The sequence below is a fragment of the Ptychodera flava genome, chromosome 19, assembly GCF_041260155.1.
Source record: "Ptychodera flava strain L36383 chromosome 19, AS_Pfla_20210202, whole genome shotgun sequence".
Classification (NCBI taxonomy): Eukaryota; Metazoa; Hemichordata; class Enteropneusta; family Ptychoderidae; genus Ptychodera; species Ptychodera flava.
The window spans coordinates 30,224,304-30,368,482 of NC_091946.1; the positions used below are offsets into that span (position 1 = coordinate 30,224,304).

General features: G+C 37.3%; 3 protein-coding genes across 9 annotated transcripts in view; all 3 read left to right on the top strand.

Annotated features, from left to right (window-relative positions):
- Positions 1-784: 784 nt before the first annotated feature.
- On the top strand, positions 785-86,621 carry LOC139119226 (FERM, ARHGEF and pleckstrin domain-containing protein 2-like). Of its 4 annotated transcripts, none has more exons than XM_070682907.1 (25): positions 785-970; positions 1,441-1,751; positions 43,479-43,580; positions 44,166-44,208; positions 44,843-44,921; positions 45,988-46,085; positions 46,711-46,834; positions 49,781-49,868; positions 50,514-50,669; positions 51,967-52,133; positions 53,198-53,263; positions 53,988-54,562; positions 63,935-64,095; positions 68,051-68,140; positions 68,732-68,865; positions 69,430-69,511; positions 70,339-70,525; positions 75,916-75,966; positions 76,176-76,306; positions 76,866-77,024; positions 78,991-79,107; positions 80,075-80,308; positions 80,531-80,638; positions 81,569-81,720; positions 82,421-86,621. In XM_070682907.1, exons 2-25 carry the CDS (start codon positions 1,488-1,490, stop codon positions 82,473-82,475), a joined length of 3,423 nt encoding a protein of 1,140 aa, XP_070539008.1. In that variant the 5' UTR covers positions 785-970; positions 1,441-1,487; the 3' UTR covers positions 82,476-86,621. The 4 variants fall into 4 exon arrangements, with proteins under 4 accessions (XP_070539008.1, XP_070539010.1, XP_070539009.1 ...); XM_070682909.1 differs by having other exon boundaries at positions 63,935-64,071; XM_070682908.1 differs by having other exon boundaries at positions 51,970-52,133.
- Positions 86,622-95,283: 8,662 nt separating this feature from the next.
- LOC139119227 (acetylcholinesterase-like) lies at positions 95,284-119,584 on the top strand. Of its 2 annotated transcripts, none has more exons than XM_070682912.1 (4): positions 95,284-95,632; positions 111,731-113,257; positions 114,046-114,233; positions 116,740-119,584. In XM_070682912.1, exons 2-4 carry the CDS (start codon positions 111,756-111,758, stop codon positions 116,883-116,885), a joined length of 1,836 nt encoding a protein of 611 aa, XP_070539013.1. In that variant the 5' UTR covers positions 95,284-95,632; positions 111,731-111,755; the 3' UTR covers positions 116,886-119,584. The 2 variants fall into 2 exon arrangements, with proteins under 2 accessions (XP_070539013.1, XP_070539012.1); XM_070682911.1 differs by lacking the exon at positions 95,284-95,632 and adding an exon at positions 97,159-97,472.
- An 8,821-nt stretch (positions 119,585-128,405) lies between these two features.
- Positions 128,406-144,179, top strand: part of LOC139119236 (cholinesterase-like) — a 21,733-nt gene continuing 5,959 nt past the window's right edge. The window contains exons 1-2 of one of the 3 annotated variants that reach the window (XM_070682925.1): positions 128,406-128,524; positions 142,929-144,179. The exon at positions 142,929-144,179 is cut by the window's right edge and continues 252 nt beyond it. In XM_070682925.1, the coding sequence (XP_070539026.1) occupies positions 142,936-144,179 (1,244 nt within the window). In that variant the 5' untranslated portion in view covers positions 128,406-128,524; positions 142,929-142,935. Of the gene's footprint in view, positions 128,525-134,062; positions 134,304-134,437; positions 134,629-142,928 lie in introns of those variants that run through there. The other 2 variants (XM_070682924.1, XM_070682923.1) reach the window with 2 other exon arrangements.

The following is a 144,179-nucleotide window of genomic DNA, read 5'->3' on the forward strand; positions in this document are numbered from 1 at the left end:
GTACAGTACAGTACAGACAGTACAGTACAGTACAGTGCAGTACAGCAGTACAGTACAACATGTAAGGAGACTTGTATATTTGCATATTTGAAATTGGCAATAAAGTATGTACCAGTATGTTAAGTATAAATAAAGTATAAGTATAGTATAGTTGTATATTTTGAAATATGTGAAAATGTTATTTGTTGTTTTGCCTGTTTTCATTGTTACACAACTTTAAGATTTTCTTCCTGTAAAATTCTGAGGACACCACAGTGTGAGAAGCTACTGTCGCCAAGGGGAACTCCGGTGTAGTGTGTCAGTGATGTTGATGGAAGCTCTGTGGTTTTCACATATTGTAAATCTCATATTGCAAAACGTTATGACTTCCGTTGATACTATTTTCTCGGTATTTTCATACTTGGAGAGAACAACAAGTGTTTACAAAGGATCCGTTTTAAGGGAGGCTAGGTGTGTTAAAGTCCCCCCACCCCCCCGCCCCCGCTCAAACCAGGCCGCAACCCGCGCTGCCAGCTGTACGACTGTCACGATCACTCGTGCTCTAATGAATATTGTGAAGGGGCGGGGTTTTTCGAAATATGCCAATCACAATCCTATGTAAATGAGAAATGCTCATCATGGCGAGCTTTGCGTTCGGTTCACGGTACCCCCTTGTGAAGGGTAATAAATACTTTCAACATATTTTCCAGCTAGACTCGCACAAATATTTTTAGCTTCCTGTGTGAAAGATTACATACATCTTATATAGGATAAGTGACTGGATTGCGTTTATGTATAGAAATTTGGTATAAATTTTTTAAAATATCAAAGTTCTTGAGGGAGTGTGAACGCTACATACATTTGCCCACACAGTGTACGCGCAGTGTGTAGTAGATGGGACCAGCTTTCTAGGATTTGTTATCGCCGGCGAAATCGCCCCGTTCCTGCCCGAATTTGGCCCATGACTGGACATTTATGGAAAAATTAAGAGGTAGGGTTCAACCATATGTTGTATGCTGTGTATTTTGAAAAGAGTTGCACTCAAAAATCATCGGATCGCATGCATAACTTTTTTCCGTTTGAATCGGCGCAGAGTTCATAGCGTGTCCATCAGTTACATCTCACGGGTCCAGATCTGAACATAAACAACAGACCTGGGCCGTTCCAGTGAAACCCTCGGCATGTGAAAACGTCATAGTTCTGAGTCAAATTTATACTAGTTCTTGACTTATCACTTCAACTGTTACCCTAAGGCGTGGGACATTCTTAAGAAAATGGTATTCAGCGGACGTCTCGTAAATTTGAAAATCTACTTTGTGATGAACATATGAATACTGCACAGAGGCTGCATGCCGTTGTCCAATGTGACGTTTACACACAAAGCTTTCCACTGTATTCGGACAGCGCAGCGCAAACCCACGCAATTTATTTAAGTCTCTAATAATATTTTTACACCGCCAGGCAAAGCTACAGTACGGATGTAATACACTGTTTGTTGCTGTATAAAAATGAATGACTTTGAACGCGAGGAACGGGCAGCAAGCAGTCATGGGTCCCCAACGTCCACTCTCCACTCGGCCAACCACACTGACTTCAGCAGCCGGGATCACTTCAGCGATGACCCGTCGTCAGCTGCTACGTCCCCCGTGCCATCAAGCCCTACAAAATCAGAACCGTCATCACCAAGGAGAGAGCAGCTTCGAAAGAGGGGGAAATTAATATCAGTGCGAGTCCTAATGTTGGATGATCAAACACAAACTTTTGAAGTGCAGGTAAGATACTACCCCCTACTTGACCGCCTGTCATGATTTTTATGGCTACATTCTCCGCAAAGTGACCCGACTTCCGGTAACACTAGGACTCGGAGTAAAAGAATCTTTCTTTTTTCAATCAACAAAAGGCGGGATATTCTGTGTGCAGGAATTACCATTCATCTGACGTTGCCGAAATATATTTGAAATGACTGTCATCACCGCTAGTGGGAAATGATAGCATAAATTACTGCCGTCTATGGCGGACGATTTTAATACTCGATTGTGCTGTCTCTGTGCGTTGGTCTAATCTCTCCCGGTCAACTCCGATCATGGTGTGTGGTATCAGAGATAAAGCCGTGTGCTATTCACTGTTCACTGACAGTGGTGATTATCGATCTCGTCTAATGGGTTGGGGTGCCCGGGTCACTTGGTGTTCACATACCCCAGAAGTAGAAAGATTTCTAACCGAAGGTGGTCGAAACGTTATGGCCGGTTTATCTCCATTGATCGAATATCGCTGACGTAATTGCCAGTCAAAACATTTCACAATGCCTGGCTGATGTTGATGTAACTGCTATGTAAACAATATTTGTGATGCTTCGGTGTCAAGGTTGTCTCCCAAGAGTTGTTCAAGCACCGGTTTCAAAAGCAAACTGTTCTTTTCAGTGCTTACCCAGGTTCCATATGTGTTTGTCATTACAACATATGTGTGGCTTCGCAGAGAAATTGTCTGATTGCAGAAAAGAACACAAATGTGATGGTATTTTGGTCAACATGGTGCTGATTTTAGTTAACGTTTCTTTCAAAATTGCCATTTTGTATCATAGAACAAGAGCACTCACACCAACTTATTGTCCATGATGCACTTCGTGCAAATTACAAATTCAGAGGAGCAGGGACCAACAGGCCATTGTGATGTGCTCTCATCACAAACCATTCAGATACAAAACGTTACACAGTTTAAAACTTGGCAAAAGAATGTTACCTGATGCCAATCATGCAGAGTTTATGGTCATTTGTTTTGCAGTGCAATCCGATATGGCTGCAAAACCACCATTTTCAAGCTTGTATAGCTGAAAAACTTTGAGTCACATATCTTTACAATTTGATACTGGAATAGAGTCCTCTGGTTTTATGGATTTATTTTCTGGATTTATACATAATAGACCATTGTGTTATATTTAGTCTGTGGTTCATTTTCACATAGCTCACTGATGTGGTATTAGGCTTAAAAATGTAATTTTGAAATTAGTTCAAGGACGGTGCAATGTGTCTTGCATATGCACATTTGAAAGTACTCTTGTGTCGTACACACCATATGGACTGTTTAGTTCGGTCACATCAAATACCAAACAGCAATCATAACATTACCACATGTGAACTTCCAATTAAGTTGTAATAATCAAAATTTTTATCAAAATGTTTTCGCCATTTCACTGCCAGATATGTCAGTAGGTATATAACTTGAGTCAGTGGTTTTACTGTTTTAGTCTTGAAAAAGGAAAGAGGGATGTGATAATCAAGATAGAATAGAGAATGAAAATATTCCTTGGACAGAAACTCAAATTTTACAGTACTATCTGAACATGTTATACAGTTGTACATTATCTTTCAAGTTTCTTTGAATTGTAAAGTTTGAGGCAACAAATATGTTAGGTGGAGTTAAAAATGTGAAGACATCACATTCAGTCCTGATGCTCTACTGCCCACTGTATCCTATAACAGACCTTGACACAAATGCTCAATTTAGGTACCATTCAAGTGCAGATTCCAGCCTGCAATTACACTGTGTGTTGTAGATGCTGCATTTCCTGTTCGCATGCAGATCATAGATCTAGTGTTCTGTACACTGTAATTGCTGCATAGTTTATGTAAGCATTTAACCTCCAAATCAACCTCAAGGATGCTCAGTTCTGAAAAAATCTCTGAAATTCCAGAGTTTTTGTTTAAGGGCAGTCCCCTGTGAATTTTAAGGGGGTTAAGTTACCCAGTCATTGTACCTGGGTTCCCTTTAGTCTATCACTGAAATATAATTAGAAGACAACAGAAATGGTTGTGAAGTCTTTGAAAACATTCCTTTGTAAGACACTGAATTCATTTGAGAATGTTTAACTCGGGTACAATCTGTTCTGTACAGAGTGAAATCAGGTTTATAGTAGCAGTTTTGAAGGAGGTCGCGACATGAGGTGAAAGGTCATTATAAAACTGAAATCTGAATGAGATAGTTTTACTCCGGCCTGTGTCCTAAATTTTCACAATTGTGCTGCACAGAAGTGATTAGAGGATGTGGTAGCAGTTTTGAACGAGGTCATGACGGCGTTCAAAGGTCATCAGACCCTGCCACCAGTGGAATGTCTGTTAGTCAAGCCCTAGCATTTTGATCAACACATGCGATAGTAAATTGATGGAGACTATAACAATGCCATATCTATTCCAATTCTCCAATTTAAGTCAATTAACTAAACAGATGGCCACTAATGAGAAACCATTGGAGATCTAATATAGCTGTGGATAACACGGCAATTTGTTCAATACGCTGTTCAGTGTAAAGATTGTGATGCTGGTAGTCCAATCACCAAAAGTACAGAATAATGTAGTTATCTGTCGGCTTCTGTGATTCTTGTCTGTTTGATATCTTTGGGGCAACTTGTTGGTTTTTTTGAACTTCTACATAAGCAGTCGATAAAAAGGGTCAAATTTGTTACTGATCTATGTGATGAGTGGGAATTGAAAACAAAGTTTGATAAAGACAGTCAAATTAAGTAATGGCTCTTTGCGATGCTGTAGATAAAGCATGCCTTTCTAATGATGTTTGTACAAGTGTGTGCTGTTTGCATCTTGGGCAGCAGTCCATTCATGACTGCAGTCAGTGAAAGGACCTTGTAACACACAACAAATGCAAGTTCAAACTTTGCTGTCAGTTACAAGTTCAAGTTCTTTACTTGATATTAAACAGTTGACTTGATATCGGTAACCTAACCCTAGTCATCACGAGTGGTGTTCACTCAATGAACTGAAGCTCCAACTTGAAAATGAATCAGCAATTGATTGTCATACGCTGCCTGAGAAAGTCAGATACTGCACTTCTGCACTTTGTAATCCAGATTTGAAATAGAACATTTGTAATCTGAATTGAAAATATAATGACATATTGGCTCCATTTTGTAATACGGATTGAAAACAAAATGTGACATAGTGCCTGCAAACCGTGGTCATGTGTACTTGAAATAGAACTTGACATAGATCTGTATCATTTTGTAATCCAGATTGAAAGATATAATCCGACAAAGTGCTGCAACACTTTGTAATCTGGATTGGAAATGGAATGTGATGGTCAATCATAAAAGCTGAGCTACATGTACACGCTACTCCAATGTACTGAAATGCCCATAAATTTGAATCTTTAAAAAGGCATTGCAATGCTTTGAAATTCAAATTGAAATAGAATTGAACACAACACTCAAGTGTTTTGAAATCTCAAGTGATGGTATAGTCTGAAATGACACTGCAGGTTTTAAATATTCCTCTTGATAATTAATAGAGCCTAAAATGGCGCTCCAACAATTGAAATCTCAATTTGATAAGAGTGTGTACCATCAGGCCATCATACTGTATTGATCAATAACAAATCATTAATGGTCATACTGTTAAATGCAAAATTTTTCCTTGTTGATATATTAGTGATATTTTCAGCCAATCAGCTGGCTCTCATTAAAATTCCATTTACACTGTATACTCATATTGTTGGTTGACGTACATTTGTTTATAATCGAGAGTTTTTAATTGAGTTGGTCAGCTTGTTGCTCAAATTCAATACAAATGCCGTCATAAATTTGCATGCGGTCTCGCTGGCCTTCATTCAACACAAAGATATCGCAAGAGAAGATATCATTTTGTATGTGATGCCGACGTTCCTTTCATGGAGCGATGCACAACGAGGAAATTTGTCAAGGAAGATCAATAAAAAGTAATTTCCTACGATATTTCAAAAAATGATCATATGTGATGTGCATCGTTGTATGGCTGCCCCAAGGGGGATGGATCGCTGCACAGACTTTGCTTTGCCGGTTATTTTGTAGAGTATCTGATTTCTGTGACCTAGATTTGGCATGTGACAAAAAATTTCAACATAGTCAATTTAGGAAGTGTCTTCGATTGATGAATTGTATCAGTTTAAGAAATATGGCAAGTGTACCTGCAGTACTGGGGGATGATCTTCGAGAATTTTCTCAACAGTGATGTGAATTTGGGGATGAGGGTGTTATATCATTATTGTTCGTGTATTGAATATGTCTTGTAATCTCATAAAAACCTCGTATCTTGTTATTTTTAGATTTTATTTTGACTTTGAGGTTCCTGTGGAGGACCTTATCAAGGTTTGTTATAATGGCAGAACTCAGATTACCTAAAATTACATTTTTTTACTCAGAAAGGTTAGGGTATTTTATGGCCAAATTCCGGTCTAGTTACATATTTGGGTCAATGGCATTGACCTAAATATGTAACATAGATCCAAATATGTAACTAGTCAACAATTTTGTCTAAAAATAACCTTTCTGAGAAAAAAACTGTGTTTTTAGGAAATCTGAGCTCTGCGATTATGCTAAAGGCTTTCTCGGGGTAGATTCTTCGTTCTGATTTAATTATGATCTGTTTTGATTAAATTTTATAAAGTTTGTCGGCATGTTAATGTATGTGTTGTTGAAGTTAACTTATTTTTATTTTGGAATAAAGATCTGAGAATTGTTTGATAAATCATATTTTTGTACAAAACTCGCATTGTTTACAAATACGCTGTCCTATTTGTTCAGCAGTCACATTGTCCTTGTTTTGTGAATACCTGACAGCTTTCTGGATAATTATGGAAACTTTCACAGTTGATGGCCGCAGTTTTATTGTTTGATCACAGTATTTATGTTTTCAAGGCTATTACTTTTACTTGTTGATTGTCAACATAGTTCAGGTCAATATTCAAGTTAATGGTCTGTCTTGCCTCAGGGTTAGATGAGAATCTCAGTAGCCCCCCCCCCCCCTACTTGTTTAACATGGTCATACTCAGTGTTTGATTGCCATAGACCAATGATCATCCCTTGATTATCTGTAGGCCCTGGATGTTAGTCTTATGCCATGTTTGACAGACTCTGGTCTTAGTTAACTGCTTCAGGCTATGTTTAACCACAACAGCCTCAGGCCCAGTTCATTGCCTCAGGCTCTGCTTTTCAACATGGGGCTGGCTCTGGTGGACAGTCTTAGGCCCTGGTTGACCACCACTGGTCCTGTTGGACTCAGTGGTTGATGGGCTCACACCCTCTGAGATCATAGACTCACACCCCAGGGGCTGCCGTCATTTCCCTGCAGCTGATGGACTCAGGAACTGGTTTAACCCTTCAGCCATTCTGAATAACATGAGGGTAGATAGTCATAGCTGTTGTACTTCTTGATGATGAAAGTTTGCCCTTTGAGAGCTGTAATTTTTCCCACCAAAAATTTAATGCAACATTTTACCAATTTTCATGAATCTTACTGCAATTTTTTTGATAAATTTGGACTAAATAGACATCACACTTCATTGCCCACAATTTTATCAAAATTTTGGCAAAAATCTAAACAAAATTTTGACTGGGTTATATTTTATGAAGATGACAAAAATTGACTTCGGCACTCAGAGTGTTAAAAACATTAAAATATGTAGACCTACATGTACTCTAGATGTGAAGTGTAGAGAGAAAATGTCAGCATGAAGCATCCTCAACAGAACATAGTTGCCACACCTACATTTCAAGTACCACACAGCGTGAAATCATGGTCAATTTTAAGATCTCATTTTCAAATTTATGATGAAGGATATGACTTATGACAAGAAACAACCTCATGATTCACTTTTTATGACGAGAAGAATATCAGACACGGAACAGGACGCGTTCATTGTTTCCGGAACACCCAATGTCATCTGGTGGCTAAAATATATATTAAGCTATGATTCACACATCCATATTGTGTTACACCCAGTGTTTTATTGTCAATTTTATTGCTCTATAACATTGGGGATTTTATATTTGACTTTGGATATTAATATTGCCCACACAACATCAGAGCTTGTGTGAGGTCAAAGGTCAGCAATAGAGCTAAACGAGATACATGTACACGAAAATTAAAAAAAAACATGGCTTGTCATCAGTGTGGTACATATTGTCTTTTTATGGTAAATTTGATTTGATTACAATGGTGTGTTGTAGCTCTTGCAGTAGTTTCATTGATGTATGTGTATGTTGCTCAACCATAGACAAAATAAGGCACTTATGGCAATATTTTGAAGGTGTTTAGCAACAGGTAAAGCTTGCATTTTCGCTTGATGGTGCAGTGTCGTACACGATGTTGTCATCGTAAAATTGGAGTTTTGATGAGTCGTTTGATATGCTGTGTGTTCACCTTCATGGTGTTTGATGTGGAATGGTGCAACAAAAGACAAAAAGCTACCTCTCTCATTAACCTTTTCACGCCCAAATACCTGTAAACAAGCCCACAACTCACTATTGATAACCCAAATACCTGTAAACAAGCCCACAACTCACTATTGATAACATTGGCTTGAAAGGGTTGAAACAACGACCTCTGTTTGACTTTTGGTGTTTGAATGTTGGATCAGCCGGAGTAAATACTTTCTATTTTAGTGTGGTGAAATACTCATGATAATTTATGCAAATACAAAGCGGAGATCAATGCAATTGGATTTTAAGAGCAATCATAGAAAATACTGGTAAGTTATATTGTCTGTGGCACGGCCCTATGCAAAGAGTACCGCAGATGTGAAACGTTGTAGTTTGTGATTATCAGGCGGTTTGAATGAATATGAAACAGCTTGGTGAACCATTAAGATCTCGTAATATGGATGTGTGTCGTATCTGATTATTGGTAATCAAAACCTCAGTAAGAACAGGATAAAGAAATACAGGTTTTGTACAACAGAATGTAATTAGCCATTTCATTTCACTGACACTAACCAGACAGTGTAATAACAGGGTTGTGAATGCTCTGCAGTCTGTCGGTCCATGAAAACATGGCAGACGATGAGACACTTGATGTAAATCAATGGCGGTACCCAGGGAGGTAGGCTGACCTTTTCAAAGTGATATGTTAGTTTTAATGGCTTTGGGGAGAAAACTTCTTTCTATACTTTGTTATTGTGAAGTTTTTTGAGTATACTTTTTCAGTACTTTTTCAGTTAATTAAACATAAAACCTGAAATAATGAATCCAGATAAATGAAGGGGTCATGGTATTGTGTTTGTACAGCAGAGAAATTCACTTTTTAGAGTATGTTGCTGGTGTGAACATTTTACACTTTAGGTTTTCTGGTCCATTTAAGTCAACAGCACACTGAAATGATTCAGGTTTTGGTAGATTTAAAACCAACATTTAACATAAGACTTCTTGTTAGTAACATGATAGGAAATTTTGAAAAAAAAAGCGAATGTTTTTGAGTAACCTCCGTGAAATCTGTGCTTGAAGTTTTCTTTTCAGCTGTCTGAAGTGTTTGGAGAACCACCGAGGATTTAGAGAAGTTTGAAATGCCTCGAAGCGCTTTGGGGAAAAAGGGCATTCACGAATCTGTATTCCTAAATAGAAATTGTGTGAATCAAAGTGTGGAGGGCTGTTTGTACTTTAGTCGGATAAAGTGTTGAGTGTCCTAGAATGGCGGTTTTGTCAATTAAATATCAAGTCACAATGAACACACTTCACTGTAACTGGTGAAGACTGCAAACTGCCACGGCACCACATCTAATTATGTGATGCAAAATCAAATGAAATTGGTATGAAATTTTGCTCATTTGTTGATAAGTGCATTTTTTGTCTGGCTTCTTTCTCACAAGTCTTTTTTCTGTCATTTGATATTGACTTGTAATGTTCAGATGCCTGTGGTCAAATCGGTGTAGGGCTTTTTAGACGTTTAATGTTTCGGTACACTCTGGGTAAGGTTTTGGAAATACTTGGAATACGGGTATCATTGCATTGATTCTGTCCCCAGTACGTAATTACTTTTGTTAACAAGGAGGAATGCCAGACTGAAATGTCGATCTGCTGTAACCTTCACTGCATAAATTTTGTTTGAAAGGCGTCATCTAGTAAGAATCAGAATAGACACTTTTTGTTCGTGCTTGCTTTTAGTTTTATTCGCAAAGCAAATTTTTGGAAGACATAATTTTTGCAGCAGATGTTTATATTTAGAAATTCAGAAGAAACATTCTTATCCATGGTTTGTGACTTGGAGGACAGACTTTAAATCTCACCAAGTGATTTGTATTCAACAATGGTTAAAGATACAGACGTATGGTTCCCTGGGAATTAGAGCAGGCATTTTTCTCAAGTGACGTGACATAACCATTCTCATAGACTAGACTACTTCATAAAATAATGCCCAGGATCTCCGTCTGAATAACAATGTATTTTTGGTTCTGTCTGAAGAAAGCAAATTTCCTCGTTTTCATTTTCCGTCCTACTTTAACATTCCACATTCCTGAATCCTTATTGTTTTTTATATCGAAACAAAAGTGCGATATAGAAGGTACAATTTTATATAATATGACCAGTCGAGTTCATTCTATGCTCGACTGGGTTGTATTTTATTTCTCCACTCATTCGGCAGCAGAAATCTCCAGACACCAATTACAAATGTGGTTGAGTTTTTTCACTGAATAACCTTGGAAATTACAAAATTGCCAAGAGTATATCATAAGGGTATGCCTTATTCGCTGTCAGATAGCTAGATATGTGAGCTCTTTCAATGCAAACAATTCATAAATAATTAAAATATGAAAAAAATATGTGTATAACATGTATACACACAGTATTTGTCCCTAAATAATGTACTATGTATTAAAACAGTTAATTGTTCAGCATAAATTGAATTAATCTAGGCTTCTTTTATATGTTAAAAAAAACATGTTTGAGAGTTCTTGTTAGTTTCAATATGGAACTGTCTATATATAAATTTTATACTTCGAAGCCTGATGGACAAAAATAAGCACAATTTGATGTCTGTTATTCAACCAAGACATTATTCGACATGTTAGCAGAATCCAAGTTGTAGACAGCGACTGACAGCAAAATGGTGACTGGTACGGTCAATAATGCTTTCTGTAAGGTTCTTGTTGCACAGTAATGGTACATTATGAACATATTTGGTTTCAGCTACGAGATAGATTTTGTAGGGTTTCTTCAGGTATAAAATGTCTGAGAAAAGTTTGATATCAATAAAAAAAAACCCAGTAGCATTTTGGATTCATGCCATTGCTTACAGATGACAGCTGTACTGGTTCTTTCAGCACATAATGCGTCTTGGTGATTCAAGTTTCTAAATCTCCAGTATTTTCTCCCCTGCACTCTCTCTCTTTCTCTTTTAAGAAAGTGTTTTTTTTTTCCAAACATGCCTAATCCCCAGAGGAAGTACTTAGCATTTGGTTGTGGCTGTGTTGGGGTCACTTCATTGCGTTTTCATCTAACAATACCAACTCCTGATGTCTCCGAGACAGTGATTTTCCCGGAGAATTGTGATTAATCAATCTGGCATGAATTCAAAGAGCTCTGAAAATAAAATATGTGGGTCTGGTATGCCGCCCTTGGCAAGTTATAAAGTGTGCTTAAAAGTGTGCTTGAAAGTACAGTGAAATAATTCAGTTATAAAAATGACTGACGCTTGTATGCCTTTTCTTTGAAACTCTTTTGGAAAAGCCATTTTGTGTTTATTTGTCCAGTGAATAGGTTTTGCAAAAGTAGGGCTGTTTTAATGGGCCAGCTTATTACTGCTCTGTGAACTTTGAACTCCTGGTATTATGCCCCCCCCCCTCCCCAAATACATTTTGTATAGCTTTCTGAAGTGTCTTTCAATGTCCTAACGTCATTTTAGTTCAAGTGATGTCAGTAAAGGTTCATATCACGTATAAAGGCTGGAACTTTGTAGGATACTAACAAACCCTTTAACCACAATGGTTTAGCCCAAACCCCTAGATGTTCAGTGGTGAGTGTGGCACTACTGTAAAAATCCTATCAATTCAACAAGAAAAAATAATTACGGTTTTTAAATATTGAATTATTAGGAAATCAACAAAGTCAAAATAATTTTAGCATTGAATTATTAGAGATTTTCACTTTTTTGACAGTTCATAAGTGATATGCTCACCATCTTGGATGATTGAAACAAATAAAGGTGACTTTCCTAAAGTTCCGACTTAGACATTCTGTACTATACATTGTATTATTCTGTGTATGTTATCAAAAATAAATTGTTCAAAATAGTTTGTCATGATAGGTTGGTTGATGTAATAGAGATTGAGAAAGTCCCAATTTCCATCGGTTGTTGAATTGATAAGGGTGAAATAAAATTACATTTTGAGAAAAAAATAGGGTGGTCAAATTGATGGTCGAATTGATCGGGTTTGTATGGTGTTTACAGTGAATTGTAAACATGAACACCCACACACCAGACATGCTGTGCTCCGATCAAGTGAATCACAAATTAATTTGATCTGAATATTTGCAGTAATTACTACTTTATGGTCTGAATTTTTCTATATTGCCGCTTTTTAATTCCACTGTCGGTTTAATTATTTTAATTATCGGCGGACACAACTCATGGAAGATTAATTCCGTTGACATTTTGATATCCTGCACGTAGCCAGTCATGAATGCGTGTCCATATTGTTCTGTGGCATTTAAAATTCTTGTATAACACAAATAGTGTTATTGTTTGTTGTCATGGCATAACTTCAGTTCTGACCCTTCCACAGATGTGAACCGTAACTGTGAAAGTGATATGTTCAATAATAATAAATGTATTGTAACTGCACATGGTGTGTTTTGCCTCCAGATCAGTGCTTGGTGAAAGTATTTTACTAATAAAAATTTTCCCCATTACAAATCTGAATTTGTCATTTCGCGCAATATCCAAAGGCTATTATGTGGTTATAGTACACTTTTTTCATCGAACAGAAAGCGGACAACCTGATTTCTTGCTACGGTCTAGCATCTAGCCAATTATTTCAAGGTTTGCAGAACCGTGCATTAAATGTCTAGATTCTTGACTGCTTTCCTTTCAAAGTGTTAGCGTGTACACGGATGTGAAATGCGGTGTACGAGTCAGACATCGCAAATGAGTCAGATATCAGTAATGACGGGTGTGTGTTCTCTGTCAAGGTCAAATTGAAAGTGTTACATTCATGCTACTGTGGACATGCATCCAAGACTGCAGTGCCGTTTCTCAGAGAGCAGCTTGAAGGTCGCCTATTCCCAGACAGTCGTCTTTTTCCCATAAATTGGACAGGATCTGACAGTGTTAGACCCTCCATTGTTCAGCGAGCTGTACAATTTGTCTGAAGTCACTCAAGATGGTTACATTATCCGTGTTATCAGTGGTACTATTTAGCCATGCACAGATCTCATAACCCGGGCAAATATTTCTCTAGATGCGTCAAGCGATAACAGCCTCTGGGATTAGTGCTATGTAAACTTAAAAATAGATAATACTTATAAGTGGCATTTTCTGATTCAGGAAGTTTCTATACATGTATTAGATTACTCCTACGCTTAGAACGTGATGACCGACAATTGATGCACAGAATGCAGACATAATCTGATGTGATGTGAATGTGTTGTGACCTTTGACCTAATTTCTGACCATAATCCCTTTTCCTTCTTTTCTGTGAGAATTTTCAAAATTTCAGAATAATTTTTCCAATCGGGTAGTTTGCAATTTATCTGCAGGTTTTAAAAATGTGAAATACGAAATGCTGAAAATTGCATAGTAACTTTTTTCCCCTAAAACAGCAAGAATGAAGATTCTAGCATGTTAAAAGAACCATAGTAAATTTGTTACCTTGATGTTAAATTCTTCTCACCTTTTGTAAAACATGTTCGTAAAACTTGGATTATGAAATTATGGTATCCTACCAATCTCAAGAGAAAACTATTAAGGTTATGGAATTTTGATGGTACATGTAAAAAGTACACCAGTCTCTATGTAATGTTTCTGTTGTAAAATATTTCAAATTTGGAATTTTACTTCGATTTTAAGGAGAAATTTTTTTCACATGGGATCTTTGTCAAATGTAAAGAAAACTCTCTTTGGTGGAATTTCCCAAGAGACTTGTTTCAAATTCTGTGCAATGATTGGTCTGAGATATTTATTCAGTTCCTGTGAATGATGTTACCCCTTTGAGTGCTGTAATTTTTCCCACCAAATTTTAGTGCAATATTTTACAAATTTTATGAATTTTTCTGTAATTTTTTTGATAATTTTGGATCAAATGGACATCACTTTTCATCGGCTACAGTTTTTTATCAAAATTTTGGCAAAAGTCTGAAAAAAATTGACTGTGGTTTATTTTTTATCGGTGACAAAAATTGACTTTGGCGCTCAAAGGGTTAAAAAGGCAGATTGGAGATGTGATACATTATATAAGTTGGCTCAATATTCTGTTACTGTATGAAGGAATTTTTGAAAAAGTATTTAAAACAATGGACTGTTTCAAGCTATAATGCATGTACGTACTGAGCATTGTTGATATGTGGTATCAATATAGCAAGGTTGAAATTCTTCAGGAGTCTGTATCATTCATAGCATCTCTCACATACATACATCAACATGTACAGCTGTCATTGATTTTGTGTTTGACTCCTGTTACGTTGACAAGTAAACAAAAAAATTTCTCAGAAATTTCTCGTCATCTCCACCTGCTGCGAAATTGTGAAATGGTACCAGGTTACTAGGGTGATGTCGAAAGATGATATTCTGTTGTTTACCATACATGATACTAATCGTAGGGAAATATAGCTTTAATCATTTAGTTCATAGGTGAGTTTTTCAGAAATATAATGACTGTAAACCTTAATATCTACATTTTCTCACATTTATATTATTCACTGCATTTGCTTTTGATAATTGTCTACGCCATGTAATTGGTCATAGCGTAACATATTCTTTGCCGTTACTTTCAGTGAGTATGCAGTTCTGTAAACTGAGTGTAAAATTTTTGGTTCCAATGCACTGTCCATTGTATTCAACATCCATATTTGCATATTTCTTGTGTAAACATGGCATAAACATCTCACAGAATGCAAATAAACACAACGTATTCTTGCAGAAATTCTAAAGTAACTATGCATGAAAAATTACACTTTATATACTTTAGATGTTGTGTATATTCAAATGAACACGTATTAAATATCTCTCTTGTTTGACGTTCGGTTCGGCCTGAGGTAATAGCTCAAAATAAATCATTCTGTGTATATCATTAAAGTTACTTTCTTGACAATAATGCACTATCTGTTTTCAGTGTCTTTATGTTTAATATTCTTAAATTTCACTAAATGTTGACATAATCATATTGTAGGCGTAAAGTGACAGTTTCAATGCGGTGGGGGGGGTCTATTGTTCGCGTACATGCAAACACCTTCCTAACAATATTATAGATGCAGTGAAAAAAAAAACTTTAAATTTCACCAAAAGCTGTGAACTTTTATGAGTTCATGTAATTTTATATCTTGCATGTATTTTTAGTGTTTCCATCATTTCAATGGCCATAGAGAACTATGACAGCAGAATATTCACAGGTTAAACTAGAAATCATGAGGTCAATTCTTTTTGAGTTTCAATTCAACCAAAGTTACTTAAGCCACAGAAGCAGTTATATTGTTGACGTATATTCGATATTGGTCCTTTTTGTAAAATAATTTCCAGTTCTACTCCCCAAATCGCATTGAAACTCCCAGCATTCAGCCTGTATGTCTGTGACATCCACTGTCATTTTTGACGATAGAATATTAGTCTGGGATGGATTCATTTATCTTGTAACAACTACAACAACATTGCACATTGTACAGACAAGGCTGTGTTTGTTAAGCTAGCACTTTGTATGTGAACACCTCTCGGGATATGTAGAAAATGTAGCTAGTTATTTTTTAAAATAAAATTAAAAATAATGAAAATATTGTGAACACTTACAGCTATTTGTTCTCTAAATAATAATTAACGAGTTTTCTTCTGTTCTATTCGCCATTTGTTTGAAATTCAATAAGGAAGTAAATAATGAATTTAAAAAAAACAAGGCAGTATTGCTGAAGGCAATGAGTACTTGGGCCGTGATAGAGTAATTTTGAGGACAATATATACTACTATTCAAATATGGTCTTGAATTTCCTCCTGTCAATGAGGCATTTGATTAACTGGTTATTAAACGAAGCAATGGCATGACAACGGCAAAATATGTCTAGCAACTTTTGTGGAGTTTGAGGCAGGGGTTCTTTATTTATAGCGGGAATTGCTTAAACTCCTTAAATATTCAAATTACAGCAAATTTCTTTTGTTCTCGATGGTAGATGTCTAATATTTAGATGGGCATATTTAGATTTCTACCCTATAGTTATCCCTATATACCAAAAATCGGACATCCAGCTCTATTGGCTTGCTCAGAATTAGATATGCGCATAATTAATGAGGTACAATATGTGGTGTCATAAGGTGTCCCATCATACCATTTATGAAGGATGTAGCACTTGTGGTTACTGAGTTGTGGACAAATATATATTTGAGGTCAAAGGTCATTGAGGTCACGTCACATTTTGTCATAATAATTGTATTGCTAAGTTATTCCTATATACCAAAAATCAGACCTCTAGCTCTATTGGCGCGCTCAAAATTATATATGCGCATAATTAATGAGGTACAATATGTGGTGTCATAAGGTGTCTTATCATACCAAATATGAAGGATGTAGCACTTGTGGTTACTGAGTTGTGGACAAATATATATATTTGAGGTCAAAGGTCATTGAGGTCACGTCACATTTTGTCATAATAATTGTATTGCTAAGTTATTCCTATATACCAAAAATCAGACCTCTAGCTCTATTGGCTCGCTCAAAATAAGATATGCACATAATTAATGAGGTACAATATATGGTGTCATAAGGTGTCCTTTCATACCAAATATGAAGGGTGTAGCACTTGTGGTTACTGAGTTGTGGACAAATATGTATATTTGAGGTCAAAGGTCATTGAGGTCACGTGAAGTTTTGTCAAACAAATTATATTGTTAACTTATCCCTATATACCAGAAATCAGACCTCTTGCTCTATTGGCTCGCTCATAATTAGATATGCACATAATTAATGAGTACAATATGTGGCATCATAAGGTGTCCCGTCATACCAAATATGAAAGGTTTAGCACTTGTGGTTACTGAGTCATGGACAATAATGTATATTTGAGGTCAAAGGTCACCAAGGTCACATGATATTTTGTCAAAATGTCTGAGATATCTGCGTGAACCGATGGACTCACTGATGCACTCACTGACGGATATGAGCCAATCTATAAGCCCCCTGGACTTTATCCGTGGGGACAAAAAAACTGTGTCACTGCATCCTTTAGGCAATATGAATACCATGAGAAACTAAATTTTTATTTTTCTTGGCATCATACATGCGAGTCTTTGGAGAACTGCCTTATACATGGGAGTCTATGGAGGTGTAAACTAAAAAGTCCTCTAACACGGCCAAATTTGATAGCATTGTGAAACAAATCGACGTGCATCTGTATGGGGTTGGGTACTGTAGGCGTGAACGGACGGACGGACGCACGGACATGACCAAACCTATAAGTCCCCTCGGACTTCGTCCGTGGTGATTAAAAACAACGCAACAGTTATTACAGCTACACCGGCGGTAGGTTCATATCCAGAGCCCCGTACGGTCTGCCGCCGTCGCTTGAAAACAATCTCATGCACCCGGCCATATGGGCAGCTGCCGGATCACAGTTGCTCGAGAGCTATTCAGCTCTGGGACTATTCGCCCCATAGACGAGTATACAGAAGCGAGGTATTTCTCGCTTCTGTATACTCGTCTATGGGGCGAATAGTCCCAGAGCTGAATAGCTCTCGAGCGACTGTGGCCGGATGCATGACTTCCGGAGAAGGCGAGCTGTCACGTTCAAGCTTAGGATTATTTGTCGATCAAATTTCAGTAAATTTACCTTACCTAGATGAAATTTTGTCTATAGGCTGAAATTTCGCCGAAGTTTGACAAAATTACATCGATTTTTCAGGTTCATATGCGACATTTTTTAGTTTTGAGTGCAGACAGAAATAAGTTTTGAGGCAACATGGCTGCGACCCCATGTTGACCCTAGCCCTGCGTACGATGCTATGTGCTACAGCTAACACACAGCATCGTACGCAGGGCCAGCGAGAGAGTTGCCGACATCGACGGTTATTTACGAGAAGTGAATAAAAGACTGTCATTTTTGGAAGCGATCGAGTAGCTGAGGTAGGCTGGGATACGACTTGGGCCCAAGAACGCTGAATTTCGGCAGTAATTTGGCTTTTTACGTCAAGTCCCAAAATGGATTTGAAGTCACCGACCCAACGTACGGGTCTTTGCAGGGCTGTGGTGAGCGGGGCGGTTAGCTGTAGCGGAACACACAGCATCGTACGCAGGGCTAGTTGACCCCCAAGTGAAAATGTGTTCGCGATCAAATCTTCCTATATTTTTTTCAGAATTTTCAACAAAATCATTGCTTCTTACATCTTTTGTAAAATATAAAATACTAAAATAAAACTGCGATGTGCCATGTCTCCAGATTTCTAAAATATCGTTCGTTGACCGTTCGACGCAAACTTGTGACGCAGTTGAAATTCAATACTGACCGCAAAATAAATGAGACGAGATCAGTCTAGACATCCTCCAAATTATCCAACCATTCGCATTGGAGTTCAGCTCGCTTAGAGTATCATAACATTTTTCGGCCTTTTAGATCGACCCTAATATCTCCCATTTAGGAAATAAATACACAAGCTACCTCGACAAAACTTCGTGCACCATCCAAGACCAAACGCACTACAAATCTGTCTTGACGTCATCATCTCCTTACATGGTAATCGGCATACCGTATTTTTTAGCAAAGGGGACACAGAATACGTCGGAGTATTCAGTTTCAAAACGTATTACATTGTGTGATGTTGTCAAAAAAAAGTCATGTTACTGCAGTGGTATAAATTACAAAACACAAAAGTTCAAATCAGTTTATTTTGGACTGGCTTTACCCAACATTTCATATTGTTTCTTATGCCAGATTTGACCACGTGCTTACTGGCGACCCCTTTTCATGCAAATTTTGTGTCAAATGATGTGTTCCCCTGGAAAAACAAACGTACGATTTCTAAATGAAGGAGGCGAAATTTGCCCTCAAGACTCGAAACCACCCCTTACGGGGTGTACCTAGCTATTTTTAACGAGCTTCTCGAATCTGCAGCTCTATTTCGAAATGATGGTCTGGTTTTCTCAGCTCAAGGATAAGTGTTCTCCATCGCTGTGGGCGTTTACTATTCTCAACCGGGGTACAGTTTCCAGTCGTAATGTTTTTCATTGTGTCCGGGATATAAAACCTTTCCTTTTCAAACTTTCTCTTTGATTAACACTAATCCACATCTTGTCAGTGATTAAACATGTTTCAAGTTTAAATGTTAAATTCTGGTCTCGAGCCCTCCTGTTCGACCAAACCGAAATTACCCCTCCCACTTTGGCTCGTCCAGTGGGTGTAGCAAGGGTCGTGCCATCGCCTAGTAAACGGAGGGTGCATTAATTGTTGCATTTCGATGCACATTTTGATTATATTCAGAAGATTTTGTGGCAAAAACTCAGATAGAGAAGCATTTATATTCACATCTCACTTATTCAAGACTGGCTGAGAGCAGCACTTCCATTCAGTTAACATCATTACGCCATTTATTATGCCAAGAAAGATGAAGCCAATACATTTTGCCCTCCCTGGTCTCAGCCAGAAATGGTTATACCTTACAGTTTTTTCCCACGGAATGAAAACAAATGTACTTGGGCTGAGGCCCAAGTACAATAAAAAATCTTGCTGCCAATCCAAATATTCCAGTCTTCTGCATCAGACATCCATCAATCCATCAATATTCACAAAAAGTGAAGCCAGACAAATTGCATTATTAGCATGAGAATTAGCAGATCCTTTTTTGGGGGCTTGTCACTTCACACTTTAACACACCAGCAATTACAGTGTATGTATTGACCTCAAAATCGTGCTACTTTGCACTCGAGTAGACAGCCAGAGCTGCCAGTGTTGTCTAACTTTTCATTATGGCACCGTGAATTAGCGCAATTATTAGAAAATTTGTCAGCGTGTCGTCAATAGAACATCTAAGAACATGTTTGAATGGAATATGTCTTTCATATCATAAATATTTGCTTTGAATGGGCGACATGCAGTGCAGTTCTTCTTTAAAAAAACTGAATGAATGTTGGGTGATGACATTTAAGCGGACAACAGCTTGCTGTATGCTTTGAAAAATAAACCATACTCAGTTCTTTTACTGGACATTCATGGGATGCGTCGTTTTGTTCTCCATTATCTGGCAATATTATTACATTTAATGCAATTTTCTCCAGAAATTTCATGTACATTGTAAATAACAAGACTTTAAAAATCCTTAGTTAGAGGCCTGTGATTGGTTGAATGCTGCCTTTTACTATCTCATGTGATTGGCTGAAATATTTAAACAAGGAGGTTCTACAGCAAGATGCTTCATCTCAAATGGTGCCTGGCCTGATGTAAAATTTGGTTTGTAAATGGAGTTGCAGCCAGTTATGGCAAGTCTTGACATATCACAATGGCTTACGAGCTTCCGTCAAATGTAATATTATTATAGGTTATTTGCAGAAATTGCACCATTTAGGTTATTTTGCAAAATGTGTACATGTTTAATTTGATAGAAATGTCACGATGGTGCCATTGATCAAAACCAAGAGTTTAGTCACTCATAAATTGGACGCATCTGTGTCTCACAAGTTTTGGCAATTTTCAATAAAACTTATCTCAAACAGTAATTGAAATGTTGTAAAATTATGAGTTATTTGAGCTCAGGGAATAGAACACTTGATTTATTTATTCCAATCTGAAGTCTGGAAGATTCTAGTCATAATTTATAATATACTGTACAGTTGAGTTGATATGGCTCATTTCCCAAGATCCATACTCTTTTGAAACTGCAAAATTAGGAACATATTATACATGCCATGTGAAAAAAAATTGTGCATATTCATTGTATTGACGGAATAATAAATGCATAATTAAAAATTGTGCAAATTAATTTTTTTTTTATGAATGAATGTTTAACTTTATCGTGTAATTGGTTATTATGACTAATTGACTGACAAGTATTACAAAAGGCCGTGATGTTTAGTCACAATGGGCGTTTCAGAGTTTTTCTAGTTCTTTTTTTTGTCTAATGAGTTTTCTACAGTTCATTAACAGTGTAGATAGAGAGGATAAAGAGAAATGAGACGGGAGGGGGAGGGGTGATAATTACGAAGGGGAAGGTGTTGAGGACAGTGTAGTACCAATCCATAGTTGTATACTGAGATCTTTGGTTCTGCAGGGTTTAACCATTCCCCCATGGAACGATGCCAAAACTTGTGAAGAAAGAAAGAAAGAGTTTAATGTAACTTCAACATTACATCAGAATGCAGAAAAGTTTTCAAGAGCTGAAACTAAAAAAAAACGTACCATCAATTAAATTGATGAACAAATTTCCCTGTATAAGGTCCGAAGGTCACGTATCACTTATATCTTGTATCACTTATATTTGTTGAAATTTTATCATAAATGAAGTTTCTATTTCACAGGAAGAAGGTTTTAGGTGGTCCAGTATCTGTACAACTGGATCAAAATCAAAACTACTTAAACAGATTTGTAGATACTTGTCTAGAAATTTGGCTACAATGTGTGATGCAGAAATGGTTGTTTGATTGGTATATCAATAATAAAACACTGAAAAGCAATGATATTAAAATTACGTGATATATGTTTTTGGATTAAGGTTTGTGCGATACAGAATTGAAATCCAATTTCTTGCTTTTCAGCTATAGTGTGACAAGATTTCAGGTCAAAATTTGTGTCACTACGGCCAGAAAAAAAAGTGAATCAGGAAGAATCTTGACAAAAAGTTCAGTTTCCATAAATCAATGCACATTTGCCTCTTCTCTGTAAAGTATATTTGTATATCATTTGCAGGTTAAGCTGTTATATGCAAACTTAATATGGTATATGTACATGCATCTAGTACAGTGGAAATTGATGCCAACACAAATTTTTCTTACCATATTCATCAAATAATGATATCAATAATTATAACCGTGTTTTTTCATAACAATTGTACAGTGATATGTGTTGTGGCATAAATTCAATTCAATATAGAATCCATATTGGAAATAGCCAGCCACCGTGCAGCTACAGTAATATATGCAAAATTTATGCAGACACCCTACCAGTAATATAACAAAACTTGCTTGTCCAGCATTATTTCTGTATGCAAAAATTGAGAGCAGGTAGGGCAGTCTTGCTGCGATGCTAAACTGTATCGTGATTTGATAATTTAATGATGGTATTTGTAATGGACTCTTCTCAAGGTTGCTTGCAATAGAATTATCATTGCCCGTTGGATAATTTGTGTAAGAAGTGATGTTGCTTTATGTCCTAATGGTGTTCAGCCGCAGCCTTTACAGTATAGTCAGGTACATGCAGCACGTGTGGTACCATTAACTGTATTTTCTATAAATAAATCCTGTGATCCAAAATGGCCACCAATGAATTCTAATTTTGCCCACAATGTACATTCTGGATACATACGTAATCACTCGACTCACAGTCACTTTGCATGTAAATGGAAAGTCATATTCAATCAAGTCACTAAATTTTTAATTTTATACCATGAATTTGTTTACAGACTGTATGTACAGGTCTGTGATTATGTATAAAATATTCATGATAATTCTTGTGTCGGCAGACAAAGATTGCACCAAAACATGTCTTCGCTTAACATATTATACATTTACTAGTGTGTGTGATGTGGTAGATAATTTTGACATCCAATAACTGTGTTGACACTTTTTTCACTTTCCATGGTGAAATAATTACCCTAACCCATAGGAAGATAACCTTTGACTCAGTGTCTAACCTTTGACACAGTGTCTAGGACTGTCAGTGCCTGGTTTGCAATTTGAAATCAGTTTCCCAACTACCCTTCCACTTTCTTTCCAAGGAAGTTGTTGAGATACTCTCACTGTAGCACGTTCTGTTGTGTGGTTGACAATGACATTCCAGCGCTGCGTCTCAGGATTGGCTGCTGAGATGAACTTTGACCCTGTAAAGGTGATGGCATGGAACAAATTGATACAGAGTTTATGCATACACAGTGGGATGTAGATTAATAAGGATTTCAAGTATGCCGCCGATTCAAAAAGATACTTTCTTTAACTGTTTGTTGTCAAGTCTTTGTGAACTATACTTCTATAAGGACTATTACATCAATGAAAATTTTCATTTTACACCAGCCATACCAACGTAAATTTTTACAATTCTCCCAAACAGAGTCCAGTATGTTTCAATGTTTTCTCACAACTCTGCACTACACCCAAATTCATTTTGCATACGTGAATTTGGACAGGAAAATTGCAAAATTGGAAGACCGTGATTTTGGGTAGTTATAGGAGCAATAATTTGTATCAAATAAAAATGAACATCAGTTCCCTATGCTAGCACACGTAACTATGAGTCATAAATTGTCATATTCAAATAATATGTCAGTGCAAGTACATTTCTGTGCTTACCGTATATTTGAAAAGGCCAATCAAACTGAAAGTCACGTTTTGCATAATATAATCATGAAATGTCATAATTTATCTAAGATGCATTTTATTATCTCTTCAAAACTAGTTATCATTATGTTCACAAGTCTGTAGTAAGATGGTAATTTAGCATTAAATTGAGTTTGTTAAGGTGTAAGGGAGATTCTAGTACTGGATAGGCAGTCCCTGAAATAAAAAATCTCAGATTCTGCTCCAACTTCTCAGAGAAACTTTAAAGCATTCTCTTTCACAAACACTAATATAAATCAGGGGTGTGCCAGCAAAATTTTGGATTTGAGATACAAATTACCTGAAATTAACCGATATTTGAAATTCAAAATGGCCGCTGCATCCTGCATCAACGATAAAAAAGAAAATTTTTCAATTTTCACAAAAAAGTAGACTGAATATTTCATTTTATTCCATAGGCTTCAAAATTAGTTGTCATAAGTCGCAGACTGGTGAAAAAATTGTAAAAATTTTGAAAAGTCTGAATGTCAGACCTGGATGTGCATTCTGCCCAGTGACTGTCTGTGCATTAGTATGACCATTGACACATCAAAGGGTCCCCTCAGGCTGGGTAAAATGAGAGGATAACCCAGTAATATTTCCCAGCTGAGCACCTTTAACAAAGTAAACCCTGGCTGGAAGGTAAGCTGGTAAGGCCCTGCCAACACCAAAGATGTATGTAAGAGAAATTTATTATATGTAAAATATATTGTTGATTTATTGGGTCAGGACAACGATAAATGTGTGTGCTGCGAAAATTTGATTGAATTTGTTAATTAGAAATATTTAGATTTGACAATAAAATGTTTGTCATCTAAATAAGTCGTTGTTTTCAGCAATTTAATCAGTAATATTGACAGAATTTTGCGCTAATAATCAGTTTTAAAAGTCAACTGTTCTAATTCTTCTGGCAACTGTATTAACTGTCAGTGAAATCTGTGGCCCATACATTCATTTCAATACAGAGAGTGTGTATGTGACATCTAGAAATCTTTGTTATTGATTGGACATGGTTTCGTTGACAAATAACCCAGTGTCAGAATTGGATTTGATTCATAATGGTAGCTGACAAAAAAGTGCTCTATCCGAAGATTCGATTTGCGACATGCCAATTGAATTTGTCAGAGTGTCGTGAACACAAATGCAAGCAACCGCAAAATATAGCACGTACAGCGCTCTGGGATGTGGGAAAGATGTGGTTTCTATAACAACAACTTCATGAATGATTGATCACCGTTGGGAGTGGAGTTTGTATATTAACCAGAAATCTAATATTCTGCTGTTCAGCCGCAAATACAGACTACATTTGTCATTGTCTGCTGGAAAGGAGAACTTACCAGGTTTACCAGGCATGGTGACCCATTTGATAATGTTTTTGAAAAACTTACAACTGCATGGGCAATTTGCTTTTAAGTAAAGATTTTTCTGAACCCAATTTAAAAATTTCTTGTAATTTAAATGAGCCAAAAATGCAAATGTGAAAATATTGACTATGATCTTGAATCAAGGGGAACAGTTGTGAGTCAGTAGGGTGTTATGTTGACTTGGACCGGAGGGCACACTGTGCTCCCCATAGACTACAGCAAGTATTAGGCTTTAATTAAATACTTCCCAAAACCAGCTTGTAAAGAAATTCAGACAGACACATCCACATACACCAAGCATAAATGGGTACATATAATACATACATTAGTATTACATACATACATACATACATACATACATACATACATACATACCGTACATACATACATACATACATACATACATACATACATACATACATACATACATACATTGAATCCTTACGTACAATATTACATTGGTAAGTACTTGGATTTAGCACATATAGTACTTTAACTTATGGGATATTATCAGATGAATAATGCTTTAGGTACAGTGGGCAGAAGTGTTCATTGCATGATAACTTGCCTACCTGGTCAAATTGGCCCTATTTTTTTTTTTTTTTTTGAAACAATCAATGTGATAGAGGACCGTTTAGCTGGTCAGGAATATGTAATCTGTCTGGCCAGACTGCTGCACTGAGTGATAAGTCGGCCTAGAGCTGATAAGGAAAGCACTGTAACAAAGTAGTATACAGGGTTATTGTAATGCTACAGCAGTGTCTTGTCTCTAGCTGCTAGGGTCATTCATCAGCAGATGACACTCCTGTCCTGGATGGATGGTCTGATCACTGTCAAGCCAATTAGAGTTCTCTCTATGTACAGCATAATTTGATTTTTTTCTCTGTATAAACATATTGTATAGCCTCATATCATCCTTTTATCCCTGACTTTTGGTTTGACTGTGTTGTTTTGAATGGCAAAGGTGGACCGATCCATCGGCAAATTGGGGTGAAAGAGTTAAATGTCACATAAATGTTGGCAATATGTTATCGCTCTGTTTTCCCACCTTTGTCATTACAGATTTCACTTTCATAGCAAGTACGTTCTTTTTTCCTGTTCCCACACGGGAAAATGTTTTTTTGTGATAATACGCCTGTATTTGTCTGATAAGTTTGCCCATTATCAAAGCAAAATCCTTTTCTTTGCATCAAAAATCAGGATTAAGAAGATAACAAGAAAATCTGAATTGTTTTGTTGGTTTATTTTTATTCCTACTACCTGTCAATATTGAACAAATTCATTTCTGGTTTCCGGATCACCATGTTGTTTCCATGCTTCATCAAACTCTGTATCCAAGTGGTTTCCTTGACTTCCGGGATCACCTTGTGAGTTTCCAGATGTTGTATCCTGTGGCACCATTTGGCAGCCGTCTGTCAGCTGACCTGAAGTTTGTTGTGAAACAGTGTCACGACCTTTGGTTCATCACCCAGGGACAGCCAATTAACACAAAGATCACTTGGTGCCAATGGCTGCGGCGTTCTTTGCTACGTCTTTTGCTATTGGCTAAATGCCGTTCGTTGTGTCTGTGATGCATTCCTCTTGAAGTCTTGATATGAAAGAGACATGACACAGTGAAGTATTTCAAACAATCAGCTTATTCATGTTGTCTGTGGCTGTTGATCGACAGAACTTCCAGAATTCAAAAGTGAAAGTCACTCTGCAGATAACAAACATGTCTAAGAAGCTAGACTGGCATGGTTAGGTTGAAACATATGTCAGTGAGAGGCTCCATGCTGAGTTGGGCAGCTATTGCCAGTGGTGTTGAACAAATAGCAGTTTATCACATTCTCTGTGTGTCTTCTCTTTCAAATATTCACCAACCTACAACTCATACAGACTCATTCAAATGACATCTCTACTCTATGAAAAGTTTCCACTCTTCCAAATAAAGCTTTGCCAGTTTGACACCAGTGGACAAATTGAAAAAGACTTCAGAAAAAGCAGAGTTTCTGTATACTGTAAAAGGTCATATGTACTTGTAACACTGTCTTTGGGTTTGATTCAAAGTACCGTGAAATTCCTGTCAGAGGCCTCATCATGGCTTGGTGAGCTGGTCTGGTATACCCCTTTGTGATTTCTGTGAAAGGGCTGGTTCGAGGATTCTCAAGTTGCGAGCATTGATTTTATACAAGATATCTCGGCTGTTACTGTTCAAGTAGATCCAACAAGGAATTTGACAGTGTTAAATTGCCAGTAGTTTTGTAATTTAACTTCATCCATGGTTTGGAAACACCATGATATCTTTCAGTTGCAATACACAGTAGCCTTCCGGAGATGTCCCATATGAGACTTTCTTCTCGGTAGGGTGGGGTCAAAGGTCAGCTTCCTGAGGTTTGGCAAGGACTCAGTTTAGCACTTGGCATGTCCTGTAGAACCAAACATCCAGTGATAAGGTGGCTCAAAAATTTGACAGAATGACCGATTGTCTTGAAATGAGAGTAAGATTTTATAAAAATGGCAGGCATGGAGGGCAAATGTCTACAGGAACATTTAACCCTTTGAGTGCTGTAATTTGTCCCATCAAAATTTAGTGCAACATTTTAACAATTTTCATGAATCTTTCTGTAATTTTTTTGATAATTTCGGATCAAATGGACATCATATTTCATTTGCTACAGTTTTTTAACAAAATTTTAGCAAAAATCTGAAAAAAGTTGACTGGGAATATTTTATAAAGGCAACAAAAATTGACTGTGGTGCTCAAAGGGTTAACAGTGTTGATGATGAAATCAGTAAAATAAAAGTGAGCAACGACTATGTCAATCATACGTCCACTTTGCTCAGAAAAGTTGTGATGGCCATGTCTGTGGTCAAAGGGTCCACTGTAATGAACCATTGATTGCAAGTCATGTCAGCCATGTTAGGAAAAAGTGCTGTCATCAATTCATTGTGTTGATCTGCGATGAAAAATCAATTTTGATGTGTTCAAAGAAAACACGCACACCTGAGCGATTAGCAAGTCAGACGGAATCCGAGAGTTGAAACGACGGAAATAATGGACACTGATAATTCAAGTAAAGTGCGGCCCACTAATTATCGTGTGTTTGATTAGGTATCGCAGCCATCAAACCAGATGTGAATTCGACAGCGTCATTGTCTCTTGCAGCTGCTAATCAATTCTGCATCCCAGAAACAATTAAGCAAATCAAATTAATCGCCGACATTAGACATTATTGTTCCAGTTGTTTGCAAAATGATGCAAGTTTTTAAAGAACCCTGTCACGTAATCAATTGTTGTCTTGTAATAGAGGGGAGAATAAGTGCGTTCATCCACAAATCATTCGCTCTTTTTTTTCACTCTCAAGAAAATGTTTTCCACCTGTGCACTCTCAGAGCCATATATTTAAAAAAACTGTCAAAGTTACTGTCTGCGGGTCACCTTCTTAGAGGATAATTGTACGTTTCAAATGCGTAAACTCTAATGGTGTACTTTCAGTGTGTACTGACAGCCTCTTGATATCCGTCATCCAGTGAGTGTATTTGATGACCTTTACGTGACCCCAGTCATCGCATACAGGTACAGTTCATTGAAAGTTACAGCTATTATCTGCCCATTTAGACTCACAAAGGCCCTCACGTACGACCACCAAACATACCACCCAGTTGAAAGAATCACACAAGCCCTGAAAGTGTTCACATTAGATTCCTCTTCTCAGGGCTTTTGTAGGTGATGGGTCACTCCTGTCCTAGGTTTCAAATTTTTGCCGATCGCTTTGTAATTCAAAGACGCAACACGCATATCAATGAGCTTTTAGTTCCGGTGGCGAAAAAAAAAAATCTCCATTGCTATGCCTGCAAAGTTTCGACTCATCTGATGAACATTTTGGTCTGAATGTGAAGTTACAGGCAGAGCACTGGCTTCGTTTATGAAGAAAGTGGGCAAGTTTTTGATTTGCCTTCTGTCAGAAGCGTTTCAGATTGTCATTTTCTTCAAAACACTGCGAAACTATCTACACAATTCAGTTAATTTGGGGCATGACGTGTTATATTCAATGTCATTCAATGCACTCCATTCAGTATTCTCCAAGTCTCGAACAAGAAGACAAAAGTCAATTGCTTTCTGTCAAAAGTGAAGTATTGTGTCATTCTAAATTTAGATTCCCATGAATCAGATTCTGAACTGGCTTTCACACTTGCATCTGACAAGAATAGTGTATGGCTGTATCAGCGTCAAAGAAACTCCACCGGCTAATATCTGTGTGTGTGTATGGATTCAGAAGAACTGAGTACAGCATAGCTTTGTGTAGTTAATGCGTGTCTTGCTAGCCGACAAACCTCAAACTAAATATTCTGTAATCCATGAGCTGTGTAACCTACAAGCACAACCCAGCTGAAATATTTGGTATAATCTCGTGAACTATAACCTGAAGTCGGAATAGCTTTGTCACAGATTAAACAACTGAATGACTCAGAGCCACATTGATCCAAAATACCCAAAGCCGGTAAAATAAACAGTGTTTTCTTACAGAAACTTGGGTAGGCACATTTGGAAATACTCGGCATTCTAGAAATAATCTAGCAGTTGCATGGGAGACAGTTCTTGCCCTGATTTCAGAATATAAAACTAATCAGAATTTTGGCTTATTTACAATCACTCAATGCTCAGTAATATATAGTACATTTTTTCCAAAGGAGTCTGAAATTCCAGAGGTCAGGTGACGGTAGAAAGGTCATGACCTTTGACCTTACCACACATGACGACTCTCAGAAAGAATGTTTCCAGTAGTTTCTTTTCTGCGACTTTTATAAATTAACTTGGTTATCTAGCCGGAATTTCAATTTCTGAAGTTGTATAACGGTCACATTGTCGTTCCATTTATTTCAACGGTGTTTTTCACCCAATCCCAGGACAAACCTCTTGAGCAGTTCAAATACGAAATAAGTTTAAGTAAGAGTCCAATTACAGGTAATCCTCACTGTGTATACACTGCATTTACAGTGAAATCAATAGTAACTCCTTATTTGGTCATGTGTGTTTGTTCAGGAGATGTGGTGAATAATTCGTGAAATTCAACTACCTAAAGTATCTGATTAATCTAATCAGCTGTTTATCAAGTTAATCCCAGTAATATGATAAGTCATGAACTGTATAGCTCTCAATCAGTAACAGTCCCTGACTGATATCCCTCAGTTCTAGATATTTATTTTTACAAACATTCGGCTAGAAGGGTGTATGTCAGTATCATGTTCCAGCCTACAATGCATCTGTTTGTTACCATGGTTATAGCACCCTCTACATACGTCAAACGTGAGTCTTAGACTAGAGAACGCTTGTCGGGGACAGATATTCTGACTCTCAAACTTTTACAATTCTTTTCTGATATACCACTTGTGGGGATTCATTTTAAAGCTCTTGGTATAATAAAACTTTTTAGCCACTCAGTTTTTTTGAAAATCAAAATTTTTCCTCAATAGAGGTAACACAGGTATGGCGGCCATTTTGAATTTTAAATATTGGTAAATTTTGGGGTACTTGTTTCTCAAGTACCAAAATTTGCACGGTGACCCTGATTTTCATTCTTGATTTAGTAAGAGAATAGCTTAAAGTCTCATTATGGAAAGTTTGAGCAAAATTTGAAGTCTTTCACTTTCGAGGTGCATACTGCCTTAAATGAATGTGTATGTTACAATAGTACCTGGTGGAGAGGTTGCAGTACATACTGCTTATTTTATATGAATAACATCCCCCTCTCTGAAAATGTTTGTAAGGTCCTTATTCTTTGTTCTCAAAGTATTTGTGATGTGCAGGATTAGAGTAAAGTTTAGTATGAACTAGACAAACTTTAGGTAATTATGTGTGTATGTTTTACATGGTAAACACCATTGTCTACATGCAGTATGACTGGATTCACTTATTATTGGTTTCTCTGCACAACTCAAATTTTACCAAATAGGATCTGTGAAAGAAACTGACCAATAATCAGTGGCAATGTAATTGTGTTCAGTCAGTACTCAAAATGCACATTTTTAACAAGCGTAGGGTTTAACTTAGAAAATAGCATTCCAATAAAAATTTGATGGACACGCTTCTGAATTTGGTTGTTGGAATGTTGAATACGACGGGGCCAGAGAACACTGTGTTCAGACCAAAATTTGATTCGAACAATTGCAAGCTTTATTGCTGGGCAGATTTAATCTCTTCAGCCATATTGCCTGGTAAAGAGATCCACCATCACTAGTGATAGAAATTAGTTTGGGCCAAACCATGGTGGTGTACAGGTTTTAACTATACTTAGGTGAGTTCTCATTTGCAACAATCTGCTTGTCTTAGGGAGCATCTTGTTAACTAATGAAAAGACAGACTCCCCTAAGGAGTGTTGAATTGCAATATGGAATGGCATCATGGTATTCATTAATCTTGGCAATTCAGGTTTCATAACTCTTCTGAAATATGCCCGTGTGGGCACAATTAATTTCCTATTGTTTAAACTGTGCAGCAGATGTTCACACCAGGGAACTCTGATGATATGTGTTTTGGCTGGATGTAAATTTGAGCAGGCTTGTTCACCCCTGATTCTAGTGTGTGCATTAATAATGCCGTTGTCAAGGCGAGTTTGCAAGTGCAATCCAGTGAAGAACATTGTGTCAGCGTCAATAAATTGCGCCTGTCACAGGGTTTAATGAAGTCTTTAAGAGCTATAACCCAAATTAATTCAATTGCCCACGTCAAATTTTCTCCCAGATCTCCCTTACTGAATTTTAATAACCTGAACTTTTTCTATGCTGTGTATGTCAGCATATTTGTTACCAATTTTTGTTGCACAGCGTGGAATTCAGCATGATGGTACCATTTCGTGAGGGTTTCTTCTTAATTTCAAGTGGTTTTGATTTTTTCAGCGACAAATTGCAATGTCAACCCCAGGGTAATGAAAATGACAAACAAATCCAGGGATTTTGGAATTGTTTCAAGAATTTGTACATTTCATAGCAAGTGATACTTGCAAGAGTTGTCGTGCATTCTTCAAGACAGGCAAAGATACAGCCAGTAGTTTTGATATCAAAACTGACAAAAATTAAACTTCGGAGCAAATTATTATCCAATCTAAGCAAATCTGATTTGATCTTCAGCGAAAGTAATTTAATTGTAGGAAACTTAAAGGAGATTAAAAAACCCCAATAGGATTTTAAGGACTTAATTTTATAGGCTTGGTATCCAGTATGCATTCCATAGCTATTGTAACTACAAACTGTGTGTAGGTATTCAAGTAATAAAGAGCACGTAGTATTTTGAATTGAATTGTGGTACCATAAAATGTTCAGAAAGCTTTGAAAGAATCGATGTTGTGAAGGAGTCGTAAAATCTTTTAGATTTAAAATAACAGAATGTCATAAGCTAATTCTGAAAATCTGACAAAAAACTGTTTCTATGAACTATATTTACTCAATATTAATGTTTCCATGCTCTCTGTATAATTATAAATTGTGCACATTTTGTACTGTTTTTTTATGGGAGTAATTTCAGTTGAATTTCTGCAATGGAAAATGTCTATGAAAAGGAAGTGTTCAACTCAAATGAATTGATTGAAAAGTGGTGTGAAGGTGATGTTTGATGACAGGTCTATGTTTAAAGATAAACAGTTTCTTTCCGCATCTGGTAAAAATGATTACGGGTCACTGACAGTGCCAATCTCAAGAAGTGTTTCTTTGATGCAATTTTTAGTGACATAAATGTGTCGTGAAAGCATGTCCAGTGTACAACTTTTGTTCCACAACTTTACACGTCAGAGCTGTTGATGTTCAAATCAAATCTCAGACTCAGTTTTGGTAGCTTGTTCGATAGTATTCATGAAATGAGTCGGTAGTGGCAATAAACTACATGTCACGCACATATGTGTGTTTGCTTTTGGAATTTATTGTTATGAAATAAAACAATCACAATGCATGCTGTGAGTTTTGTGTGCCATGGGTATTCCACGTACATATGGCTGATAGAATATATTTTTCATGGGGGAAAAATTAATAATGGAAGATTCTCTGATTTTAATAAACTAGTTATATTTTTCTCTGCAAATTTTATCAGCACAGAACTCGATGGGTCACAGAAGCTGTATCGAATTCAAACTTTCGATGAAATGGATGGCTTTGAGAGCAGGTGAAAAAGACACTATGTAATACATCCAGATAAAAGGCTTGGGTAAAACTAATTTGACAGATCGGGTGCCGCCACTAAACAGCAATGGCTTTTTTACATCGATATATTTGGCACATCAGGCTGTCACGTCGATGATTATTACAATTCAGAGCATTGCTTGCTCCCGGCAGATGTCGTCGTAGATTTATTTACACATGAAAGCAATAAATATTCCCGGATTTGACTCGCTGCCATTATTCCATCATGATTTGTGTCGGACCAGCGTTCGCTTAGATGGATTGTATCCTCTGTAAACAGCGACGGCACTAATCACTCGCAATTCAAATTTACTGTCAGCACACTGCCTCGTACAACTCGGAACCTTGCCCATTAAAGCACAGGGAAATGACATGTTATCCGTGGTTTTAATACAGTCATAAATGGTATAATAAGCTATATCCTTAATGTTATAAGGAATATGTGACAAGGAAGGTTATCCGTACAATAGGTTTTCTACGAACAGAATGAATTCAATACAATCCTTGCATTTAATTTTAACACCTAAAAAATCATTACTTTGTAGCTTAAAACTAAAATTTTTATACCCTCATTCACACTTCCATCCAAAATGGCCGCTTCAACATCATACCGAAAGTAGATGTGCATGCAAAACTATATGTTAGAGTAATATAATTTTACTGCGGCCTGAAGTACAAAGGATATGGTTTCCATAGTTGAAAAAAATACATGCTGATTGTTCAGATGAGAGTAATTACATTTACGAGATGTGTGTGTGTCGGTAGTAATAATTTTGGAAAGTTGAAATGAAATGATTTTTATGTGCTAGTCGGTTTGTACTGTTACTTTCTAATACTTTAAAAAAATTGGAAATCAGTTAGGTTCTTTCCGATAGCGGGAACTAACAAATCCTTTCTTCAGAGTTGATAGATGAGACATGGCTTGCCAAATTGCTGGACTAACACAAAATACACTCATATATTACTCATTCACAGTTAATATATGCATCCTTCTGGTCCATAGCTAATAATGGCCAAGTGAAAATTCAATCCATTTTGAAAAGAAAAATTATTTTATTTGATGTTATTTTGAATACACCGTACATGTAATTCACTATTGGTTCCACAATTACAGCCAACACACAGATTACATTTTTCATCTGAATACATAAATTTCATTTTCACCAAATATCTGTCAACTGTTTTACCTATAACTTTCCCTCCATAATTTTATGATACTGAATGCTTAGTCATTGGAAGTATGAATGACATCATGCAGAAATTGATGAAGTCCCTATGATTGTTTTCAAGAAATATATTCATCATATAATGAGATAACTGTAACATAATCACAGATTGGAAAAGCATGTAGAAAACCTGCATCATGGGAATGTTACAGCTTATCATGTTGCATTTTGAAATAAAATTGATAAAAGAAGAAAATTTAGTAATAAAGAAGCAGAGATTCTATAGTGCAAAGTGTTGTTTTTACTCGGCTGTTGAGAATACTCTCAAATGATATTATTTTTGTACGTCATTAATGTCAGTCTCATTTTGGTTTTGTCACCGTCAGCTGTAAATTTCTTGATTTTTTTTTGTATCGATACAAAGGAAATCAAGGCATGAATAAAATTTGCAACAAGGATATGTAAACCAAAAATAATTTTAAAATACAGACTCTCGTGACACAAGTGAGGAAGTTCTTTTTATTTGTTTAATAAGATGAATATCTTATGTAAATTTTACGATAGTGTGCTTTTACATGATATAAAACTTGTCAGTAATATTGCACAAAAGATTATATGCATCCCAGGGTAGAGGTTTTGGACTGAGTCAGTATCGCATCGTTGGGAAAGAAAAATAGGTGGGTTTCTGTTCTTCCTGGAGGTCGGTATCTCCAGGAAATGCACAAGTCACTGACGTCTCATGGTGAACAGAGATAAAGAATACAAATATCAGGTCCAATGCAAGAACACTAATGATGTTTGTTCAGCTCTAGCAATGGTATGAGATGCATTTAGATGGGTTGTGATGTTTATTTTTGCTAGCTGGAAAATCCCATGAAATAGTGATCTTTGTAGAAAAAAGTCAGGAGTGACAATGAGGGCAGTACACATGCATGGTCACCTCTTTCCTGGTTGGCTGTGACTATAATATTATTTGTAAATTTCAAATATCAGGCAGGGTCTGATGTGTATAAATAATACCTGTATGTTTTGCTAAAGTGGATATAAAGACTCATAGCCATTGAAGTAAAAATGAATTTTCATTTTGATAATAATTTGCTACTGTGGCCATTTTGAAAGGTAAAAATGTTAGCCAATATGGAATCATAGATATTTACTCATAGTTTTGTTTAATCTGATCAGTTTTTGGACTATGGTTGTCTCTGTATGGCTTGAAAATGGTGGGTGAGTCAGAAACATCAAGCTGGAGTATTATTTTGAAATGTGGTAGCTCTTTTTTTGCATCAGTTAAAGAGTGATCATATATACTAGGTATTTGTTACCAATTATTGTTACATACACGTCACCCTGAATAAGCTGGATAGTTCGATCACCACGTTGACGTCAACTTTAAGTACATTAATTCTATCATTCTTTGCTTGAAGCAGTCTGATTCAGCTGTGTATAGGGTAGAGTGCATCGTTTTGTAGTGCCGCAAACCTGAAAGCAGAGCTTCAAAATGACCAGACTATACACAGTGAGTCGGTAGTCTACTGAAGTGAACTGACCCCGTCAGGTCATAGGTGAACCTGAGTTGGCCAGACGACTCTTCCTGACATAGACAAACCAAGCCGGCCTGAAGAGGGCTTGATTGTTGTGGGTATTAAAGTTTGCTGTACAGTGTTAGGGAAACTGTCTGAATAACCAGGGCAGTCTAAGATGACCTTTGTTTGACTCATGACAGAAACAGCCAATAATTATTTGTTGGTGGTGTCTATATTTAGTTGCGTGAGCAGGTGCTTAGTATCAAGCATACATATGAAAATTTGTCAAATTTGTAATTTCATTATTGCTCGTGGTCACACTCAGTGGCATATGACAGATGCATTGAAAACATTGCAAAACTGACACTTTTTGCAGCATGTGGGAGGGAAAACCATCATTTGGTAAAACAAAGCTGAAGTACTGGACCAGAAATATTGGAGCTGTTGGTCCGTGGATCACAATCGTAGACACTGATCGGAAAGTAGACTATTTCTGAATCATGCATTCTACAGTTTTAAAACCCTTATCCTGTAAAAATAATATTTCACAATGAAGTCAAGTTGGTGAAAACTCATAATGCATAAAAGGTCCCATATGTTGCATTGTTTCAAGAGATTGAACATTTGAAGGCCCCTGAAAACAGAGACATTGTAAAAATGATTTTTACGAGCTAAAGCTGCAGTAACAGCCCAAGCCAAGTAGGTGAATATACATATGGTTTTGGCTCAATACTGCTTTTTACTGACTTGGCAGATGGGGAAGTGATACTGTCTGGCAGGAAAAGTTATTATACATAAAGCCAAGAAACTCAGGTATGCACTGTCTATATAAAAAGAAAGTGTGGACTATGCAAAAGTTTGAAAACCCAGTGACTTGCGCTGAAAGCGTCCTATGAAAGAAGCAGTGGTCGATATACTGTGTAGGATATGCTCAGAGGCATTATCTCACATTAGAAAAAGTTAGCATTCTCAAAAAAAGATATAAAATACAAAGCGACTAATAAAGCATCATTGAAGCCATTGACAAAGTGTAAATATACTTTGAAGGTTGTAATGTACTGGCAGTGAAATACTAAACTCCTTAACTCAAATACTATTTATTTATAAAACTTGTGTAATGGACTTATTTTAAGGAATTGGGTTTTAGAATATGCTGAATTCAAAGAGTAAAATGAAATTTCTGTAGACGGATCAATAAACCTTTCAGAATGTAACACTTTTTTGTATAGAGCTCATTGGTGGTTTCTGACCATGGTATATTTTTAGATTTTGTATATTTTTCAAACTATCAGACTGTAAGACATATAAGAATCATGAATAAAACCAAGAAATCAAGAAAAAAAATTTGGGTTACTGTGCAGATTTTGACACTAGACTAGAGAAACAAATTACCCAGTATTTCCTGACACTTGAAGTTGAAATTCAAAATGGCCGCCATCCCGGTGTTAACTCTATCGGGAAAAAATAAATTTTCAAATTTTCACAAACAGAAGCTAGTGAGAACTCTCTTTACTGTATGAGCTTGAAAATGAGCTCAAGTGGTAGATCAAAAAGCATTGCAAAAAATTGAGACTTTGGATTTTTATCCCCAAGGCGCATTCCACTTTCATGTAACAGGATCTCTCCAATTTGTTTTGTTTTGGTTTTGTGCTCACACTTATGAGTCCTTTGCATCTATGAAATTTTCTATGTAAAATTTTCTTTCTTGTCTTTTCAAGAAGCCTCGACTTTTCATATCTATTTGTGACGAAGTATTTTTCTGAACGTTGAAGGTGTCTTCTTGAATCTGTTTAAAAAAAAAGGAGGAATCAAAGCAAACTGAAAATAGAAGAAACATGCAAAAAGAAGATGAGCGTGCAAAATTTGTAATGAATTGTTATCATTATGAATCAGAAACAGAAGGAAAGTCTCCCATATTGAACACAGTATTTGCAAAAAGTACCGGTGCTCGTCATGGATGTCATAGTTTTGTATCTGAGGATGTCCTGTCTGATATCTTGATCTCGTCAGCAAATCTACTGGCTTGCCATTGTCCTTGAGATAGGAATATCACTCAATCAGATAGTAAGAAATTACTCTTCAGAAGATAAGCAAAACCTCATATAGCAAACTGGGCCATCAGTTAAGACCCATAATTCTACATTCATAGCAATAGCTTTCCAATTTCAATCCTGATCATGTACATTATCTACAGCATCAGTGTGTGTATTTCTGATACAGTCTCTCCATTAAAAAGTAGGTCAACCCACATGAACCCACTTTGTTCCGTTTCATAATCTGATGTAAAATCTAGTGTATCAGGCACCCATACTGCTACTGAGCTGAATATATTAATAGACTAGCTCATCACAGAAGGTTCAGCGGCATGTGCACTGTAGTGATTCGTAGCAGACAGTGTTTCGTTCATAAAGTGCTACTTTGACATCTGAGAAGGTGGTTGCCGTGGATACAAATGAGGAGGGATATTACATTGACCTGTGACTGCTGTGACTGTACTGTTTCGCTGATGGTTAGTATCTCTGAGCAAATTGAGTTTAACCCTTTCACCACCATGGTTTGGCCCAAAACTATTGTTACCGATGATGATTGCGGACTTGTTTACAGGGACTTGGGCGTGAACAGGTTAAGGGTTGCCAACAAAGCTTGTTTTGCCAGAAAGTATCGGTGATGATTTCTTAGTGGGTAGATTATTATTCACATCAGCCGGCAGAGGGGTATTTTTTCTCATTAGCAGGTGGGGGAATTTCATTCATTGTCTCAGTGCACAGCTTGAAAAAGCCATGGACAGGTAGCGAGTAAAATTGGGTTGTTTTTGGAGAATTGTCTATGAGGGAAGAGCAAGGTCATGTGACATGGTGTTTTTGAAGTAGGGAAAGGGTGTTGTGGAGGTTTTGTAATGTCAGAGGGCCAGTAGGAAGATTTCTTGTTAGGGAGTGAGATTAGGGAAAACTGGTTAACAGAATGGAAAATTTTCAAATACAAGAGGGAGAACAGGTACAAACGGTTTTCACCTTCCTTGTCCCCCGCTGAATTTCAATTTTATTCAAAATGTGAGCAGTATATTTGTCGGTAAAGAAACATAGTTAATGATTTCAGAAAACTGGCTGGTTTAACCCTGTTCCTGCCAGACAGTATCAATTCCCCATCAGCCAAGTCAGTAAAAAGCGGTATTGAGCTAAAACACGACGTATTTTCACCCACTTGGCTTGGTCTGTTATAGCATCTTTAGTCCAAAAAAATCAAGTTTACAGTATTTATGTTTTCAACAGCCTTCAAATGTACAGTATTATGTTAAAATACACCATATGGAATATGTTGTGTTTCATTAATTTTAACCATCTTGACCTAGAATTTAAATTGAATGTATTTTTCTCGAAGACAGACTTAATTCATCAGTGGAATGTTAAAACAGTACAGTCCATGTTGATTTATTGTGCACCCTTTTTAATTGCATCAATGCAAAATTGTTTCAAACCAAGTGGAAAGACAATAAACTGTCCAACAGATGTGTTCTCTTGCATAATACTGGCAGTGAGGTACAAACTGGTTCCTCATCACTGTTGAAACAATAGAAAAACTAGATCCCCTGAAGGACAATTATACATGTAGCTGACAATCTGTAAATCTTCAAACCATGTTTATTATTCCTGAGGGAATCGGTAGTAGATAAAAACCAAATTCATTTCTTGCCCTGAAGGCAAAAATTCTGCATGTATAGTAATCTAGGTCACATTTCTCAATGTTTCCTTCATTCCTGTCCCTATCAATAAAAGTAAAAAAAATAGTTGAGATTTTGCTCATAATGCAAAGGTGCTATCAGTACCGTGGATTCCCAAGTGTCTTGAATTACCAAGAACTCTGTTTCTGAAAACCCATAATTCCAAGTGTCCCTTTGGATACCCATAATTCCAAGCATCCCTCTGAATACCCATAATCCAAAGCATTCCTCTGAATACCCATAATCCCAAGCATTCCTCTGAATACCCATAATCCCAAGCATCCCTCTGAATACCCATAATCCCAAGCATCCCTCTGAATACCCATAATTCCAAGTGTCCCTCTGGATACCCATAATTCCAAGCATCCCTCTGAACACCCTTAAAATTCCAAGTGTCCCATTAAATACCCAGAAGCTCCAGTGGCTCATAGAATACCCAGAATTCCATGCTTCTACTTTTTTGATTACTGAAAAAAAGCTGTGTACCTGAATGTCCAATGTTCTTTGCATAGTGACTCTGATCAACAGTGATTTACTGTTTTTCATGCGGATCACTCACATACAACAAATGTTTTCATCATCATTATCAAATATTTTTGTTAAGCTAGGTGGACTTTTAACTCCAGATATACAAAAATGTTTGAGGTAGCTGTGTAAGCTCAATTTCAACCTCCCACCCCAACCATGTTCGCTTTTCAGATAGTTGGATAAGCTTCAAAATGGAGAAGTTTGTGTCTTATTTAGACTCCGACAACAAAATTCAATTAATCCAATATTACTTTACTGATTGGGAAACTTGGCACTTGAATTGGCACCTCTTAGAAAAGACAGAAAATTTAAATGTAAAAATTCACAAAACATAATACAAAATACTCGTAATAAGCACATGCTTCAGTACACATTTATACAACCACTGGCGAGGTAATTAGGAGAGCAGTGTGATACCCTATATTGACCGTAGTATTACAAATTCAAATCACAAATTGCAACTGAATTTAAAGACACCTTTGGGCAACTAGCTGTCAATAAAGTGTCTCGTGTGTCAGGATGCTAGTTTTCTTGCAGGCATATTATAAAATGAATACAGTAAGCCGTCTCAGAATTGACAGATGCAAAACTAGATTTGATACTAAATCAAAGTCAGGTTTTCTGTCAATTCAGGCGTGGTATCATTTGGAGATTTGAAGCTTTGAATGTGAATACTAATTATTTGAATATTATTTATTTGAATAATTTGAACACAAATACTAATTTGAATACTACCAATTGAAATTGTAACTTTCAAATTAAAGATCAGTAGCTCTGTTTAATGTCATTGATCTTCTTCCTGTCTATCGTTGTTCCACACTGGATTTGTCAGATGTCAGAAGAAAGTGTAATGGGTTCAAAAAAGTTCGTCTATTCCTGTGTTCCAATCCACACTGCCAAGTCCAAAAAAAAATATGGATGGAAGGCTACCGGTATTTTTGTTCCTGGGTGTACCAGCTGTGTATGTGGTTCTAGTGACTTCCCTGCTTGCGGCGGGTACATTAAGTTTTAATAGCTTCCAATGAAATTAGTCATACTTGGTGTCTTAAATGTTTAAGACGCGTGCACAAAGTAATACAGCAGACTTTACAGAAATACATGGTTTTATTTTAACACCAATTTGTTTTGTGGGCAGTTTCAGGTAAAAGTGCAAATAACATGTACTTGATCAGTCAAGATACATGAATTTTACAGGCTGAGAAATCTTGTCTGAGCAAACTCGGTAACATCCTTTAATGCCAAAATTATGATAGATGGACAGAAACCTTTATTTTCAAAGAATTACTTTATCAGCTTTCAAAAAAAATTGAAAGTTATTGTGTCAACGTTTTCTGTACTCGCAGTGCATTTTGTTACAGAATCTTTTGTCTTATTAAACAAAGAGAGTGGGGTCATTGAAATGCAGTACAAACTGAGGAAGACATTTTGAGGACACGGCTTGTTAAACAGGAAGTTGTCTGTCCATATAATTCTCTGCATTACTGATTTAACATAGTGAATTTAGGGTAGCTCCTTTATGTAAAATTAACCACAACTGGCTGCATATGATGTCCAAATTATATGTAGGGCAATGATATAATATCATCATCACTGGTGTGGAACAAATATCTCCAATGGAATAGGCACAGCAGTTAGGTATTAATTGCAGAACTAAGGCAGCGAAATTGTATCAAAATATGCTAAATGTGGGATCGATGAAAATCTAGCGGGTATAGGGTCACGTAGTTGTGTAAATGAACATTTTCTTTAAGAATGTCTGAGTTCTACTGATAATGAGCTGTGTTTAAAAAGGTCAAGTAAGTTTAAGAAGTTAATCCATCTCATGCATCCGTTTAAAGAGCTGAGATGGTGCTTAAGGGATGCAGTTTCCATAGCAACCACAGCCGTAGATTCTTATCTGTGCCAGGATTTTGTGTAACAACTTGGTCTGTCGATTTGAAGAGGTTTTGTAAAATGTCCAGGGAAGCAGTGTGTGTGTCATAAATATTTATGTTAACATTCTAAAAGTTTAACAGAAGAATCTACGCAGTTATTTGCCCTGAGGCATGTGGATTTCATATTTTTGCGTTTTGTCATGAAACAATATCTCAAGCTAACACAGATGTTGATAACTAAAGAGATAGTCAAGTTCTCAAAGTATTTGTATCCGTCATGCTCCAAATAATGAAATTTGATGTTTAGTTGCCCGCAACAATCTATTTTGATGAAGTTTCTTGTCATAGATATTGCCTATATGGTAGTTTGTGCCTCGAAAATGAAAGACTTAAGCTTTTGCTCAAATTTTTCTCAGGCCAAGTTTCAACCACTATTTTAAACTCAAGAATGAAAATTGGTGTTCACCATGCAAATTTTTGTACTTGAGAAACAAATTACCCAATATTTACCGATAATTGAAATCCAAAATGGCTGCCGTCCCTGTGTTATCTCTATGAGGAAAGTAAAATTCCAGATTTTCACAAAGTGAAAACTTCATTTACTCTCTAAGTTTCAAAATGATCCCCCACAAGTGTTAGGCCAAAAAGAATACTGTGAAAAATTGAGAGTCCAAATATCTGTCCCCGAGGCACATTCTGCCAGTGAACAATTTAGATTCATCAATATCGTGCACTGGAAGATCAGTAGTACTACTGTACAGATAAACATTCATTACTATACATCAGGTCTTTTTGAAAATTAAATTTGTCAGTGATATGCGGTAATTTACAGAGAATTCTCTTCTATATGTGTACATGAACAACCTTCATTGAAAGTTATGATAGGTGAGCACTTCTTTGAGCAATTTTTACTGTATGAATGCTACGATGGTCAAACCCAAAGAAATTTTAAGTTCTAAGGAGATTTTTAATATCAAGAGTATTGTGAATTCACCGATGATGCGCATATGTAATACACTGCTTGCATGTCTGTGGATTCAAAATTATTCTTGCACTGCAAAGTGAGATCGCTTTCATGAAAGAATAGCATTCTGCAGTCAAAGGGAAGCCCACCTACTATATGTTACCGGGGATGAAGTAGACAACAATTATTATAGCCACTTAGAGTATTTGCATCACAAAATTCTGAATTGCTGCCATTTTGTGGTGTGTATTTGTGATTTTATCATTTGAAGTATAATAACTTCTATGCTCTGCTTTTCTGTATTTCTGGAATTTCATGGGAAAAAAATAAAGGGAAGAGAAAGAAAGAGTGAATTTTGAAGTGGAATTGATTCTGTGATAAATTAGCCGACAAAAAATGAGAGAATGAAGCGTAAATGATAAATTGCATATGTCTGTGGTAATTAGACAATTTTGGATTCATGGATGAATTAGCAGCGTGGTTAATTCCATCAGCGTGAGAAATGAATTACAGGCTGTTTTGCATCAGTCCAAGCAGAAATGGTACACATTCTTTTCCTTCAAGAGAATTCTTGAGAAATCTGCTTTCCCTAAAAATAGAACGACTGAGATATAAGACCTGTGTTTGGGGATGAAAACATTCTGAATTCATGGAAAAGTTCAAAAATAGCTGATAACTGCCAATGCATGCATCGGTTTACAAGACACCCGAGACTGTAATATCACCTTGGTTGTATTTTGATCTCTTGCAGAAGGAAGGACCGGGACGGGAACTGTTTGATGCATGTTGCCATGCTCAAGGGCTTTTTGAATCGGATTATTTTGGGGTTGAATTTACCCACAAAGGAAAAGATGTAAGTTCATTTTTACCTCTCAGAGATATTCAGAATCCTAAAGAAATTGTAAACATTCATTTTCGTGGAAATATGGTAACCGTTGAGTTATTTTTATTAGATTTTTAAAGTTATAAAAGTTTTAGAAACCTCAAGATACCAAAACTGCAAAAATACTCTTTGTTTTATTTCTTACACATTCATCAGTCATAATGAAATATTTTGTTCAACAAAATTTAATATTGAAAGCAGCTAGACTACAAGCTATTTTCAATGAAGTGTAATATATAAGAGAAGGTTGCTCTTATGATATTATTTAGAATTCCCATTCACTAGCAAAGAGTTACACAGAATGATGTTCTTCTGATTTATTCATGTATTTAAATATTAGCTCTGATCTGATTGGCTCTCTTTTACCAGCAGCCTATATTGAAATGTTATCTTTGATCTGATTGGCCCTGTAATTCTGGCATCTGATATGTCAAAATGTCCTCTCCGATCTGATTGGCTGAATGAATGTAGTCTGATCCAATCTGATTGGCTCATCAGTCTTTGGAGTCCCTGCCTGGAGTATATTAATTTCAACGCGCAACATTTTCATTTCAGATTTGGTTAGAACTTGAGAAGCCAATCCTAAGACAAGTTGGATGTAAGTAATAAATATTTTGATCAGCTGTGATATAGTTTCATGTAAAACAGCAAATATCATGCAGTCTTTAGATGTCAAGACATCTACACCACCCGTACAGAATCACATTATCATGCCCTATGATCAGAACAACTTTATCCTCATTTTACCTCTCTTACAAAACATACATTACAGTAATTGTCACTGCCATTTCCCTGACAGGCTATTGTAACACAGAACACCTGTGAGGCGCAAAACATGAGATGTCTGTATTCTCAGAGAATGTTTTTAAATTATCACTTTTACCGATCCATGTACTATAGAAAATACTCTTTTGTTTCAGAAAGGTCATGGGTTATTAAAATCTTGGACTTTCTTAAACATACTGACCATGACTTTGTCCATTTTGACCTTGACCCACTGATGTGTCCTGGGCTGTGATTATTGGGCCATGCCTTGAACATTTATCACCTGCTCCCTTCTGTTCCAGTACTCACTACAATCATCTGATGCTGCAGCATTGGAATTTGAACAAAAATGCCGATCAAATACAGTCAGATCCTGCATCAGCAAAGTCATCCTTCAGCTATGGTCATAATTTGGAAAATCACTTCTCTGCAAGCCTTTACCACCATTTTACTGCTTTTATTTTCAGCGCCAAAGAAGACGATATGCAGATTTGTTGTAAAATTTTACAATCCTGATCCAGGCCAGCTCCAGGATGAGTTTACAAAGTAAGGATGGATTCAGATTAGTCATTTTCCAGACTGATCACTGCTATATGTGTTGACCTTTGACCTGGTGCACTGGTCGGACAGCCATGATAGTGAATAGGCCTATTCATCCAAACACATTGAAATCTTCACTTCAGATCTGAAGTGCATAAAATTTGTTCTTACTGCACATAAATATCCATACTCTCTCACACTGGCTGTTTGGTTGTGTTCAACTTGGCCCACTGAAAGAAAAGCAAAGTTTTGAAAGAGCTTGTTTTTGCTGCAGAGTTACACTGGCTCAATAGGGGCTATTGTAAGAAAATGTCTACTGTATTTGTATGTTCACCTGTCTAGTTGAGTTTGTAGATGGTTTCTGCAGTGTAAAAAACAAAGTTTTCCAGCAGCATGAGTCCGGAGTATCTGGTTATAATCCTTGATATCATTTTCAGTGATACTTGTCTCATCTGATTGCAAATTTTACAGTGATGAAGTCCGTTCACATTTGACTTAATGATTTTCCAGTTCAGTGTTCGCAGATGTCTATAGCACTATTTGTGATTTCAGGTTTGTAACGAAATATAGCTGAACACATGCGAAATCGGACATTGCTGCTTGAAATGCGTACAAATTTTGTCAGTGTTGCATGTGTGGCTATTGTTACAGCTTGTACTCTGAGCTGCTAATCTTTTCTAGTGTTCATTATAATGTTGACAGTTGCCTATAAAATTGTATTTTCGTAGTTGTTACAAGTGCAATTTCAAAAAATGTGATCTAAATTTGCGGACAAATATTGTTCATTATAATGTTGGCAGTTGCCTATAAAATTGTATTTTTGTTGTTGTTGCAAGTGCAATTTCCAAAAGTGGGATCTAAATTTGCAGACAAATATATATTTTTGCATATCAATGAGAGAACACAGCATCATTTGTAAACTGATGCAGACAATGGCTTATTAAGTTGTAATTGAATATTTTCAATTTCAGTGAAAATAAAAGCTGTGCTACTTAAAAAATGGAGTGAATCACTGGGTGTATGTTTGTTGGTTATTTCTACTTAATAAAAATGATGTGTTCATTTCTTCCAGGTATTTGTTTGCATTGCAAGTAAAGAGAGACTTGTCTCTTGGAAGACTGCCATGCTCTGATAACACAGTTGCTTTGCTAGCATCGTACATCCTACAAGGTGAGAAGACATACACATTTCCAGAAATGCTTTTGACAAACTTGCATTATCTTAGTATATAACACAGTGTTATTATCAAACACAGCAAAAATCTAGATATGGTTGCAATCATAGCCCTGTGAAGTGTTTTACAAAAACCCTCACACATCACCAATAGAGGGCGCACCAGCACTGTTGAAGGCCCAATTCCTTGTGCAAAAATAATCTTACTCTTCGTCTTGCTCTTGCCAGTCATATTAAGTGAACAAAAGAACATACTCCACATGGTAGTGTTAACTTGTGATATGGGTTAGCATGACCCAAGCAGTGTGCGATGTTGGACACAAAAGCCAATTCTTCGCAGATGCAGTTATGCATAAAGAAAATAAATGATATGACAAACTGGAATTTAACAATTTTAGGCAAAGTTGTTTGTCATTATTCTTACCTCCACATTGAGTAATCACCCTGTAATCAGCTTTCAACAAGTTGATTTTATGTAAGTTGTTCAACTACTTGAACTGATGAGTTTCAAAATCAACATACAGTTAGTGCTCTTGTCTAAAGGTTGGGTTACCGTGTGTTTTTATCACAACTCACATCACAACAATTGCATTTTTTTCCCTTCATCTTTTCACCATTTCAGCTGAAGTTGGTGATTACACACCACAGGAACATGACAACGGGAGGTACATCACAATGTTCAAATTTGTACCCAACCAAACAAGGCCGATAGAAGCAAAAATTCAAGAATATCACAAGAACCACATGTAAGTATTTATTTTGAATTCGAAATGATACGAACTAAATGTTTTTGTTCTGTGCTTCATTAGATTTTCTGCAATTCAGAGGTATCTTGCTGTTGTCATTGTAAATGTTATAAGAGTAAATATCAGATTAATTGAATGTGTGTTTTGTTTTACGGGAGAATGGCTGATCAAACAGTGAAAATGTGAGTAAAAATATCATTACACTCCCACACTGTCAGTTATCTCAAGGTAGTATGCATATCGAAAGTGAAAGACTTTAACTTTTGCTAAAACTTTCTTCAATGATACTTTAACCATTCTCTTACTGAATCAAGAATAAAAATCAGGGGTCCCTGTGTGAAGTTTGGTACTAGAGAAACAAATTACCTACATTTACCAATTTGAAATTCAAAATGGCCGCCATCCCTGTGTTAACTCTATGGGAAAACATCAAACTTTAGATTTTCAGAAAACTAAGACAGTGGGAATTTTTCTCACTACAGAGAGCTTTAACCCTTTCACCCCCAGTTTCCTGTATACAGGTCCAACTTTACCATAGAAAACAATGGATTTGGGACAAACCATGGTGATGAAAGGGTTAAAATGAGTCTCCACAAGCAGTAGCTCAGAAGACAGTTGTAAAAAAATTCAGAGTCTGAATATCTGTTGCCGAAAGGCATTCTACTGTAAGCTCCATTACCAACTGCTGTGTTAAATTTTCTACTATTTTTCTGTTTTTTAAATACATTTCTTGTTCTACTGCCAAAGATCATGCCAAACTGCCGTCAACTTTTGAACACAGCCTGTAGAACAAAATTCTAGTCCACCCCTAGAATTCATCTGTCAATAATGACATTGATATATAGGACATACCGGTAGTGTGTTGTGTTTTCAAGCTAAATAATTTGTATTTCAACATACTTCAGTGGGCACCAGAAAAAACCTATATTTGTTTTCTCGTACAAAATAATAAAAATATTATCAAAAGTGACAGCTAACATCCCTTTAACTAATTGGAAGGTCGTATTGGAGTTTTAATTTTGATACAGTTTGTGAAAATGGAGAGAATGTTCGGTGGACAAATAAAGAAAACACTATGTATTGGTCCAAATTTTTCCTTCCAATGGTTTTGAAATTTCTGTCTGAAAAGTAAAGTCTGTTGTTCAGGGTTTTCTCTCGAGTGCGCAATTGCGCAAATTGCGCATTTCGAGCCTTTGTCTGCCCTGAAAGAGTTACTGACTGCGCGGAAGTTGCGCACAAAACACAGCAAGCAAAGTCGTCCATATATGTGGATAACCCAAGCGTATAGTGTAGTGACCTGTGAATTTGCGGTTGTTTCTCATAATGCTCCCTCTACTCGGAAAAGACAAAATATCGCCTATCATTCAGCTTTCGTGCATGTTGTGGTATGCACCGGTAAGAACAGCCGACGGCATAGTTGCGGTTCAGTCTCCATGGATACTAGTGCAATTTGAGGTTCATATTTTGATAGTGATAAAGTTTGAAAGCAGAACTTCCAAACACTGTATCAATGATTGAATTATGGAAAATTCTAGCTTTAGCATTGTAACTGCCCCCAAAAATGTCAAATCTGCCCCCTAATTTTGATGAATGGGGCACAAAGTGCCCCTTTCAATGAATATGCAGAGAAAACACTGGTGGTTGTTGGTGAAGTAACTGAATACCATTTAAAGCACCAATATCAATATCTGTAGTAAATATTTTTCGTTCACAAGATATGCAATTTTACACTTACTAGCTGTAAATTGTATCTATTTAGCAATAGCTGGTGTGTCAGTCAAGGAATGTCTGTGCTGACCTGGGAGTCACACCTAACATGGAGGTAACACGGAGGCACCTCAAATTCTAACTGCGATTTTATTATAACAGTACCCCTTGCTTTTATCTATTAAATAGTAAACAACATTTTAATTGCAGTGTTAGTCAGTGAATACAGAAGGGTCAGTTTACCACATGGTTTTTGTGATGTTTCACATAGTAGGCATATAATGTCAAGATTAAAGAGAAAGCTGTATATTGAAGGCTACTTTCCAGGTTGTGCATTCAAATAAAGCCATTGATTGCTTTAAGGTAGTGTGTGCCTTGAAAGTGAAACCTTCACACCGTTTTCTTGCCAAATCAGGGAAAAAATTGGAGGTCACCATGGAAATGTTGGTACTAGAGAAACAAATTACTCAAGATTCACCGATATTTGAAATTCATAATGGTCACATCACAGTGTTAACTCAATGGGGAAATATAAAATTCTTGATTTAAGAAAACTACGATAGTGACAGTTGTCCTTATGCCAAGAGCTTCAAAATGAGCCCCCAAGAAGTGGTAGATTGGAAAAGAATTGTAAAAAATTGAGAGTCTGAATATCTGTCCCCGAGGCGCATTCTACCTTTAACCCTTTCACCACCATGGTTTGTCCCAAATCCATTGTTTTCTATGGTAAAGTTGGACCTGTATACAGGGAACTGGGGGTGAAAGGATTAAAGCAAACTAAATATGGTACTATAATATAATATAACGTTATAACAACACCTCATAAAGAAATTTAAAAAGTAGACTCATTAGTGCAGATAAAAGAATATTACAGCAAACCAGAAATGTTGGTAAAAATCGATAGCAGTGGAACAATAAGAAACAAATGCTTGCTTTGTAAGAGTGTCAGGAGGAATGGAAAAGAACTACATTAAATTGATAAAAGGAAATGAGCAACCAATCAATGGGCACGATAGAGGAAGGATTGAATATATCAAACAAATGAGAGAGAGACAACCAATCAGAGGAAGCGGTCTACTGGAACAACTCTTTTAGGCAATGACAGGATAGGAAAGAAGCAGAAAACACACCAACACCAGACATTGAACACGGAAAAAAGATTAAAGAAATGAAAAAAATAGGGAAAGGTAACAGATATAAGGGCTTGAGGTAACCGCCCACCATTTTGTTTTTTTTCAGTGGTCAAACTCCGGCCGATGCGGATTTTAATCTCCTAGATATTGCCAGAAGACTCGAGATGTACGGTGTTCGACTTTATTCAGCAAAAGTAAGCAGTCTCTTTCGGTAATATTGCAAATTCAAAAGAAATGAAACAATCATATACAATAATTTTGTTTAAATTTCATGTAGATTTAACTTGAAATATTGAAAAGTATTATTTAGGTCATTGACTGTTCTTTCTATAGAGAGTATCATATCATACGATACAGTATATATTGATCACGCAAATACACTGATCTAATTGTATGTTTTCATGCCAGAATTTTAATGTACTGACATGATATAAAAGCAATAAAGCACTTTAGTAATGAACATACCACTCAATTTTGACAAGTTAGCAACATGTATGCACTTGCTATGGTTCGTGCATGTATGCTGTGAACTCGTCAAAATGCTCTATTGCTTAATCATCATTTTAGATTCGTTGTAAGAACAAATGTTTAAATCATGGGCTGTTGAAATTTCTTTTATTAACCCTTTGAGTGCTGTAATTTTTTCCCGCCAAAATTTTAGTGCAACATTTCACAAATTTTTATGAATTTTTCTGTAATTTTTCTTATATCAAAACTTTTTCAAAAATCTGAAAAAAATTGACTGGCGCATATTTTATAAAGGCGACAAAAATTGACTTTGGCACTCAAAGAGTTAATAATCCAGAAATAACCAGACAAGTTTTGTTTGAATTTTCCAGGACCATGAAGGAGTGCGATTAGATCTTGCTGTGGCTCACATGGGTGTACTGGTGTTTTGCAACGGCACCAAGATCAACACCTTCTCCTGGGCCAAGGTCAGGAAACTAAGTTTCAAGAGAAAACGTTTCCTGATCAAGCTGCACCAAGAAGGCTATGTAAGTATTCTGGAGAGTGCTGCTGGATAGATTTGTGGCTTCTGTCGTCATAAGTGCACTTTATGTGTCTGTTTGTGAGAAAGTATGGCTTTAGTCTGTTGCAAAAATTGCTGCCTTGCTTTGCATACCACATGGCCATCATTCTGCCACCGTATTGTTATGATAATAGGAACTGTCAAGGTAATTGGTGTTTGAAACAATGAATTTGATTGGATATTCAGTGGTGAATTGTGGAAAGGAGGTTTCAATTGGTCAATCATTTGATTGACAGGTCAGCAACACCCATTACAAACCTTCGGTTGCTATAGATAGACTTTGTAATATCTGATATTCGTATTTTGTGCATTAAAAAATGTATTTCACATGATAAACACAAACTATAACCATACGGTATTGTTACTCCAATATGTTCGTGTTGACTGTTGAATTGTGTGTCCAGCTGTTCCTCCGATACATATTGCTTGTATCATTGCAAACATACTTTGAAAAATAGGAATTACTGTAATTGTCCTCTGTGATTAGGGTTCTACTACTACGTAAACAATGCTGCCGTCTTTATTGTGCTCATCTTTTAACAGTCAAAAAACAACTACTTGAAAACATCTGGGGTGTGCAAGAAGTTACCTTACCAGGACAGAATTACTGATAGTATTCTGTTGTATGTCACACGAGGGCGCAGTCACAGCAGCTCCCTATGAACAAAAACAAACGATCCAACACCTCCCTTCTTTGTGATCAGTCAACTCAGTATGTCTGTATTTCAGGGGATTTAATTTAATCTTACCATCCAATAAAACTATTTTTGATACAGTTTTGACTTATTTGTACTAGTAAACCACAGCCCATTTATGCCTTTTGCACAATGTAATCCCAGGGTTGGACATCAATTCAGAGCATAGCAGCCTCAAAAAATAGAGACATATCAAATCCAACAATTACATCAGCCATTAGTAGAGGATCTTGTAATCATGAACTTGGACTCCCATCCTGGTGTTATGGATTTAGTATACAGTAATCACATTCCACTAAATAAGTTCCATTGCAACTACATTGTCCAAAGCTCCCCTCATGTGAATAAGTTACACCAGAATCTCTCTTCTCCCGCTGCCCATGTTAGTATATTGTTTAAAATCATTGCTCTATAACTAACATATAGTGTACTAACCTTCCCATCTCTGCTACTAACATTTCTACATCACTAACACCCTTGCTGATGCAAAATTTCTTCCTTTTCTCTTCCGTCTCTTCTTCTCTGGGTTTTATTTTGTTTTCTGTTGCTTGGTATACTTCATTGCAGCAGGGCTACTACAAAGACACCGTCGAGTTCTTCCTCAGCTCTCGCAACGAGGCCAAGCGTTTCTGGAAAATCTGCGTGGAACACCACACATTCTTCCGGATGCAGGAACCCAAGATTCCCAAAGGACGCTCTAGGGTATTCAGCAGGGGTTCAACGTTCAGGTATAGGTAAGTAATCCAAACATTCCTTTGTTTTTCCATTCAGATTATCTGGATGTTAGGTATTGGAATGTCCCATGGTGTTGTATATGCAATATAGTATTTTATCAAGGTCTTGTGAATATTGTAAAATGATATGTTAACTGTTGTAGTACCGGTAATCTGTAACCAGTATCTGTAACTTTTGATGTACTTTCCTGTGTTTTTGTTCTGCCTGTAAAATATTGTGCCTTCTTCTGTTCCAAAAACTATGTTGAAATGTTTGATGTTCAATTTTTGAGTACAGCATGTATATGTGTAATGTCAGTTGTTATTGTTGATAACTGAATTCTAGTCTTCACCAGCATCCATTTGTTTACTATAACCTTGCATATTGTATAAAATGTATTGTGTCTGCAAGGCAAATACTTGTACTTTCTGTATTAATATTCTTCTTGAAGAAGGGCCATAGAACGATCTTTTTTATGAAATTACAATCATAAAAGTATTCTCAAAAAGTTTAAGATACTGTCCCTTCAAGTTTCCTGCCATTACTGCCTAATATATGAATGGCAGCTCATTGAAAGTGATGTGGAAAGCTTGGTAATGTGCACGAACATCGCTTCTTCCCTGTGTAACAATATACCATGATTTAACGCAGAGCAATATAACATAATTGAGCGTGATATGACAATGTAACATCATACCTTTTGATTGATGTGATGCAATATGTGATAAAATGGCACAGTAGTGGTATAACATGCTGGATAACCTCTCCAAGAGATAGTTATGGAGGCTGGATTTTTCCATCAGAAAGCACAAGATTATTAGACTGACTGAATTTTGATGAATGATTCACCGGAAATGTTCTGCAGTTTTACCAACCCTGATTTATTGTATCATATCAAACCACAACGCATTTTCATTTTTATGTCGTCTATTCATTACGATAACACTGACTGAAAATATGTATCAATAAGATGTCCATATGTAGTGTTGTTAACATGCATACAAAGTATGTGGACTAGAATTATGCCCCACAAAAGCTATTTTCCTCTGAAAGATTTTGTTTTTGAATTTGCCTTACACTACAGTGGAAGAACACAGAAGCAAGTAATTGATGCAATAAGGCAAAGCTATAAAAAGCCATCATTTGTAAGGTGAGAAGACTTGCAATATCCATTTTCTTGACACATTTTTAGAAACATAGTGGAAGTAGAAACAAAGATGTAATGAAGTAAAGTGTAATTCAAGCACAGGAAAGTTGTTAAATATTACAACCAGAGATCAGGACTGGTAAGTTTGAAAAGTTGCCAGCCCAAGCAAAGTCGTCTCCTTAAAATTACATCCTGTATAAATTATACCTAGTTACAGCTAGTACACCTAGTTACAGCTAGTACACTATGCTTTCGATCTTGTCAAACCAACAAACAAGGAATTATTCCTACCTGTCTGCTAGGATAAGAATTTACCTGACCTTGGCAGGCAGGCAGGCAGGCAGACAGGCAGTTATATCTTACTCTGGTAATTCCCTGCTTGCATATGATGACCAAAGCCACTCCAATATGTACTGTCATACAAACGGAAGGGCTGATTTTCGCAAAGCAAATTCCAATAGCAATTCAAGCAGGAATACAGCAACATTTCCAACTGCTCCTCAAAATATACTAGGACTTCCATGTTGTGGAGCAGCATAGTCAGATCACCTTAGAGTACTGATTCTATCATCAAGAAAATTATCGTACTCGGTAGTTAAAGTTTTTTTGAAATATTTAGAATTTCAGTGAAGTAACAGTCTGTTGGTATTTAACAACTCTACACGTTTATGATACATCTCATGAATTTTCACCTGGATTGAAATTTTTTTTTCGTTGCTTTTATCAGTAGACACCCAAGTTCCAGAATATCATCGAGGAGTCTTGGCGCTCCAAGAACGACGACACCGTTGAGGTTTGAAGCGGCAGATAACAGTGTGATTGAGAGACCAACAGTGAGTACACCAGAGTTGAACTATTTACAGTCAAGTAGATCTGGTAACGGACAATTGCACAATAGTCTAACATTGTCACCGACGCTACGTGATCCCAGCCCTGGATTCACACCGACGTCGTCGACACCTGTGACACCTGAAGCCAATGCTAGGATATCAGTGAGGCCCGCGACGTCGAGCGGTAGCATGGTGTACGAATACACTGTCAATGAAGAATTGAAGGGCGATCATACGGACGGCATTGACACTGACGAATCCAAACCATCTGCAAATTATATTAACCAGACTGTGGTGGTTACACAGAACAAGTTACAGGACTATAACTCTGAAACTCTGGGTGGAGACTACATCAATCAAAGTGCCACTCACGAATACATGAATGCAGGATCCATGCACGACTACATCAACCAGGAATCTCTTCCAGTTGCACGAAGTCCGACGACGCCGAGGGAGCCGGAAAAAACTGAAGGCAAAGAATCTTCCATTATTTCTTATTCTAAAAGTAAATCTACCCCCTCGCATAGTCATCCGGTGGGTCCCTCTGATCATTTGCCCGAAATTACTTCCGCCTCGAATAGCGAATCTTCCAGTGACAATAATGATAATCTCAAAAGTGATATCCCAGTGGGGAGCCCAGAACACATGGAGCTTTTGGAACATTTGGAAAATTTGGAAATTTCTCAAAATATCATGGAAGAGTTTGCCAGTAGTTTGGGAAGTTTCAGTGAAAGTTTGAGTCGCCTGGAGGATATAACGGAAGAAGGTAGTAACTTTGAAAGTGAAATTAGCAGTCCCTGTGATCACCTCCCTATCGAAAAAATCCCACACCCGGAAGAAAAATTCCGGTGTGGGGATGATGAGTCAATTGATATCGATGAGGAATATTTGCATTTTTCCAAGGCATACACTAAGGAAGATATCGAATCACCAAGTGTGGGAAGTATATTGTCGAGAGAAATGGAAAAATTCCCCGGTGGTGATCCGTATCTCAGTGGTTCTTTCAGTAGTCCGGATGTCATTGAGAAACCTTTTCCGGGGCGGGTCACGGTACAGTTCCAGGATGACTACACGGAAATTCCTGGTTCTGATCATTCCGTGAGTGAAAGCGAAAGTGACAGTGATTCCGAATCTAGTACGTCTGAGGAAAGTTTTGACTGCTCACCAACTATCCTCAGCCCACAGCTAGATGAAAAATTACAGGATTTGAATATATGCCAGAGTTCCTCAGAAAGTGATGGCTCCAATTCTGACCCGTCAGAGGGCGCTGTCTATGACTCCCAGGCAATCCAAAATGGCGGGCTTGTCCTTAGAAACCCCATGGTTGATAATCATAATGATGACGATGATGTGTTTATCAGTCCCCTGGGTGATAACTTACCACAGTCAAATATAACACGTACATCTGATGACTCCAACTAAGAAATACTCATAATTTGTCTTCCAACATTAGATCTACTTCATTCTATAATAACCTTAAAGGTTGAATCCCAGTCGTGAAGATATTACAGAGTTTTCTTCTGGGGTTTTCCATAATCATGTAAGCTCATAACACTTCATAAAAGTGTATAATTGAAATATACTTGTTCTAGAATATAACAACTTTAAATCTGATTTTCTCTACATTTTTAATTATTTCTTAAACTGAATACTTCATGTTCCTGATGAGTTAGGCAATCAGTGATAGAAATTACTTTCATTTACTGAACGGTGCAAAGACACCATAACATTTCTATAAAATAATAGTAACATGCAGTGTGGATCATTAATATTCATCTTATATTGGTCATTTTGTCAAAGTTAATAAATCAGTATGATGACCTGTTAAGGTCCAACAAGTTTTTATATGGACTACCAGTAGTAGGCTCGGACCTACAAGTGCACAAAGTATATTGTATGATTAATTTTGGCATCATTTACGGTGGGAATTACTCCTATTAGGTCCTGTGAATGAAGGCCATCTGACCTACAGATTGGCTTGGATTTGTCTGTCTGTCTGTCTGTCAACAGTTGTGACTCAGACACTTCTGACGCAAATTGTTTCAAACTTGGCACTTAGGTGGCGCTGTACCAATATCAGTGACATATCAGGTTGTTGCACCGTAGCATCATTCATGGAGACTGCTGGACTTTTATCATGTAGCTTTGTTGAGTAGTGTCCTTTATGCCCTTGGCCAGTAATCAAACATTCCCGAACTGATGTTCGTCTACAGTTTTAAAAAGTTGATTTAATACCAGAACATAGGATACTCAACCACACTTGGTATTTATCAGTCACATGATGAAAATCCAGTACTGCTCCAGATCAGCCATTTCTTCCGTGTCTCACCTTGGAATGATGTTCAGGTGTATATGAACAGATTTCTTTGAAATGTCTCACAGAGTGTTGCGCTACACTACTACTACTACTACTCACAGAAGTCCATTTATTTTTTGATATAATCCAATAGGGTTGTCAGGTGGCTGCAGTATTATTGCATGTGTTAAGCTATCACTAAGACATGCAAAACATTTTCATCTTAGTTGATTCGAAGACAAAATTTACATTTAGGCATGAATTTGTTTCATGTGTAAATCCAATATGGCTGCCATTTGGAGTTCATCCAGTTACATACCCAGAGGAACCAGGCAAGGGTTGTGTCCCAAGTCTTTTAAACTATGTACAATAAAGACGTAATAATATAGTTATACTCTAAACAGCTCCAATTCAAGAATTCTTCTAAACAGCTCGAATTCAACAATTTTTGTTTTGTTACAATTGTCACTGTTGATGTCCAAAGGTCATACAACGTCATGAGATACCTCCAAACTTTATGCGTGTTTTACATGTAATATGGCCAACAGATCTTCAATCAGTATGCACAACTGTTGGAAGCCATCACAAGAGATCTGTTCAAATTATCTAAAAGTTTACTAAGTCTAAAGGATGTTAACTTAAAATATTCGTTCTACATAGATCTTGAGAACTCACATTTCTTGTCCAATATCTCAACATCGATTCAGTTATATTAATCTGTCTGTTTTTTTCTGGTAACTTGTTCATACGTAAGATGTTTGTGTTTGATATATGCTCAAAGCAAAATGCTGTCTTAAACAGTATTTGGTATAATGTCCAAAGTTTATTCACAATACTTTAGGGATTTCAAGTGGCCATAGTTGTTTAAAAAACATCTCAAGCAAGTTTTGATATTCTTCAGAAATATGCTACGTGTAGTCTTTTGTGTAGTTTTGTTCATCATGGCTGCCAAATTCCATGTCAAAGGTCAATCAGAGTCTGCAAGACGTATGGATGTAACATGTTTATAACATGGTTGTACCAGACTGTAAATGACTAAAACTAGTGTAGACTGCCTCTTTAGTATGTAAACTGTTCATGGTGGGTTGTGTTTGTCAAGTTAAGTGTTGTGTCAACAAACCATTGGCATAGTTGAGTATTGGCAGTGCTTTGGATTCAAACTTTACACTGTGTTTTCAAATTACACTGCAAACTACTTAAGTTGGATATTTGAACATTTCTGTTCAAAGTAGATGTTTACATGTATGTTTGCAAAGGTACTCCAAGAGTGCTGCTTGAATCTCAGAAAGCTTTTCAACTCCCAGCCAATAGTCTTTGTTATTGTGCACTCGGACGTCTGTCCAGTTGCCATGGCAACAGCGTATGATTACTATCTGCACATATACCAATGATTGGTATTCCTTGAAATGTTTGCTTGCTGTGTTTCATAGCCTAAAATGTCTTCCATGAGAATTTGTGCGAATACACAGTATTGCATCCATTGGTGCAGAGGGGATCTTGTTTACATATGATTTGCATAAGGCTGTGTGATAAATTTCTGCTTGCTGGTTGATCTTGCAGAGGAATGTGTATAATTAGAATTATCATGACAAATGTGCTTTACGAGATACCTATGATGGAAAGATGGTATTATGACGCGACAAGTACCTTGCACTAATGATTCTTTATGAAAGAGCATATAAATTTGACTGACTTGAAGAGCGTTTAGACCTTGTATCTTGAGAAATTTCATCACACTCTAGGTTAAACTATAACTGCTGTTGAAAGACTTATTTTCTTTTTTAGTGTGTTTTTGTCTATTTATTAGTCGTTTTTGCACAGTGCCTTTGCAAGCAGTCAAATTCTGTGCCCAGAATGCGTTACACTAACCAAGAGGGTAGAGGGAGAGGTGTGATTGCTCTGAGTGGGGGACCTTCACGTCACTCATGCAATTCAAATGTTATCGTTAATAATTGTGCTATCCAGAAAACAATGTGTCATGTAGGGGTGTGAGACGTGTTTGACTCTAATTGTTTTCATCGCCATTTTTGGAGTTTTTGTCCAACACCAACACAAGAATGGGTATATGGTTTGAAAGGCTCTACTCTGAAATGTTTTGCGTTTCCTGCCAAACTAACAGTCGTTTCAGAAATAAGCCCATATCCCTTGAAAGCTTTTGCTACATGTACATAATATATCAATACGCAAATACAATGTTTAGCATGAATGACAGCTATGTTGCACATGCAGTAAAGATAAAAGCTATGTTTCACAAAAAGCAGTCAACTGAGTTTAGCATAAACAGATTATTCAGCTGTTTCACATCAACCTCACAGAAGCCCTGTTGTAAAACAGAAGTTATTGTCATGTTCGACCATAGGTGCCACTTCTAGTTTTCTGTAAACTGGGTCGTTGGGTTGTGGTTCCAAGCAACCAGATCATGCAATGCTTTACACACATCATAGAATCTGTGGTATATTTGCAATGAAGGATTATGAAATAGGTTGTGTTAGTGATATGGGTTTGTTGCTAAAAGGTATCTGAACACGAATCATAATCAGTTTTGTTCTGCATGAGCATATTCACAGCATGGGGTACCATTATGGTTATTTGGATCATTATAAGATATTTGACTTGGCGTCTGCATGTGGAAAAAAGTCATATTTTATTTTACAATAAGCGCATGTCACATTATTAATACTAAAACACATCTAGCGTAAAATATTGTGCATCTCCAACTAAAACTAACAGTCATTTTTGGTAACCAGCCCATCTCCCGTCTTCCCCCACTCATATCACGGATTATCATTGTTGTCATCTGCATATTTTGAAGTAGTTGCCCTTGACAACCAGTGTCATCTGTATTCAGTATTTCTTTTGATGAAAACGCTGCACAAGCAGGGCACCTAAACTTTGTTTGTCTTATGTAGAAGTAATATTTTGCAAAACATTAGGACCAGCAGAAATTTATGTGCTCATAGTTTGTGTTTGAAGTCTTTTTTTGGCATGTATTAACTTTAATTGTTTTCTTTGAGACGATATTTACTAGAGTAGTGTTATCTTCGGATTTGAAAACGGTGCTGTGATTTTACTGGGCAGATATTTGACATGTGACAGATCTACACCAATCAAGATGCAGGGTTAAACAGTATGTATATTTGGTCTTCTTACTCCGGGCATTTTGTATATTTCAATAGAATCCTTAACTGCTGAGGTCAAGGGTCATTCTTGTTCGCATTTGCTTTTAAAGTGACTTTTATGTATATTTTTGATGTATTAGAGTTTTTTCTATGTATTTGCATTCAGAGGATTTATATTTTTCAAATCTTTGGTTTATAACATGGGTTTATGGAAACATTTGTAGTATTTTGCTTTATTTTCTGGTCTTAAATACTCACAGACCTGTATGACATAAATTGGTGACTTTGTCCACAAGTCTAAAGGCTCCCCCTTTTTCCAGTTGAATATGTTTTATGTTTTCTTATATAAATATAACAGGTGCAAAGGCATTAAGTTACAAAGCAGCAGTTTCCAAAGCTATTCATTGTTTGTTGTTGTTTGTTTATCTGTAAACACAATAGATTTACATATTGTTGAAGCTAAGGGCTGTCAGGAGGATTAATGTTTAGGCTTGTAGGTGTGTTGCCATGGTCATATTAATATAATTTTTTTAACAGACAATTTATTCAAAGTTTCACTCTTAAAAAGATGGGGAAATGTATTGATGACACGAGCATTTATATTCACAGATGTTAACTCATTTTTATTATCAAAATTAACAGTCGTTGCAAAACAAGTGTTGTCATGACATTTTCAGCAACTTTGTAATGTCATCTTCAGTTAAGCTTCAAAACAAAGTGACAGCTACCATTACAAAAATACAATGTCTGTCTTTTAAATGTTGTACTTTTGTGGCACTTTTTATGATTACTACTTTGGTCCAATTCACACGATGTTAAATATGTCTTATTGTCATTTTCCCATAAGTTTGACTTTACATCTGTGATTATCATGTCCAAGTTTGGTAATATTTTCCATGCACTTTATCTGTGATTATATTGTCCAGTTCGGTAATATTTTCCGCCCAAGAAAAGAGTTATTGGTTAGAGTCTTAACAGGCAATGAACTACAGAGGTCAACAAGACTATGGGTTGATTTATTGACCACAGAGCATCTCATCAAAATAAATGATAAAAGATATGATTTATGATATAAGTTTCATACAAATAATTCCAAACAATCTATTTGATGCAAATCAAAACCAATATAATACACGATGTTAAAATGGTGACAAGTTATCCCGGAAGGAAAGTTTGATCTTGTTCATATTATGTTGTCGTCCATTTGAATAAACTTTATTTTTTCGGTTTCAATATGGATGATGCATGGTGAACCATGGTCACATTCGTTGTCATGACTACAGAGGCAACATAGCTGCAGTTTACTGTGCCATACTAATTTCAAGTGCCAATGCGGTAGAATAGTCTTTTGATGGTAGTTCTAGATACGCGAACCACTCTCCTTTAGAGTTTGAAAATAATACCTTGTAAAAAAGATTATATGTGAAAGTTAATTATAAATCAACGGATGACAATATTCAAATATTTATCTCGAATACATTTATTCTGTCATTAAACATTATTTAGTTTTCTTTGGGGAAAATTCTTGGTAATATTGTGAACAGATTATAAGTTACCGTGCACAAAGCAATATATTTTACATTAATTCAGTTTATTGAATAGAAATACACCAATATAAATACCTTTGTTGCCAGTCCAATAGTGCTTGGATATGATTGGCTGAATACTTGCACACAGCAATGAATAATTAAGTTTCTATTTATAGTGCAACCCATGACTTTATGACATCACTGCCTTAGCTGTCTACCTCCCTTTCATAGTTGTGTCACATGGCATGGATGAGCCAATCAGTGGCAAGCATTATAGTTGCAACTACACGTCCTGTAGAAGTGATCTTCTCCTACCTGAATTTTTAAACTGTCAAGTATTTTTTTCAGATTTCTGAAGGGCTTTTTTGCCATGGGCAGATACAACTATAAAATTGTGCTATAACACTGTGGATTTCATAACTCAAAAATTTAAACAATGGCATGTGTAATCATTTAGATGGTGTTCTATGAAACATGCGAAATTCAAATTTGAATTCATATTACACAATTTTTTCAAATATTACAGAACCCACTTTTGATTAGTAGCAACTTCTAAGATAGATGGGTCATGTAATGAAAGCTACATGAGATGAATTGTAATAAACTTGTCAGTTTTTATCCCATAAGGGTTGCCATGGCAACACCTTAATATAAAAACAGCACCAGATAAGAATAGTAAAAAAATATCTATGCAAAGTACAGTGTAAACTACACAAGAACACCACAGAAAAGTTCTGTTTTTCTGAAATTGTTGTCAGCATTTGTCATTGTTTCATTAGGTTTTATTGTCACCTTGACAACACATATTGAACAACTTTAAAAATAGATAATGTTCTGTTATTGTGTTACAGTCTTGTAGTGTAATGTTGCAATAAAGGAGTTACAAGGTAGATTTTCCTCTCGTGATCTGATTTTCTTCATTGTTTAACCATGTGCACTGATTAACTTTCCTTTCATTATGGGGCTAGCAATATGCAATGTGGCCATGGAACATGTTTTGCAACCAATGCATACATGCTTATATGGCCTGGTAATGTGAATTTTGGCATGCAACATGCATAGCCTAGCAACATCTGCATAAGGCCTTGTAACAGGCATTTCGGTCTCTGGAGATTGGTATCCAAGCCTTGCAACATACTGGTATCATGTACCATGGCCAAGTATCCTGTGCTATGGCCTAGTTACATATATTACAGCCTAGTAACATGTATTATATCAATATAACTATGGCCAGGTAACCAGTATTGTGGCCTTACACAATGTACCATGGCCTGGTAACATGTATCACAGCTTAGCAACATGCACAGTGGCATGTACCATGGCTAAGCAAAACTGACTATGACTTCGTAACATATGTCATGTTTAGCATGACCTTGAAAAGTGTGCTGTGGATTACATCTATGGCATGGCTTGGCTGCGTGAGATTTATACATCTTTTAAACTACAGCATTCAAAAACAGAACATGTCTGAAGGGGTGTATCTCATGCTAACAAAATAATACAAAAATATAAATTGTAAAATTTTCAGGTAAACTGAATCACTGTCGCAGTTTCTCTCCGCCATTGGATATTCCTCATCGTGTGTTGACTCATTATTCCTCTCCTCCAGTCAATGATCCTTTAAAGCCATATAAATGTCCTTGTGATCATGTGGAGACTAGCTCGAACCTTTATTTGTAATCGTAGGGCTCAATCAACACGTACATTTGTAAATACTGCTTGGGAGTAAATTTATACATTGTTAGTGGCACACTGCTCTGAATGAACTATTCTCCAACAGACTGAAAAAGTGTAAACCTGTTTATCATTCCCAGAAATTACAATGCAGTTAAAGTCCTATACCTTATACTTTTGTCTCTAAACCAGTTATTCAACTATGTGCCTATATGACTTTAACAATGACCATTTGGAAAGACAGGGTGGCAGACCATGGTAGCTGCAGTCCAACACTTACCCTTTAGTTTCTCTTTGCTTTAGAAGCCAAAATCCTGGTCTTGCATGGCATATGGTGGGAATCAGTCTAACAAGCAGAGACATATGCACATAAAAATTAAATTCAAAACATAATTTTATAAATCATATTTTCAGAATTAGTATTAAATTTAAAGTCGGTACTGTGTTAAATTTCATAACACTCCATTATAGGATTAAGACCTCATTGATTAATTTGCAACAGCCCCTGTATGGTAATATTCTGATTTCACTCAGGAATTTACTGTAACACCTTAAACCATAGGTGCCTAGGCAGTGGAGCAATCTCCCACTCCACTGTCTATGCTTAACCAAATGTGTTACAATTTGCATTATTCTGGATGAATTTCCCCAAGTCAATGTATCATTCTGCTCAAATTACAAAATTCAATTGAAATTTAGAGTTTTGGCTTCTAAACACCTTGGTTATGAATACCAAGCCCACATTCAACAATGAAAAAATCAAGAATGCTAGGGACTTGATTCACAAAGCAATGGGAGGTCCCCCTAAGATAACCTGAACAGTTTGATATGATAGTTTGGCCATGTTCTTCTTTATGTGTGCTCACCCTTTATTACTAAACATAGTGACGTATCACTAGTAATCTAGGGAGTCAAAAATAGGATTTTGGGTAAACTGAATGAGTAAAGACCCCCATGAGGAACACCTCTTTAGTGGGATAATTGCCAAAGGTTTGCATCCCCAAATCCTCACCTGTGCTGAGATGAGAGCAATTCCAAAGTAAGATTTGGTTACAAAAGTATGGTACTATTCGAATATGTCAGAGTATTCCAACACAGTCTACTGGGACTATTTCTTATTGCCGTACCTCTGCACAGGTAAGTGCCAATATTGTAGAAATTTTCCATAATTTGAAATGTGTGGGGAAAAGGAAAAAACTCTAAGAAGGGATATTTTCTTTCAACAGTTGTTGTTCACGCCAATCCTACAAAACAAGAAACCAAAATTGAGACCAGCGTCATCACAACATCGGGGAAGACGATCTCCGATGAAGGCGGTGGAAGCCAAGGCAGCCAGGAGGAGACAGACGGAACAAGGCGAAAGGTATCAGGAGTTGAATTGTTGAAGGTAGTCAGAGATGTTTTGGTGCACTTCCTCAACTTCCAAAAAAACTTGGCACTGGCGGATTAATAAAGTTGGTGAATTTAATTAAACGTACGCATAACATCAAACACAAAATTTGACCCTGCAAGTCCTTTTTTACGTTTTTGTTTGTTTTGCAAGCAAGTATGCTAAGCATGAGGGGGCAAAATTTTAACTATGAAATGAAATGAATTTCCTGTAGCCTGCCATTGAATATCTTAATACTCATACAAATTTTGCAATGTGCTGCTTACTCAAACCTAATGAAATTAATATTATCCCCTGGCTTAGACCCTGTCCAGCTTTCTTACATTTATTAACTGTGTGTTTGACATGAAATAAATACTTATTTTTGGTTTTCATAATTTGAGTTAATCATGTTTTTTACAGTTTCACAACGCGTGGCAAAATACCATCAGATTAAGTTCACTACGCCCTAACCACTTTGTGTTCTGTTCACTTTCAATTGTGTTGTAAACAGGAGCATAAGTCCAGAAGGGTCTCTAGAGGGCGCCCTCCAAAAAATTTGATAAGCAAGGCTTTCTTTGCAAATATAGGACCATTTTGTTGTAATATTCCACATCAAGCATCAGAAACATCAGAAATGAAATGTAAATGACATATCACCTCAGAACAAGAATGATAATTGAACTCAATTGGATGTATATCAAACGATAAAATTGCCTCTTTTTGGATTTTTTATTCAGAGATGTGTTTCAGACTCAGTAAACCATTTCAGCAAATTGTATCGACAGAAACCTAAATCAAGTTACATCCACTGTCCCGTAGCTATGACAGTGACCTGTGACCTGGTAACTACCTTCATGTATTAAAATAGGAATAAAAAGTTGCCCTAAAATAAAATCACTTCAGTTTTATGCAAAGTTAAATATAACAGAAATTCACAGCATTATCATCATGGGAATGTAAGGTTTTGACCACATTAATGAACAGTTTCACATCACATACTTCTGAAAAATATAGCGATGGCAGACAATTTTACAGACTTTTTTTGAGTAGTCTCAAAAGCATGAAAGAAATGTTGTATTGGCAGTCCTTGATTTCGTAAAGAATCACTTCATTGATCAAGAAGAGTGCTATGGCCAAAGAAGTTTAAGATTTTAATTATTTTGCTTATGTTTTATTTTGATATGTACCTTTAATTATTCCCAACTTTGTTTATTTTGCTGGGTGATTATTAATGCATGGTGGTTTTCTATGAATTCATATTACGTGATTTGACACATGCATCTGTGTGAATGGCTGGGTTGTGTCCATTGGTGACCTGGTGTCAAAGGTCAAAGGTGAATGCTCACATGGGTCTGTTTATGCCTGCATTACCATATAAATGAGAGGTTGAGTTTGTCATCAGCATGGTAGGAATGTCATGGTGCGTGCAGTGCATGATGGGAATTCAGCATGTGTGTACGGCATGTCATACTGAATCAATCTTGTTACTTTCTGACTTGTCAATCTCGCTCTTGAAGATGTTTGTTTTTGTTAACTGCTGATTTTATTTACTTTCTTTCATATAAAGAAAAAAACTCCGACTTTATTAATCAGTGACCCAAAATTTTACAAGCCTGAGAAATGATCTCAAACCGATAGGAATTCGGAATTGATGTCTGTCTTGAAGACCAGCCATTATTTCTGCAAAAAACATATGTTGACATCTGCAAATTGTATACTGAGTTTATATGTAAAATGTCATTGTGAAGTGCCTTTTATACATCAGAAATATCACTAAGATATATTGCACGGATCCAAAGACTGAGTCTTCAAACGAAAAACTACAAATTTCTCTTCAGCATAAAGATGAGATCAGTTTGAATTCAGTGCACCATTCATCTTGCCATTAGAAATAGTCATCAACTGTAACATAACATCTATCTTATCTGTGAGCTTTTCATTAGTGTTGTTGTATATGTTGCTTGTGCAAACAAAAATATGAGGTTTTCATATCAAGTAGCATAGAACATAACAAAACTTTATTCAATAAAGAGTTAAGCAAAGAAGCAGTTTAGTATTTGAAGATTTCATACCATGCTTTCTTTATCAGTGTCTTGATCTGAGAAATTCCACTAGTCATTTAATTTGTAGATCCAGTGAAATGAACTTTTGGTTGTCAATTTGAACAACTATGTCAAAATACCCAGTATTCAGCTCATCATGAAACATTTTAAATGTACAGAAAAATGACAGTATTCAGGTCAGAACGTAAATCAATGTGTGTTCGACAATACAGTGCCTTTGACATAAACAAAAGTTGTGTAGTAAAGCTGAATACTGAATATTTTGAACATGTTTGTAGACAGGAGAGACTAAAATAATGTAGATCATACACAGGTTATTACAGTAAAAATACTGGAAGTTTGGTTGAACATTTGCTAAAAAAACTAAATGTTATCAAAATTTTTTGATAGCTTGAACAAACCACTGATGAGTGTGGTTGTTGCTTTGAATGTATGAAATCTTCACAGAGTGTGAAATATTATGCATCTGCATTGTCGTTTTCAAATTTGACTGCACATTGGAACAGTAGGTGGCAAACTATAAAAGAAGGGAAATTATTTGAGTGGAGCATTTCAATAATTTCAGTATGCATGCAAAGAATGATGAATCATGATACATCATGTAGTTGTTCAGAATCCTCTAATGTATGATGACAAAATGATCCTGTGTGTTTGTTTGTTTGTTTGTTGTTATGCTTTTGTCATCAAACACTGCCCTCTAGTGATGGGGTTTAATGTCTGACTGACATACAATCAAGCCTTTGCCAGTATTCATCAGACATCAAAAGAGATGGCAGATTTTTCACTTTGATGACGATATTACACAGCACAGTCTTGCTTGGCACACCAAAGTTTAATATATTTAGGGGAAACTGCTTTGAATAAAGTCATTTTCCTACTCTATCTGCTATCAGAATAGCTTTTACATATGTCCACATATCCAAGGATGGTGCAGCAAACTAGACGGTTCATTCTTCCACATGGCTGTCTGATCCTACAAAGAGTTTTACTTCAACTACAGCGATGAGTAACTTCAGTGAAGTGCATTTGTATAACAATATACTGACTCTTTGATGTGCCAAGAAACACCACAGTTGCAGTAAACTGTGCAAACTTCTGTACTTAATGTGTGTCACTCTCATTAATACTTCTGTACAAATCAACTTATATTTCACTTTTCTTTATGAATGTAATGTGTAAGTGTGAATATTTCAAAAGACACCATCAGTTACAGACCAAGCATCAGTCAATTGCTGATTATGATAACAACCCAGAACTAATAAGCACATTACAGTGTGATTTGTGCTGTATCATACACCCACTGATTTGAATGCTCAAAAGTCACTGTCGAATTTCTTCCCACAAGTTCAAAAACTTGAAACAAATAACCAATGAATGACATCAGTTGAATATTTTCTATAAATACACCAGTAATGACCACAAACTCTGAATATTTACAATAGAATATAGTTCTGATAAAGTTATTTTCACCATAAACATATCAAATGTTACATATATAACAATCTCATATTGTTATCAGTATCACAGCCATCTTTTCTTATTGATGTCTATTTTGAACATTGATTCTAAATATTAACAAAATTACAAAATAATTATGAATATGATGTATGAATGTAAGTTTCATTTCAGGTCAGTAATACCAGTGTAATACTGACAACTTGTCTAACAATCTGTAATGTGACTTTTCAAACTGAAGTTAGTCTATGTTTGTATGAATACGCAATCAGATTGTCAACAACAGCTTTAATGTTCTTTGGACCTATTTTGGGCCAACTGAACTGCAAAAATTGATTTATCATTGACAAGGCGGTGGACGACAGTAATGGGCATACATGCAGTGGTTTTTCCACATTCAAGTATCCATAAAACAAACAGCAAACCTGCTATGTGTTGTATTTGTTTTACAGAGACATCCAACTGACAAAGCATACTTCATTGCCAAAGAGATTTTAACCACAGAGAGAACATACATCAAGGATTTGGAAGTCATCGTTGTGGTAAGATTTTACTTTTTGCTTCAAGCGTATTGTATTATAATTAATCATCCAGTACATGTAATAATGACAGCTGGAACGTTTGAGTGATTGCTAGGTATGCAAATAAGATCTGTCTTTACTGCAATCTCACGTGATACATCCAAATTAGAAATTATTGATAATGCCCAGTTTGAACGTGTTATTGAAGATTTTAAGTTCATAGGAAAAACTAGGGACTCAAAACTCAATCATCGAAAAATACATGTGAATCATGATTAAATCAAATGTTAGTTGTTTGGCCAAGTATTTATACAATGTACACTAACACCAAGAATCAGAAATCTTAGCTTTCTTGACTGATGAAACTGTCATTTTATTACACTGTAGTTAGAGATAACAGCTTAGTTACAATTCAAAATATCACCAGAAATGTCTATTTGAAATGCCGTACATCACAATTACACAAATGTTGTGTCTTTCGGTTTTAGTATTCAGTAATTATAAAGATGCAGTATATGAATGAATTTAAAGTTAGGAATTTTGAAAATGTGTCACCAGTTTAAGGATATGTTTTAATGTCATTTATAGTGAAATTCTTTCTTTCTTTTTCAGTGGTTCCGCAAAGCTGCCATGAAGGAAAGTGGAATGCCGTCGTCAGTTTTGGATTTACTGTTTAATAATCTGGATCCAATCTATGACTTCCACTGTGGGTTTGTCAAAGAAGTGGAACAACGTTTGGCTACATGGTGAGTCAAGGGATTTATAAGCTGCCAAAATATCAATTTGATGACACAACTTTGTTTGTTTGTTTGTGTTTTTTTTGTTAAAGGGCATCAAGATTGATACAGCTTTCTCAATTTGAATGTCAATGCCTATAGTGGGTTCATGTTCATAGTTGTTGGCATCCTTTCTTTCACTGTTTCTTTGTAAATAATAGTTTCTTTTCATATTTTCTTCCAATATTTTACAGTCGTGAACTTATGTAAGTAATATGGCCAATGGAAAACTTAGGAATTGTTTAAAATTTTGAGAAATTTTGTATTGTAAGAGTTTACTTATATTATAACTCTTTCAAGACTAAACTGAGGTATATCCCTGTAATATTCAATAGGCTGAATAGATCTTCATACAGAGAAATGGAATCGACATGGTTAAAAGATATGTTACATGTCTTTGATGTCTGTGTTGTAGGGAGGGTGCCTAAGAAGCCAAAATATCGTTGGATATTAGAGAAATGTTGGAAAATGTTAGTTATAGGGTTTTACCATAACCGTGAATATAATAGCACAGTTTTGATGTTTGTGTTTCAGGGAGGGTAGATCCAATGCACATCTGAAGGGTAACTATCAGAGGATTGGTGATATCATGGAGAAAAATATGAAAGAAATCAAGGTAAGAAATGAAAATTTAAAAAAATATTTTATCATGAAGAGTAGAGGAAGTAGTGTAAATTTCATAAAGAAAAAAATGACAGTGCAAATGTTGTTGTGTTAGTAGGTTGTTTGGAATTATCGAATTTCAATTGATTTTAAATCAGAGAGAACCTGTTCCTTCTTAAAGGGACAAAGTTGGCCATTTTTCATGAATTTTGTTTGATGTGAGATACTACTTAAATTGTTTGACATGTTGAAAGATACTGAAGATACGGGTGACCATGCATATAATCAATCCCTGTTTTAGACACGATACATAAAACCATCGCGAAAATGAATTATGGTCATGACCATTAATTCATTTTCGCGAAGGTTTCATTTAATTTGTCTAAAACCAGGGTTGAATATATGCATGGTCACCCAGTATCTTCAGTATCTTTCAACTTGTCAAACAATATAAGTAGTATCTTGCATCAAACAAAATTCATGGAAAATGGCCGACTTTGTCCCTTTAAATGGTAGTCTTATGTTTTTAAAAAATTATCATGATAGTGATGGTTTTAACATTGTTCCATCATGCACTAATGGGATGTCACATTAAACCCAGTGGCAATTTTCATATTTTTTCTCCTACAAGTCATGATCAACTCCCATTCATTTTAGTTGTGCTGTTCTTTATCTGTGTTAAAAATTAACACGGACTTGGACCATATTTTAAAATATTTAACATTTTTCACAAGTTCAGTCCTGAATTTTCTTTGATCAGTGAAATAATCAAATGAAATTCAGGATCATAGAAGCCAGCTAATGATGCAAACACATGTTTTTTATCATTCTTTCCCCCAGTTGTACACTGGGTACATGCAGAAACATGATGAAATTCTGACGGAACTGGAGATGGCGACTCGGCGGTCCAAGAAATTTGAACTGGTCTACAAAGAATTTGAACTTCAGAAAGTCTGCTATCTGCCTTTCAATACATTCCTGTTGAAACCAGTACAGAGACTGTTGCACTATAAACTCATTCTAGAAAGTAAGTGACCTTGACTGAAACCAGTACAGAGACTGTTGCACTATAAACTCATTCTAGAAAGTAAGTGACCTTGACTGAAACCAGTACAGAGACTGTTGCACTATAAACTCATTCTAGAAAGTAAGTGACCTTGACTGAAACCAGTACAGAGACTGTTGCACTATAAACTCATTCTAGAAAGTAAGTGACCTTGACTGAAACCAGTACAGAGACTGTTGCACTATAAACTCATTCTAGAAAGTAAGTGACCTTGACTGAAACCAGTACAGAGACTGTTGCACTATAAACTCATTCTAGAAAGTAAGTGACCTTGACTGAAACCAGTACAGAGACTGTTGCACTATAAACTCATTCTAGAAAGTAAGTGACCCTTGACTGAAACCAGTACAGAGACTGTTGCACTATAAACTCATTCTAGAAAGTAAGTGACCTTGACTGAAACCAGTACAGAGACTGTTGCACTATAAACTCATTCTAGAAAGTAAGTGACCTTGACTGAAACCAGTACAGAGACTGTTGCACTATAAACTCATTCTAGAAAGTAAGTGACCTTGACTGAAACCAGTACAGAGACTGTTGCACTATAAACTCATTCTAGAAAGTAAGTGACCTTGACTGAAACCAGTACAGAGACTGTTGCACTATAAACTCATTCTAGAAAGTAAGTGACCTGACTGAAACCAGTACAGAGACTGTTGCACTATAAACTCATTCTAGAAAGTAAGTGACCTTGACTGAAACCAGTACAGAGACTGTTGCACTATAAACTCATTCTAGAAAGTAAGTGACCTTGACTGAAACCAGTACAGAGACTGTTGCACTATAAACTCATTCTAGAAAGTAAGTGACCTTGACTGAAACCAGTACAGAGACTGTTGCACTATAAACTCATTCTAGAAAGTAAGTGACCTTGACTGAAACCAGTACAGAGACTGTTGCACTATAAACTCATTCTAGAAAGTAAGTGACCTTGACTGAAACCAGTACAGAGACTGTTGCACTATAAACTCATTCTAGAAAGTAAGTGACCTTGACTGAAACCAGTACAGAGACTGTTGCACTATAAACTCATTCTAGAAAGTAAGTGACCTTGACTGAAACCAGTACAGAGACTGTTGCACTATAAACTCATTCTAGAAAGTAAGTGACCTTGACTGAAACCAGTACAGAGACTGTTGCACTATAAACTCATTCTAGAAAGTAAGTGACCTTGACTGAAACCAGTACAGAGACTGTTGCACTATAAACTCATTCTAGAAAGTAAGTGGCCTTGACTGAAACCAGTACAGAGACTGTTGCACTATAAACTCATTCTAGAAAGTAAGTGGCCTTGACTGAAACCAGTACAGAGACTGTTGCACTATAAACTCATTCTAGAAAGTAAGTGACCTTGACTGAAACCAGTACAGAGACTGTTGCACTATAAACTCATTCTAGAAAGTAAGTGACCTTGACTGAAACCAGTACAGAGACTGTTGCACTATAAACTCATTCTAGAAAGTAAGTGACCTTGACTGAAACCAGTACAGAGACTGTTGCACTATAAACTCATTCTAGAAAGTAAGTGACCTTGACTGAACCAGTACAGAGACTGTTGCACTATAAACTCATTCTAGAAAGTAAGTGACCTTGACTGAAACCAGTACAGAGACTGTTGCACTATAAACTCATTCTAGAAAGTAAGTGACCTTGACTGAAACCAGTACAGAGACTGTTGCACTATAAACTCATTCTAGAAAGTAAGTGGCCTTGACTGAAACCAGTACAGAGACTGTTGCACTATAAACTCATTCTAGAAAGTAAGTGACCTTGACTGAAACCAGTACAGAGACTGTTGCACTATAAACTCATTCTAGAAGTAAGTGACCTTGACTGAAACCAGTACAGAGACTGTTGCACTATAAACTCATTCTAGAAGTAAGTGACCTTGACTGAAACCAGTACAGAGACTGTTGCACTATAAACTCATTCTAGAAAGTAAGTGACCTTGACTGAAACCAGTACAGAGACTGTTGCACTATAAACTCATTCTAGAAAGTAAGTGACCTTGACTGAAACCAGTACAGAGACTGTTGCACTATAAACTCATTCTAGAAAGTAAGTGACCTTGACTGAAACCAGTACAGAGACTGTTGCACTATAAACTCATTCTAGAAAGTAAGTGACCTTGACTGAAACCAGTACAGAGACTGTTGCACTATAAACTCATTCTAGAAAGTAAGTGGCCTTGACTGAAACCAGTACAGAGACTGTTGCACTATAAACTCATTCTAGAAAGTAAGTGACCTTGACTGAAACCAGTACAGAGACTGTTGCACTATAAACTCATTCTAGAAAGTAAGTGACCTTGACTGAAACCAGTACAGAGACTGTTGCACTATAAACTCATTCTAGAAAGTAAGTGGCCTTGACTGAAACCAGTACAGAGACTGTTGCACTATAAACTCATTCTAGAAAGTAAGTGACCTTGACTGAAACCAGTACAGAGACTGTTGCACTATAACTCATTCTAGAAAGTAAGTGACCTTGACTGAAACCAGTACAGAGACTGTTGCACTATAAACTCATTCTAGAAAGTAAGTGACCTTGACTGAAACCAGTACAGAGACTGTTGCACTATAAACTCATTCTAGAAAGTAAGTGACCTTGACTGAAACCAGTACAGAGACTGTTGCACTATAAACTCATTCTAGAAAGTAAGTGACCTTGACTGAAACCAGTACAGAGACTGTTGCACTATAAACTCATTCTAGAAAGTAAGTGACCTTGACTGAAACCAGTACAGAGACTGTTGCACTATAAACTCATTCTAGAAAGTAAGTGACCTTGACTGAAACCAGTACAGAGACTGTTGCACTATAAACTCATTCTAGAAAGTAAGTGACCTTGACTGAAACCAGTACAGAGACTGTTGCACTATAAACTCATTCTAGAAAGTAAGTGACCTTGACTGAAACCAGTACAGAGACTGTTGCACTATAAACTCATTCTAGAAAGTAAGTGACCTTGACTGAAACCAGTACAGAGACTGTTGCACTATAAACTCATTCTAGAAAGTAAGTGACCTTGACTGAAACCAGTACAGAGACTGTTGCACTATAAACTCATTCTAGAAAGTAAGTGACCTTGACTGAAACCAGTACAGAGACTGTTGCACTATAAACTCATTCTAGAAAGTAAGTGACCTTGACTGAAACCAGTACAGAGACTGTTGCACTATAAACTCATTCTAGAAAGTAAGTGACCTTGACTGAAACCAGTACAGAGACTGTTGCACTATAAACTCATTCTAGAAAGTAAGTGACCTTGACTGAAACCAGTACAGAGACTGTTGCACTATAAACTCATTCTAGAAAGTAAGTGACCTTGACTGAAACCAGTACAGAGACTGTTGCACTATAACTCATTCTAGAAAGTAAGTGGCCTTGACTGAAACCAGTACAGAGACTGTTGCACTATAAACTCATTCTAGAAAGTAAGTGACCTTGACTGAAACCAGTACAGAGACTGTTGCACTATAAACTCATTCTAGAAAGTAAGTGACCTTGACTGAAACCAGTACAGAGACTGTTGCATATAAACTCATTCTAGAAAGTAAGTGGCCTTGACTGAAACCAGTACAGAGACTGTTGCACTATAAACTCATTCTAGAAAGTAAGTGACCTTGACTGAAACCAGTACAGAGACTGTTGCACTATAAACTCATTCTAGAAAGTAAGTGACCTTGACTGAAACCAGTACAGAGACTGTTGCACTATAAACTCATTCTAGAAAGTAAGTGGCCTTGACTGAAACCAGTACAGAGACTGTTGCACTATAAACTCATTCTAGAAAGTAAGTGACCTTGACTGAAACCAGTACAGAGACTGTTGCACTATAAACTCATTCTAGAAAGTAAGTGACCTTGACTGAAACCAGTACAGAGACTGTTGCACTATAAACTCATTCTAGAAAGTAAGTGACCTTGACTGAAACCAGTACAGAGACTGTTGCACTATAAACTCATTCTAGAAAGTAAGGACCTTGACTGAAACCAGTACAGAGACTGTTGCACTATAAACTCATTCTAGAAAGTAAGTGACCTTGACTGAAACCAGTACAGAGACTGTTGCACTATAAACTCATTCTAGAAAGTAAGTGACCTTGACTGAAACCAGTACAGAGACTGTTGCACTATAAACTCATTCTAGAAAGTAAGTGACCTTGACTGAAACCAGTACAGAGACTGTTGCACTATAAACTCATTCTAGAAAGTAAGTGACCTTGACTGAAACCAGTACAGAGACTGTTGCACTATAAACTCATTCTAGAAAGTAAGTGACCTTGACTGAAACCAGTACAGAGACTGTTGCACTATAAACTCATTCTAGAAAGTAAGTGACCTTGACTTTGTAAAAAAGGGTTTTGTTTTCTCTGTCTGAAATTCATGAGAAATCTAGTTGTGAACAGTTGACTCTTATCAGTTTAGATGTACATACAGGCATGGGAGATGGATAAGCATATTAGGAAATGACAAATATCCAGAATTAAGTGCAAAACCCTTTATTTCCATGACCAAAGGATTATTCGTTATTCCTATGAAAATGTTGAAAGGCTCAATTGTCTTCGGCAGCTAATTTCAAAAACATGTAAACACTATATAAAGCAGCCACCTGTGGGTGCAAAGTCAGAGTACTGTTCTTAACCCTTCACCACTATGGTTTGACCCAAATCCATTGTTGTCAGTGGTGAGTATGGACCTGTTAAGGTAGAACGCACCTCGGGGACAGACATTTGGACTCTCAAATTTTTACAATTCTCTTCTGATATACCACATGTGGGGGTTCATTTTAAAGCTCTCGATGAAAGAAAACTTTTCACTGGCTTAGTTTTTCGAAATTCAAAAATTTTATTTTTCTCCATAGAGCTAACACAGGAATGGCGGCCATTTTGAATTTCTAATATCGGTAAATCTTGGGTAATTTGTTTCTCTAGTACCAACATTTGCACGGTGACCCCCTATTTTTATTCTTGATTTTGAAAGAGAATGATTGAAAGATTCCTTGAGGAAAGTTAGAGCAAAAGTTTAAGTCTTTCACTTTCGAGGCGCATACTACCTTAAAGGTATACGGTCACCTGTTCCAATTTTGCCACAGTTACCATGGAAAGAGAAAATCTAACCAATCACAGATTTTAAGCGGTTGGCTGCTTTTTTAAAAAACAGCGCCCTCACATGGGCATTTTGAATACCAAGGAACGCCCTTTGACCATATATGGGCATATCTAGATTACAGGTGACCTTATACCTTTAACAGGGGAGTAGGGGTGAACAGGTTGAAATGTTAGTTCTTGAAATAGGAATGATTGAGATCTGTACAATCTTTATTTGTTGAAATCTTTCTTGATTTCAGGATTGTTAAAACACTACCCTGCAAGCCATGCAGATTATGAAAACTGCCAAAGTAAGTACCAGCTGACATGATTGTTCTTTTTGGTGAAAAATAAAAAAGTGTCTTTTGAGATGTCTAACATAGCTGCGATTTTGTATTTTGCAAGTACACTACAATGCATTTAGCGTTCAGTTTATCTGTTTTGATTGATTTATATGCAAAAAATTGTGCAACATTTGGTTTTATAAAAATCTTTCTGTTTGGAAATTGCCTTTTCACAGCTGCATTGGAAGAAGTAACCGAGGCAACTAGCCATGTACATGAAAGTATGAAGAAACTGGAAAATTTCCAGAAACTGACAGAGCTTCAGAGAGATCTGGTTGGGATTGAGAATCTAGTACAACCTGGACGGGTAAGTTGGAATTTCTTCTTTAATCTCACAGTGGTAGTATTGCTTTATAGTTGAACTGGGCAGGATGATTGTTTAATACTGATTTCGGCTGGAGCTGGTCTGTTTGCATGCCTGTGAGCAGTTAGGCTAGTCTAGTTAGGCAACATGGCATTCTATTGTGCACATTTATAGAGCATTCTGCTGTGCACAGTTTAGTTAGGCAAACAATCACTCATCTTCTCATATATTGGACTCGCCAGAATATGAAGTATGCTTATTCACATCGCCAGAAAAGAAAATTTCAAATGCTTACCCAATAATATACAAACTTTCAAACAAGTTGTAGAGGCAGTCAGCTAAAGCAACACACTCGTATCAGTGTTGAAAGTTACAACGTAAAAATTTCCTTTTTAGATTGGTCAGCAGACCATCTTGAGATTAAATCAGTTTATTGTGTTGAAAATGACACTACTTTTAATTCTAACTCTTCAGTGATTTTAAATTTTTACCATGTTTATCTGAATGATGTGCTAGAATTTTTACGTTCATCTAAAATTATATCATTGTCATTATTTAACAGGAATTCATCAGAGAAGGATGTCTTCACAAACTATCAAGGAAAGGCTACCAACAGAGAATGTTCTTTTTATTCTCTGATATGCTAATTTACACCAGCAAGGGGGTCACGGCCACCAACCAGTTCAAAGTTCATGGTCAGATTCCACTCAAAGGAATTGTGGTAAGTCTGAGAACACTCTGTGATGTGAATGAAATTCCTTAATAATATATCTCTTATTTACTATGAATTGTTTTTGCAATGCTATATTTATTAAGTTTAAGAAAATGTACTGTAATCGTAAACTTTCTGTTTAATTGATACAAGATATTACTTTAAAAGTCACCTACTGTAGTATATTCACAGGGAACTTAGTAATCTTGTTGTTGTTGTTGTTGTTGTTATTGTTGTTGTTGATGGTGGTGATGATGATGATGACGATAATAAAAAATATTAAAAAACAATGTCTCATTCCTTGCTGTTGTTTGTCGATGTTATAGATAATTGTAAAAGAAAACTAATCGTGATCAAAAAATGACGTAGGTCGCCCAACGTCACTCCCGTCCTATTATACAACCAAGGGTGGAATCGAGATGCCCCTGATCAAGGCTCATCAGCCACCTTCAAGGCCCAGAAAAACACCCCATTCACGAGCGATCGATTGAAATGTGCTATCATAGGCACTGAAATTTATCTCACTGACCTAATTTGGGCTTCACTTGAACTACCGACCTGCAAAAGAGTGGAAAAACGGCGATTTCCAAGTCGTACCCGGTCAAAATCGATCACATTTGAACTTCCCGGTCGATGGTGATGGGTCTGTCATCACTGGGCATTTAAATTGACCAATTGGGGGCACTGTAAAGGCTGCTTCGGCCAGCTCTCATTACTAATACATGAGGAGGCTTGTCTCAACGCAAAATTTCACTACAGTTTAAACTTCGCCGTCTCAACTTCATTCAATTTCCATTCTTGTAGAATAATACTTATATGGATACCAATGACAAATCAACCCGTCATTTACTGTAAACTATCACCTGGAATACTCATTCACAACGACAATGTACACTCGCTCAAGTACGAGCCCGGATGTTGATTACGCTTGTATCCTTGTAACGGGGGAAAGTCAAATACCCGGAAGTGTACGCTCTAACTATCGACAGTATATCCTGACGTAAAATGGCAGATTTCCTGACAAAGAGTTGGAAAGTCTCCGTTTATCTGCATGACTATGAAGGTTTTTCTACTTTTTCGCGTACTTTTGAACGTTACACGTACGCGTACGAGCAGGGAGCATTGAAACATAAACAATCGGCTGGCCGAAGCAGCCTTTACAGTGCCCCCAATTGGTCAATTTAAATGCCCAGCGATGACAGACCCATCACCATCGACCGGGAAGTTCAATGTGATCGATTTTGACCGGGTACGACTTGGAAATCGCCGTTTTCCACTCTTTTGCAGGTCGGTAGTTCAAGTGAAGCCCAAATTAGGTCAGTGAGATAAATTTCAGTGCCTATGATAGCACATTTCAATCGATCGCTCGTGAATGGGGTGTTTTTTCTGGGCCTTGAAGGTGGCTGATGAGCCTTGATCAGGGGCATCTCGATTCCACCCTTGGTTGTATAATAGGACGGGAGTGACGTTGGGCGACCTACGTCGTTTTTTGATCACGATTAGTTTTCTTTTACAATTATCTACAACATCGACAAACAACAGCAAGGAATGAGACATTGTTTTTTAATATTTTTTATTATCGTCATCATCATCATCACCACCATCAACAACAACAATAACAACAACAACAACAACAACAAGATTACTAAGTTCCCTGTGGTATATTTTGAAATATATTTTGCAGCTTCTCAGTGTTTGCATATTCATTTAAATGCACATATCGCTGATTAGGATTATAGCTTCTCTTCTGAATATCGCATTACTTGCACGACATGTGCTTCTGACAAATTTCATCTTTTTCTCTGTATGTTTATTGCAGCAGCTTGGGGTGACCAAGCGCTAGTTTTGCCTGTCTTTTGAGTTTAATATCAGAAAGTCTTGTCAAAAATTCTGGACAAATACTTATACCTACAGATTCATTATAGGTCCTTGAATTGACATTATTATCAATCAGCCATATTCAATTATTATTCAGATTGAGGACAACAGTCAACAGGAGCGGTCATCACCCTACTGTTTTACCATCTACGGTGGCAGCAAAACACTTGTCTTAGCAGCAAGCTCTGAACAAGAAAAGGAAAAATGGATGGCGGTAAGCATCTTCACATTGTCTCAGAGAATAAATCATGACAGTTAATTCAGAATACAAATATCTGTTTAATCCTCTAGCACCATGGTTAGGCCGAAACACATTGTTTTCAATGATTTTGGACCTGTTCACAGAGAATTTTGGGTAACTAGATTTCAGTTTTAGAAGAGAGTACACATGCCTGTTTGATAGGGTTAGATAGGCAAACCTTTGACCGCATTGTCAGAATGCAAGAAAATTGTACAAGATTCTAGGAATGTCAGTGCAAATTAAAAAATAATCGCAATCATACCAATCCATAATCCAATAACACTAGGTCAAAATTTGTAAGACAATAGTTTTAAACATAGACACAAAACAGCACAGAACAGACAGTAAATAGACGGTACACAAACAAAGTCAAATTCATGAAAGAAAGATATATGGACCTCTGGCCAAAAGACCAAGAAGACCAACACGTCTTTCAGCAGAGAATGTGGACTTTAGACAGACTTTGTGACTGATCATACCATTAAGCTGATGACTTTTGACAATGTCCCTTTGTGGTCCTGTTTTTGTCTGTTATCCATTTGTACATTTCTTGCTATGGTTACATTGATGTATAGTGCAGTAGGGCTGTTCTCAAATGATGTCATTGATCTCTCATTTATATGCAAAAACAAATATTTGTGTGCATTTTTAGATTACTATTTTGGAAATTATAGATTAAAAAACAATGAAAATACATCTTAGTTGGCGACTGCTAGTGTTACAATGTATTCCAAAAGAAACACATTTATGGCTCAGACTTAAGCTGCAACAACAGCTGGCCATGCATCCAACACTGACAAAATGTGTTGGCATTTCAAGGACCATGTTTGATATCGCATGCATGCAGCTATATTTAGTCACAGACCTGTAACAATGAACAGTGCTATTGCATCAACATTAATCAGATTCTATAAATCAATGTCGTGTTTCTTTATTGCAGGACATTAAAACGGCCATGGCAATGGCACAGAAGCAGAACAAATCAATGGAGTCAATTGGTTCATCTGACGCATCGTTTGATACAGAAAATGCCCTGGATGAATCAGAGGAAGATATTCAGTCGCCGAGGGGATCCCTGGAAAGACAGACCCATCACAGAGCTAACACAACCATGCATGTGTGTTGGCATAGAAACACAAGTGTCAGTATGACAGACCATGCAAGAGGTGTAGAGGTGAGTCCTCATTGGATGATTTTGTCATGTGATCAGTAATAGGAAATTTGATAGGTTGGCTTTGACATTTGAAATTTTGTCATCTGAACAGATAACTATTTGAATGGCAAGTGATTAACAATCAGTTTTTTTTCTGTCAAATGAAATGCAACAAAGTTTAATACAGCAATGATATGTAAATGTGAATAAATTAACATACTTTAATTTGTTGTCATTTGGTAGAACCAACTCAGTGGCTATTTACTGAGAAAGTTCAAAAACAGCAATGGTTGGCAGAAACTATGGGTTGTCTTCACAAACTTCTGTTTATTCTTCTACAAAACGTATCAAGTAAGTAACAGATTTCATTGTCGTGTAGTTTACCCAACAGCCAAGTTGTTATCTTATCTATAATACATCTATGAATGTGTTCCATCTCAGATGATTTGGTAATATCACCCTTATCAGTGTGCTGTCTTCAAAAAAAAAAATATTTCTCTAAAAATTTTGTCTCAGTGTTTGTCACCACAGATCAGTGCGACAACTGTACAAGAGTATATCCTGAGAGCAAATCCTGTTGATAAATCCTTCCTTTGTAAACTGTGTTTCCTTTGACCATAGATTGAGTCACCTTGGCGCAAAGTTTGGTGTTTGAGACACTGTAAAACACCTTTAATTAGCGCATGCTGTTTTGGTAATATGGGAATTCGAAATGAATCAGTTTAGTAATTGAATCATTTAGTAAACAAGACACTTTGACCATTGTTAGTGAAGGGAAATGTTTTAATGAGCTGCATCTTTAATTAGCACACCTTTGACTTTAGCTAATAGGTAAAAGGCATGCTAGCTATTAAAAAGCATGTTTTACAGTTTATCAGCATCAATAAATCAATACATACTAATTAGTAAATCAACCAAAGAAAGCAAGTTAATCTACAGAAACTTACAGAAATGTATAAATCAAGGGAAAGCATTGCTTTTTGTATTCTTCTACATTAAACAGTTTGCACATTCTTACTGATTTCATTCAAAGTGGCCAACAGTTCCCTCTGTGATTAAAGACTCATAGAAATAGTATTGATGAATTGTCTTCTCAGAAAATCCATTTCCATCGATTTCAAACATTTCTCCGAAATCTGATCACAGAAGAGTACATCAGTACAGCCAAGGAGGCCATGTGTGAACAGGAGGCAAACATCTTATACCTTTAGGCCTTGGTTGAATACTGCCCTCTGTAGAAAATATCATTGACACTCCTTCCCTTTTGTTTTTTTCTTGCAGGACGATTTTCCCCTTGCCAGTCTACCACTTTTAGGTTACACAGTGAGTGTACCAGGAGAGAGGGACGGTATACAAAAAGACTATGTATTTAAACTTCAATTCAAGACTCACGTCTACTTCTTCAGGGCTGAAAGTGAATACACTTTCGGAAGGTGGGTCAGAAATACAAGTATCATTTTGCCATAAGATTACGACTTTCATGTCAAACAAGTTAACCTACTACATAGTATACCGATTTTGTCTAGACCATATCTGTATAAAACAAAATACATAGTTAAAATGACATCAACTGTATTGATGTGATGTTGAGGCTGTGACATAAGCAAAGATATCAGATCAAAGAACATGGCAACAATGTAAAGGCTGTCACATTACAGCAAAGTCCATGGCACTACATCAGAGAATATGGCATAAATAATACCATGACAGTGTATTTCATTATAGACCCCTTGAAACAACACGATACATAACAATAACATATGAAACATCAAAGACCTTTACATTAGATGGAAGGATATCACAACTGCATCAAAGGTCACAACACTGCATCAAAGGTCATGACACTGCATCAAAGGTCACAACAATATCAAAGGTCATGACACTGTATCAAAGGTCACAACACTGTATCAAAGGTTATGACACAGCATCAAAGTTTGCAATACTGTTCTCAAAGGTCATGACACTGCATCAAAGGTCGCAACACTGCATCAAGGGTCATGACACGGCATCAAAGGTCACAACACTGCATCAAAGGTCATTACATCACACAAAACTCAGTGACATGCCATCAACACACTGTACACCCTAACTCCTATCGGAAAGTATCACACTTGTCTTTGATTTTATTGACAGGTGGATGGAAGTTCTTGGAAGTGCAACTTACAGCTCCAAATTCACTCAAGAGTAAAACACTGCAATTCTGAAGATGGTTAAATTATATTACAGTATTAAGTAAAACACAAGAACAAGGATAAATAAGACTCAAGTTGTCACTCATCGTTGAGAGATCTGTCAGGTGACTGAGTGAACAACATGTAAATAATTGATGTCAACGTATCTGAGATCAGGAGATCTCGACTTGAAATGATATTCACATGTCTTACTGAATGTGAATGGACCCAACTAAGATTATGTGAACAAAATTCCACACCAATAACATATAAAGCTATATATTTCAAAGTTAGGATAGTAATCATTACCCTGTTCCCCCTGTCAATGTCTACTTGGTGCGGTCCATTTCTATGTTTCTCAATGGTATGCTGTCTCACATAATTTTAAAATAGGGGAGACAGTGATCAACTTTTGTTCTGTTTCAGTAGATGAAACTTTGGTGCTTCCTAAACCTATTTTATCGACATTTTATCAACACATAACGTTAATGTTATTTTTCGTCTGTTTTTTCAAAGTCTGTATCAGAAGCTATTAAGTAAATTGTATCTATCTCTCGGTGGTTTCAAAATATTTTGACAGAAATGACACAGGGAAATGTTAAATGAAATGTGATAATTTACTCCCTGTAGTGTACACCACCACGATAGACATCTATTAATTTTGTCAGTTTTGTTTGTGTTACTGCCCTGTTTTTGTTATGGGTTGTATAATATTTTGTGTGAGACATTCATTTTAGCGAACTTTTAAAATGTATTTTCATTTTATATCTGGTGATATGCACTTTTTGTGTGTGTTTGTTTTGGTTCAAACACATAGTCTCGACAAAATTATGTCAGATATTCGTACAAGTAAAAGAATTTTGCCATATGATTCAACAAACACATAGAGATATTACAGTAATCGTACAGTTTGCTAAAATACACATCATCATATGATCTTAATCTCTTAAACTATTTTCTGTACATGTTTTAGTACCATCACATCAGAGTCATCATTATGATCTCCCTCAAATGAATTTTGCAGCAAACAACAAAATATCAACTCAAAAAGTCAGTGTGCATGATTTCCTTGCTGAACTAGTGTTCACAAAAATAAATGTTAAACTAGATACTAAGACAGGATAATTAACGACAAATTTTATAATTTTTTAAGATTAATTTGAATTGGTATCTTAAATTGAGAGCTACAGAGACATCCACTACAAAGTAGTATCTTTCTGCCATTTTAGAAAAAAGGAGAAAAGTTGAGCATAATTTAGGGGAAAAAAATATTTTCTATTGTAAAATTTCTTTAAAAATGAAAAAAAATAATTACTGCATAGTGGTAGCAGTCTTGTGAATAAATGTCTGCGTTGAATATTTCATTGTAAAGGGTACATTGTAACTAACCATTTCAATTTCATAGTCTGTAAGTTGATTTTTAATTCATTTGGAGATATTGTACTTTGAGTTTAATGTAAGCATTAGGTAGAGAGTGGCAAATACCGTATTTAATGTTTTGGGCTTTGTTACTCTGTATGTGCTTCACAATTGTACCACATTAATGTTTTATAGACACCAGGCTTTTAAAACCTGCTCATCCCTAATTTTCTGTAGACAGGTCCGCTCTCACTGTTGATGACAATGGGTCCCGGGCCAAACCATTGAGGTGAAAGGGTTAAAAAAAGACTGATAGCAAATCTGTGTTTGAACAAAGTAGTATTCTCATGAACAAATTGCTATAAAATTCTGGTAGCATATTCCTACATATGCTTATTCCAGAGTCAGCCCATTCTTAACAATGTGAAATGATCTGTGCCACTTAATACTGTTGTTTTTTTGTCGTCACTCCTGAATGTGAAGCAATGTCAAATGGAGGTCAGGTCAGAGTTCAGTTTCAGCACAGGTCAAAATGGCAGAGGTTAGGTCAGAGTTCCTATCCAACGTAAGTCAAAAGAGGTCAGGTCATATTCAGATCCAGTACAGGTCAACACGGCAGAGGTTAGGTCAGAGCTTGTATCTAACACAGGTTAAAACAGAGGTCAGGTCAGAGTTCACATCCAACTGAGATCAAAACAGCTGAGGTCAGGTCAGGTCAGAGTTCATATCCAACTGAGGTCAAATCAGCAGAGATGTAAAAAGCTAGATAACACCTGAACTTTAAGGAAGGTCATATAATATTCAGATCCAACTTTAGATCTGACAGGCAGTCAAAGCAGCAAAAATGGAAAAGCCTGACCATTTTTGATAAATGATAAATTTTAATGTCTTAAAGGGAAGATGTAGAGATGGTGCATGGTGTGGTGTAGATATTCATTTGAGAACTGGAGTTCAGAGGGGTCACTTCATGCATGAAACTCATGTGAAACTTCAGTTTCTTGAGTTAGAGTCAACACTGGTGAGCATAGTGTAGGCTCACTGTATTATAAATGTCCGTCAAATACCTGGTGCAGTTTTCTCTGGAAAAAGTTTAAAATTTCATGCCTTTCTTGGGATGTCATATTCAGTTTTGCAAACAAATGAGGCAGTTTATTTGAACTTATTTTGTAAGTGTTGGATATGGAGGAAAAGCATGTTCATTGATGATCTCAGTCACTCTGATTGAAAGTTTCCCAGCAAAGTTCAGTGGAAAACAGCCAGGTCACATAAGCTACGGTTACCTGGAGGTCAGGTCAAACAGAGGTCAAATTAGGAATAGGTCAGTGAGAAGTCAGGTCAAGCAGAGGTCACATTGGTAATTAGTCAATAAGAGGTCAGGTTTGACAGATGTCACCTGGGCGAAGAGGTCAAAAGAGGTCGACTCAAGCAGATATCAAGTGACCCCAGGTCAATGAATGGAAGTAAAATTCATGCAGAGTCCTGGAAAAGGTTTTTTCTCATTCAGAAGTTGAAAACTCAAGGAAAATGTTACAATAATGATGATGTCATTTTGTGTTATAATGAGCAGGATAACTTTGTTCATATTTTTTTCGTCCCTTTCATAAAACCAACTATTCCAGATTCACGAACAACAGAGCAATTCATCTTCTTAAAGGCTGAAAAAATCCTAATTTCATTCTGTGAATTCACATCAGAAGTCAATGTTTTGTGATTCGCGATTTATACAAATTTGCCAAATACAAGCAAATGTAGTTGTTGTTTTTTTCACATCAGCATCCATCCTGATTTTTGAATGTTTTCAAAAATTGTCCATGACATTAACAGATAATGGTTTAGAATACGTGCTAAGATATGCCCATATAAGGAAGTCAATGCATTGATTAAAAATGATATATTTCATAGATGCAATATGTTGTTACGAGATAACTCACCATTGAAATATACATTCATATCACCGTTAGTGACAAGGGTCTTTGTAATGACAAGAAATACATTTTTAGATTTTTATTAGTTATTTTGTTAATTTAGTAGTTCACGTGCAAATTCATTAAAGATTTGTTCAGAGTTTTGTGAAATTATTAGTTTAGTTCACTGTTTGGTGATCTCAGTCAAATGATGCTGATATAAATTTTGTTACATGCTTATGTAATATTAATTTCAGTGTAACAAAATATTACCTTGATATTCTATCCGACCAATGAGTGAACCCCATGCTCTACTGCTTTCTTAGTAACATTTCTTTTCCAGTAAACATATCCTGCAAAAGACTTTATTCTCATCCTTCCCAGAATGCATCCCACAAATTGACCTTTGACCTATCTATATTATTGCTTTTAGAAGTGCTTTAAGCATATCATTCTATGCATATTCATGGGATTCAAAGTTTGAAGTATTTGGATAGAAATCTTAGTAAAATCATGTCTTCCATAGCATATGAAGTCCTTTTGGCTTGTTATTTTTTCATACTTTTGTCTGTGAACAGTGGAATAACTGAATTCAATGGGTAGATAGTTCCTCACTTCGCCATTACATTCTGTGTTTCATGTCATGTACTCACCACCTTCTGTGTTCTTTAAAAATGTGAAAGAGGATGTTTTCTGCACACAGTCAGTCTTATGTGTGTTTGTTTGTGTTTTGACTTTCTGTGTTAACTTTATGGTGTATGTACACAGGTCCTGACTTTACTGCGTAGCTTCTAGGTGGTGTCAAACTGATGACACTCTGAATTGCTAGCTTACTGCAGAAATTTGTCATTTTGTCTTTTTAGTACTTGTGGAAAATAAAATCCTCTTTTTGTTGTTTAATTTCTTGCATTAGTAGTATTTTCATCATAACAAACATAGTCTTTGTGTGTGAGACCTTTTGCAAAGTGTGTGAATTGAATAGTAAAAACCGTTGAGACCATAGGGTTATTTGCAAAATATGGCCTTGTATGGACTCTATTTGACTCAGTGAGTGACATATCGGACTCCCCTGTTGTATTGTTCCTCCAACTTTCCAAATCATGCTCAAATGGGTTACATCCGAAACGACTTCTAACAATGACAGAATGTTTGCTTTACCAATTCAGGCACATGGGACTTTATTAATCCAAAGGTTTAGCAGATATCTTAGCAACACTATGTCCGGGAACCTAGGATGTATATTATAGAGTAAGCATTAACTTTGACATTGACGTGTAGGCTGTGTAATTTCTGTGCAAAAAAAAAAAAAAATTCTCAAGGGACGGCTCTCATGCCCAGCAAAATAAATGACTCGTTCCTCCGTTTACCCATGTTGATTTTTTTTTCAACTATTTGTTTTGCATTGCATGTTAACTTAGTGCCCAGTCAGACATCGTATTCTTGTGGGTCGTTTACATAGGGAATACATACATTACATGTAAATAGAATTATCATATACCAATGAGCCTGTGTAAAGCTATGGGGGAAGCGCCCTCACATTCACGCATTGTTTTACATTGTTTTCAAAAGGGCACTCGAGGAATAATATTTCCCATTCTCTGTCCCATGGAATTTTACAGACTCGTGTATCAAACTAAAGTCTTTACCACTGATGTTAAAACTCATATTCAGCCATTGCCCATTGACCACGATCACAGTCCCTTGGTGGGCTATTCAGCTCTGGGACTATTCGCCCCATAGACGAGTGTACAGAAGCGAGAAACAACCCAACTTGGTTGTTTCTCGCTTCTGTACACTCGTCTATGGGGCGAATAGTCCCACAGCTGAATAGCCACCAAGGGACTGTGCCACGATCCTGACGGTGCAGTACAGTTAAGATGCAGCAGCGCTTATCAAAAGGGTTTTGTCATCTTCTCCGTAGAATCGAAGCACTTTTAGCAAGTCATCCGTATGAATTTTCATTATCAGCATATTTTCACCATCCACAAGGTTTATGCGCTGAAAGCCAGTTACCCGTTAACTTTACACTTTACTTTATTGCTCAACAACACACTCAAGGAGTGCGGTAAGGCAAAAATTACAAAACTCAGCAAACACTGGATGAAGCTGCTGCTGGGGGAGGAACTAACGTACAAGAAATAAATTTGGCAAGAGGTAGTTTGTTTTCGTGAGTAAAGATATACATGAACTTTTCTCTATCATTCAAATCAAGAAAGCCAGGATTATACAAACTAGTGGATGAAAATAGACTATCTCGATAAGCTCTGTATTTTGGACATTCTATTACAAAGTGAAATTCATCCTCAACTAAAGACTTACAATGCTTGCAGAATCTTTCATTTGCAGGAACTTTTGGAATTGACCTTCTACCCAGTTCTATTTGTAGGTTGTGATCCGAAATTCTTAGTTTTGTCAGCCACCTCCTATAGGTAAAAGATCTTATATCTAGCAAGTAACTTTCAAATTCAAATTTTGTCTTAAATAGTCTGTAAGTTCGGAGCTTATTCCTCTGCATTCCACACTTCCTTGTATCATTATGAATATTTCTCAACCATGTTTGATCATAAGTTTCACATAAACTATCATATACATTATTAACTGTGGAATTGATATTGCAAACACAAGACCATATATCACTCCCACTGTAAGAGTTCAAAATGCTTTGTATATAATTAGACCAATCTGAATTCAACCTGGATGTATAAGCAAATCTCAGTAAGATGTCATCTGATAAAACTAATCTATGCCAGTATTTGAGCATGTGCTTTATCACCATAAAGTGAATTGGATATCTACCCAGCTCTCCAACAACACCATCAGACGGTGCATGTTTAGAGACTCCTAGGATAAATCTATAAAAAGATATACTAACCTCATTGAGAAAGTTACATTTGTCATTAATTTCATGTCCCCATATTTCACAGCCATATGTCATAATAGGAACAATTAAACTATTAAAGAGTGATAATGCAACTTTTACAGAAAGTGAACCATTCTGAAGGCCCTTACGAAGGCTGAAAAGAGCTTTCATTGCCTTCAATTTAAGATTATGAAAATTACCTTTGAATTTACCATTTGGGGTAATGACAAAACCAAGGTAACAGTACTCTTTCACTAAGTCAAGAGTCACTCCATTGTAAGTGAGTGTAACTCCTTTTACAAGATGATTACTTTTGTTAAACACAATAACTTTCGTCTTCTTTATATTAATAGACAATTTCCATTCACGACAAAAACTATGAAGTTTATCTAAGCAGCTTTGTAAGCCTGTTTCAGATTCTGAAATCAATAAAAGATCATCAGCATACATTAGACAATTGATAAGGAGTTTACCAAGTTTGATAGGACAGTCCTGACTGGAACCATATGTACTGGGAAGATCATTTATAAAAATATTAAACAAGTTGGACTTAAGTTACCAAGCAACGAAAATATAACCTAACAATAGGACGTGTTCGGAATTATACTGTGGCAAAACGCCCTCTATAGTCGCCATTGTTTTCGCCAACAATCCCCTTTAAAATTGTTCTCGTTGTAATCACGGCTGTTTCAAAAAGTTGCAAAAATGTTCCCAATCCGATGAAACAGGACTCTTCGCCTAAAACAGCACAAAGTGATGCACCCGTAATCTCCCATTGTGACAAAGACAGTGTTAATCACGGAGGTTAAAATGACTCCCATGTTTGATTCTCTGTTGCAGTCGCACGGGACTTTGTTCGCCGAGAGGGTCGGCAAATGTCTTGGCAAGATGATTCATGCTCTGCACACCCAGGAGAGCATAATATAGGCCATGTACAGAGAGTACTTTATTAAATAAAAATTATCAAAATAACTATATAAACTAAATAATGAACATGGCAAAATGGCGATATGCTGCTTCACAGAAGATCTCACACCCCAATAGGGTAATATTGCAACATGAAATCTTATCCACCAGAGCTAAGAATGCCATACATTGGTCATGTGTTTCGATAAAATAAATCAGCGGAATATCTAATACTTTTAATCGAATCTGCAAATCAATGTAAGGTACTACCTTTTGCGATGCAGGAAAATGCAAACAAAACTGGGAATCCTAAACTTTACTGTGCTCAGATTACATTCCCGGGAATATTTCTTCCTTGATGATGATGATGATGATGATGATGACGGCGCGACTACGACTACGACGACGACGATGATGATGATGATGATGATGATGATGATGATGATCAAAATGTGGATGATGGTGATGAACATTCTCTGTTCAGAGCTATTTTTGACCGTTTTCAAGAAGACTGGAAAGCAGAATTTTCACCAATCAAACCTGTCATAGCTTCACAACAACAGGGAAAAATCACAGTCGTATAATTTTCAGAGAGAGGGCAATAAATTATAGGATTTAGGCCGTATAATTTTCAGAGAGAGGGCAATAAATTATAGGATTTAGGCCGCGTTCAAAAAAAGTGGTGGGGGGGGGCTGGAGGAATTCAGGGGGGTTCGAAAATTTTTGGGGTAGTCGAGGGGGAGACTTGAAAGTTTTGCTCTGCCTATAGGGGGGGACATGAAAACATTTCGACTCCCAACATTTTGATGTCGTCCAATGGTTCTAATGTTAGTAATAATTAAACAAACTCTAGAACCGTTTTGTCATATTTTATGTCTTTAATCGCGAAAAAGTCTAAAAATGTATGAATGGCATTAAATTTTCGTAGAACAAGTTGGCCTTGTAATGGGGCAGGAGCTACAACTGTTGATAATTTGTTCAATATTTCTATGCAATGTATCAAACACAGTTTCTTGGTGTCTCTCTACAGCATGCTGAAAAACACAATATTCAGTTTGTCAACAAAGCCTGTTTGTCTAAATATTGGTGATAATTGAATGATGCAAATGCACGGTACACGTAGGCTGTGTTGGCAAGCTGAATACTGGACAGCTCAACATGCTGTAGGGTGTAGAACAAGAATGCAATTGTACAAACTGAACAAAAATATTGTCAAATAAAACGTTAATACAACTACTGCCCTGCTACTATATACTGACAGTGACAGTGATACATGTAGCTCTGCCTCTGATGTAGTTTAAGAAGAGTTTCGGTCATAGGACACTCAATTGACAGTGAAACATACATGTACACAAGATCCAGCCAGAGAGCAACACATATATAGAAGACTAGGGGACTGACAGTTACCATGGATTTTTGAATTCTGGCATACGAGAACAATCAAATATTAGAGAAAAAAGATGGGGTCACCATAATTGATCTTATACAAATGTACGATGAAAAGTCAGTTTTTCTAAAATCACTTAAAATCAATATATAAAACCATTCATTTCAAGTTCATGCAGTGAATGCAATTTTCACATGATCTCATTGTACCAATAACACAAAAGTAAAACTTTGAACAGTAAAGACTTTAATTTAAATGGAAAAATGTGTGACTAAATGGAATCTTTATTTTTTATCAAATTTGCCATTATTACACCCAAAATTTCTGAGATTAAAACATTGATTTCATGGAATATTTTAACCTTCCAGTATTGTCAATTTTGTAAAACATTTTATAAGTGGCATCTAAGTTGTTTATGTCCTGTACTTTTGAAAAAAAAAATTTCGTTAGGTCAATGTGCTCATTTTTTCACAATTTGGTTAAAACGTAGCTAGGAATAGGCCTACACAATTTTCATACTCTCTCATGACTGTCATTTTGCGTGCTTTTCAGCTGGTGCCATTGAACTGGCCAGAGTTGGATAAACTCAAGTCGGCTTAGACTGAGAAATCCAAAAAGTTCACTGATGCATTTAAAAATGAATCAATTCAAGAACTTGCCCTAGGTATATGGCTCTACAACCTGCTGATAAGAGGTAGTGTTGAACATCTGCGTGCAGAACGACACATTACATATTTTTTTTTACTCTGCGTGCATTCCTAATAAATATGCGGCTATATGGTAATGGGGGGGGACTTGAAAATTTTTGAGGGTATTGAGGGGGGGGGACTTGAAAATTTTTGAGGGTATTGAGGGGGGGATCTGAAAAAAAATAAGATTTCAATCGCGATTCCTCCAGCCCCCCCTCACCATTTTTTTTTGAACGCGGCCTTAGCAAAATACTAGGAATAATATCCATTGATGATTTTATAATGAATAGAGAATCTTTTGCGTTGTCTTCTTAGTGTTGGCTAGAAAAAGGACACAACTATAGGCATTTCTGCCGCCATGGCTTTCTACACATCACAAATGGTTGGTCCCTAATAGATACAATTCTCTGAATGAAAGTTCACCGAGACATTTTATGGAAAATTCAACTGATTTTCGACATACCTACCGAAGTTCTTACTGACGTCATTTTGATTACTTCATTTTATATAAACATAAGCTTTATTGTGAAATGACTAAAAGTGCAAAAACTACTGTCACACATTAATTTACGTGCCTGTGTACTCATCGCCACAAATCGAGCTGTAACTTGCCAGATCGGATGTGTGCACAGATGTCTTTGTACTTACAGATTTGCCGATCAAAAGTCTCAATAGAGTCAGCGAATTTGCTTGGCAGTACACTGGTTTCGCTGTTCAGTTAATCTGCAATTTTGCTATAATTTGAATGTAATGCAGTTATATAAGTAGTACGCGTCCCATTATTGAAAGACTTAAACCTTTGCTATAACTTACCGTAACATAACAAAACTTTGAACCGTTCCTTTTCGAAATCAAGAATAAAATCAGAGGTCAGCGTGCAAATTTTTATACAAGAGAAACAAATTACCTTAGGCCCCCCCCCCCAAAAAAAAAGAAAGAAAGAAACGTTTCTGGTCAGGCCTTTCTTTAAAAAATGGTGCGGCGACGCGATTTTTTAAATTTTTTTTCCCTCAAGGGAGGGAGGCGGGTCAGTTTTATAGTTTTATCAATATAGTCACATATATACTGTTCATGCAGCCAATGATCATGCGCCCCAAAGAATTTTCTTACTCCACCAGCGTCCAGTGACCCTTATATAGCTGTATAGCTAGCTGAAGCGGTACGTAGTTTGCCACGGCCGCCGGCCACAAAACAGGAAAAAAAGGGTGACGCGCTGTTGTTCAAGTGACGAGCGCGCTGACCAGAAACATTAAACGTTTCTCTTTTTTTTTTGCCTTATATTTACCGATATTTGAAAGTCAAAATGGCCGCCATACTTGTGATAAATATATGGCGAAGAACATAGACCCTCGTTTTTCTCGAGGGTCTATGGGAAAAATCAAATTATCGACATTCACATAAATAAGCCAGTGCATACCATATTTACTCTTAAAAGTGACGAATGGCGTTTTTTGCAAGTTGTTGAAAGGAAAATAGCTGTAACGTTTGATGATTTTCACTGTTTTCGTTCGTATTAAACAGTAAGTTCTTGTACTCCCAAAAGCATGTTGCATGGACCCACTTTTCAGCTTGTCCAGACAGCAGCTACCGTACACCTGTAAAGTGCAAGTTAACATTTGAATTTTAGACCTGTCAATAATGGCAATCCGGTTACACACGCACAGGCTGAGTTGAAAAGCTGAATACTGTGTATCTCATTATTCTCCAGGGATGAGAACATCAAAATGTGCTTGACATTTAAAATATACTGTAAAAATAACCAAAATGTGGAAGCACTAGCTGTTCCTTGGAATGGACTGGCTGATAAGATGAAGCGAAATGGAAAGCGTTCTCAAACTCTTGAAAATGAAAGCGTGACTACTGAGGTTAATTGTAAAACCATTGATTATTCACTTGGATTTAAATAATAAATTTTTATTGTTTCAGTTGCGAAATCGGTGAATTCAATTTCCACGGAAAATGTATCAAATATTACAATAATGTAATTAAGTCCCCGTGAAAAATCGATTTTAAAGCATGTGAAATGGAAAAATAACCCGAAAGCTATTTGCGCCCTCTACAGGCTACATCGACAATCCGTTTTCATTTCATTTCATTTCATAGACTGACATCACCACGCAAAGAGTTTTATTTCGAACAGGAAAGATCAAGGACATGGCAATAGTGTGAAATAAAATCATTTTTTATTGAGCAAAATGATCCTTTACGTTGATGAGATTTCAAGGATCTGCAAGCGTTCAATCACATTTCGATGTTTATTATTCCCAGGACGATCAAGTGTCGCAACTTTTCATGCATTTGTCATTATTCTCATGCTGGCTGACAATAGAGTGTATTGTACTGCTCAAAAATAATGTTGGCACCGAGTGTTAAATTGGTCACCACTGCAGATATGTCTGCAATGCCCGACGTTATTGACGACTGAAGAATTCATTTGTCAACAATAACGTTGTATATCGAACACAATACGATACGTTCACATGTTTTACATAACAGAAATTGTGGAAATATTATCAAAAGCTACACTGCACTGTCACCTTAAACTGATCGGGATACCAGATTAGCGCAAGGCTAATAAAATGAAATCGGCATTATCAGTACATGACTTACACAACGACAGTGGGTCAATTATTACTGTTAACCATGATTGTAAGTAATGGACGACGGGCGATTCAGACTTACCTCTTTAGCCGAATTTCTCGTACATGTTGAAAAAAAAACAACGATTTATCTTGCGAGACTAGCTGTCATAAACAATTCCCTCAAAGGTCGTATGGGAACCTGGCAATTGATGAAAGTTGAAACATATTTGTCATAATGTACATCGTAAAATTTAAATGTTGCAACTATGATGACGTAATGCATCGAGATATAGAGCACGAAATAAATTGTTTGTAAACAAGCAAGTCGCACAGGCGCAGTTCCGACGAACCCCTCCCTTTAAGAGCAGTTTTACAGGATGTTCAAATATTGAATACATTATTGCAAATACGACAGGACAGCGAGAGAATCTGCAAGTAATGAATAAATATACATGTACAAGCCATCATCACGTGACATGTTGTAAAGCAATCTCACTTTGAACACTAAAGTTTGTTTTGTAATATTTTAGCACTCCGATGCATCGATGGCTCGAGTATAAAATATGCAGTATATATGTCTGCATCTTTAATCGCAAAGATATTATGATTTATGTAATTAGGAAAAGGAAACTTTACTGAATACTGATAAGTCTTTGGAGCGAGAATTGGAGCTAATTTTAACTGATAAAAACGAGAATGTAAATTATGCAACATTGAGTGAAAGCGTATTTTCAATACAAACCGTGAAAGAAAGATTACCATTTTGTGAAAATATGACATTTCTGTAATTATCTGAGCAAAAGCAGGGGTTTAAAATTATTCAAAATTATTGAAATACGAGACTTTATAGCAAGAGAAGAAACTAAATTAATGACGACTTCGCATCTGTATCCCTTCACAATAAAAGATTGGGATTCTTCATTTTTGATATAATTATTTCCAAAAAATGAAATAGTGCCTTAAAAAATAAGCTTATGTTTATTTTCAGGTGAAAGCGAAAGCAGGAATAACAAAACCGCACGTGTGCATAGTTTGTCTCCAGGGTTAAATTGACTCGAACACTTACGCACAACAATTAATCAGTTTCTGAATATGAATATTCGCCTGTCAAAGCTTCACTTGCTTGTCAAGGAATCGCAGTCAACCCAAGCGTCTCTAATAGTACCACCCTGAGCCATTGAATCGTTCTGGCTACCCAGCAACACCCACCAAAAACTGACTGGCAAGCGTCCGTCAACGAATTGCACTGCACTGTCATTTGGTTCATCGTGCAGGGGACCCCTCGAAGAAACTATTTGAACTCTTAATTCAGTTTATAGTCGGAATTATTAAGTGCAGATGATTGATATTAACTCGACACTCTCGCAGCTCTGAAGTGCGGTGTCGTAAATCAGCCACTGTAGTAGAAATTTTCAAGGACCCTGGCTGAGGGCTGGTCCGCTCATTCTAGTAGGTTCGCTCTTCTCGTCAACTTGCAAAGATCTCAGGTAAGTTCCCTCTGTGGTATTTCTGTCCACATTACCAAATCAATATTCCGTCAAATGCATGCACCAAATTCCACCAAGCGCGGTCACAAATTCCAAGGGTGATCTCTATAATTAATTGTTGTATATTTCGTGCAGACTGTCACAAATTATTCAATGGAGTTTCGCATCCTCGCGAGCATTTAGGATTTAAAGTCCCTCGTACCACATGAACAACGATCTACGTCATGGAATGGTTTTAAATACACTTTGCGGTTCACAATTAATTGTACAGGCTATTTTGGGGCGATACATGAGAAGGCATAGCATAGATTAATGCTTGCTAAAATTAGCATCATGATTGGCAAAGTCCAAAACTGCGTCTTTGAAATGATGGCATGCGACACTGATCCTAAGTTCCGACTAATATGTTAATAATTTAACTCGATACAAACAACACATTGCAGCGAATCTTAATGGATGCGAATCAATGTCTGAAAATCACAGCGCCCAAATTAAATGTACACTGTATTTTCTGATGTCACTCCTGACTTGCCACGGATATCTTACATTGTAGTTCTCCGGCCATCTGAGACGAAGACTTGAATCTTCATCCGCTGAAACTTTTTAAATATGTAAATTTTGATATTTTGTAAGTGATAGCCCATCAGGAGGTCGCTAACAGCGTCAATTCTATGATGTCTATTATTTTAACGACGCGCTGAGAGTCTAATTTATTAGTAACAGCTGCTAAGAATACATGATATACAAAATGTGACGTCAAATGTTCGAACTGTTTGAGATACCGAGTCTGGTCTCTGTAGTATGTGAAAACAAGTGGCACGCAATCTCTGTGTGCAGATACTGCAAACAAACTTGCTGTGGAATTGCTTGTACGTGACGGCCGGCGATCTGTGTGCCTTTTCGTCCATGCGAGCAGTTAAACTTAATTACTGTCAATACGAAGTAGTGGCATGTATGCATAATGCAATAATCCAATCCGAAGCCACCATCAGTGACGCCCTCAGGGTACTTACATTGGCTGCAGAGGCCAAGCGCAGGTAGCAGGCCAATTAATGTGGAAAGTGTATATTTCTGTACGGCTATGAATATCGCTGTGTGTGTGTGTTGTTTGCATATAGCGATTAATATGTGTACATATTCATACATGCATGCTTGTGTATATATTTATATATGATGGATGCGCGTTTGTGTGTATGAATGCATGTGTGCAAAATATGTATAATTATGCATGATGTATGTTTACCGATAAATTACAATAAACTACACCATTAGCAATTCATGTACTTTAAGTCGAACTTTTTTATTCATGCGAGTTTGAAAAGTGTCAGTAATATAATATTGCACACGCCTTTCAAGAAAAGAGCAATGTTTATCAGAATTTTTGCAGCATACTTAGAGAAGTCATAATTGTATGTTTCTTTGAAATATACAACGCGCCTGGGAGCCTCGATGGTGCGCATATTTCATTCCAATGTAGACATAAAAAATGTGCAGCAGGGCCTTATGGGTAGACTTAGATTACAGTCACAGTTAATCTATTGGCGGGCTGGGGCCTTTTACGATTCGTGCTCGGATTCCTAATTGCCTCACTTGATATAGATTTGAACAGCCCGATTACGTTTCAGTGAAAGCCTTTCAATGGTAAGGTAATCGCCCCAATTATGAGCGTATCTCCTTGGTCTGCCCCAGTCGTCAACGCATAAACGATTTGGAGTTTTTTTCCCTAAATGTACACTGGCCAAGGACGAACATTTGCCTCGCTCAGTGCCGCCAGGGTTAAATGTTTCTGTGCTCTGATTTGATAATGTCGAGGTCTCTCTGAGTCGCTTTCTTCAATGCGGTGAGTTGATTTCTATTTTTCCTCGCATCATATATTTAAAGTTATACAGGTTTGAAATATTCGAAAGAGTCGACCCACAAGCCGATGAGGACTGATCCCATCGGAACACTGGAATTAATGTCGATTCAAATTGGAGTCAGATCGCGATACCAATTTAGATTACGAAGATGTGTCTTTTATCGGGCAAGTCAACATCACACAGCCGACCAATTTGAGTGGTCAGCCCATACAGTAGCTGCACGTCAGCTGGCATTCTTGTCAGCATGCTGTGAACGTTCAACTTACGTCGCTTTCGCCGACAGTGCCAAATTACGCTCGAATCGAACGTTGTTCTCAATTCTTATATAAACCCAAGTATTTTTGGTCATATTTACGTTGAATTATTAATAATTTTTGATTTACCCAAATTACCATAAATTCTTGTCCGTTCAATAAAGATAATGTTAAAAAATCCTCAAACTAAACCAATACCATACATGCGTATTTCCAGATTCTTTGACTTCGCACTTCAGCAACGTAATTTTATTTTATATTGAGCAAAGACTTCCTGGAAGCATAGGCCTGCCCTGGGCAAATTCTTCAACGTTTTGACGTTTTAATTCGTTTAGGCGGCTATCGATGACGGGGTCTGAATAGCACATCAACATTTGCATATTAATTTATGACATTAATATCGGTAAATCTGTGTGACCGGGCCTCGAGTTAATAGAATTACTTGACCATATCTGAAAACCAAGTATCAGGTTTTGTCACGTTAGCATTAACTGAAACTCGTCGAATTTGAGTATTTGAAGGGCAATGACATTCTTCGTTAGTCACTCTCCATCAGAAATGTTGTATATTCTTCACATGCATCGATATATCGTTTAAGATGAAATGCGCCTCAAAAGTGTGAAATACCTATACTTTCGCTCAAACTCCCCTCAATGTAACTTTCAACCATTCTCTTACCAAATCAAGAATAAAAATTAGGAGTCACCAAGCAAAGTTTGGTACAAGAGTACCAAATTAGCTGACATTTGCCAATATTTGAAATTAACAATGGCCGCAATCCCTGTGTTAACACTATGAGGGAACATAAATTTTCGATTTTCGAAAAACTAAGACGGTGAAATTTTTTCTCACTCCAAGAGCTTCAAAATGAGCACCTACAAGTGATAGCTCAGAAAAGTATTGAAAAAAATTAGATTCTGAATACCTGTCCTCGATGGGCGTTCTACCTTAACTGAGAGTCGTGTATGCGAATATCGGCTTACGGATAAAATACTGCAGTAGATTTCTCAAGACTATTCATTGTGTAGTTTCACTGTTTTCATGTAGTTTCCTGTTTTGGTTCATTGCTGAAGGTTTCTCAAATGTAACTTTTCATGTCTTTTCCCCGGCAATTGAGTTTGTGTTTGTAAAATACGATTTCTTGTCACGCTCCGAAATACACCTTTTCATGATAAAATGCAAATGTTATTGATCCACATGACTCTGCTATCAGCACAAGCTGTGCAACTCCAAAACACTTCCAGCTTTCAACTTGTCAACATAAATCTGCATATGTATATAAAGTCTATTTTTTTTTCATGGTCAGCATTAATAAAACTGCATATGGTTGGACGGCATAACACTTTGTATCTTAATTTAGGAAGGCGAATAACAAACTTACTTCAGAGGGACAAAATAATAAATAATATTAGGTGAAAAATTAAAGCTATTGTTACTTTTGCCTATCACAAATTGCCCTAATAGTATAAACAGGTCAACTGCCATTGAACAGGTCAATTGAACAGGTCAATTGCCATTGAAAACGATGGATTTGTGTCAAACCATGGTGTTGAAGGGTTAATGTGTTTTTTTGTTTCCTCCATCCTTGGAGGTAATTTGATTCAAAAGCAGTGGCGAGAAATTAGAGTAATTTCTGTCAACATTTAGTTGCGATAGAAGGGACGTCGAGCTGAGTGTGGGTATATTGGAATGCAAATAGAACAAACGAACTTGATTACAGCGGGAGAAATGTTTGAATAACACCCTTATAATTTGATCAGTGTTTCAAACACAGCTACTAGTCGCCCTGAATTTTTACGCTGAGGATAGTCTTTCGGCATTTGCATTTATCCCGATGGAGTGATTTCCACATGTAGACTCTCCTTGCACCAAACGAAAACATCTGAACGAAAACTATATATATTTTCAGCGCTGTTCACGGCACAGAGCGGTGTTTTTGGATATAAAACATACCGACAAAAAACGATATCCTATACGAAAACAAATATGTCGGTTGTAGCTGTCTGTTGGAGGTGAATGTTTGTCTGAAAAGAAAACTTCAGTTTGGTTTGTGCAGATGTTTTATATATTAAGACAGGGAGATGGATCGCTGTCTAGGAACACGACACGAAATACGTGATGCCCTTACAGACGAGTGTGATTAGTCAAGGTGTCAGTGGGTATTTGCAAACCACAATGAACGAGAATATCTATGCAATGATCAGAAAAAGCATGCTTTAACTAAAATGATACCATTTTAAAATATTATTGTTGTAACGGTTTTGATCTAGGTCAGTGTCAAGGGTCTGGTCAACCCAGTTTTATTTACGTATCAGCTGTATATCTCAATAGGAATATCCAATAGTGATGGTCCCTCATTAATATGCAAAAGATTGAATAAAAAATATCCGATTTTTTTACAAGACATTCCGTCACTATGAGTGTGAGAATGACACTTTGGTAAAAGTAATGTGTTGATTAAATCCGCAACAATCGCTTATCAAGTGGCCTAAAACATGATTTGCTGAACATAACAGAAAACAGCATCCATATGAGCGTAACCGCGTGCGTTTATTCCACCCTCTCCTTTGCCGGGCTGAGCGTTGGTCTAAAACATTTCGTTTCACAACACCGTAGGCCACGGGGAGACTATCTTGGGGAGATTCTCAGGCTCCATGGAAACAAACGTATGCTGTTACCGTACATTTGGCCGGTCAATATGTTTTTCAATACACCTCATCCAGTTTTTGCACAGAAAAATCGCTAAGTTCCTCTGCAGTGTCGGTCACTGATAACACCAGTCTTTTTTGCCTGTAGACTGTGCGCACGCGTAGACGGCGCCCCATCAACATTTGTCCGAACTGTTAACCGCTAAACAGTTTGGAAACTGTTAACCTATATCTGGCTCTTTGCATGCAAAATGATGCGTACCACGTTTCCGTAAAATAACGAATCAAGACAGAAATTTTTGACGAGGTTTGTTTTAAACAAACTAAAACTGTTGAGAGTATGTCGCTAGAAGCGAATCTCACGCGCATTGCTGTATTTGGGGAAACTTACAATCCGAATCAACGCCAAAAAGAGCTAGCTTGCTTTCGTCCAAGAAAAAAATACAGTAATGAATTTTGCCAGACTTTGATCTCAACCTATGCCTTTCTAGCGTTGAAGCAAAATTATATGTTACATGTCTGATGTGAATTACATGTAGAGGAGGTAAACTTAGACCGTGTGTGCGGGATGTGTGTCTGAAAAGTGACTGGGCAACCTGGCGTAAACAACGGTATTCAAAAAGTGGACAGGCTGCCGGTACAGTACTCGAGGGTATCAACATGGTAGATTGTATTGATTCCCTCAAAAGGAAAATATACCGTAATCAAAATGAAGACTGTCATGAAAGAAGAAAGACTGCAACAAGCCAAGTTAGGATTCAGACAGCCCCGAAAGTAAATTTATTGGTGTCAACAAAGTGCCTCGAGTGTCCGACAAGTGGAAAAGAGCAGTGCAAAGAGAATGACGTGCCTGTAAATTAAAATCGATGACGAGCGCTAACTTAAGACGCCCATGGTTCCCTGAATGCAGACTGCACGGTACTTGATGTGTAGTACAATATTGCCTTGCATCTAACGTTTTCTTGTCATGTGATGTTTGACTTTTAATCTCGGTATCGACGCTTTTACAAAGTGTCACTTGCACGTCCTGCCATTCGCCATATTCATCAAGGTTCTGACTTCCATCAGTTTATTACATTGTAGTACTAGCATCCACAAACGGATCACGCATTGAAAAGTAAAATAAGAAAACATCATAAATCTTTCAAGAATGTGCCAAAATTATAACTTGAAATGAATTGAAAAACTAAAAAATAACTTCCAATAAAATGAATGAGGATAAATCGAAAAAGGAACAAAACCAAAATATGAAAATATCGATATTCAAATTGATCTAACTGAAAAAGGTGAATAAATTCTAAGCTAGTACATCAATATGAAAATTGCCGACATCGATGTGAAAGAAATGGCCAAAACTAATGCTCCATATTTTAATGAGCGACAGTTGGCCTTAGGATGCGGTGTTTACATAGAGTTTGACAAGATTTAAGACTATAAGAGACATTGGTTGTGTCTGCTTGAATGGTAAGCGAGTGAAGAGACAACTTGACTTTGGTAATCACCTTCGCTGTCAAACCGTGATCATCAGACGGACTAGACAAAGCAGAGGATTTTCAGTGACAGAGCTAGCGAATGAGATTCATCGCGATCGATGTTTAGATTGACACTTTCCCTGTTTGAAGTGGAGTAGAGGATTTCATCAGGAACGAATACTCGGACGCATCTTGCGATGAGTAATGATAGGACATGGGTGACGAAACTTCGAATGAAATCTGAATTAAAAAAGCACATCAAGGCCAATGACTGATTTAATCAATTTTGTTGCAAATCCTATTTGTCCTTAATCGATAAAATTCGCCAAAATTGGCTGATTGTTACGAAATCAAGAAAATTAGATAACACTTTCCCTATCAGGAGACAATAATTTTAATCTAAATAATTAGGGGCAAAGATTTTCCTTGATGTTCAATTTTCAGGTTTTTCGAACATACCCAGTAAGAGTCCAAATGAATTTGTTATCCAGCCGTGTTCAAACAGTGGAAAGCCATAACATTTTATAACAGTCAAATGAAAGCCATGCTTTTACCCTCTCTTTAACCCTTACTTTCTCCAACAAATGAATCATTTTGACACCGAGCTCACGCTTCCCAGGCTCTTGTCAATGACTGTACGGTGACTCAGACGATACACGGAGAAATTTTCTGATGGAAGTTCTCAGTGTGTGTTACTAGTCTTCAGAATAAGACAGGGTGACCGGGGATGAAGAGAAAATTGGAGGGGTAGGGGCAGAAAACATAGGGTACTGAAAAGGAAGACAACAGGCAGCGAAAAACATGTTTAGGCATATAAACGAATCTATAAGACAATTTAATATAATCCATATTTTTTTCATAGTTTGGCCCGTAGACTCCAATGTATAACGTATTGATATATTTTGGTGACATTAAAAAAAATAGTTTTCATGTACACATATGTATTAACCTACAATCTCTAGCTCGGTAAATTTATGATCAATCGTCAAATATATATAAAGACAAAGGTGTAGCTACTTTATATTGGAAAACATATTCATGGTTTGCTTCGTAGACTCCCGTGTATAGCGAAATGACACCATTTGGTGAAAGTCTAAACTAAAGTTCCTTGTACACATGTGCACTTTGAATCGTCCAACTCTAGTCAAGTATATTTATATTCAAAATTGGCTATACATAGTGTCCAATTTCAACTCGCTTTGTTTATACGTGTATACTTACACACATACATGGATAAATGTAGACACACGCACATATACATATACATATATATATATATATATATATATATATATATATATATATATATATATATATATCTTACTTATATCATATTTAGATAGACAGTATCTACAAAAATCTTGCCAGTTGGAGGTTACTGGATAAATAGGCGCTTATTATCGTCACAAAATGTTCCTTGCCAACAGAGTAGCGGGGCCTCTGAAAATTGTGACCAACACTGTGGGGGAGGGGGCTTTGAAAAAATAAGCTGACGTGCTATTTTCTTTTCAGCCCTCTGCGGTTAATTGTGCTTGTTCCTTCCGATTCTCAAAAACTGTGGGATGTGATAGGGTAGAATTATTCTTATGCTTGGGGGAGGGGGGATTAGTCTACATCTTGTTGAAATGCATTATGGGTAAAAAATCGTCTTGTCACCACAGCAAGAGTTTGAGATAGGGATCTCATAAATACTATAAACAGAAATTTAATCACTGTAACAGTAAAAACTTTTGTTTGTTCATGAAATTAGCTAAACTCATTTATTTTTTCGTCTTTTTAGGCAATGCTAGCAAAAAATTCTCTATAACCAAAAACTTTACTGTTTCTTCTGTAATCTTATGTGTTTATGTGTTTTAAGCGCAGAAATCCGCGAACTTGAAAATGTAGTCGACCACCTGAGACTTTTATCACTCACTTAGGTGGCAAAATCATACTTAAGATACCGAGAATTGGCGATGAAGGTGAGGGTGAAATCTCCCTCATAGCAAGACACAGTCAATTGATGCTGAAATCTGATTCACAGTAACTTCCATCCATTCTGTAAACCTTTGAAAAAAGCCACGTAGGGGGAAACCAGAAAAATTACGGGTGTAACTCGCCAGTGATTAAAGCGCATTGTTACGGTAGAAATTAATAGGCACAGACAGTGAAGACTTGAAGCGCACTATGGAGTTCAATTGTAACAACAACAATTTAATGGAAACGGAAATGCTCCCTTATAATTTAAAATAGAAAAAAAATTTACCCAGCTTGGTTGGAAGCTTGAAGCATTAGTTTAACCATTTCACAAAACTCCGCGAAGCGTGGTTTCAACCTAAACTGTCCGGTGGGGCATCGTAACAGCACGCACATGGGAAGTTTCAGTTACGATGACGGGGTCACGCCAGAGGACTTGGGGAGCAATGTTTTTCCAACATCCCTTTGGGGAGGATCATATTTTGACTTAGCCTAGGGGGGAAGTATATAAAATTTTCAAAACAATAATGATAATTATAATAGCTGTCTCACGGTACAGAAATCTCATATCATCAGTATATCTACAGCAACCAAAGGACAAATTTACTTGTGCTATTAAAACCTTTATTAACAAAATAAAAACAGATCTCTCTTGCTGGCGTCAGCGCTAAATGTTTTACCAAAACGCCAATGTTGCTCTTGATGAGGATGATGATAATGATGATGATGATGAGGAGGAGGAGGAGGAGGATTGATGATAATTAATGATTAATGATGATGATGATGATGATGATGATGATGATGATGGTGGTGGTGGTGGTGGTGGTTATGATGTGCAGTTCCAATGATTCAAACTGTAGTGAATCTACAAACAGTTAAAATGATTATACCAATATTACGGAGGTCAGGTATCCCTCTATGTTTTTTTCTTAATATCTGAAATAAAGGTTTATATACCTGACGTTCACTGAAACTTATTTGGGACATAATGTAGAAGAAAACAACATGCCTTTAAGTCAAATGGAAAACGCTTCCGAAAACAAGACGTCTTTAAGTGAACAGAACTTTGATGAAAACAACATGTGCCTAAAATAATTGGGAACGTTGACGAAAACAGCATATGTTTGCCATGAGAATTTCAGATGATAGTTTTGTAAAGTGTCAGTTATGAATAAGTTATGATAATTTCTTCATAGTATGCAAGAATGTGCATTCATATGTTAGTGTACAGTACACAGTCATAACTCAAAGGCTGTAAGCTTTATTCTTCTTGAAAAAATGTGTGCCATTTGGCAGTGCGCTTCCGGTTGAACCATGTGTGAAAATACCATATTTAAGAGAAATTATATGTTTACAAAAAAATCACTATTTCCTTCATATAGAAAGCTTTGCAACATCCTGATATTAATATATTGAAAGCCATTAATTAGTTTCGGAAGTTGTAACGTTCGACCATATGGTTTGCTTATTTGCATATCAGTCATTCCACAAACTTTCTTTGAACAAAGTTGTATCTAGTTGGTGTTAGCAACAATACAAACTTTCCAATTACAGAGAAATTCCTTTCTGAGTTTGAAATTTTCCACCATTTTAGTACAATTTTGCCTATTTGCATAGGAGTGATGTGATCAACTTAGATCAAACCTAAACCTGAATCATAATAGGAAGTTTAAACACAATTCCAGTCCAAGACCGAGTAATATCTAAGTGTAAGATTTCGAACAACGCTCTCATTTATTTGCTCATTTGCATATTAGTCATATTATCAACTTGGTCTGAATAAACTTAGATCCGCAATCTACTGGGCAGGACTGTTTTTTCAAAATTTCAAAAGTCTCCCTTCGGCTTTTTTGGCGTTTAAATGTTTAATCATTTCTGCAATTATTGATCTCATTTGCATGTGTTTTGGCCGGATGAGGTTATGGTCTTAGAAATTTTATTCTTTTCTTTCCGAGGGGAGGGAAAATGCACGCTGAAAAGTGTGGAAAGGTACGGTAGGCACGCAAAAATTGGAATGGCAGCATTGTTCAAATCACACCGCTTCATCTCTCGACTCACTGCAGGCACCATAATCTCCCTAAACCAATAATAATTGCTTGGCACCGGAAGATGACACGGCAGTAAAACACGTATGTTGATGGAACATTAGAAATTGACCAATATAATATGGGCGCTGAAGCAGAAAGACAAATATCATTGCTATATCAAAGACTCTTGACTAGATATGTTGAGTAAAAAATAAGCTGACAAAAAATAAATTCATAGATATCATTGTGTTTTTTGATATATTATCCCCGTCCCCTTTAGAAACAGTGCTCACACCTTAAAGAACGCATACGTTCGTGTGATGACGTCATTGAAATGATAAAATCTCAACGATGGATATCCTTTGTCATTTTCTCTAGTCAGTCATCGTGAATTACTGTCCATCTCCATCTCCCCGATACTGTCATCCAGACTACACATTGCAGGGAATCACCAGTCAAATCATCGCGGAGTTCAAAACGTTTAAGCGGCTCATTTCACATGCATGGCCGGTACATGTGTAAATTGATCGGAGTGTAATTGACAAAATCGGGTGTCACGACTTCTATGCTCGGAAACACGGAGAGGGTTCAATGGCGAGTTGTGACATTAAGAGTTACACGCACCAATGCACACTCAATTGACTTGAAACACAACTGAGCGAAGTCTACATTGGTAGCTAGATGTGAAACAAATTTGTTACACAGACGTCTGAATATTGGACGGCAAAAATTCAACTCAAATAGCCACTACAAACTAAAAGGCGAGTGTTTTTTCATATTTGCATCTTGGCAGCTGCAATTCTTAAAGTGTCACTAGCCGATGGACGACTAAACCTAGCGAATGCTTTCCAAACGCGAACCACAAATCAAAATACAATCCGCTCATATAGGAAGATGGAGATGGCATAATAAATTCAAGCGCACAAGATAAATGAGTCCATCATCTGTTTGTTTTTGATAAATGTGCGACTACAAGCGTAAATTATTCAGATTTATCCATATCTGTAAAAAATTGCACTTCCGAAAACAAAACGCATTGATCGTACCCATTAACATCTGTTAAAGGAATTCATGAGACCTGTCAACTAGTTTGACCGAACCGTTGAACGTACACGCTCTCTCATTGCTCTGTAATATAATGACATTTGATGAAAACAATTTGTGTATTTCTCTTACAAATCGATCTATGTTCGCAGAGATAGGTTTCGTGTCAGGCGTGAACCAAAAATTGATTCTGCACCATCGATCCAATGCCATCCCTACTGTTGGTTCGTGTCGAACGCTTTGGTTAAGCAATTGTGTGGAATTCAGCAAGATTTAGTGTAAATAGTTGAATACTTGTGAAAAGCACCCGAGCACTGTATTACGTCTGAGTAAACTAAAATCCCGGTAAAATATAATACAAAAAAAATAAAATAAAAAAGGTAAAAAGGGTAAAATAAAACACAAATAAACGAGCATTTATGTCCCGTATCTTCACCGTGCACTTTGTCGTCATGGTGACAAATTGCCATGAAATACGGCCACGAAATTTCTGCATCGGCATCTTGGTCGATGATCTCTTCGCTTCCGAATCGCCCATTGAGGACCTCTGCGCTCATATTTGGCCGGTAATTTGATCAGCACAATGACGACTGCATCGCTGCAACAGAAGAATTTTTACCGTTGTTTCTGATCGCCAGTTTGTGCGAGCTTGAAGTAAGATATTATATTCAGCTATGTTATTCGATACATTCAATACAGGCACGTGATTGTAACCTATGGTTACTGATGTTTGTGCTATTGATAGTTGTAACGAATACAGTTATAGTATTCATACAGTAAAATACGCCTAGGGGACAGATATGTGGACTCCCAAAATTTTATAATCCTGTTGCTGGTATGCAGTATAATGAAGTTTTAGCAGTCTCGTTTTCGTGGAAATCGAAATTTAAATTTCCCCGTTGACTTAACATGAAGATGGCGGCTATTTTGACTTTTTATATCGACAAATTTTAGACAAATTTTATTTATCTGACAATAAAACGTGCTTTTTATCCTTGATTTTAAAAGAGAATGGTTTAGAGTTTCAATGGAGAATGTCTGAGCGAAATTTTAAATGTTTTAGTTTTGAGGCGCGTTCTGTCTTAATATAATCGTCTAGGCTAATCAGCTGTGCACATCGGATTAAACGTGATGGATATCTTAAAGTGCATTCTCGTTACGGATCACGTCACATCGTAAGTTGCAAAAATAACCGCACGAGAGTTGCTTTCCACCGCAAGAAACTATAAAAAAAACACTCCGAGTTTTCCTCTGTGTGACTTGTCTCCAGGGTTTACTGATAGCTTGCAGGTTTTTATAAAATCCAGACATGAAAAACCTGCCTAACAGGAGTCCGACTAATCAAGCTTTTTAAATCCCATCACAATAAAATGCAGAGAAAAGTCTGTGTACCGTTATTTACGTCCAATGCGGACAATTGATTCTTTTGGCTTGTGTCAACATATCAAGCGAGATCGTGTTCATCATAACAAAATTCATATTTTGAATTTTAATCTGTCTGTTCTTTGGTTACATTTTTGTGGAAATGAAAACTCATAAGTGCTAATGCATATGTTGGAAAACCCCAAACTATGTAGATTTTCGCTATTCTTCAGGTAATAGGCGCTTCGACTGGGTAAAGGAATTCGGAAGTCCGGAGTTCTTGACTTTCTAATAGAAACCATTCTCATGGGGCACTTTGCAAAGTTTGGCACAACAGAAACAAATCGTCCATCATTTAACCGATATTTGAAATTCAAAATGGCGGCTATCAAGCGTCAGACCTATAGTCCACACAGGTGGCGCACCAGAAAACATGGCAGTCTGTCAGAAGGACTGACCACGAGGCGCATTCTTCTTTATTATGACGTCATCGTTAAACGGAAAGCTAGGAACACGAAATTTGTAATTGAGGGTCTGCTACGTGTACTGCTGTGTACATCAGCAGGCCAGAGTGGAAAGAACCGGGCATGATACCGCGAGAAAAGATACAAAATAGCGAAGACTGGTTGTGAAATGCATATAAATATATCGTGTGATGAGTTGTGCTGTCTGAGAGTGGCTATATGAATTTTCTGTTGCAAACGAGAGTACTGAAATTGTGGTTGGAATTCAAAGTTAATAACTGTTGATCGCTGCTCCGGTAGCTGTAATCCTTTCTTAACCAGGTGGAGATAGTTTGTGTTAAATTGTCAACACAGCCTTGGGTGCTTGTAATGTTCGGTGTCAGACAAATTAACTTTAGTCCCTATCAGAATTTACTGTTAGTATGACATTGCATATTACACGCAATGGAATATATTGACTGATACTTTGTAGTTCGACAAAAATAAAACATTACTTTTGTTACATGCAGCAAAAACAATAACGATAATGTAAAAAAGTTACATATTGTCTTTTTGACGCTCTGGTTTACGTTTACCGTAATGTGAGTGTTAAATGTACACTGATTGTTACAGGGTCATGGGAAAGCCACTTTATTGATATTACACGGCAAAGCGCATCTCGTTGGTATATTAATTCATGCGCGAGTCATTAAACAGTTATGTCATATCGATTTTTGCTAGGATGGTTGAATTCATTTAGACAATTCAGTGGTTACCGATTTATTGGTTTCTCGTTAACGTTACGGAAATAATCGATGACATTGCATTCTCATTAGCATAAGGTGATCGAACTCTTGGAATCCAAAGGTTTATATTTATCGTTGTTTCAAAATTTTTACCAATGCATGATGGGTGCCTTGCCAGAGCGCCCCCTCTCTGCGGTGTACTGCCAAACTCAGGTAAATTCACAGCACACAATTTCTTGCAGTCACATCAAATGAATTGCATGGATTTGAAACTACGCCTGCTTTTGAAAACCCCATTAACTTGTCATAACGTGAAGACTCCATCTACGCGTACTGTGGTCTGAAGTTCCCCTAGGCCTAATCCTGATTCAGAACAGCAAGAACATTTCTTTACAATTTGATAAACTGTCGACGAAAAGTGACGATTAGGCCAATTATGTGATTATAAGGTGTTTCCGGTAGCTCGACCGACGCGCATTTTCAAAAAAACATAATTCTCTACATTTTACCGTATTCTAGAGGTCTAAGCCAAAAAATGTAAACATGAACAATAACTTCCTATCTACATACCCTAATTTCACAGATGTGATACCGGAATTACTTTTTAAATTTAATTTGGCCTTATGATGGTTAGGCCTACGAAGTCTACCAATGTACCGCTAACACTGCCCGTAGTGTTGGAATCTGTGTGTGTGAACGATATAATATTGCAAGCAAGCAATGTGCATTTACATGGTGGCCATCTGATCTATACGTCGGCAAACGTATTTGATGCTTCATCCTATGTAAAAATTTCTCGGCAAACTGCGATATTTAGTATTTTGCATAATTCCTCGGCATTTCTATAGGCCTAATCTCCTTCATTCGAATAACCCCACTCCTCATCTTCGATCTTCCGCCTACCCAAAGATACTGTACCACTGGCTGGCACCATCATCTCTCGTACGCAGGGAGGTTGGGAACACCTGCACCTGTGGAGTTGGAGAGATTTCTTCTTAAACCCTGTATCGCGCAAGTGAAATATATTTTCGTTTAACGAATGCTCATTGGCCATTCGCTGTCCTTGCCACAGAGTATGCGCATCATTTGACGAATGAGAGGTCACGTACTGTAAAACCGGAACTATAACGTGTAGGCAGACGATACACTTGTAAGGTGAACGGACTTTGTGTACTCCATCGGAGAAAAATGTATCTGTGGACCAAATAACATTTTTCCTGGTTATTTTGACTGGTATAGTACATCTAAAAATAATCATTACACACTGCTGTTAGATATCCAACTTGAGGTCAATAAAAATGTGTTTTTCCGGTAAAAAAACATGCCTGCGAGAATTAGAGTAGGTAGGTAGGTAGGTAGGTAGGTAGGTAGGTAGGTAGGTAGGTAGGTAGGAATTTTATATTTCCTTTGTTGGGCTGAGACCTTATAAAATTTGGTAAAATTTAATTCACTTGAATTTTTTTGAAAAATGCGAAATAAAATATCCAGGGTCGGCAGGTTTTTCTAGGGTTCGTCGGGTTACCGGAAATGTAATTTTTTTAATAGCCTTGTTCACGGTTACAGGTTTGTTACTAAATATAGCTGTACGCGCGCGACATCGGACACGCAGCTTGAAATGCGGACAAATTTTATCAATGTTGCATGCGTGGCTGTTTTGCAGCTTGTACTCTGAGTCGTGAATATGTTTTTTAGTATTCACTGTTACACTAGCAGTCGCCCACTGAGATGTATTTTCGTCGTTCTTGCATGCGTATTTTCAAAAGCGTAATCTAAAATGCGGACAAATATTTATTTTTGCATATTAATGAGAGAACAGTGACGTAAACTGTGAACGGCCCTATTGGCCTGAGAAGATATCATAATCAGTATTTCACACAGCATTTATGTGTAGATGAATGTGGACTGTAGGAAGGAATGATATTAATAAAAGGAAATAACTGATTTCATTTTTGTTTAACTGCAGTTTTTTGCAGGTTTGAGACAGAAATTTTTCAAGCCGATCCGGGTGTGGGATTCTTTTTATCTCTATAAGCCGACAAGTTCAACTTATCCTCATTCTACAGGGTTGGGTTATATCGAATGTGTCATAAATTACCACTATGAAAAATTCAAGTTCAAAATAATAGTAAATGCTGACATTTTACCATATACATTCAAATTTAGACTATTGATGATTGTTGAATAAACCATCCGTAATCAAAAAAATCTACCCGGACATTGCAAACTGCAACTGCTTAAGAGCTAAATGCAGATGATTAATTTGCACGATTTTGTTTTTGATGTACAGGTTCACTATTGACAAGATATCCAGGATGAGCACGACTACGATTTCGCTGTGGCTGGCAATGCTGGCAATAACTATCTCAGCACAGAGTGACTACAGTTACGTGGTACCTACACTGTACGGCAAGGTGCTCGGAACACGCAGACGTGCTCTCGACATGTACACCGAGGAGTACATGGGGATTCCGTACGCAACCCCTCCCGTGGGTGACTTGCGATACAAACCTTCGACCCCTATTGAACCTTGGGATGGGGTCTACAACGCCTCGCGGTACGGCCGAGGTTGCAGGCTCTTGTCAGACGAAGTTTTTGGTGATTTCATCGGCACCGCTATGTGGAACCCAAACGTTCATCTGTCCGAGGATTGTTTGTTTATGAATGTGTGGACCCCTCATCCGAGGCCAACCAACGCAGCTGTTCTAGTCTGGATATACGGAGGTGGTTTCTACAGCGGTGTTGCGTCGTTAGAAGTTTATCATGGTGGTACCTTAGCTGCTACACAAAACGTCATCGTTGTGTCGTTCAATTATCGTGTGGCTTCGTTCGGCTTTTTTTACTTAGGGCATCAAGACGCTCCCGGCAATGTTGGCCTTTTGGATCAGGCCCTGGCACTGCAGTGGGTTCAGGACAACATCGTTCACTTTGGAGGTGATCCGCGAAGAGTCACCATATTTGGGGAGAGCGCGGGCGCTGTTAGTGTGGGACTACACTTACTTTCACCTCTAAGTCGCAATTTCTTTACACGGGCTATCCTTCAGAGTGGGTCCCCGAATACACCATGGGCTACCTTGACGACGGACGAAGCTAAGAGGCGAAGTCTAGAGCTTGCTAAACTGTTTGGCTGTTATAACGACTCGAAAGCTATCCCAATGGCAGACGTTGCCAAGTGCATGAGGGAGCAAAATGCGTTAGACATACTGAACGGCGAATGGATGGATGACGTACACGGAATATACCGTTTTCCCTTCACACCTGTGGTCGACGGAACATTCTTGACGGAAACTCCCCTCTCGTCTATTGAAAGACATTCTTTTAAACCTGCGCCTATTATGTTTGGAACGAACAAGGACGAAGGTGCGTTCTTTCTGATTTACTACGAACCGGCGTTTCGACTGGACGCCGAAAGCATAATCGATCGAGATATCTTTGAAAGTACGGTTCGGATGTCGTTTCCCGACATGAACAAAATTGGGCACGATGCTGTCTCATTTCGCTACATTGACTGGTGGAACCCTGAGGATGGCGCTATGCTTCGGGACAGAGTAGAAGATTTTGTGAGTGACGCAAAGATACACTGCCCGGCTCATGAATTTGGATACGCCTATGCTTCGAGCCAGGAGGATGTCTATGCTTACTTCTTCAGTCAGAGGGCCTTTAATAATCCTTTCCATGAATGGATGGGAGTGCTTCACGGCGATGAAGTTGCATTTGTCTTTGGCCAACCACTCGAACCTCGTTTTAATTTCTCCGCTGAGGATGCCGAAGTGAGTCGTCGCATGATGAAAGCGTGGGCAAATTTTGCCAAGACTGGGTAAGTCAATTCGTGAAGACGCATTGTTCGGTAAAAATTTGAAAATGTCTGGTTGCAGACACCTAAAGGTTATAATCCTGGAGATGTCAGAGTGTTTTTCCACCTCTTAAATAGATGCACTCAGGTAAGAAGCTAGCCTAATCATACTGTGACAACATAATTCATGGAATACAGTCAAGTGAATTTTTGGCCGATCATTGAATTGAAATCGTGAGCAATAAGAAAAGCGCACTGCCAAAAGCTACGTTTCGCAACGAACGTTGCTAAATATACGAGACTTGCACACCCCTTTTTACCATATATGGATATATGTAAATTTTGAGTGACCGCGCAACTTTATCATCTAATATTAAGAGTGAGACAGGTAAGTTTTCACTACAATAACTTAATAGTGAGTCACTATCAACGAAGAATATCAGTGTAATTCGGATTGTCCATACCTAAACTTAACCACACGACATTCTTGCCAGTTACAGCATCGGCACTTTACGGGATACAATCGTCGGAACTGCGCTCAAAGTCGCATGAGACCCATACGACCAATGTAAACACTGTATCCAAAGTACGATGGTGATTGATGAAGGTTAAAACATGTCTGTCATAATCTACATCGTATAATTTAAATGTTGCAGCTATGATGATGAGGTACATCTAGATATCGTGCACGAAATGTATTGTTTGTAAACAAGAAACTCGCACAGGCGCAGTTCCAACGACTGTTTCCCTTTAAGACATATTTGTATTCATTTTACGACACAATAATTATTATCTTATCGTTATGATTTCAGTAATCCGAATAAAGAGTCGTTGGACGACATCACAGAGGATACCTGGCCCAAATACACGGCAAAACAGCAGTTGTCTTTCACTTTCAATACACAGGCATTGAAAAACAACAGTGCCGTTGGGAGAGGACCGCGCCTTGACTTTTGTGCATTTTGGAGAGAATATGTACCAAATTTAGTCACTGCAACGGGTGAGTGAGCTCAGTAATTTTTGTTTAGTACAAACATTGCCAAGTTTGCTTGTAATGAATGTTATCAAGTTTCTTGCTTGATGCGGTGGCATCGATCGCTGTCAATGGCGCGCAAAGTTGTCAAGCTGGAAGTAAAACATTATACTACATGTAAGTATGCCTTCAACCATCCGATCACGACTTACGAAACAACTTTCCAGTATTTTTCGGGTTCCCTAGAATCTAAGTCTTATTTTTTGTAATTAGCAGTGAGATAATCAAGATCAGATTATCTAAGAAAAGTAAATAGAAAGAAGATTTTTGGCACATTGCTCTTCATGAAAGACCAGATATGAACTGTAAATGCTCACGTGTTTCATTATATATTGCAGTAATGTGTAAATTTGAACCTTTGCCACATGTTTGCAACTTCATTGAAAGTATTATGATCAACATAATAAACAATATCCACCACAGATTAACTCTAGAGGTCATTAAGTATTCAAATATGTAATTAGCTGAAATAAAAATAATTAATTTCTTTGACTGCTATCATTGTATCACCACTTTATATAGCAAGTGTAATTACCTTTGGTCAAGTCCTTCAAACAATATATTCCAAACTTTGAAAGCTCATTAGATACGCAAACTATAAATTACCTGACATGAAAACTTAAGTGCGAAATGACTTCCAATACTGGTATAACCTGGTATAATCATCAATGTACATAGCATGTTATGCCAACTTTGATCAAATAAATCCAAGTATGTATCCCTAATTAGGAAAGTTAGTTAAATACACACTTTAGGAATTGGCTGAAGCAAAAATGCTTAATGCCTTTCAATAATGTTAGCCTACATAATAGTATCTTTAATGTACATAGCAAGTTTCATCAATTTTGGTCATGTAAATTCAAATATATATACCTAATTTCAAAAATTCATTAAATATGCAAATTAGGAGCTGGATGAAGTAAAAATGCTTAATGACTTTCAATAATGTCGTATCGTAGCATCTTTAATGTACATAGCAAGTTTTGTCAACTTTGGTTAAGTCAATACAGATAAATATCCCTGATTATGAAAGTTCATTAAATATGCAAATAAGGAATTGGCTAAAGTTCAAATGCTTAGTGACTTTCAATAATGTTCTATCATAGTATCTTTAATGTACATAGCCAGTTTCATCAACTTTGGTCATGTCAATTCAGATAATTACCCCTAATTAGGAAAGTTCATAAAATATGCAAATTAGGAATTAGCTGATGTAAAAATGCTGAATGACATTTAATAATGTTCTATCATAGTATCTTTAATGTACATAGCAAGTTTCATCAATTTTGGTCATGTAACTTCAAATATATATCCTTAATTTCAAAAATTCATTAAATATGCAAATTAGGATTTGGATGAAGTAAAAATGCTTAATGACTTTCAGTAAGGTTAAATCATAGTATCTTCAATATACATACCAAGTTTCGTCAATTTTGATCGAGTAAATTCAGATATATACTCCTAATTAGGAAATTTCATTAAACACGCAAATTAGTAATTATCTTTAACGTCACCTCTCAATACCTTTTAAAGCTGACATATCTTGGTGTGATCAACATTTGTAGCGAATCTCATCAAATTGTGTGCAGTCGTTGTCAATATATATCATTTTTTCTAAAATCATTAATTATGCAAATGAGCAAAAAGTAAGCAAGCCACACCCACCAAAAACTAATCAGTTCTTGCCATTTGCAAACTGAATCTATGTACCAGATTTGATTCTGATCTGACGAGCCGTTTTTGAGATATTGAGTACACAGACAGACAGACAGACAGACAGACAGACAGACAGACAGACATCGCTGCGACATATGCTCACGTGTGTCAACACGTGAGCAAAAAACCCGGTAAATTGATGCATACAATAAATCTGAATGCCTGGATATATGACACAAAGCAGAATAAAATAATATCAAGGGGAAAAGATATACAATACGTAATATAAGATGGAGTTAATGGCATCGCCATTGTTGTTTATACTTTTTTACACTATGCGATCTTCTGGTATTCCCGGAAGATCAAGGAATCAGTAACATCTTACGTACATGTTATACAATGCAAATTCCATGTTTGACATCAATCATTCACATCACATTCAGGGAGACTGTGTTCACGTGAAAGACATTCAACGTTTTCGATACAGATTTAGTGTAATGGGCAATTTCATTTTTCTTTCCTCTCAGATGTACACTATCACAAACTTAGTTATCCCTGATCTCATTTGTGGCGCGCCTCTCCACGCCAATCTTTATATTTTGCCGTGGTAGTGCTTGGGAGGGGATCGAGCGTCCAAGTTTAAAAACTGCTAACCGAAACATCATGATTCTGATGATTTTGGTCCTGTACATAGCGGCAACAACAGCAGCAGTAAAGACAAGATACCAACGATTAAAACATTATGATGGATAACGTTGGCTAAGCTTCTCTTCACACTAAATGTGCGTCATAGCGTTCTCACTATCCACTCTTTCAGCGGATATCAATGAAGCAGAGCGAGAGTGGAAAGAAGAATTTCATCGCTGGAGCACCAAGTACATGGTTGATTGGAAGGCCGAGTTCAGCCATTATGTCACAAATAAAGGCCAAGATTGTAGCTCAGACATCAATGACACCCCGTGATACTCATCAACATGATACCTGAGTGCCAAATTGTACAATTAAAATTGTACATATTGAAGAGAATGAATTGAGTGGGAATTTCAGACAAAGGCATGTCGACTGTACATAAGTTTGTGCACATACGTTGTGTATATTGACCTTGTGACGCCATGAGAATGTGCAGTGAACTCTGTGACGTCATAGGGTCAAGATACATAATTTGTTTGTCAGAACAGACAATGGATGTATAATATTTAGTGTAAGATAGAAAACATCACAATAAGTGTAGATTTGACATGATTGTGAATATTGAACAAATCACGGCAATTTTGCAATTTGATGACGAAGAGTTTTAAGAGAGTAAGTTATATGCGTGACGTGTTTTGATTCCGTGATGTTTGTACAGTAGACTTGTATCAGTATTAATTGCCTGATAGAGTGGTCCGTCAGTAAAAAGCAAAGTGACGCCACAAAGTTGTCTTTCTCAGGCTTGAATGGTTGAAAATTTATTGAGGACCAATTGATTTAATTGTCACCTAGCTAGCATCTCGCATCTCTCTTAAAGAGCAGCATTGTTTTTACATCTTTTTATATAAATAATTGAATTGATGTTGTTTTCTAAGAGCGAGTTTCCATGACGATTCTTTTCTAATTTTATATAATTTTTGCATGGTTTATACCGTGTTTGGATTCGAAAATTTATGGTTCTACCTCTAGTATCCTTCTGTTGAGACAAGTGTTTTGAGTATTTGCTATATGATAAAGCCTGGCTTTAGAATACGAAATGTTTTACCACATATTTCAAACGGGGACTAAATAACAATAGGTTGCAGGTACTGAAAACGTTCAATTGACTTCTAGACGTACGGATAGGATTGGCAGTAGTGCATACTGGGAACATGTTATGCTTTTAGTGATCCATTTAATGAATGATATCATAGAGAATTCCCCATGCAAGTCCGCAGCGCTTGGCAATCGTAAACCTTAAACTTGTTCTACGAGTTGCGATGTGACCAACTTCGATAATGCTTGTTTATTTTGCAGTTTTCACCGAGAATACACTTTCAATTAAAGATGCTGAAGGTCGCAATAACCCTAGCTATTGACTGTGCTTCAATTGTCATGCTCTCATGTAGGATATCATTAACCTGGTTGCCATGCAAACGGGGTGGGGGAGTGTCAAGTTATGAAACTACTTTAAAATAATATATAAAATACCTCTTCCTGTTGGAACATTAGAAGACATAGAAATTTGAGAATTCTTTATTGAATGTAGTTCCCTAAACCCATCAGTGTTTCTTTCAAATTCGTGTGTATATTCAAAATGGTTCCGTTTTCTGGGATAAACTATGTCGTAAAAATGGTGCAGTAGTTTTTGATATTTTCATTAAGTTCAATTGTAGTCACGTGATGTCTTGAAGAACATTATTTAAAACGACAATTCTGGCGGTATTGGCAAGACGTTCCGAGTTAATTTCTAATCATAAAGAAATGTGTAGATAAGAGTGCTGACATTTTTAGTATCACAATTCGTCGATCCAGAACGGCTTTGAATGCAAACGAAGTGAACAGTCAAATAACAGTATATGACATAAATTCATTAGTGTATAACAATATCTTTGCGGTAAACACGAGCCTATGCAATTGAGAAACATGTCGAGGTTTTCTCAATAATAACATATGTAGAAAGGAGAGGTCATTTACAACGAATTTTGAGCAGTTCACCAAAAAACCGCGTGAAATCTGGCTGTGTAACAGGAAACTGAGAGTTTGATTGTAAGAGGTTAATAATTACGACAGAACATTGGTTCAGGTGGCAAATTTCTTAACATAAATTTAATAATTTCAGCAATAAATTATGAGAAAAAAATCGTGCATCACCACCATACTAAGATTGTCGTTCTCACTTTCGGAATTGAAAAGTATTCATATATAATTAAGTGTCATTCAGATATTGAAATTCTACCGTAGAACTGAAAATCTTCCTTCAAATTAACTGTTCTCAATTTCTGGTATGTCAGTTAATTTGGTTACTTTCACAAGTGTGTCGTGGTCGTGCTGTATACAAGTGTATCGTCCACAACGTGGTCAAACTTTGTAACCCAGTTCTGTTTGTTAACAAGAGCCATTGTCCTTCTCATCGTTTCCATGGTATTTTGACGTTTAAAAATTCCAAGATAGTATAATAAGTGATTGTTTTATTACAAGAAAAGGGTGTAAGTTGGGACTCAAATGAAGACAAAACGGTCTTTGGTGACGTCGAGCTGACAGAATTGTACATAAATAACTTAAGAAGTGCTACTATTGAAACTGAAGGTAAAGCAATATTGTTACAGAGCATTTAAATTCCCAATTTACAAGGGATTCTATTCAGGAAAGCCCATGTTATTGTGCATATGTGAATAATAATCTTGATAGATGTACACTGTCCATGTAAATGTTCGTGACGTGTTTAGCATAATGGCCTTTGAACTCTGAGATTTTACAATCTACGTCTTCTGGTCAAGTTTGTAGATACCATGAAAATATTAGATTTACACGTAAGCCAATAATTTGCGATGATGTATCACCAATACTTACATGTGACATCTTTAATATGCTGTGCTTTGTGATGTAATGATGACGTAGTTGGGTAGCATAATTATAATTATACTTCGCGATGTCATGTAACTATGACAATACAAGGTCGTGGTTGAAGCAATAAACAGGTTTGTATGTAAGATTTGTAGTCATGTGTTTGTTTTCTCGAAATGGTTCATTGTGGAATATAATCGTTCTTTGATTCAACACGAACATAAAAGCCAATGACATGCAGTGTCTAACGATGTCATATGCGGCTCCTTGCTATTTAACATTCCGTATAGAGAGATATTCATAATCGATACAAGGTGTAATTGTCTTCAAAACCCCTTGTTTATTTCATAATCTATGGATCTAAAATCATCGCAGAAAAGAAATTGCTTGTGGTCGTTTCAGAAAACAAAGCAAAACGTTGAACGAGATTGAGTGAAGAAGGTTTCGACTTTAGTAACGTGACTGACTGACTGACTGACTGTTATGTGAAAGGTAAAATGCATGGTTTATACTTCGAGTCCTCATAATGTGCGTGAGAGAGAGAGAGAGAGAGAGAGAGAGAGAGAGAGAGAGAGAGAGAGAATGAATGTGTGTGTTAGCGTTGCATAGATTTTTCATTATATATGCAAATGTTAACCAAACTCGTATTAGGTATATATCTTACACTGGAAATTCCACGATACATATTTCGCGTAGTTACATGTAGATGTTACATTTTGTAGCCCTAACACGGGTATATATGCCTGAGGTAATACCGATAATTCGAGTTCTCGTTGTATTTTTTGTGTGAGTGTGTTTGAGAGAGAGAGAGAGAGAGAGAGAGAGAGAGAGAGAGAGAGAGAGAGAGAGGTGTTGCATAGATTCCCCATTTGATTAAATATGCAAATTAACGACTAATTTATATCCGATGTTACCAAACCCTTATAAGGTACAGAACGTTTCTTTGAAAATTCCACTTAAAAGATTTAGCCCAGTTACATGTAATTGTTATATTTCATAGCCCAAACATGGGTCTATGTCAGTAGGACAAAACATATTCCCTTGTTAGGGATACAATACTTTACTACTTGCCTCTCTGACGTAATTTTCATACGGAATATTTCCATTTGATTTCAAATAAGATTTTTTTACCTGATTTTGTTGACAGACGAAATTCCGTAAAAATCAAACGATTTTCGTCATTGAGGAGCACATGAATGTTTGTGAATCAGCTATGTGGCCTAAAAGTTTCGGGTCTGTTTCAGTCAAGTAATGCTACCAACAACGTCATTAACAAATTTTCCATTCGATCCTACGAGGCACGTGACGTTTGATGTATGAGGCATGTAATAATGTCGGTATATGAAGTTTTACGAATTATGCAAATTATTAGTTACTTTCCGTGCAAGCACTGACCACACTTTCCAAGGTCTCACTTTATTCTATATAAGCTTTTTCATGAGAGGTGGCTTTATATTTTCAAAGACACATTCTACAACTTGGTGGAGGTAATTTGCACCTCGAAACAGAAAATTTTAAACTTTGCTCAACTTTCCTCGAGAAAATCTTAACCCATTCTCTCTCCAATTCCAGAATAAAAATGAACGAGTCACAGTACGACGATTTGGGATAAGAAAATTGAATTAAATAAAGGTTATTGATATCTGCGATTCAAATGGCCCTCATACCTGTATTAACACTAGGGGCTCTAATTTTCTATTTCATGAAAAAAGGCGGTGAAAACTTCGTAAAACCCACGGGCATCCAACCAAGAAAAGTAGTCTTAAAAAATTAAGTGTCAAAGAGTTTTTTCAAGGTATATTCTACCTTAGATGGGATTAGTATGTAATTGCCGTTTCTGTATAATTTCCCCAGGATTACCCCTATTTTCAAACCATTCTGTATAATTTCCAAAGTGACCCCACATCACACAATAGTGCCTATTGACATCTCTGCCTACACACTAACATCAAGCACCGTTTCTGTATAATGTTAACAATTCTGTGCAGGATTTGCTATCACAGACCAAGTACTGATGTTAGCTTCCATTTCAGACCAATAATGACATCACTGCTAGCATGAGCTCCCATCTCAGACCAGTACCCTGCCCATGCACCGAGTCACCTTCCATCTCAGACATGTGACCCCTGCTGGTATCCCCCCACGCACTGTACTTTGGTACCCTCTGAAGTTTAAAAGGGGGGCTTCACCACGTAGTTACATTTTCACATGAACATTTCCAACCGTCTGGAAATTAAAGCCGTTTCCTGCGTCATGGATTTATCAAAACACCCAATATTCTTGCAAATTATAAACGTGTTCGTCGTCTTCAGCATTCTGAAACAAACCAATGATATCCAATCTTTATAAAAGATTTTCTGGCATTCTTTGACGAAGCAAAGAATATAGCAGTACATTTATCACCATGCAGCTGTTCTTTTTAAATGTGCATGTTTGTCCTTCTTAGCCTGTATCACTCTAGTTCAATGCTGAAGCCAATGTTTTTCAGAAAATTTGATATATTATTTTAAATGGCTTTAAAATAGGAGAACCCAGAAAAATTATACGGAAACGGTGATTATTAGCTGCAAAATTGTAGCGCTACGGTGAGGCGGTCGGGAATTTTTGGTTTTGCGACTTCGCTCACCAGTAGCGCTACAATGCCGATGGCCCTGTAGAGGTGAAAATAAGCGGCCCCACAAGATAGAGTGAGGCAAGCCATTTTATTTAACCAATCAGACTAAAATAGTTTCCTTCTACACAGGTGCATTATACACTCTGTAGCCCTTATTCAAATGCAGATTTGCAGTTGACCAGAGCCCTTGTCCTACTTGTCTGGGATAGGTCATTCTCCCCAACTCGCATGCCAGGTGCATAATGACCTCTGTGAACCTTTCGACGTAGAATGGGTCACTCCATTCCATTGTAGGTGTTCAAATCAAAAGTAGACGATTTATTGACAGTAATTTTCAAATTTTAGAGAAGATTGGCCTGTTTTTCGTGGTATAAGTCGTTAATCGCACCTCGTAGGTGAGCTGTTACAGTTGTAATCGTGCAATTAACTATGCAAACTACCAACAAAACCTGACCAGGTTTATGTCTGCCATGAACCTACACTCCACCACTGATGTACGCTGACGTTCTGACCAACATAACTTTACTGCCTCGCCCATGAAACGTTTGTGAACGCTCCCTTAAGGTGGTGCATTTGAAAGTTCCCCCTGGAATATTCGTGGACAGCGCCGGCCCTCCCCGTGTTTGTGAATAACCCTCCCCTCCCCTAATTTCATTAACGCAAACTGAATTAATTAGCATCGTCTAAGTATACAACTCTCCTTATGAAGAGTAATAAGCAATAGGAAATCTCCATTGGCTTAAAATATTGCACTATCTACTATGTATACTTCAAGGGTGTTTATGAACGGGGCCGATGTCCACATTAAAATAACACAGTGTGTAGGATCCACAACCCCTACGGAGCTTGGGCCCCTGATTTACACTCTCTGGAGACTCGTGTGCAGTTTAAATGGTGCTTTAATAACTCTATCTAGTCGCTAAACCATTGCTTAGTAATTACAAAATGCATATAGTCCACTTCACTTCTGTATGCACTTGACGCACGCACATACGGTTCTGAATAGCAAATATACAAAAATTGAAGGTAAGTCTCGGAGTAAAGCTAATACAGTAAAAAATCACAAATGAAAACTCGACATTTTCACAAATGAAAACTTCATGGCGCGTAGCTGTAGTCCAACAAACTCCAAGCCTCGCCTCATACAATATATATCTGCGTCGAAAACAATTTCCACTAAACTTGAAGAGACAGTACGGTATTCAGTTTAATATCCAGTTGCATAACACAGGTAAGTTTTACCTCAGATGGTGACGTCTTCAGGGGCAGTAAGGCCGCGTTCAAAAAAAATGGTGAGGGGGGAGGGGGCTGGAGGAAACGCGATTGAAATCTTATTTTTTTTCTGACCCCCCTCAATACCCTCGAAAATTTTCAAGTCCCCCCTCAATACCCTCAAAAATTTTCAAGTCCCCCCCCCAATTACCATATAGCCGCATATTTATAGGGAATGCACGCAGAGTAAAAGTAAACATGTAAGGTGTCGTTCTGCATGCAGATGTTCAACACTACCTCTTATCAGCAGGTTGTAGAGCCATATACTTAGGGCAAGTTCTTAAATTGATTCATTTTTAAATGCGTCAGTGGACTTTTTGGATTTCTCAGTATAACCCGACTTGATTTTATCCAACTCTGGCTAGGTCAATGTCACCAACTGAAAAGCACACAAATGACAATCATGAGAGAGTATGAAAATTGTGTATTCCTGGCTACGTTTAACCAAATGGAGAAAAAATGGGCACAGTGACCTACCGATTTTTTTTAAGCACAAGACATATATACAACTTAGATGCCACTTATAAATGTCTTACAAAGTTGACAATACTGGAAGGTTAAAATATTCCATGAAATTAATGTTTAAATCTCAGAAATTTTGGTTGTAATAATGGCAAATTTGATAAATTATAAACGGTTCCATTTAGTCACACATTTTTTTCTTTACTGTTCAAAGTTTTACTTTTGTGTTTTTGTACAATGAGATATGAAAATTTCATTCATTGCATGAACTTGAAATGAATGGTTTTACATATTGATTTTAAGTGATTCAAGTTTAGAAAAACTGACTTTTCATCGTACATTTGTATAAGATTAATTATGGTGACCCCATCTTTTTTCTCTAATATTTGATTGTTCTCATATGCCAGAATTCAAAAATCCATGGTAACTGTTAGTCCCCTGGTCTTCTATGTTTTGATCTCTGGCTGGATCTTGTGTGCAAGTAGATGTATGTTTCACTGTCAATTGAGTGTCCTATGACCGAAACTCTTCTTAAACTACATCAGAGTCAGACCTACATGTATCACTGTCACTGCCAGTATGTAGTAGCAGGGCAGTAGTTGTATTAACTTTTTATTTTGACAATATTTTTGTTCAGTTTATGCAATTGCGTTCTTGTTCTACTCCCTACCAGCATGTTGAGCTGTCAAGTATTCAGCTTGCAAACACAGCCTACGTGTACCATGCATTTGTATCAGTCAATTATCACCAATACATATATTTAGACAAATGGGCTTTGTTGACAAACTGAATATTGTGTTTTTCAGCATGTTGTAGAGAGACACCAAGAAACTGTGTTTGATACATTGCATAGAAATATTCAAAAATTATCAACAGCTGAAGCTCCTGCCCCATTACAAGGCCAACTTGTTTTACGAAAATTTAATGGCATTCATACATTTTTTTATTTTTTCGAGATTAAAGACATAAAATGCGACACAACGGTTCTAGATTTTGTTTAATTATTACTAACATTAGAACCATTGGACGACATCAAAATGTTGGTAGTCAAAATATTTTCAGGTCCCCCTATAGGCAGAGCAAAACTTTCAAGTCCCCCCCCTCCTCCACTATCCCAAAAATTTTCGAATCCCCCCCCCCTGAATTCCTCCAGCCCCCCTCACTATTTTTTTGAACGCGGCCTTAATGCAAGTGCAAGGAGAGTGCACGAGAGAGACAGCCGGCTGCTAGCCCAAGAAATGACCGACTTTGTACACGTTGGCAAATCTAATGTATACTTGGTCATTATTCAAACTGCTAGACGGTATTTATTTGCAAAATGTGAAAACTGATCATTCAGGAAACAGTATGCGGGGCGAGCAGATGTGGTAACTGAATGTAAGAAATGAACTGAAGCCTGCACAACAGCTGTGTGCATGTGCACCTGCACACAGCCACAGTGCAGGGAATGACCAATCAAGGACTTGCACTTACACAGTGTGTTCACAAATACAGGGTCTATCATTTAAAAATCAATGCCAGTTTCTAAAATTTGCACGTCAAAGTTTCAAAATCTTGTAACCATTCGTTTCAAACAGCTGACAGTTTCTTATACATCATACATGTTCCAGGCTGTAACTACTGGTATGTGCTTCTGGAGGGGGTGGGGGGTGGGGGTAACTTTTCCCATCACCGCCTGGTTGAATGGTTGTAAAATGACTATTGGCATGAAGTTTCTGGCTATGTAAAAATAATGGCTTAGCTTTGCGACAGAACATCGCCAAAGATGGCAAATTCTGCAAGAAAAGTTTTTTGTTATTTCGCCAAAGATGGTGAATTCTGCAAGAAAAGTTCTTTGTTATTTCGCCAAGGATGGCGAATTCTGCAAGAAAAGTTTTTTTGTCATTAGTATTTCGCCAAAGATGGCGAATTCTGCAAGAAAAGTTTTTTGTTATCTCGCCAAAGATGGCGAATTCTGCAAGAAAAGGTTTTTTGTCATTAGTATTTCGCCAAAGATGGCGAATTCTGCAAGAAAAGTTTTTTGTTATTTCGCCAAAGATGGCGAATTCTGCAAGAAAAGTTTTTTGTTAATCCTCCAAAATACCCCGTAAACCAAGGCGCGCACGAACGTTACATGAAAGTAACACGATTGGAACTAAATTTAGGATAATTGGATGGTGGTCTTTAAAATCGGCAAATGTAAGCTCATCTGCTTTTCTTTTTACGTTACACACTTGTTTTTATGAGTAATTTGTAATATTACAATATTTAGCTATAGGGCACCTACCATTTTTGAGAAATATGAAAAATATGAAGATCCAGATATCCCAAATTAGTTCCAATCGTGTTAAGTGTATGTTCATGGGCAGACACACTTGACTAGGTTTTGGTGGTAACCTGCAAACTGAGCGCCAACTTACTCTATTACTGATATGAGGATGAGTCTGGATTGATTATGGTATTATTGCCCTGCATTTGACAGAACATCGCAAAAAGATGCCACGGCAAATTCTACAAGAAAAGTTTTTTGTTTTGTCCCCCCCCCCCAAATACTCCGAAAACCTAGACGCGCACGGACGTACATCAAAGAATTTAATTACTTCAGCTTTATGAAGAGAATCGAAACAAGATGCCTCTCCCAACGTCTATATCAAACTTTTACATACCGTGTCTTGAAAGGCCGAGCTTTGTATCTAAGTAGCCTTCATTTACACATCAATCTCCTGGTGAGGTAGAATGCGAACTGTCATTTAAAATGACAAAATGCGAAAAATTCAACAAACCCCATGAGTGGATATTGTCATCCTTTTAAGCTTCGTCAACGGTAAGGCTTGAGAAATTTGAAATGTGTCAGACGGATAGATGCGGTCTCAAAAAGTCGACGACATGATGGACAGCTGCTTAACCCCATGTTGCTATAGTAATGAGGTGCATACGGGCTCTGGCTACAACTGTCATTTTAATGGAATCCCTGATACGATCGCGGTGGTTTCCATGGCTACTGAGTGGCTGCGTGATTGTTGATTTTAAGGAAGCCTTCATAGCCGTGGAAGAATAAACAGTCAACTAAAATTTAGAATTGCATTGTAACGTAATTGAGATCCAATGACATTTGAACTTTGAAATGATTGTATTGTGGGAACCGAACCCGCGTTTGGAATGCGTTTCAGTATTTGAAGATGGTCGTATCGGTCAAAGGTCAAATGGCAGTAAAAATGGTGGGCCTCTTTGCAGGTCTCCGAAATAATCAGTAAAACGCAATTTTGAATACGAGGATCGTTTGGCAGCCAAAGTATGTGAATTATAGACATGACATCACATACAAGAAAATACCTGTAGACATCCACAAGGGTAATTTTGGTCACTGTACTGTTGTGTCGGTTTGTCGATATGATACACTAATTTGCAAAGAGTCAAATCTAATAATTGTCTAAAGTAATATCGATGTAGGAGACTCGGCAAAGATCGTAATGGATGTGTAATTGATTCGCTATCAAAGCAAATTGTACTCTAAGTACCGATGTAATTAATCAGCTCGCTTGACTGGCAGTATATATACCAATACAATTTACCAATGCAATGTTTACAATGGGAGCCACTAATGGATGGCCAGCTCTATGAAAACATTTCTTTATTTTTAACCACAATGCAAATACTCCAAGGGTCATTTTTGATTGTTACCGTGTTCTGGAAAATCTACAGCTTGGAATTAGAATGGACATTTAGGTCTTACAGAGACGTGATTCATATTTTTATTGTTATTGAGGATTGTTAACTAGCCACGTATGTGTTGATATGCACAAAGTATTACCTGTATATTGCACGTTATGTAAATTTACATACATACATACATACATACATACATACATACATACATACATACATACATACTACATACATACATGTATGGTGATAGCGTCAGAGAGAGAGAGAGAGAGAGAGAGAGAGAGAGAGAGAGAGAGAGAGAGAGAGAGAGAGATTAAAATACATATGCAAATGTAACACCAATGTATTACTCCTCCGTGTGAGTTTTTCTAGCCTCAAGTAGTAGCTTTGTCAACTTATCTGGCCTAGTTTCTCAATGCAAGTGGAACGTTCTCTCCAACTTGAAGGTATGCGGGTTTACTAGTTCATCGTTTTCAATTGCATGACCAAGATTGTTTGAACGTGGCAGTTCCCCATATCGCGATGAAGGGCGGTTGAACAGACACAATGGAGCGAGAATTTCATGTGACAAGTCGAGAGAGAAAGAATTTCTCAAGACATTGCATGGTAATACAACAATTTGTAAGTGTACTTCGTGGAAAAAATTTGGTCGATATTCTCAGCTGTTTTACATTGCGTGTTTCATATTGTAGCAGGGTACCCCGAAGACTGTAGTACGCATGTCTATGCGAATGAAATGGTTTCAGTAAGAATGGCTCGCACGCAGTATCTTCTTGGTATAACTTCATTGAACTTGAATATGCTAATTAAAAAATCTTCCAATACAATGGACGGTTGACAGAATGTTATTATAGAATATATCGGAAAAAGTTCAACGTCATTACGTTCGATATAAGAGGACGCTGTAAGTTTCTATGTACATTCGAGTTTCAGTAACGACAGAATGTGTCACGTGGTCTGAGTGCTATCGATACTGCGTCGTCAGGCATTCTCTGGGTTCAGGTGCAATGGTTAGAGAAAACCGCACCTACACGTCGTCCCTGAAGAAACCAACAACGTGTCGTGACTTTAATTCATGGTGATCTTGAACAAGGTGAGACTGTGTAAAATTACGAAGCAGCTTTGTACCCCGGCACTGTTGAAGATGTGAGAGTTTTAAATATATAGTCTGGTACATGAAATCACAGTCTGACCGGTGATCCTGCATAGCTTGATTCTACAGTCTACCTCAAACACATTCCAGGTGACTTTTTGACAGAATGCACGTAAATGCCGGATGTGTACGTGTGTAAGGTTCTCTGAACTGGATCAGCATCTGAAAAGAGCCGAGTGTTCTCTGCAAGGGACTATGGTGGTGGTCGGAGCTTATCCCACTGTACGCTTTCCTGTCTGCCGCAGTTCAATTTATCAACAGTAGTAGCTCCCCACAGGTTGTTAATCGATTACTTACTTATCACAGTGGTAAACCCGATAACCGTAATGACTTCAATAGACGTTTGATTAGAATTACTGATAAACCTATTAACCGCCAACAGCTCGGAAAACCATGATTTGCATTTTCGACCCCGAAAATCTGTCTCGGCGAGCTCACGATATGACAGGCTACGTGTAATCTAATGAAATTAATTAATGTTCATTTCTCAGGCGTATTTTGTGCCCTTGAGAACAAACAGCCGGCTGGCTAGTCGTTTTCTGAGCACCGTTTGTGTAAACGCTGATTTGATTTAGAATCTTAGTCAACCACATCAGTGTTTCACCTAGACAGGGGTGGGAGATTCCCCATCTGTTGAAATACTGGCACTCCCTGGTTATTTGTCAAGGGGGGGGGGAACCAGCACTCTATGAAATGGTGCCAGTCACACCTTAGAGGTTCAAGTGGAACGCATGAACTGGTGAAATCCCCCCCCTAAATTTTCTGGTAAAGGGGAAAAATCTCCCCTGTTGATGCTATCTGGATGAAACACTACATATCTTCCGTCTTCTTGCGCAAACAGCAGATGACAGCAGTGTAGTCCATTCAAAGACCCCGGATGTACGGTTTACTTCACCTGGGGAAAATTACAAATTACGGTCATAATTCAAATTAACTTGGCATTGCCAAATTAAGTCGTATTCATGGAACTAAACCGAGGTCTGAAAAGAACCCACTGCGTGACGGTTAGAGATCTCGCTGTGAACACAAAAAGCGATGCCAAGTATCACAACGGTAGACTCTGGAAAATCAAACGGAGAATCAGACTCAACCGTGTGAATACGCTTTCATACCAGCAGACCCTAGAATGCTCTATTGTCGCGACAATTTATCTCTACTCTAATAAACTGGCCAATTAAATTCGAGGGTATTCGATTGCTAACTGGGCTTGTACAAAGATTTCGTTCGATAAAATGTACTTATAAAGCCGCTGAGATAAATCGCTCGAGTGTTTCCTACGGGTCATAAATTTGGTTTCGCTGATTTCAATACAATAAAAAGATTAAGGCACAGCCCCTAACCAAGAATGCGCCTCGGGGACAGATATTTGAACTCTCAAACTGTTATAGTACGTTTTGATCTACCACTTGACAGGCTCATTTTGAAGGTCGCCGAGAAGTTTAAAGTTTTTATCGACCTACTTTTGTAAAAATCAAAATTTAATTTTTCTTCATAGAGTTAGCAAGGAATGACAGCCATTTTGAATTTCAATAATCTGCAAAAAGTGGGAAATTTGTGTATCTAGTACCAAAGTTTGCACGGTGATCGCTAATATTCATCCTTGATTGTGAAAGGGGAATGGCTGAAAGTTGTTGTTACGTACAGGAAAGTGTGAGCAAAAGTATAAGGCTGTCAATTTCGAGGCGCCTACTGCCTTACATAACTGAATTCCCCGCCGGTTAGCGTGTTCGTACTTTATTTAGGGATGGACCATTAGACCTTGGGAGGGGGGTGGTCACAATGAAATTGTGAAAATTTTTTTTTTACTATTGTAAATTTCTGAAATTTTTTTTTTCCAATTGAGATTAGCTGTGCAAATTTTTTTTTTCAGAGTAAATTTTCAGATTTATAACTTTTTTTTAGTTCGTCGCTGTCTGAAGATAAAGAGGGCAAAGATGTGGTGCCAAGCACCACAAGCGGCCACGCAAGCGGTAACGGGGGGGGGGGAGGTCAGGAGAGGGGTGTCCCCCTGCTGCTGTTGGAGCTTTTGAAAAATAGAGATTAAAATGGTGTTATTTGGTGGCACTCGGGGAGTATTTTTGCGGGGGGAGGTCAGGAGGGGGTGTCCCCCTCCTGCCGTTGGAGCTTTTGAAAAATAGAGATTAAAATGGTGTTATTTGATGGCACTTGGGGAGTATTTTTTTGCGGGGGAGGTCAGGAGGGGGGTGTTCCCCCTCCTGCTGTTGGAGCTTTTGAAAAATAGAGATTAAAATGGTGTTATTTGGTGGCACTTGGGAGTATTTTTGCGGGGGGTGGTCAGGAGGGGGTGTCCCCCTCCTGCTGTTGGAGCTTTTGAAAAATAGAGATTAAAATGGTGTTATTTGGTGGCACTTGGGGAGTATTTTTGGGGGGGGAGGTCAGGAGGGGGGTGTTCCCCCTCCTGCTGTTGGAGCTTTTGAAAAATAGAGCTTAAAATGGTGTTATTTGGTGGCACTCGGGGAGTATTTTTGCGGGGGGAGGTCAGGAGGGGGTGTCCCCCTCCTGCCGTTGGAGCTTTTGAAAAATAGAGCTTAAAATGGTGTTATTTGGTGGCACTTGGGGAGTATTTTTGCGGGGGATGGTCAGGAGGGGGTGTCCCCCTCCTGCCGTTGGAGCTTTTGAAAAATAGAGATAAAAATGGTGTTATTTGGTGGCACTTTGGGAGCATTTTTTTCGGATTACACATCTTCCTCTGAAACATGGTCTTCTTGCTCCTCAGTAGCTTCCTATAGTTTTGAAAATTGACTATTTTGGTTTCCTGGCTTCTCTTTCTACTGCGTGGTGAAATGCCTACATTCACCCCACCAAGCATCATGCATATCTCATGATTTACAATTGATTTTGACAAGCTGAGAAGCTAAAATAAGCTAAATAATATAGTTAAATTTGCATATTTGTGTTTTTAGAGCAATTGTTGCCCTTTTTTTATCAAAACATCTATGTCTCTGTAGCAGCATGTCCAAATTGATTGGATGTGTATAAATGTGTTGAAATTTCAATATTTGTCTTTTTAGGACAATTTATGCCATTCATGGTCAAAAAATCTGTATTCTCTGAAAGGGCTTGTCCAATTTCTTTGAAATTTGCTACACAAAAACGATTATTCATGCAGATTTATTTAGTATTTGCTATTGAGAAACTTTCAAAGTTCAACCCTTTTGTGTGTTTTTGTGTTTGGATTTGTTGGATAGATGGCATTCTACGTAGTGTATTGTTGAATGTTAAAACATGTGTTGCTGTTGTTTTTTGAGGCTGTTTTTTGAGAAAAAAGAATTGAAAATGCCTTTTTAAAAGCAAATAATACATAATGACTTGATATGTTGTTTTATCATTATTGATTGACGTGTTTCTACTTGTTCACCCATTCTTGCATTCATCATTGCAATAAAATGCTGTGAAAAAAATAAAACTGATGTGGCCTGCATCTGTTTACCTTGATCTTAAAAGGCAAATACAACTTTCTGTCTTGACAACCATACCATAGTTTCAATATTTTACCTAGTGTACCTGCTTGGTTTGTACGCAAGAAACAAGTAGAAAACAGGCTCTATAATTTCATAATTTTCAAGTGATCAGAATACAAAAGTCCTGAAAAGATAAGATAATCACAACTTCCAGTATAAGGGATACAGTCACTTTCAATGTATAAATTAAAATTAAAAATGTGCCGGGAGGATGTACTAAAAAATACAGAAAGTTGCTTTCTGTCGGTAAAATCTAAAAAAAATTCAAAATTTTAAAGACTTTTGCAGATTTTTTTTTTACGCCTTTGTCTTATTTATTTTTTTTTTATTTTGCAAACTAGTTTGAAGATTTTTTTTTTCCTAACATTCTGCTCTGAAAATTTTTTTTTTCTGTTTTTGACCACCCCCCTCCCAAGATCTAATGGTCCGTCCCTTACATGTGGTCGGGAAATGTTTTCCAGAACGTTTTAGATCACAAAACCGGTAAATGTCGTCGAATATGTTGGGCTAGTACCATTTGAATTATCTTAAGAAATTGGACATCGCCAGAGCCGACCCTGTGGGTTGCCACAGAACACTGATATTGTATGGGGATAGGTGAGAAAGGGCCGTTACAGAAAGGGGTAGATCGTTGAAAAAAAGACCTATTTAGGATTACACATTAATTATCGAAGGGGTGTTGTCGTTCAAATGTCATTATTGATCTCGGATCTTATTGCCCTACCCGTGTTCATGTATTGGGGAGAGAGTTTCCAAACAAACATAGCTCGGCTTGCGTAAGGGAAAAGTTACACAACTTTTGACTGGTTGAATGGTTCTTCCTGCCAAAATAAAACAAACATTCGTCAAAATTCTTTCCTTTTTTGCACCTTTGAGGAAATATCTATTGCAAGTCAGAGAGTGGATGAATGAGTAAACAAGTAAATACATATACAAATAGATAGATAAACAAAAAAAAACAAACCAAATATTAATAGTCATCATCATCATCGTGATTCATATCTTCTTGCATTATTGACTTGTTGATTTCATACCTTTGTTGCTATAGTGATGACTTCATAGACACTATATTGCTGTTAGTAAGACACTGCACCATCAAAACCACAGAATAGACAGTGCACTCAATGCTAGTGCCACCTAAGACGACTGTCACAAGTTGTCTGAGGTGTCGCTCACAGACAGAGCACCACTTATTGACGCAATTGACAACGTCGTGAGTGCGGTTGAGTAGCAGCCAATGCATACCTCTTCGCCGCATCGATGTTGATATACAATTCCTGGTTCATGACCCGTCTACTGTCTCGTGTTCTAACATAGTCTGTCACGTCAAGAACGATTCGCCCCCTTACAAATTGTCAATGTTACATACACTGATCTTATTACAGAACATGAATTTCTGCTTTTGTATCGAATTTGTATCGCCAATTCGATGACATACCAATCGGGCCTCTTGGGGACTCTTTGTGTGAATATATATATATATATATATATATATATATATATATATATATATATATATATATATATAAATATATAACAATATATATATATATATATATATATATATATATATATATATATATATATATATATATATATATATATAACACATATAACTACAAGTGCATATCTATCATGCATCTCATAATCTTCAGACTAATGTTTACTACCATTCTTTCTCATTTATATGGTTGGGACGTACCAATGTACTATAATTCTAGGTGGTGTTGAAATTGGACAAACAATGTTTGTTATGATAAACTTAAAATCTGTAAGTAACAGACATAATTACTTTCGCACATATATGAACAGACAATAGGGCAGCAAGTATACATTACTTCTGCACCGATGACTTTACTTGACACGCCCCCTGCATGGTCGTCTCCTAACTTATGATTGATTTTCTGCCTGGACAAAGACTTGTCGGGTCTACGGTGGTAATTATCAAGACCTTTCGCTCTGTGAAGTGGTTGGTCGATGCGGTGAACAGTCTCACTGTCTCATTTGTCTTGGTCACTTTTGCCGTCAGTGTAAGGCATTGGGTGACCTTTTAACTCGTCAGAACGCTTTTACAAACTTTTCATTCATACAACAATTGCTCGGAGTGCGTCACATTCTCGTTGTTCAAGATTCCATTCTGATCTCGCGGTGAAAGACTGCGTGGCTGTGAAACACTGACGGCAACACAAACAAGAGAAATATCACTGTCGTTTCGTTGAGGGAGTTTGGATTGCTGGGTAAGTCAGCACACAAATGTCATTGAAATTTAAAACAGTAATACTTTGCAGTTGTGAGTCGTACGCGATTGTGCCTGTCGGATAATTGAATTGCGTATTTAGCGATGAATTTGCATATGAATCACCAACAAAGGTACGCAGTGAATAAAGGTAGCTTATCTGCTTTGAAGAGAGAACATTTTCATGGTTTGATCTGCGAAGAAAAAGTGATCAGCGCCTTCCACCTGACCCTCCTCTGGGCTGCACTGTTCTTCACCAAAAACCTTGACCTCGTCACAAGCCGGTTTGCACTGCCGCTGTGAAGGGTTAACTGGGATAGGAACAGGTATATATAACTGTATGTTTGTTTGTTCAGTATGTGTGAAGTGGTGTATGCGGTAGACGAGTATTCTTAATGTGTTAAGCACATACAATGCCTGCAATTAATGCCACCGTTAAGTGACCTGAGAAATGATTACCCTCAAATCTGATCAGCGATTCTGTCAGTGGTCCTGTGTTTTCCGATACAGCGCTGGGGATATTTGGTCGTTTTATTTCGGGACACTGGTACCACTCGTAAAACAGGATGAGTTGAAACTCTATACGAATAAAGCTCGCTTCAATTTCCAATAATGACCATTATAGGCGGTAACGACCCGATAATGAGGTCGTTTTGGCCACAGTCCCTCCTGTGTTTTGGCAAAGTACTTAGTTGCGCTCTGAATACGCGAAACAAAATTATGGTAACTTCGTTGAGTTTTCGCCAACTTTTGGGTGTGCCGGCATCTCAACTCACCTGGTGGAATGCGTACCTAAAACTATATCCACGCTCTGATGATGATGGCAGTCTCGACTGTCAAAAGATGGTAGTATTCCTCCGGACAAAAAGTGTCATCTAAATGGCCGGTGACCATGGGTCATGACGTGGACACTGAAGTACAGGTTTGTACTAAGTCATAGGTCATTCAGAATACACCTTGCTATCGATCTAGGCCAGTTCGCCAAAGCCAGTCAAAGCATGGCCCTGGTCTCGCTCCACTGAGGGTTTACAGTCGGGTCGTCTAGAGTGCACACGAAAAGGCGCTTGAAAAACATTTGCCTATAAGCACCATGGTCTGAATGCACACTTACCCTCGACTGAATAGCACAGCTCACGTAGTATTACATGCAGAGAAAGAGCAATAAACCTAAATTGTGCAATGCTAAAGGTACGATAACGACTCACTGACCATACACTCTTTGCCATAAATAACAGAGAGCATGACACAGGTTTTCTGAGGAGCCAATTTTTCTGTACGTAACGTGAATCGGTGTGATTTGTAGCTGTTCGTACTGTGCTCAGTATTTGGGTTCGTACTGCGTCCCTGTTTAGACCCAATGACTCAATACTTTACGTAGCTATTCTAAGTTTCGGGAATGCGACGCAAGACTATACAACCCTAAAATTAGACGTTACGTTTTCTGGACGAGAATCAAAATTAATACATACATGAATTATGACGTACTTGAACTTTCGATCTTCCATGAAATCAAGTTATCATTGAATCTGGCATAAAGAATGATATGTAACTGACAGTGCCAAGAAAACACAAACACACATACATGCATACTGTTACGTGCAGAGAAAACGAACAAAAGGGTGAACTCAGCAGTTAACGTTTAAACAAAATTTATTACGAAAAAAAACTAATTGCTAAGTCAGGGATAGAGTACAAGCTTTAAAAGTGTACAGACTACTTATCTCAGCTGGGACGGCAAAGCTCCAGTCTCAGAGTTGTAACAGTCAGTTGAATGAATGAACAGTCCTTGCAGGCTTGCAGCTGCACAAAGTCCACAGTATAAATCCAGCGTTGACAGTGAAGGTCTTGAAAAGTCTTGAGAATGACTACTGCTGGAGTTTATAGTAACACACAAGAGACACGATCCCAAAAGTCTGACTGGAAGCTGAGCGCGTCCCTTTTATAAAGGCATATAAGAACAATCTAGAACTTTTATTGACATGCTAATTACAGTTCTAAAATTATCTCCCTTACACAACTAATCAACTTCCAGAACATTCCAAACATGACTAATTGAATTCAAGGTTGTGAGGTCATCAAGGGCAGTGACCTTGAGAATGTTCTAGACTAATTGAACTCAGGTCATGATGAGTGTGGGGGAAATGACCTACATAACACACCCCCTCTTCAAAAAAAAGAAAATTTTTCAAAGAAAAATCTTTCTTTTACAAATGTAATCTTGAAAAGGATTTAAGTACTCAAATTTTGTTTTACTCTAAAGTAAAATTTCTTGAAAGTGAACAACAATAAACTCTAAATACGAGAGAGACAGTCTGCAATTAAATTGTCTCTGCCTTTGATATGTCTAATATCAAGATTAAACTCCTGTAACATTAAACTCCATCTTAAAAATCTCTGATTTTTGCCTTTAAATTTCTGCAGAAAAACAAGAGGGTTGTGATCAATATAAACCACTATTGGCCGATTTGAAGAAGTAACATAAACTTCAAAATGCTGTAAAGCTAATATCAAAGATAAACACTCTTTTTTTCAATTGTAGAGTAGTTTCTCTGGGATTTGTTAAATTTGCGTGATAAATGGCAAACAGGATGATCTATACCATGACTATCCTCTTGCAATAAAACAGCACCAGCAGCCGTATCACTAGCATCTACAGCTAATTTGAATGGCAAAGTGAAATCTGGTGCAGACAATACTGGGGCACTTTGCAGTATGGCTTTAAGTGTATCAAATGCCTGTTGGCATTGCTCTGACCAAACAAACTGTACTTTCTTTTTAAGTAAGTTAGTCAAAGGCTCAGTAATTGTGGAGAAATTTGGACAGAATTTTCTGTAGTAACCAGCCATACCGAGAAAGCGCATCAGTTGTCGTTTGCAGTTTGGTATGGAAAACTTGAAATGGCACTGATTTTGGCATCAACAGGTTTTACCTCACCCTGTCCTACAGTATGTCCGAGGTAAGTTACCCTTGCCCATACAAACTCAGATTTGGCAAGGTTGACAGTCAACATTGCTTTACTCAGTCTCTCAAAGAACTTCCGCATGAGCTTGATGTGTTCCTCCCAGGTGTCACTATACAGAATGACGTCGTCAACGTAAGCTGCACACCCGTCTAGCCCGGATATGACGTCGTTGATCATCCGTTGGAACGTTGCCGGAGAGTTCTTCATTCCAAATGGCATCACCTTGTACTGGAACAATCCGTCTGGCGTAACAAAGGCGGATATTTCACGAGCACGATCTGTCAGAGGGACTTGCCAAAATCCCTTCAGTAGGTCAAATTTCGTCACATACTTGGCTTTTCCCACTCGGTCGATGCAGTCATCAATCCTCGGATTGGGAAAGTGTCTGTCTTTGTTAAAGTGTTGACCTTCCTAAAGTCCGTGCACATACGATAACTGTGATCTGGTTTGGGAACAAGTATGCACGGCGAACTCCAGTTACTTTTACTGGGTTCAATAAAGTCATTGTCCAGCAGGTATTTGACTTCTTCCTGGAGATATTTTGCTTTTGTTGGATTCAGTCTGTATGGATGTTGTTTTACAGGCTTACTGTCCCCAACATCAACGTCGTGATAGATGACGTTTGTCCTCGTTGGAACATCTTGAAACAGGTGTTTATATTCGTGGAGCAGTTCTTTCACCTGTTTGTTGTTGTTCTGGCTGGAGGTGTGCCAACTTTGTAGACTCCAGCTTCTCCAGGATTTCTGAGTTCTGAAGCTTGACCGAGCCCAGCTTTGAGTTTAGAGTATTTTCACTCAAGTCAGTTTCAGTATCACTATCTTCATAATGGCCAGAACTGACGGTACTGACAGGCTGAGTTATAGTAGGATTATCCCTATCCAAATATGGCTTAAGCATATTTATGTGACATAGCTGCTTTTGTTTTCGCCTGTCAGGTGTTATTATGATGTAATTTAAATCACTCAATTTCTTATCGATTAGATATGGCCCAAAGTAACGAGCATGGAGTGGTTTGCCAGGAATTGGAAGTAGAACAAGAACTTTTGACCTGGTTCAAACTTCCGTTTTGAGGTGTTTTTATCGTATTTGGTTTTCATTGACTGCTGAGATGACTCAAGATTTTCTCTGGCTAATTCACATGCTTTAGAGAGTTTTGTACGAAAATCTGACACATATTGCAAAATATTCAGACAATCATCATCGTCTGATAGGAATTTCTCTTTAACGAGCTTAAGTGGGCCACGGACTGTATGTCCAAATACAAGCTCAAATGGGCTAAAACGAAGAGACTCTTGAATTGACTCTCTAACAGCAAAGAGCAGAAAATGAATTCCTTCATCCCACTGCTTCTCTGTGTCAAAACAGTAGGTCCTAATCATGTTTTTCAAAGTTTGATGAAATCGCTCAAGAGCACCCTGACTTTCTGGATGATAGGCGGATGACCTATACTGTTTAATGCCTAGCTGATCCATTACTTGTTGAAAAATACCAGACATAAGATTGGAGCCTTGATCGGACTGGACACATTTAGGGAGGCCGAATAAAGTGAAAAATTTGACTAAAGCTCTCACTATAGTCTTTGTCTTTATATTTCTCAGTGGTATGGCTTCTGGGAACCGAGTTGATGTACACATAATTGTCAGCATGTACTCATTCCTGATCTTGTTTTTGGTAGGGGCCCAACACAGTCTATTAGTATCCTACTAAATGGTTCTTGAAATGCAGGAATTGGCTGTAAAGGGGCCTTTGGAATGGTCTGATTTGGCTTTCCTACCATTTGACATGTGTGACAGGTTTTACAGAAATGTGCTACATCCTGCCTGAGATTAGGCCAATAAAAGTGACTGAGAATTTTGTGATAAGTTTTCCTTACTCCCAAATGACCAGCCCAGGGGGTTTCATGGGCTAGGCGCAATATTTCAGCACGATAGGGCTTTGGAACAACAATTTGATGTTTTATAGCCCAATCGTCATCAACCAAGACATCTGGAGGTCTCCATTTACGCATGAGAATACCAGATTTTGTATAATAGGAAACAGAGCTATCTGAAGTTTTACCTTCATCATCTACCCTGTCAAACAAAGACAAAATATCTGGGTCTTTGTGTTGTTCTGCAATGAGATTTGATCTAGAAAATGTCTGACTTTGGTCAGCAGAAGTTTTACTGGAAGTTTCAAATCCACGAGGGATAACGGAATGATCCGTGTCAAACACCTGACTGAGAAAGGTGTCATTTAAGTCAACATCTGTGACATTATTTTTGAGAGTATTTTGATTCTCGGAAGTTTTCTTTGACATGGCTCGAGTAATGGCACATGAAGGAAATAAATCGGGTATCTCTTGTTCAATTGGCTCTGGATCCTGATCTAAACTAGGATTATCAGTCACAAGTGGATTAGTAATGACCTTGTCCCCAGCAAGGTCGTTTCCAAGAAGAAGGTGAATCCCTTCAAAAGGCAAAAAAGGCCTAATACCTAAAGCCACAGGTCCAGAAACAAGTCCGAAGACAAATAGACATTATGGAGAGGAACAGGAATGTAGTCATTACAATCTACCCCCTTAATAAGAACTTTAGAACCTGAAAATGACTTTTCAGAAAACGGCAGGGTATCTGCCAACAAAAGAGACTGGGAAGCCCGGTATCTCTTAAAATTTTGACAGGGGTAGCGGAAGAGAAATCACTAGAAAGTGATATAAACCATTATGAATAAATGGCTCGAAAATACCCATAATGCTATCTTGAGAAGAATTGACCTTGACCTCATTAATTGGGGATGAGAGGGGTTTAACCTCAGAAAATGTGTTGCACACATTATTAGACTCTAATTGAGTTGATGAAGAAATAAAGCCGGTTGGCTTAGATCCACTTTGACCACTTTGACCTTCACGTTTTCTTTTCAATTTGAAACACTGACATTAAATGGCCGTCTTTCTTGCAATAATTACAAGAAAGTGTACCAAACTGTTTGTCAGAAGGAGATTGAGACTTGGGATCTGATGATGTGGGAGTGTTACTTGAACTCTGTGAACTGTTGTCATTTGATTTTCTACTCTCCTTTGAAAAATTCTTGGATGAAAAGGACGAGTTAAATTTACCTGCATTGTTCTGTATGAAAAGGACTGGGATGGTTTGCTGAGAAATGAAGATTTGTGGGTCAATGAATAATCATCGGCCAAACGTGCAGCAACCTCCAATGTATCTGCCTTTTGTTCATTGATAAACGTCTTGATGTCACTCCGAATGCACCTCTTAAATTCTTCAATCAAAACAAGCTGTCGTAATTTGTCATAATTCTGACTGACCTTTTCAGAAGAACACCAACGATCAAACAGTTGTTCTTTTGTTCGAGCAAATTCAACATAAGTTTGATCCTTCACCTTCTCACAATCCCTAAATTTCTGACGGTAAGCTTCAGGCACCAACTCATAGCCCTTGAGAATAATTCCTTCACAGAATCATAATTTGAAGCCTGCTCTACTGACAACTGAATGTAAATTTCTCTGGCTTTACCCACCAAAGCACTCTGCAAAAGCATAGACCAGGACTCCTTAGGCCAATTCAGACTCTGAGCAATTTTCTCAAAATGAAGGAAATATTTATCAACATCCTTTTCTTGGAAAGGGGGAACTAACCTGAAATGCTTAGTGATGTCAAACTTGTCTGAAGGGAAGAATTTTCCTGATTGTCCAAGCTCTAAACGTCTCATTTCTAACTGTAGTCGATGTTCTTCCAATTCTCTCTCCTTTTCTCTCTGTCTTTCTTCCATTTGTAATTCTTTGTCTTTCATTTGTAATTCTTTGTCTTTCATTTGTAATTTTTCCTGCCTTTCCCTTTCTTCCATTTGCAATTTTTCCTTTTCTAATTCCAATTTCTTAAGCTCCAAATCTGCCTGTATTTCTAATTCTAATTTTTTGAGTTCGAAGGAAGACTCAGGCTCATAATCTTTTAAGGCAGACTCCTCAAAATGGCCGAATTAACAAAAAATTAGCAAACGATTAGCAAATATTCTTTTGAATCTTGAACTGAATTTCTCGCTTGCGCATAGATCTTTTGACATCTACTTTAAGGAAATTTGCCAGTGCTATGAGGTTGTCTTTTCTGAGGGAATTAAATGTGTCCTGATCAAGGTCATCCATAAATTCGTCTGGCTTGAATTCCGCCATGATTGAATTTCGCTGAGTTCACAGTATACAGTAGTTTTGAAAAGGCTGTCAAAATGTTGTCAAACGGCTCAAAATATTCGTATCCCGGACGAGCCCCCAATTTGTTACGTGCAGAGAAAACGAACAAAAGGGTGAACTCAGCAGTTAACGTTTAAACAAAATTTATTACGAAAAAAAACTAATTGCTAAGTCAGGATAGAGTACAAGCTTTAAAAGTGTACAGACTACTTATCTCAGCTGGGACGGCAAAGCTCCAGTCTCAGAGTTGTAACAGTCAGTTGAATGAATGAACAGTCCTTGCAGGCTTGCAGCTGCACAAAGTCCACAGTATAAATCCAGCGTTGACAGTGAAGGTCTTGAAAAGTCTTGAGAATGACTACTGCTGGAGTTTATAGTAACACACAAGAGACACGATCCCAAAAGTCTGACTGGAAGCTGAGCGCGTCCCTTTTATAAAGGCATATAAGAACAATCTAGAACTTTTATTGACATGCTAATTACAGTTCTAAAATTATCTCCCTTACACAACTAATCAACTTTCCAGAACATTCCAAACATGACTAATTGAATTCAAGGTTGTGAGGTCATCAGGGCAGTGACCTTGGGAATGTTCTAGACTAATTGAACTCAGGTCATGATGAGTGTGGGGGAAATGACCTACATAACAATACATGCATACATACATACGTACCTCCCGTCCCCCTTGCATACATACGCACAACACACATATACATAGAATACAAACATAGAATACATACATAGAATACATACATACATACATACATACATACATACATACATACATACATACATACATACATACATACAACATACATACATACATACATACATACATACATACATACATACATACATACATACATACATAAGCAGGTTCACACATGTACTGGACAACATACCCATTCGATACGCTGATATTGACATAGACCTATCACAACCTTGGAGTTATCAACCGACCATAATCAACCTTTTAACATGAAAGTTGAATTCAATTCATGAAGAAAATGATGCCTTATATAGTCGACACTTTACTGTTTTTATTAGGTTTTAGGTTAATCGGGTTTTACGTGCTAGGTTACAAGCAAATACGAGAGCGTTTTAGCATTTTGTTTAATTGTTGCTAGGCTCATTGATCTGATGGTTGTAGGCGAAAAGATTACCGAGCCAATGGAACATGCGCATTTCAGTACTGTTGGCGAAATACAAACTTTGCTCGTGTTAAGCATTACATCGTATTGACTCAAGAATGTGTACACGGCTAGGCCGGAATGTTAAATCGTTGCGTGAGAAATAAATTAGCAGGAATACAGGCCTTTTACTTATTTCGCTCATAATGTTTATTGATATATGTGACTCGAATATTGATGAGTTGAAATTTAGTGGCCTGGAGCCATGAATAATTCATGACTTGCAACTTGTCTCTCACAGCCTTGTAAAGTAGATTAAATACGGTCAACTGTTTTTATTGAATTTCCTAGATTCAGCATGGCGTTTAAAGCAATCTTGGCATGGTGTTCTGCTTGCCTTATTCTCACCTATTCTGCGCAAAGCCAGTCTTTGGAAGACTTGACGGTGACGCTGAACGGCGGCAGCGTCGTCAGAGGAAAACGAGAGACGGCGATCGATAAACAAGTGGAGGTATTTCTTGGAATACCGTACGGTAAAGCACCAGTCGGCGAGAAGAGATTTCGACCCTCCGAACCGATTGATGGGTGGGATGGTATCTTAGATACGGTTGAATATGGCAACGCGTGCTACGGTTGGGTAGATGAGTTTTACGGTGACTTCTTTGGTTCGACGATGTGGAACCCAAAGCAACCTTTGAGCGAAGACTGTCTGAATTTGAACGTGTGGACGCCATCGCCACGTCCGACAAATGCAGTTGTTATGGTATGGATATATGGCGGCGGCTTTTATAGTGGTACGTCTGGGTTAAGTGTTTACGACGGTAAGTTCCTGGCGGCCATGGAGAACGTTATCGTAGTGTCTTTCAACTATCGTCTAGGGCCGCTCGGCTTTCTGTATTCTGGCCGAAACGCTCCGGGTAATGCAGGTTTATTGGACCAAGTATTGGCACTGCAGTGGGTTCAGAATAACATTGATCACTTCGGTGGCGATCCGAGCCGAGTCACGATATTTGGCGAGAGTGCGGGATCTGACAGCGTTGGCTATCACTTACTATCGCCGCTCAGTCGCAATCTCTTCCAGTACGCTATTTTGCAAAGCGGGACTCCGAACAATCCGTGGGGATTCATCACGCACGAGTTAGCCCTTGATCGCACTAAAAGGTTGGCTGGCGTCGTTGGGTGTAATAATTTTGACAATGATCAGATGATGACATGTCTCCGTGACGTCGACCCCCGAGAATTGGTCTTAAACCAATGGGTGGACTACGGACCGTATGTGTTCCCGTTTGTACCTGTCCTTGACGGTACCTTCCTCGTGGAACCACCACAGACATCTCTGGAGAGACATTCCTTCAAGAACACATCTATCCTGATTGGGAATAACCTGAACGAGGGATATTTCTTCCTGGTTTATGGCACGGCCGGGTTGGATAAATATGATAATGTTAGCACTTGGAACCACGAGCGTTACCGTAGAGCGATTAGGGAAAGTTTTGCAAACTTTAATCAGTTTGGATATGACGCAATCGCATTCCAGTACGTTGATTGGTTGGACGCCAACGACCCAGCGATGCTACGAGCCGCAACGGATGCAATGGTGGG

Bases quoted from the DNA above. Each gene is read 5' to 3' on its own strand.
- LOC139119227 (XM_070682911.1), top strand. The intron at 113,258-114,045 runs GTAAGTCAATTC...TTATGATTTCAG, and splicing joins GCAAATTTTGCCAAGACTGG to TAATCCGAATAAAGAGTCGT. The intron at 114,234-116,739 runs GTGAGTGAGCTC...CCACTCTTTCAG, and splicing joins AAATTTAGTCACTGCAACGG to CGGATATCAATGAAGCAGAG.
- LOC139119226 (XM_070682907.1), top strand. From the start codon at position 1,488: ATGAATGACTTTGAACGCGAGGAACGGGCAGCAAGCAGTCATGGGTCC. The intron at 46,835-49,780 runs GTAAGTATTTAT...GTTTTTTTTCAG, and splicing joins GAATATCACAAGAACCACAT to TGGTCAAACTCCGGCCGATG. The intron at 49,869-50,513 runs GTAAGCAGTCTC...TGAATTTTCCAG, and splicing joins TTCGACTTTATTCAGCAAAA to GACCATGAAGGAGTGCGATT.